The sequence below is a fragment of the Bombina bombina genome, chromosome 2, assembly GCF_027579735.1.
Source record: "Bombina bombina isolate aBomBom1 chromosome 2, aBomBom1.pri, whole genome shotgun sequence".
In the NCBI taxonomy this organism is placed as follows: Eukaryota; Metazoa; Chordata; class Amphibia; order Anura; family Bombinatoridae; genus Bombina; species Bombina bombina.
The window spans coordinates 1,180,352,215-1,180,496,393 of record NC_069500.1 but is presented as its reverse complement, the minus strand read 5'-3'; the positions used below and the strand labels follow the sequence as shown (position 1 = coordinate 1,180,496,393).

At 37.5% G+C, this 144,179-nt stretch overlaps 2 protein-coding genes across 2 annotated transcripts; both read left to right on the top strand.

Moving 5' to 3' along the window:
• The first annotated feature begins 11,757 nt into the window (after window positions 1–11,757).
• LOC128647465 (NACHT domain- and WD repeat-containing protein 1-like) lies at window positions 11,758–17,023 on the top strand. Its single transcript, XM_053700251.1, has 5 exons — window positions 11,758–12,435; window positions 13,027–13,166; window positions 14,034–14,162; window positions 16,190–16,521; window positions 16,976–17,023. Exons 1-5 carry the CDS (start codon window positions 11,849–11,851, stop codon window positions 17,021–17,023), a joined length of 1,236 nt encoding a protein of 411 aa, XP_053556226.1. The 5' UTR covers window positions 11,758–11,848.
• Window positions 17,024–23,618: 6,595 nt separating this feature from the next.
• On the top strand, window positions 23,619–129,782 carry LOC128647464 (uncharacterized). The gene is made up of 13 exons (XM_053700250.1): window positions 23,619–24,701; window positions 26,569–26,702; window positions 27,946–28,074; window positions 44,699–44,946; window positions 54,081–54,249; window positions 80,999–81,200; window positions 91,691–91,821; window positions 93,284–93,450; window positions 99,300–99,454; window positions 112,905–113,111; window positions 118,587–118,681; window positions 125,187–125,311; window positions 129,179–129,782. The coding sequence occupies exons 1-13, from the start codon at window positions 23,619–23,621 to the stop codon at window positions 129,448–129,450; spliced, it is 3,117 nt and encodes a 1,038-aa protein (XP_053556225.1). The 3' UTR covers window positions 129,451–129,782.
• The last annotated feature ends 14,397 nt before the right edge of the window (window positions 129,783–144,179 follow it).

Genomic DNA, 144,179 nt, shown 5'->3' with positions numbered 1-144,179 from the left:
AAGCAGAGCTGTGCATAAAAAATGTTTGTATAGAGTTGTATCTTTCTGTCAAAATATACCAGACCTTTGTATTAGTTTCAGAGCAAACTTTCAGGGATAATTATCATGTCCATATATATGAACCAAGAGAGATGTCCCATAAACTTATTGTGCTAATGGTTTGAGATTGCAGTTTGCGACTCCCATACAAATTGTACCTTATCGTATACGTGAGCTATAGCAGGGTATCCTGTGCATCCTGCAGCTCGGTTCCTCCGATAGTGTCCTCGTGTTGTTGGCGTCTGACGTCACATCCAATGTGTGGGGGCCCGCCTTGCGTCCGCCAATCAATGCTTAGCCAGTTTCAGGATACCTTTTTGCATCCGATACAAGGTGTACAATTTTCTTCTTATTTCTGATACTTGCTTGTACCGGTCAGCAGAGGTGTGTTTGAATGAAATAAATTTACCTGCACTTAGTGCTTTTAAGCACGCAGGTTCCGATGATATATAATTTCAATGTCTTTTGTTAACAATCAACCCGGGTTGGTTCATTCGGTTCAAACGATAGTGGAGTCAAGGATACAGTCTTTAGCTTCTACGCGTTTCACTCCCTCTAGGAGCTTTATCAAGAATGATTCTGACTGTTTGACTCCTCTCTTTAATAGGTGTATCCAGTGTCTCATTGGTTCAAAGAAATCTCGTAGTTAAGGTGGTATCCATGGTTTGCACTTGCTCCTAATACATTGCTCCATCATAATATTTATCATAAGTTTGACCAAACATATTTCAGACCAATTTATTTTAAAACAATTTCATTGTCGTGTTACCTTAAGACAATTTAATTTATTTAAACCTATTATGTTAAGGATAGGTGGAGATGTGGAGAAACATATAATAGGATTGTTAGGTTAAGGGTGCACTAAAAAATACGTGCACTAAAAAATACGTTCTTTAATCTAGAAGAAATGGTGAGATGTCCAATTCTGAATTTAACCCTTTGGGGAATAGCGTGTCAAATTTAAAGATGTACTCTGCCTCTTTAAGGAGCAGTTTCTTCTGTATATCCCCGCCTCTCCAGTGTTTTTCTACTTTGTATATACCCCAATAGGATAGATCTTTTGTGTTGCCCTTATGTGTGGTTTTGAAATGTTGATAGAGGTGTGTGTCTTCCATTCCATTCTCTATATTATTGAGATGTTCCCTGATTCTATCTCTCAGAGTTCTCTTAGTTTCTCCAAAATAAAAAAGATTGCAAGTGCATTTTAGGACATAGATAATACCTTTGTGTGAGCATCTTATAAGTTCTTTGATTGGTATGGTATTGTTAGGACCTATCTGTATCATATTGGATTTATTGCTGTGTTTACATGACTTACATGTGTAACATGGGAAAAAGCCTGTTAATTTTTGTCCATGGAGGTCTTTTTGTATTAGTTTGTTTTTATTGGGTTTTTTTAGGTCACTAGGTGCAAGGGTTGATTTTAAATTACTAGCTTTTTTGAAAACAAAACTGGGGTTATCTGTAACTTTTTCTCCCAGGATATTGTCTTCCTTGATGAGATGCCAATGCTTTTTTATGATTTTTTTTCACCATATTATGATCAATGTGATAATCTGTTATAAATGGAATTTTTATTTTATTTTCATCTATATTTGTTTTTTCTTTGTATGTTAATAATGATTCCCTATTGGTGTTTTTAGCCCTTTCTAATGCTTTTTTGGTATGTGTTGTGTTATAACCTCTTGAGTTAAATCTTTCTATTAGTGTTCCGGCCTGAATTTCAAAGTCTGCCATCCTAGAGCAGTTTTTTCGAACTCTAAGGCACTGCCCTATTGGTATGTTATCCTTCCAAGCATCCAGATGACAACTTTTAGCGTGCAAATAATTATTACAGTCAACTTGTTTAAAGTATGTTTTTGTCTCTATCTTATTGCCCAATACCATCATTTCTAAATCAAGGAAGGTAATTCCTTCTTTACTTTGGTTATGTGTGAAATGTAGACCTAAAGTATTTTGGTTCATCTTTTCAAACATTTTGATTAGATCGGTCTCCTGCCCTTTCCAAATTATTAACAGGTCATCTATGTACCTTTTGAAGAGTACAAGGTTTGCACCATAGCCGCCAGACCCAAAGAAATTCTCTTCCCAAAGGCCCATAAAAAGATTGGCATAGCTAGGTGCAAACCTTGTACCCATTGCTGTTCCTTCTGTTTGGAGATAGAACTTATTATCAAAGGAGAAATAGTTGTTCTCTAAAATGAATTTGATGCTCATTAAAATGAATTCCTTATGTATTTCTGGCATATCTGTGTCTTTTGATAGATAGTGGTTAATTGCCTCCATTCCCTTTTTATGGTCTATTATTGTGTAAAGTGACGTTACATCACATGTGGCTAGGTACATATCATCTTCCCACTGAAAGGTATTTAGGATGTTGAGTACTTGAGTGGAATCCCTCAAATAAGAGTTTAGATTTGTTACATATTTTTGTAAGTATCCGTCTACATATCGTGAAAGATTGGAGGAGATGGAATCGATCCCTGATATGATGGGCCTACCAGGGGGATCGATTAGACTCTTGTGAATTTTTGGTAGAAAGTAAAAGATCGGTATTCTTGGATTGTGCGGAGTTAAGAATTGAAATTCTTTATCATTTAATACACCTGATCTTTTACCCTCTACCAGTAATTTATTCAATGTTTGTACATATTTATTAGTAGGATTAAGATCCAATTTTTTATATGTTGTGATATTGTCTAATAGTCTGTGGGCTTCAATGAGATATTTGGCGGTGTCCATCACGACTATGCCGCCGCCCTTATCTGCAGATTTTATGGTTAGTTCTTTATTGTTCTGTAAATTGTTTATGATGGATTTTTCTTTCAGGCTCAAATTAAACTGTTTTGGTTGTTGGGGATTACATCTTTTGATGTCTTTCAGTACTAATTTTTCGAAAGTATCTAGATAATTCCCTTTTGATTGTATAGGGTTAAATTTCGATTTGGGTTTTAAATTGGAGTGATTAATTTTCACGGGTGCTTGTATACTTAGCTGTCTCTCTGTAGGGTTTTTTAAGAAATGTCTTTTCAAAGTAAGATTTCTCACGAATTTTTTTACATGTATAAAAGTATTGAATTTATTGAGTCTAGCAGTGGGGGCATATGTAAGACCTAAGCTCAGGACTTTTTCTTCCTCTTTGTTTAGGGGAGTGCTGCTTAAATTATATATTCCTTGCGTGTTATTAGTTATCTCCCTCTTTTTGCTACTTTTTCTGGATAATCCCCTTCCTCTCTTTCCTCTAATCCCCTTTTTCTTCTGGGATTTGTTGCTGTTTCTGGTTGGAAGAGTTCTCTTGAGGTGCCCTCTCTCAGAGGGCTTTTCCCTAAAAAAAGGGGGGAATCATTATGTGTTTGGTATTCTCTTCTTTGCTCTAGGTCTCTTAGGGGTTCAAACCTATTATGGGTCGGGGTTCTCCAAGAGTCCCATTGTCTATTTTCTCTCCTATAAGTTCTTGGGTGCTCCCACTCACTGGGTTTTTCATTGTATGTTCTGGAATGGGTATTATCTATCCTATTATGTGGATGATATTGTTCTCTTGCTCTATGCCATGATTGTTGGTTGTGATGACGGTCTCTATTATAGTTAAATGATCTTTCAGTTTGATAGTTATTCCTATTGGATGTGTTTTGATACCTATAATTATCATAATGATGATAAGTGTTATGTTGTCTCTTGTTATTATAAGTATTACCATGTGGAGGATAATAGGTGTGGGTCTTAAATGTGTCTGGGTTAACTTCAGAGATTTCTTCTATTTGCTGAGACTGATTGTTATTTTTAATGTCTCTTTCCATCTTTCCCCATTTTGTTCTTAATAAATCTTTATTCAGATTATTTAATTTATCCATTATTACTTTTTGTCTTTCTTTATATTCATTTTCATTTTTCCTATCCTTTAATTTCTCTTTAATTTCTAAGATATTTTTCTCAATAATTAAAAGTGTTTCTTTTCTAGATCTTTTAAGAATCTCAATTAGTGTATTAGAGGCTTTAGTTAGTGTGTCTTTCCATTCTGTTTGTAGAGTTTCGCTTAAAGTGAAAGTGCAATTTTTCTTTAAAAGTAATCCTTTTGGTATAATGCCTTTTTTTGTGTATCTGTTAAGAAAAACTAATTCCATTTGTTGCTTTAATTCTTTTGTGAGTTCGTGTTCTAAGCTTTGCATTAGGTCTAAGGTTTTATCTGAGCTGATCTGATTTATTAAAGGGATATTTTCCTCTCTCATATCTAGAAATATTTTGTCCCTAAAATCAAAGATGTCCTCCATATTAGGTTAGATGGTGTAAAAAAACCTGCTGCAACTATTTAAGTGAAGGAAAATCGTAATGTGCAAAAGTGTGGGTAAATAGTGCGCTGGTGGAATAAAGTATCAAACTCCTTACAGTGTTTTTAGATCCTTCAATCTAAAAGTAATGTGTAGAGAAAAGAAAGGAGGTTTTGTAAGGGCGCTAATAGCTAAAGATACTATGTGGATTTATTAAGTATATATCTGTGATAAGAGTTTAAAGTATTAATAAAATCAGATCTAAAAAATGTGTAAAAAACATACAGTTTATTTATGTGTAAAAAACAGTTTATTTGGTTACAATATGATTAAAGAACTTATAGAGACGTCTCTAGTACAAATCAATAAAATTTAAAAACAGACAAAAATACAGAAAAAATAAATCAATAAAAGATAAGATAAAAAAGCAATTAGTACTATTTGAGAATATTCGTATGCTACTTATTATGTTGGTCACTCAGAAATATCACATGTAATGTGACTAGGCAGTTTGCCAAACTTTCCGTGAGTATTTTAAAGTTCATAAAATTTCATACATACTTTCATTTGAAATTCGTTTACCAACTGGATAAAAACTTTGAAAAAAGATGGAGCTTAAAGCAGAGCTGTGCATAAAAAATGTTTGTATAGAGTTGTATCTTTCTGTCAAAATATACCAGACCTTTGTATTAGTTTCAGAGCAAACTTTCAGGGATAATTATCATGTCCATATATATGAACCAAGAGAGATGTCCCATAAACTTATTGTGCTAATGGTTTGAGATTGCAGTTTGCGACTCCCATACAAATTGTACCTTATCGTATACGTGAGCTATAGCAGGGTATCCTGTGCATCCTGCAGCTCGGTTCCTCCGATAGTGTCCTCGTGTTGTTGGCGTCTGACGTCACATCCAATGTGTGGGGGCCCGCCTTGCGTCCGCCAATCAATGCTTAGCCAGTTTCAGGATACCTTTTTGCATCCGATACAAGGTGTACAATTTTCTTCTTATTTCTGATACTTGCTTGTACCGGTCAGCAGAGGTGTGTTTGAATGAAATAAATTTACCTGCACTTAGTGCTTTTAAGCACGCAGGTTCCGATGATATATAATTTCAATGTCTTTTGTTAACAATCAACCCGGGTTGGTTCATTCGGTTCAAACGATAGTGGAGTCAAGGATACAGTCTTTAGCTTCTACGCGTTTCACTCCCTCTAGGAGCTTTATCAAGAATGATTCTGACTGTTTGACTCCTCTCTTTAATAGGTGTATCCAGTGTCTCATTGGTTCAAAGAAATCTCGTAGTTAAGGTGGTATCCATGGTTTGCACTTGCTCCTAATACATTGCTCCATCATAATATTTATCATAAGTTTGACCAAACATATTTCAGACCAATTTATTTTAAAACAATTTCATTGTCGTGTTACCTTAAGACAATTTAATTTATTTAAACCTATTATGTTAAGGATAGGTGGAGATGTGGAGAAACATATAATAGGATTGTTAGGTTAAGGGTGCACTAAAAAATACGTGCACTAAAAAATACGTTCTTTAATCTAGAAGAAATGGTGAGATGTCCAATTCTGAATTTAACCCTTTGGGGAATAGCGTGTCAAATTTAAAGATGTACTCTGCCTCTTTAAGGAGCAGTTTCTTCTGTATATCCCCGCCTCTCCAGTGTTTTTCTACTTTGTATATACCCCAATAGGATAGATCTTTTGTGTTGCCCTTATGTGTGGTTTTGAAATGTTGATAGAGGTGTGTGTCTTCCATTCCATTCTCTATATTATTGAGATGTTCCCTGATTCTATCTCTCAGAGTTCTCTTAGTTTCTCCAAAATAAAAAAGATTGCAAGTGCATTTTAGGACATAGATAATACCTTTGTGTGAGCATCTTATAAGTTCTTTGATTGGTATGGTATTGTTAGGACCTATCTGTATCATATTGGATTTATTGCTGTGTTTACATGACTTACATGTGTAACATGGGAAAAAGCCTGTTAATTTTTGTCCATGGAGGTCTTTTTGTATTAGTTTGTTTTTATTGGGTTTTTTTAGGTCACTAGGTGCAAGGGTTGATTTTAAATTACTAGCTTTTTTGAAAACAAAACTGGGGTTATCTGTAACTTTTTCTCCCAGGATATTGTCTTCCTTGATGAGATGCCAATGCTTTTTTATGATTTTTTTCACCATATTATGATCAATGTGATAATCTGTTATAAATGGAATTTTTATTTTATTTTCATCTATATTTGTTTTTTCTTTGTATGTTAATAATGATTCCCTATTGGTGTTTTTAGCCCTTTCTAATGCTTTTTTGGTATGTGTTGTGTTATAACCTCTTGAGTTAAATCTTTCTATTAGTGTTCCGGCCTGAATTTCAAAGTCTGCCATCCTAGAGCAGTTTTTTCGAACTCTAAGGCACTGCCCTATTGGTATGTTATCCTTCCAAGCATCCAGATGACAACTTTTAGCGTGCAAATAATTATTACAGTCAACTTGTTTAAAGTATGTTTTTGTCTCTATCTTATTGCCCAATACCATCATTTCTAAATCAAGGAAGGTAATTCCTTCTTTACTTTGGTTATGTGTACCATACCAATCAAAGAACTTATAAGATGCTCACACAAAGGTATTATCTATGTCCTAAAATGCACTTGCAATCTTTTTTATTTTGGAGAAACTAAGAGAACTCTGAGAGATAGAATCAGGGAACATCTCAATAATATAGAGAATGGAATGGAAGACACACACCTCTATCAACATTTCAAAACCACACATAAGGGCAACACAAAAGATCTATCCTATTGGGGTATATACAAAGTAGAAAAACACTGGAGAGGCGGGGATATACAGAAGAAACTGCTCCTTAAAGAGGCAGAGTACATCTTTAAATTTGACACGCTATTCCCCAAAGGGTTAAATTCAGAATTGGACATCTCACCATTTCTTCTAGATTAAAGAACGTATTTTTTAGTGCACGTATTTTTTAGTGCACCCTTAACCTAACAATCCTATTATATGTTTCTCCACATCTCCACCTATCCTTAACATAATAGGTTTAAATAAATTAAATTGTCTTAAGGTAACACGACAATGAAATTGTTTTAAAATAAATTGGTCTGAAATATGTTTGGTCAAACTTATGATAAATATTATGATGGAGCAATGTATTAGGAGCAAGTGCAAACCATGGATACCACCTTAACTACGAGATTTCTTTGAACCAATGAGACACTGGATACACCTATCAAAGAGAGGAGTCAAACAGTCAGAATCATTCTTGATAAAGCTCCTAGAGGGAGTGAAACGCGTAGAAGCTAAAGACTGTATCCTTGACTCCACTATCGTTTGAACCGAATGAACCAACCCGGGTTGATTGTTAACAAAAGACATTGAAATTATATATCATCGGAACCTGCGTGCTTAAAAGCACTAAGTGCAGGTAAATTTATTTCATTCAAACACACCTCTGCTGACCGGTACAAGCAAGTATCAGAAATAAGAAGAAAATTGTACACCTTGTATCGGATGCAAAAAGGTATCCTGAAACTGGCTAAGCATTGATTGGCGGACGCAAGGCGGGCCCCCACACATTGGATGTGACGTCAGACGCCAACAACACGAGGACACTATCGGAGGAACCGAGCTGCAGGATGCACAGGATACCCTGCTATAGCTCACGTATACGATAAGGTACAATTTGTATGGGAGTCGCAAACTGCAATCTCAAACCATTAGCACAATAAGTTTATGGGACATCTCTCTTGGTTCATATATATGGACATGATAATTATCCCTGAAAGTTTGCTCTGAAACTAATACAAAGGTCTGGTATATTTTGACAGAAAGATACAACTCTATACAAACATTTTTTATGCACAGCTCTGCTTTAAGCTCCATCTTTTTTCAAAGTTTTTATCCAGTTGGTAAACGAATTTCAAATGAAAGTATGTATGAAATTTTATGAACTTTAAAATACTCACGGAAAGTTTGGCAAACTGCCTAGTCACATTACATGTGATATTTCTGAGTGACCAACATAATAAGTAGCATACGAATATTCTCAAATAGTACTACTTGCTTTTTTATCTTATCTTTTATTGATTTATTTTTTCTGTATTTTTGTCTGTTTTTAAATTTTATTGATTTGTACTAGAGACGTCTCTATAAGTTCTTTAATCATATTGTAACCAAATAAACTGTTTTTTACACATAAATAAACTGTATGTTTTTTACACATTTTTTAGATCTGATTTTATTAATACTTTAAACTCTTATCACAGATATATACTTAATAAATCCACATAGTATCTTTAGCTATTAGCGCCCTTACATAACCCTAATTATAGCCTTGTCTAAGCACTAGTACCAGCCCTAAACTCTAACCATATCTCAAGGGAATTTTCAGGAATTATTTATTTGCATAAATATTTACTTATATTTATTATTTTCAATGTATTTATAAAATGTAATATTTGCTTCTGTGTAAAAATTGTGTTTATTCAACTCTCCCTAGAGAGGCCAAAAAGCAAATTATGTGACAAAACCTAGGTTTCAGAATATCTTTATTTGGCCTCTCTAGGATTTTACACAAAATTCATTTGAAAATGTTGTCTAAAAGACACAAATAGCGAATATCCCAAGATAAACAGGATTACTTTAGAGACCATCCTGGAGTCATTTGATGATCATCAAACTACTTTACAAGCCTGATGATGTCTGATGATGTGCAAATGACTTCTATAGTCATCAGCTAAGTTAAAAAATGCTGGGTGATGACATCAGAATGATTAGCAGATTACCTTGCTGATTACTTCACAAGCATGAACAGCCAGTAAATAACTCTAGAGTCATCTCATTTAAATATTTCGGCCTGTGGGCATATTTCTGGATGGCTTCTGATGACTAGTCTGGAGTTATCGATTACTTCAGAATGACTCGAGGAAGATCATCGTTTTTGACCAGGGATGCTTTAAATTAGTAACTGCATTGTAAGTTTAAGCCCAATGAGCCCTGGCACCTTTTCATATCTTTGGAAGTGACTCTTTTTTCTGTTTGGATTAATAGTGAAACAAAAGGTCATACACTATAATATGCATGTGTTGCTTTTTGTTAACCGTTAGTATGAACAGTGCAATGTTATATTCACTCAGTATTTACTGGTAAACTGTATTCTGTTTTCTTTTCTAAGGACTTTAAAGGGATAGTGAATGAGTTTGCATCATTGTTGGAGTGTACCAACGAGAGCAGGCCTCTAATGATTGTGCTAGATGGTATAGATGAGCTATCTAAGCAGGAAGGAAATCTTTCCTGGTTACCCAAAGGCATTCCACAGCACGTGTATTTTATGGTCTCTGCATCTACAGAAACAGAATGCACCTCTTTCCAGCTCTTACAGGTAATGCAGCCTTTTAAAAGTATAATACTTATTTGAACAAAAAATAATAACAAAATACTCCTAATAATTGAATGGATAATGTAATTAAAATGCTTTCAATTTGTTATGTTAATTATCTACGAAATTCAATAAAAAGAACTTACATAAAAAAGCATAATTTATGCTTACCTGATAAATTCATTTCTTTCATGGTGGTAAGAGTCCACGATCCATTACTCCTGGGGATTTCTCTTCCTTAAACTAGGAGGAGGCAAATATTCCCAAACCCCAAGAGCCCTATAAAACCCCTCACACATACCTCAGTCTAATGTATAGTCAAGTATAGTGAGATAAGAAAAAGAAATAAGATGTGCTTAAAGGGATAGTAAACCCCAAAATTATATTTTATGATTCAGATGGAACATACAATTTAAAACAACTTTCTAATTTACTTCTATTATCAATTTTGCTTCATTCTCTTGTTATCTATTACTGAAGGAACAACATTGCACTACTGGCAGCTAGCTGAACACATCTAGTTAGCCAATCACAAGAGACAAATGTGTGCAGGCGCCAATCAGCAGCAGCTCCCACTAGTGTATGATATGTGCGTATTCATTTTTAACAAGGGATACTAAGAGAATGAAGCACATTTGAAAATAAAAGTGAATTTAAAAGTGTCTTAAAATTACATGCTCTCTCTGAATCATGCAAGTTTAATTTTGACGTTCCTATCCCTTTAAGAAAATATAATACCCAAAAACAAAGGGTGGGGTCTTGTGGACTCTCACTACCATGAAAGAAACTGTAACTTACTACATGAAATAATAACCTTAAAGTCAAAGTTAAATTGATTCATAAAGAGCAAGCAAGTTTGAATAACTTCCCAATGTACTTAGATTATCAAATTTGCTTTCTTTACTTTGTATTCTATGCTGGAGAGTAATTCAAGGCTGATAGGAGCTTAGCAGTGTGCACATGCCTTTAGCATTCTATGGCAGCAGTACTTGCAGCTATGTATAATATTGCTATAATTCAAGACTGATAGGAGCTTAGCAGTGTGCACATGCCTTTAGCATTCTATGGCAGCAGTACTTGCAGCTATGTATAATATTGCTATAATTCAAGGCTGATAGGAGCTTAGCAGTGTGCACATGCCTTTAGCATTCTATGGCAGCAGTACTTGCAGCTATGTATAATATTGCTATAAACATTGCAGCAAACTCTATTGTCAGATTGTTAGACAGATGCACACCCCTGAGCTCACCAATGATTATTCTTTAAAAAAATATCAAGATAACTAAACAAAATTTGATCATTTAAAAAACAAACAAACAAAAACAAAAGTGAAAGTTGTTTACAATGTCATGCTCTCTCCAATCTATTTAAAGGGATATGAAACCCGAAATCTTTCTTTTATGATTCAGATAGAGTATACTATTTTAAACAACTTTCTAATATAGTTATATTATCAATTTTTATTTGTTCTTTTGGTGTCTTTTGTTGAAAAGCAGGGACGTAAGCTTAGGAGCCGGACCTTTTCTGTAGCACTATATGACAGCAGTTTTGCAAGAATGTTATTCATTTGCAAGAACACTAGAGGGCAGCACTATTTCCTGCCATGTAGTGCTCCAGATGCCTACCTAGGTATCTCTTCAACAAAGAATATCATGGGAACAAAGCAAATTTGAGAATAGAAATAAATTGGAAACTTTTTAAAATGGTTTTCTCTGTCTGTATCACAAACTAAAATGTTTTGGGTTTCATATCCCTTTAAGTTTAATTTTTACTTTACTGTCCCTTTAAAGATGAATACATATATAAAATTCACTTTGTTATGAAATAACTAAATTTGATGTTTTTTTTAGAAACTTACAGTGAAGCAAAACATTATTTCCATACCACCCCTTAACACATCTGAAATAAATAAGATGACAGATTCATGGCTGGAAAGAGACCAGCGCAGACTAACCGCTTACCAGAAAGCAGTGTTACTGGATGCCTGCGCTGGCTGTCCACTTCCACTTTATGCAGTGGTTTCGTACATCGAGTCAAGTCTATGGAGATCATTTACTCCCCCAAAAAATGTTATTCTATATCCCAACATCTCAAAGCTGTATTCTGGGATTTTAGGAAGGTTGGAGAAGGTCCATGGGGAACAAGTCATGAAAAAAACGGCATCTTATATCTCTTTATCAAGAAATGGCATTGCTTTAGAGGAATTATTAGATCTCTTGTCTTTAGATGATGGAGTCATGAATGAGATAAAGCAATATCATGATGTAAACGTGTCAGTATTTCCAGAAGCCCTCTGGCTAAAGCTAAGGAATGACCTTGGAAATCATTTGGTAGAACAAAGGACAGACAATGTGTATGTTATTAACTGGGCTCACACTTCTTTTAGGAATGCGTGTATGACGCGGTACGTGAAAACAAAGGATTCTCAGCTTTCTGTTCATGCAGTTTTTGCTAATTACTACCTAGAAAGTAAATGCCGCCATAATCATAGTTTTAATGACAAAAACAGTCTTATGATGCCATTATCCTGGGTTGGAAAGCAGGGCAGTTATTCCAGCAATGTGTTCAATCTACGCAAAATTCTGGGAATATCTTACCATCTTATTGAGTCCAACCAGTTAATGCGGCTGATCACAGAATGCATATTCAACTATGAGTACCTCTTGCATAAAGCTTGGGCCACCTCACTTGTCAATATACAAGAAGACCTCCAGGCAGCAAGAAATTCTGAAAGGTAAAAATCACATTCATAAAATACATATTTAAGGCTTACTACAAGTTGTGTGTACTTTATGAGTATATCAAAATATTCATCAACAAAAATGCTAAAATATGGGTTCTAATTGGAAAAAGTATTTAAATCAGAACTATTGTTTAAAAAATAATTGCAAAAAGAATTTACTGAAATGTTTTTATTGGAAGTTCAGTTATTTAACACAAATTTAACTGACAAATGGCAATACTGTAAAGTTGATGGTTTATTTTGGCCAAAGTTGTAATTTAATGTCCTAAATTAGCTGCTAATATACATATACTGTATGTATGTATATATATATATATATATATATATATATATATATACAGTATATAATGTTGGCGCTTTATAAATAAAGAATAACAATATATATATTGAAACCCTCAATAAATAAGCGCTTGTTCCTATTATATATAGTTATAAGTGCATCACTATATTCTGGAATGACACAAAGGCATTTCAATTTAAGGTACAATTTGCCACTAACAATATGTTTATCAACTAATTTCCAAACCACACAGTCTTAACTGCTATCATCTAAAATGATCTTGATATCTTTCTGTTGAATAGGCCAATACTAGATCTGGATCTGTTGTCTGATGTTCTTCAACTCTCCAGCAAAGTTTTACTCAGAGATCCCTGTCAATTGGCATCACAACTTAAGGGACGCCTGCACCAGATAGAAAGCTTAGACAAACCTGTAGCACCAGGTATGGTACATTTATATATAAATAACTTTTTTTTTCCTGTGCAATTTCAATACAAATTTAAATTTTTCCATAAAATACTATTTTTTATTACGATTGCAATACGAGTGAACAATACAATGTTTTTACTGCATATTTTTATTTCAATATTTCATCATTTCATTTTATACTATTTTAAATGATGTCCGATTATTATGTATGCATGGCCTTCACATACTTTTAAGCAGGGAACACCCCTTTGTGTGTCACACTGTTCTCAAGGTAAAAAAAACTGCATTTACAGATTAAACACATCGGCCCCTATTTATCAAGGTCTGGCGGACCTGATCCGACAGTGCGGATCAGGTCCGCCAGACCTCGCTGAATACGGCGAGCAATACGCTCGCCGTATTCAGCATTGCACCAGCAGCTCACAAGAGCTGCTGGTGCAACATTGCCCCCTGCAGACTCGCGGCCAATGGGTCGCCAGCAGGGGGGTGTCAATCAACCCGATCGTACTCGATCGGGTTGATTTCCGGCGATGTCTTCCGGACAGGTTATGGAGCAGCAGTCTTTGTGACCGCTGCTTTATAACTGCTGTTTCTGGCGAGCCTGCAGGCTCGCCAGAAACACGGGGCATCAAGCTCCGTTCGGAGCTTGATAAATATGCCCCACTGGCTTCATCATACTGGCAGGATTTCTCAGAAAATCTCCCAAGCCTAGAGAGCTTTAGATAATCGGCCCTATTTCTGTGCATTGCACGCTAAGAGACTGTGCCATGTTTATCTCACAAACTCTCATTGTAATAATAATGATATTATTTATTGAATACATTATAATGCTGCCATTTTGAATACATTATAATAGCCATTATTCATTCTTTGATTCCAGGTGACCCAAAGAAATATCCATTTCTACCTGCTTTACTGTCTCAGTGTCAACAATCTTCAATTCCTGTTTTTGTGCCATCGTTCACCTGTTTGCTACCACCAGGGGGACTTCTGTTTGAGAGTTTAGCAGGTATAAGTATTGCTAGCCATTGGTGCTGGTATTTTCTATGTCTACATTAAAAGAGGTCACTGTTGTGTGGTGTAAATTTGTGTAACACAAATTAAAGCATACAAAAAGCAACAATTAAAGGAACACTTTAGTCAAAGTCAGATTGAAACTTTCATGGCTCAGTCAGAGAATGCAATTTTAAACAACATTCTAATGTATTTCTATTATTACATTTCTTTGTTCTCTTGGTATCATTTGTTGAAGATTATACCTAGGTGGCCTCAGGAGGAGCAATGTTCTACTTTTAGCTAGCTAAACACATCTGGTGAGCCAATGGCAAGAGGCATGTGTGTGTAGCCACCAATGACCAGATAGCTTCCAGTAGTGATTGTTGACCTGGGCATACTTTTCAGCAAAGCAAAGAGAACAAAGCAGATTTTATAACAGAAGTAAATTTGAAAGTTGTTAAAAACTGCATGTTTTATCTAAATCGTAGTTTAATTTTGACTTTACTGCCCGTCTAATTTCAATTCTGGTATTGAAACTAACAGGAAGTAAATATCTGAATGCAACTGATCAGTGTTGTGGACTTGCACTTGACTTGGACTTGAGTTCCAAATTTGATAACGTGCGACTCTACTCAACATAATCAAAGAAAACTTGTGACTCAACTCCAAAATCCGAGTGCTTTATTCAAAAAATAGCGACAGCATAGAAACATAAGTTCATCAACGTTAGGCATAACAGCACTACTAAGAAGAAAGAAGAAGTAAGACTGCAGACGGGTTGTCTGTCTTACGCGTTTCAGCTTCCTGCCTTAATCACAGACCTTGTTAACCTATTGTAACCTGCACTTTAAATATCGGATCTCTGCATTTCATTAGTTCTGCAGTCTCTCCTAGTAACCAATCAAAAACTTGCGCTGAAAGTGACAGGCAATGCAATATTTCTAACAATAGTGTCAGCTTATCTAAGCTTGTACAATTCAGTCCAGTAGGCCTCCTTTTTGCGTAGCTCACACAATCCATCTCCACCCATAAGTCGTTGCCATGTACATCTACAAAATGCTTAGCGGCACCTGTGGCATGACTACCATGCTCAATGTAATTTATGTGTGCGCGCACCCGTTCCCTTGCCTCCCTTGAGATGATTAGTGTGCGTATAACAAGTTGAAAGTAAAAAGTTAGTGGGCGCTAACTAAAGGATATCGCAACCACTTTTCAATTTCTATCTTTTTTAAAGCTAGTGTGCCAGTAACAAATATCACTTTTTTTGTTTAAATAAAAAAAATCTGTAGTGTATTGGCACCCCCTCCCAAGATCCCTTTTTTCCATAGCATAAGGTCCCCCCACCCCCCTCCAGCATTATGTGTCATAGTGTAGGACCCCATCCCTCCCTCTCCCCAGCCTCAACTTTTTTTCAGTAGTGTAACGAACCCCGCCCTGTTACTCCCACCACCCACAATCACTGCTAACCCATCTCGCTCACCTCCAACCTGCTTCTATCCCAGCCCTCCACCCACAGCAGTATCTGATACAGACAGTGACATTGCCTGTATCGGATCTGACGATCAGTGCTTCTTTAAAATATGAAAGCAGATGCATTCTGGCCCCCCCCCCCCCCCCCCGGTTGTGTCTCCCGCTGTCAAAGCTAACAGCGGGGCCGTAATTTGTGCAGGAGTTTTGGATGTAGGGCCTATGTCAACACAGTATGCTGGGCAAAGTACTGTGTGATGTAATACCTACGCCCATTTGGCGCAAGAGGTTAAACATATAATGAGCCCATATTGAGGTAGACTCAAGAGCATGCACATGACTTGAGCACTATATGGCAGCTGTAACATGCAGACTCCTAAATGTTTTGTTTAAATAAAATCCTCTGTCTGAATCGGGAAATTTTATCTTTGACTTCCATATCCCTTTAAAACAGAATATTTTTTTTTTGCTTTTAATAAAAAAAAAAGCTTTGTATAAATTGAGGTGATGCAATATTTTGACGAAAGAGTAATAATAATACAGCATCATATTATAAAACACATTCTTCACTAGGTCACACAGACAGCATAACAGCAGTAGCAGAAGCACGCAAGGACCTGCAAGTAATCACAGCGTCAAAAGATGGCACGTTGAAATTATGGGACTTGGTGACTGGAGCTGTTACATTTACCCTTCATGGAGTGGGGATTAACGTTGACTCGATAACTGCATGCTTGGAAAATAGGATAGTGGCGGTTACCCAGAAGAACTCTTTCCAAGTATGGGATCTGTCCCTCAGCAAAATGATTTATGCTGCCAGTGGCTTTTTGGATGTTCCTATTATGGCATCTGCTATGGACGGTCAACTCCTTTTGGCGTTTTTTGATGGAAGCCATCTGGTCAAGGTGAGTTGTTCCATATATATTATATTATTATATTATTTTGGATAGCTGCTAAGAACATGAGTATTTTCAGACCAGGCTTGTCCAAGCTAAAGCCATCCAGTTCTTCAAACTGAATAGTTTATATTGATTGAGAAAAAGCACAACTTGCAATTCTATGCTCATTCCTATGTGATCTTTACAGCCTATAGCATGCTCCCATTACAGCCTATAGGGACGGGCAGTATGACAGTGACTGTACTACTTATGTACCTTAAAATAAAACAGAAAAAAAGGGAAGCTGGCGATGCATCCTGTAAGAAAACAACTGACAGGTGCTAAATTATAACTTTTACAACAATTTAAGAGGTCTAGATTATGTAAGACATCACGTCAGTAATGTGTCATCCTTAAAGGACCACTAAACTTAGTAGAATAGCATAATTCAAAAGCTTTTTGTTTGAATTTCAAATTTTAGAACTGCAAATACTTGAGAGTTGTTTATCTCACTAGGCAGGGCTCTTGATAAGGAGTAGGAACACATATATTATAAAATAGGGCCAGATTAAAAGTGGAGTGTTATTTAACGCTCCCGCTCAAGGGTTACCTGGGCTACAAGTAAGTTTTTTGCGCACGTCAGGTTGCGCTCGTATTACAAGTTAAAAGTAAACTGTTTTTGCTTGCACGCTAACCCGACATGTGTAAAAAGCCAAACATAAAATTTTGCACCCGTGATAATGTATTCCCCACTAGAAGTCAATGGAAAAAAAAACTAACACTCTACTCATGGCATATTCTCAAGTGTGCTAACTCGACATGCAAATGTGAATATTTCACATTCCAATGTTCTTCACATAGAAGAATATGTTCTATGTATTCATAAATACATATTTCTACATATATCTGATGGTATTTTCGTGAAATATTTTTATATAATTATACATAGGTATTGATCCATACTTATATATATATATGAACAGAAGGAAGTGCACTCCAAAGGGCTTGTATTTAAATATTCAACTTTATTGTGAACGTTTTCGAGCCTATGCAGCTCGTCCTCAGAAAGGCAGGATATGAACAGTTACACTTACCACCACCGTGAATAAATACCCCTCCTACTCCTACGTCACATTCTACACGTTGGACACACCCCCCAATGGGGAGGTGTCGGCCGTGTCAGTGCGGCGAAGAAAATAGGGACCCAAGGGACATAAAACATTGCATTAAAAGAAAGTCTACTGTTAAAGATAGAAACAAAACAGAATATGGCACATAACAATACAAATATAAATATAAAGCGGCATGTGAACTGTTGTGATCGCGTCACCATGGTTACTATACAACCAACTAATTCATTGCATAAAGCCCTAAAGCCAATCAGAGCTAAGCATAACAAAATAAGCTAACAAAACTTAGTCTGTAAACAGTTGCCATAAACCACAAAATAGATCAAACAATCACACTATGTGAGACCGTTTCAGTGGGAGAGCTCAGAACTGGAGAGCGGGTGAAAAAGAACCCGAAAACATCATAACCACAAAGAAAATTCTGTACGCACCCACAGCAGACGGTCGCCATAGAAACCACCAAACAAAGGCGGTAATAAATAACATTGATGGCCAATAGGGGAGAAAGCAGAGAAAGCCAAATAGTGGAGTGCAAACGGAGAATAGAGAAGTCCTAGTCACTCAGCTAATATACTAACGTCAGTGTGTGGGAACTCAGACAGAAAGTTAAAAAGGACAAGCATAATCCTAAGTGTAGTTCGCGCCAGGCAGACAGTTTGACCGCCCACAGGACTAACGGATTAGGGAAAATGAAAAAGTACCACCAAGAGATAGAGGTAATAATAATAAGTACCATTCAGAGGCCAGGGAGTAAAGAGTAATAAAAACCATGTGACTTAAGCAAAATCACAAATACATAGTGAAAAAGTAGTATAGAAAGTAAGCCATAATAGAGCGATAAAGCTGTCACAAAGGCAACCAAACAGAGAAGGCAAGTAAGAGGAAAGAGCCATATGGAATGGATAGTGACTCTCAGTAGATATAATCAATAGATTATGACTCATTATAGAGCATATTGGTGTATCTAAAGAAACACCTGCCAATCAAGAAATGCATTGAGTCCCTTTGGTGTAACGGTTTCCAGCTTGTACATCCAACGGGACTCCCTCTGTAGTAGCAGTTTGTTGCGATCACTTCCCCTACTCAGGGGTGGAATGTGATCTATTATGGTGTATTTCAGATCAGAAACTCTGTGCTGGCGATCCATGAAGTGACGTGGCACTGACTGTTCAGATTCTCCTCGTTTGAGGGCAGTCCGATTGGCAGAGCGGTGATTTGCCATCCGCGTTCTCAAATCATCAGTGGTTTTGCCCACATAGTACAGACCACAGGGGCAGTGTAACAAGTACACAATGTAGGTCGTGGTACATGTAAGGCGGTGCTTGTGTCTGTATATCTGGCGTCTGTGGGGGTGCGTGAAAGAAGACCCCGTAATCAACCCATTACAGGTTACGCAACCCAGACAGCGGAAGACTCCTGTTTTCTTATTTGTCTCCAGCCAAGTCGACTGACGTTAGCAATCTACTGGATCTGTTTGGATCAGAAAATCACGCAGGGATCTCGATCTGCGGAACCCCAATCGTGGAGTAGACATGTGAGTTAAAGGCAGAGCTTTATCAGACTTCAAAATGTTCCAATGATTCTGAAATACCCCTGTGATTGCCTTCTTATCTCCCGTGTAGGTAGTGACAAAAGTCATCCGTTGGTCAATCTTTTCTTTATGTGGTGCCGATGTCAGATCTAAAGCAGATCGCTGTATAGATATCAACTCCTCGGGGTATTCCCTCATTTTGAACCTAGATGACATCTCATCCAGTTGTTGGATTTTGTTCCCCTCCTCAGTGTTGTTCCTAACGACCCGAAGTAATTGGGACTTAGGTAGTGATCTTTTTGTTGCTGGGGGATGGCAGCTGGTATAGTGTAACAGAGAGTTCCTATCTGTGTTCTTCCGGAACAAGGTGGAATGTATTCTGTTCTGTTTCTTATAAAGGCGTACATCAAGGAAATCCACCTGTGTCTTGTCGAACTGGATCTTGAACTGTAGGGCAGGATTAGCCATATTGAGTTGTTCAAACCATTCTTCCAGCTGCTTCTGTGACCCAGACCAGAACAGGAGCAGGTCATCAATATTTCTTCTAAAGAAGATAATTTTTTCATGCTTGAAGAGATCTGTTCCAAATTCCTCGAACCACGCCATAAATAGGTTGGCGTACGATGGGGCCACATTCGACCCCATCGCCGTTCCGTTAGTTGTAAGAAGAACCTCTGCTCAAACCTGAAATAATTTGTGGTGAGGCAAATCTGCAATAGATAGAGTAGGACTTCAGATGGAGGCCCTACGTATGGGGTTCTTGATAGATGGAATTCAACTGCCTTTAAACCCTCTGTGTGCGGGATCACGGTGTAAAGGCTTGTGACATCAAGTGTCACAAGCAAAAGATTCTCATCCAAGGGACCCCAGTCCCTAAGTGTGCTCAACAGGGTGGATGAATCCTTGAGGTATGAAGGCATATGTTGAACCAGGGGCTGGAGGAAGGAGTCTACAAAGATTGCCAAAGGCTGCTGTAAAGAGCCTATAGCCGAAACTATAGGCCTGCCCGGAGGCTTGTCTAGCCTTTTGTGTATCTTGGGAAGCGTGTAGAACACCGGTATCCTAGGGAATTCAGTGTTTAAGAATTCATAAGTGCCTTTATCCAGAAATCCTTCCCGATATGCCAGGGCAGTATATTGGTCAATCTGTTTCTTATATGTCATGGTTGGATCATGACTCAATAGCTTGTAGGTCTTATCATCCATTAATTGTGATAGTACTTCCTCCCTGTAGTCCCTATAGTTCAAAAGAACAATGGCACCACCTTTGTCAGCCTCACGTACTAGAATTGATTTATTTGCAATGAGTGTTCTCAGGGTATTCCATTCGTCACGTGAGAAGTTGTTGAAAGTGTCTGATCGGTGCTGTCGTACAGAATCATTCAGATCATCAAGTGCAAGCCTACAGAATGTATTTATGATTGCGTTTGTAAACTGTGGGGTGTACACTGACTTCTTACGGAATTGTTGAGGTGTGGAACTAGTGTCTGCAAATTTTTCTTTAAGGCATAGCTGTCTTTGAAACTTTTTCACATCAATAAGAAGATCAAAAGTATCTGTTCTGCAAGTAGGTATACAAGTTAAGCCCTTATTGAGGATCTTGGTTTCTAATTCCGTCAGGTGGTGGTCGCTCAAATTAACCACAATATTCTCAGGGGTCATTTCTGTGGCATTGGGGGCGGTTTTGCTCTTGTATCCACCTTGCCTTGTTTGGATCCTCTTCCTACCGAGTTTTTGAATGTGTCAAAACACCGGTATATTGTTGTGCAGATGATGCTGAGCCACTTGGAGTTTCCCCATCTGATCCTGAGCCTGATGCTGAACTCTCTACAGTGGCTAAGTTCCTAGGTTTCTGGTAACGTGTACGTCTCTGGTGGTTCTGATGAATTCTTTGGCGTTCCTGGGTTGAGAGCTGCCATAGATAGACTCGGTTATCTCTATAATCACCAATGACCGCCTCAAGCTTTTTATTTTTGAAATCTATCAAATCTGATTCATAGCGGTCAACCTTGTCCTGCAATTTTTTCATCCAATCCTCACTTGGATCAGCCTGTAACCTAGGTAAGTTCGTGGTTTCATAAGTTGCAATCTCCATTGTAATCAGGGCTAAAAGCCTCCCCACTTCTTGAATCACTAAAAGAAGTAAATCAAGTGAGCATTTGTTTTCAATGGCGCACCAGCGCTCGCAGAAGGCAGGGTTGTTCCTTCCTATTGTGGGTACATTCTTAACACGGAATCCCCGTGGAATGTATCCCCTCCTATGGTATTCGGAGAGGTAGGTGCCATGTAACCTCAAATCCTTCTCCTTTTGTTTTAATTTGAGTAAGTGGGTATAGATAAAAGAGGGCCTGTCCAGGGTAGGCCGTGAGACCAATCTGTCAAACCGGATCAAATCTGCATCCGCTTGTGTAAATTGAAAAACAGCTGCTCCAGGTATGGGAGCACTAATAGCATCCCCCTCCTCGTGATCTGTATTCTGTATTGTAGTCATATCAAACAGTAGACAAAAAGAGACTTTAAACAGGGTAGTCCATGGAAGATATGTGATAGCATCAAAGTTCGTTGGGTGCAACAAAAGATTTTGTTATAAATATAAAGAGACAAAGTGCACTCCTAACTTGCAGAACCAGGACTTGGGTGCAACAAAAAAAGGTATCAAATATAAACAGAAGGAAGTGCACTCCAAAGGGCTTGTATTTAAATATTCACCTTTATTGTGAACGTTTTCGAGCCTATGCAGCTCGTCCTCAGACAGGCAGGATATGAACAGTTACACTTACCACCACCGTGAATAAATACCCCTCCTACTCCTACGTCACATTCTACACGTTGGACATACCCCCCAATGGGGAGGTGTCGGCCGTGTCAGTGCGGCGAAGAAAATAGGGACCCAAGTGACATAAAACATTGCATTAAAAGAAAGTCTACTGTTAAAGATAGAAACAAAACAGAATATGGCACATAACAATACAAATATAAATATAAAGCGGAATGTGAACTGTCATGTTCGCGTCACCATGGTTACAATACAACCAACTAATTCATTGCATAAAGCCCTAAAGCCAATCAGAGCTAAGCATAACAAAATAAGCTAACAAAACTTAGTCTGTAAACAGTTGCCATAAACCACGAAATAGATCAAACAATCACACTATGTGAGACCGTTTCAGTGGGAGAGCTCAGAACTGGAGAGCGGGTGAAAAAGAACCCGAAAACATCATAACCACAAAGAAAATTATGTACGCTCCCACAGCAGACGGTCGCCATAGAAACCACCAAACAAAGGCGGTAATAAATAACATTGATGGCCAATAGGGGAGAAAGCAGAGAAAGCCAAATAGTGGAGTGCAAACGGAGAATAGAGAAGTCCTAGTCACTCAGCTAATATACTAACGTCAGTGTGTGGGAACTCAGACAGAAAGTTAAAAAGGACAAGCATAATCCTAAGTGTAGTTCGCGCAAGGCAGACAGTTTGACCGCCCACAGGACTAACGGATTAGGGAAAATGAAAAAGTACCACCAAGAGATAGAGTTAATAATAATAAGTACCATTCAGAGGCCAGGGAGGAAAGAGTAATAAAAACCATGTGACTTAAGCAAAATCACAAATACATAGTGAAAAAGTAGGATAGACAGTAAGCCATAATAGAGCGATAAAGCTGTCACAAAGGCAACCAAACAGAGAAGGCAAGTAAGAGGAAAGAGCCATATAGAATGGATAGTGACTCTCAGTAGATATAATCAATAGATTATGACTCATGGTGTATTTCAGATCGGAAACTCTGTGCTGGCGATCCACGAAGTGACGTGGTACTGGCTGTTCAGATTCTCCTCGTTTGAGGGCAGTCCGAATGGCAGAGCGGTGATTTGCCATCCGCGTTCTCAAATCATCAGTGGTTTTGCTCACATAGTACAGACCACAGGGGCAGTGTAACAAGTACACAATGTAGGTCGTGGTACATGTAAGGCGGTGCTTGTGTCTGTATATCTGGCGTCTGTGGGGGTGCGTGAAAGAAGACCCCGTAATCAAACCATTACAGGTTACGCAACCCAGACAGCGGAAGACTCCTGTTTTCTTGTTTGTCTCCAGCCAAGTCGACTGACGGTAGCAATCTACTGGATCTGTTTGGATCAGAAAATCACGCAGGGATCTCGATCTGCGGAACCCCAATCATGGAGTAGACATGTGAGTAAAAGGCAGAGCTTTATCAGACTTCAAAATGTTCCAATGATTCTGAAATACCCCTGTGATTGCCTTCTTATCTCCCGTGTAGGTAGTGACAAAAGTCATCCGTTGGTCAATCTTTTCTTTATGTGGTGCCGATGTCAGATCTAAAGCAGATCGCTGTACAGATATCAACTCCTCGGAGTATTCCCTCATTTTGAACCTAGATGACATCTCATCCAGTTGTTGGATTTTGTTCCCCTCCTCAGTGTTGTTCCTAACGACCCGAAGATATATTGATGACCTGCTCCTGCTCTGGGTCGCAGAAGCAGCTGGAAGAATGGTTTGAACAACTCAATATGGCTAATCCTGCCCTACAGTTCAAGATCCAGTTCAACAAGACACAGGTGGATTTCCTTGATGTACGCCTTTATAAGAAACAGAACAGAATACATTCCACCTTGTTCCGGAAGAACACAGATAGGAACTCTCTGTTACACTATACCAGCTGCCATCCCCCAGCAACAAAAAGATCACTACCTAAGTCCCAATTACTTCGGGTCATTAGGAACAACACTGAGGAGGGGAACAAAATCCAACAACTGCATGAGATGTCATCTAGGTTCAAAATGAGGGAATACCCCGAGGAGTTGATATCTATACAGCGATCTGCTTTAGATCTGACATCGGCACCACATGAAGAAAAGATTGACCAACGGATGACTTTTGTCACTACCTACACGGGAGATAAGAAGGCAATCACAGGGGTATTTCAGAATCATTGGAACATTTTGAAGTCTGATAAAGCTCTGCCTTTTACTCACATGTCTACTCCACAATTGGGGTTCCGCAGATCGAGATCCCTGCGTGATTTTCTGATCCAAACAGATTCAGTAGATTGCTACCGTCAGTCGACTTGGTTGGAGACAAATAAGAAAACAGGAGTCTTCCGCTGTCTGGGTTGCGAAACCTGTAATGGGTTGATTACGGGGTCTTCTTTCACGCACCCCCACAGACGCCAGATATACAGACACAAGCACCGCCTTACATGTACCACGACCTACATTGTGTACTTGTTACACTGCCCCTGTGGTCTGTACTATGTGGTCAAAACCACTGATGATTTGAGAACGCGGATGGCAAATCACCGCTCTGCCATTCGGACTGCCCTCAAACGAGGAGAATCTGAACAGCCAGTACCACGTCACTTCGTGGATCGCCAGCACAGAGTTTCCGATCTGAAATACACCATAATAGATCACATTCCACCCCTGAGTAGGGGAGGTGATCGCAACAAACTGCTACTACAGAGGGAGTCCCGTTGGATGTACAAGCTGGAAACCGTTACACCAAAGGGACTCAATGCATTTCTTGATTGGCAGGTGTTTCTTTAGATACCCCAATATGCTCTATAATGAGTCATAATCTATTGATTATATCTACTGAGAGTCACTATCCATTCCATATGGCTCTTTCCTCTTACTTGCCTTCTCTGTTTGGTTGCCTTTGTGACAGCTTTATCGCTCTATTATGGCTTACTTTCTATCCTACTTTTTCACTATGTATTTGTGATTTTGCTTAAGTCACATGGTTTTTATTACTCTTTACTCCCTGGCCTCTGAATGGTACTTATTATTATTACCTCTATCTCTTGGTGGTACTTTTTCATTTTCCCTAATCCGTTAGTCCTGTGGGCGGTCAAACTGTCTGCCTTGCGCGAACTACACTTAGGATTATGCTTGTCCTTTTTAACTTTCTGTCTGAGTTCCCACACACTGACGTTAGTATATTAGCTGAGTGACTAGGACTTCTCTATTCTCCGTTTGCACTCCACTATTTGGCTTTCTCTGCTTTCTCCCCTATTGGCCATCAATGTTATTTATTACCGCCTTTGTTTGGTGGTTTCTATGGCGACCGTCTGCTGTGGGAGCGTACAGAATTTTCTTTGTGGTTAAGATGTTTTCGGGTTCTTTTTCACCCGCTCTCCAGTTCTGAGCTCTCCCACTGAAACGGTCTCACATAGTGTGATTGTTTGATCTATTTCGTGGTTTATGGCAACTGTTTACAGACTAAGTTTTGTTAGCTTATTTTGTTATGCTTAGCTCTGATTGGCTTTAGGGCTTTATGCAATGAATTAGTTGGTTGTATTGTAACAATGGTGACGCGATCACGACAGTTCACATGTCGCTTTGTATTGTTATGTGCCATATTCTGTTTTGTTTCTATCTTTAACAGTAGACTTTCTTTTAATGCAATGTTTTATGTCACTTGGGTCCCTATTTTCTTCGCCGCACTGACACGGCCGACACCTCCCCATTGGGGTGTGTGTCCAACGTGTAGAATGTGACGTAGGAGTAGGAGGGGTATTTATTCATGGTGGTGGTAAGTGTAACTGTTCATATCCTGCCTGTCTGAGGACGAGCTGCATAGGCTCGAAAACGTTCACAATAAAGGTGAATATTTAAATACAAGCCCTTTGGAGTGCACTTCCTTCTGTTTATATTTGATACCTTTTTTTGTTATATATATATTTATAAATATCTATTTATAAATACTTAAAACATATTCCCTAAAGTCCAGAACATTGGAATGTGAATTATTTACCGTACATACACTTTATTAAATATGAATATCACATAAAAATTATTTTTCATGTTTTCATCTACATGACTGCAAAGGGCTTCAATGCACTTCTATATATGTCTATATATGTATACATATGTATTTGTGTTTATATGTGTATAAATGTCTGTAAATACATATATACACATACAAATACATACATACAGATGGTGTTATTATGAGTGTAACTGTACTTTGTAATGTATTTTTGATGTGTTTTGTAACCCTTTTTTTCACGAAACAGTTATCCAGAGCTCTGAGATTGCGCTAACCTAATACTCTTTAACTTCAGTTACGCTCAGCCTATCGCGTTTACTTTCAATTTGTAATCTGAGCGAATATCCGACGTGCACAAACAAACGCGATAACCCCCTTCTCGCTTGTGTGTAACCGTTAGTGCTTTACTCACAATCTAGTCCATAATGCTCAAACCCCACCCACAAATATGTTGTGTGGTTTCTCTGCATGTCAGTGACAGTAAGCTCTAAAGCCTGCTTCTGGAAAATAAACATATACAGCCTGTGGTGAACCAAAAACATCTTGGGCTTTGTGTTTTACATTCATCTTCATAGAATTAGTATTATTTCTAATATTTGATACATTTATAAATGGGTTTTTTTTCCACAGATATTTGATATGGCAAACTCCTGCAAACTGATACATCAAGTAGATATTCCTCTGGATGAGACCCCTGTTCATAAAGACCACTCTATACTGGTTTCCAAAAATTCAGTCAAAGACTATATCCTATTTGCTTACAGGTAAATAAGTAAAATTTGCATATACGGTCAAACATTTGCACAACAAAAATATATTTTATATCATTCTTATTGCATAGACAAAGGGCAAGATTAAAAGAAGCGCGTTATGTGCTTTCTGCGCGCAATGTGGTCTTTTCGCAATCAATTTCCATTGCGTAGGTATTAAAAATCTTGAAAAATTGTTTCTGTGCCCAACGAGCTGTAGTTTACAGCTTTGCGCAACATAAAATTTTCACGAAACACTTCAAAAATACATTACACTTACACTCATATTAACACTGTCTAATAAAAATGATTACAAAGATATATTGCACACAAAAGTTATAAGGGCTCAAAGATAGGATATCTCGGGTGTTAGAGAAAAAAAAAAAACTGACACAGGGACATACATACACATACATAGAGAAACATGGATTTATATGTATAAAGATAAATTTAAATATGGAGGTAATGAAAATATTTTATATTACAATCGTATGCACATTAAACATTATTTCAGAGGAATTTTCAAAGCGATATTCGAATATAGATCTCAAGATATCTAGACATATATAGATATATATATATTCATATACATGTCTCACTATAAATAGATATATCAGTCCAAAAATCATCACATATATAGAGAAATATTTATTTAGAAATAAATAGAACATATTCCGTTGTGAAAACATTTTCGCAATATGTAATATTTGCATTTTCATGTACACTTTTCAAGGAGAATACATCAAGGACTTGGCGCAACAGATTAGGGTTTCAGTGTTTTTTTTTCTATTTGTCTTCTCCATTGACTTTTATGGGGAGTATGTGAAAGCGCACGCAATTTGGCTGTTTGCATTATGCTGTTTAACGCGCGCAAAATAAGCACAACCCCAAATGCGAAAAAGCCATAATTGTTTTCGCAACTGATTTTCTGTGCGATTTATAATCTTGCCCAAAGTGTTTTGCAGAAACAAAAACACAAACAAACACACAATACAAGTACTGTGTCCTTCTACTCTTACAGTAAAATGAAATAATGAAATGAGCAAGCTTTTCTTTGTTTGCAGCTTTTAGAAATTGTTAATCCCTACTTAAACATGTAGAAGTTTGCACACCTTTGTGTTAACCTAGAGATACATAATTGCTGGTATTTCGCCACTGGAACTTTCTATGCCAGCATTGCTTCCAACATGACTAGTGACTAAATAATGTGCTGTGAATAAACCTTGAGATATGTTAATGTATTTCTGTTCTGTGACAGGAGCAGCAAGGAAGCCATGGTCCTAAGTGCCAGACGGGGGGCTGTTGTGGCAAAACTAACTTCCCAAGACCCAGTAGCCTCTGTTCAAGGTGTAGCTGTAACAAAAGAATACTTTTTAGTCATTTTCAGGTACATATATTATTGCATGAGCCAACACTGGGTTCAGTGTTGCACTAGTAATGTTAATTAAGTTACAACCAAACTAATTAAAAATGTTGTTATTTCTCTTGATTTCTCATCATAATTATGTCCAGTCCATGATACAAAGAATATCCTTAATATCACTATATTTAGTCTTTTAATATTTCTCAGTTCCAATGCTGATTTGTTTTTTTATCACAGTGAATACATTTAATAAATTCTGACAAAATAAAAATATATACTTTTTATTAAGCCAGTTTCAAATAGATAATGTTTTAGCAAGATATGGCATTGTAACTGCCACATAAGTGTCACAAACATACAAATAATTATACAAAATATAAAACAATATATAGGAATGAGCTACTTGCAGAAGAAGAGTCAAACATTTCTCTAGCTATGTGCTGTATGGATTAAAAAGATGGTTATTCTTCGGGGAGCTTTCGAGTGGCGGTCATGATTGGTCACAAAGCTGTTTGCTGCTTCAGATCTCACAACTAATCTACAATAAAACATTGTTCTAACATCCCATCAAACACTGATTTATGCTTTACGCATTGCAGCAGAGAAAACTCTATGGATTGATGTAACTTTTTCTGGTCCAGCATCAGTATCAGCCTTCCAGATCTTATAAAGGGCTGCTGCCTACTACTTAACCCCCCCGACAGAGTATCTTTGTGTCTCTGTCGTCACGTAGCAGTGCTATTTTGCAAGAGACTATACCATAAAAAAACAATATACTCTACTCAGTCAGCAACATGTGTGACCTATCTGAATGGGAAACAGAAAGGAAACAACTTCTATTCTACAGCATCCCTTTAGTGAATTGGATCGCGCCCTATACGGAGGTGAGGTATCTTCCTTACAATCAAAATGGGCAGCGGAAGTAAATAAGCCAGCTACTAACCAAACAGTACTGGAGAGTGCTGCAGAAAAATATGAGGTAGAGCCAAGTGGTCCAACAGGCAAGCTGATGTTTTCTTCCTGAAAGCCACAATTCCTTAGCACACACGCTAGATCACTAATAGCGCCAGCTACTTACATTAGTTCCTCCTCGGAGACCCCTTATTCTAGCAAAGTAGCTGGAGTTTGTACTTTATAATATTTAAACCTCTAAATTTCTGCTTGTTTCTAAGCCACTACAGACAGACTCTTATCACAAGCTTTTTTATTTGCTTTTCACAACAGGAAACTGCTAGTTCATGTGGGCCATATAGATAACATTGTGCTAACGCCCGTCAATAGATAATAAATAAATAGCCATGTGATCAAGGGGGCTGTCAAAAGAGGCTTAGATACAAGGTAATCACAGAGGTTAAAAGTATATTAATATAATATTGTTAGTTGTGCAAAACTGGGAAATGGGTAATAAAGGGATTCCCTATCTTTTTAAACAAAACATTTTTTTGGAGTAGACTGTCCCTTTAAGGGGCATAACCCTACAACTTGTCTTAATGGGACAGTCAACACAAAAATTGTTATTGTTTATAAAGATAGATAATTCCTTTACTACCCATTCTCCAGGTTTGCACAACCAACATGGTTATATTACAATACTTTATAACCTTTAAACTTCTAAATTTCGGTCTGTTTCTAAGTCCCTAAAGACAGCCCCATAATCACATGCTTTTGTATTTGCTTTTCACATCAGGGGAAGCTAGTTCATGTGAGCCATATAGATAACATTGTGCTGACGCCCGTGGATTCTAACAACACAGCACTAATTGGCTTAAATGCAAGTCAATAGATAAAGTCATGTGATCAGGGGCAGTCAGAAGATGCTTAGAAAAGGTTATCACAGAGGTAAAAAGTGTATTAATTTAACCATGTTTCCTGTGCAAAACTGGGGAATGGATAATAAAGAGACTATCTATATTTGAAAACAATAAAAAAAAAATAAGTTGACTGTACCCTTAAGTATAAAATTCTTGTTTAATTGGGCAAAATAGCTGTGTTGGAGATTACACCAGATTTACTGTTTCTGCAGTTTGTTTTAGAGAACTACGGGCTAGATTACGAGTTTTGCATTAGAGGCTATGCGGTGCTAACGAGCAGTTTTCCCTCACCGCTCACTTACATGCAGCGCTGGTATTACGAGAAACCTGTCATTAAAAGACACTCCAATACCAGCGCTGCTTAAATCAGCGGTGAGCTGGTGTAACGTGCTTGTGCACAATTTCACCATAGGAATCAACGGGGAGAGCCGGCTGAAAAAAGTCTAACACCTGCCAAAAAGCAGCGTAAAACTCCTTAACGCAGCCCCATTGATTCCTATAGGGAAATAAAAGTTATGTGTACACCTAACACCCTAACATGAACCCCGAGTCTAAACACCCCTAATCTTACACTTATTAACCCCTAATCTGCCACCCCCAACATCGCCGACACCTAGATTATAATTATTAACCCCTAATCTGCCGCTCCGTACATCACCGCCACCTACATTATACTTATGAACCCCTAATCTGCTGCCCCCAACATCGCCGACACCTACATTATATTTATTAACCCCTAATCTGCCGGCCCCAACATCGCCGGCACCTGCATTATATTATTAACCCATAATCTGCCGCTCCGGACACCGCCGCCATCTACATTATATGTATTAACCCCTAATCTGCCTTCCCCAATGTTGCCGACACCTACATTATATTTATTAACCCCTAATCTGCCGCCCCCAACGTCGCCGCCACTATATTAAAGTTATTAACCCCTAAACCTAAGTCTAACCCTAAACCTAACACCCACTAACTTAAATATAATTTAAATTAATCTAAATAAATATTCCTATCAATAGCTAAATTATTCCTATTTAAAACTAAATACTTAACTGTAAAATAAACCTTAAGCTAGCTACAATATAACTAATAGTTACATTGTAGCTAGTTTAGGATTTATTTTTATTTTCCAGGCAAGTTTGTATTTATTTTAACTAGGTAGAATAGTTATTAAATAGTTATTAACTATTTAATAACTACCTAGCTAAAATAAATACAAAAGTACCTGTGAAATAAAACCTAACCTAAGTTACAATAACACCTAACACTACACTATAATTAATTAAATTTACTAAATTAAATACAATTAAATAAATTACATACAATTAGCTAAATTAAATTAGCTAAAGTACAAAAAAAACAAAACACTAAATTACAGAAAATAATAAACAAATTACAGATATTTAAACTAATTACACCTAATCTAATAGCACTATTAAAATAAAAAAAGCCCCCCCCAAAATAAAAAAAAAAACCTAGCCTAAACTAAACTACCAATAGCCCTTAAAAGAGTCTTTTGCGGGGGAATTGCCCCAAAGTAATCAGCTCTTTTACCTGTAAAAAAAATATACAAACAACCCCTCCCCAACAGTAAAACCCACCACCCACACAACCAACCCCCAAAATAAAATACTATCTAAAAAAACCTAAGCTCCCCATTACCCTGAAAAGGGCATTTGGATGGCCATTGCCCTTAAAAGGACAGTTAGCTCTTTTGCCGCCCAAAGTCCCTAACCTAAAAATAAAACTCACCCAATACACCCTTAAAAAAAAACTAACACTAACCCCCTGAAGATCGACTTACCGGGAGACGTCTTCATCCAAGCCGGGCGAAGTGGTCCTCCAGACGGGCAGAAGTCTTCATCCAGATGGCATCTTCTATCTTCATCCATCTGACGCGGAGCGGGTCCATTTTCAAGACATCCGGCGCGGAGCATCCTCTTCTATCGGCGTCTTCTTACTAAATGACGGTTCCTTTAAGTGAAGTCATCCAAGATGGTGTCCCTTAGATTCCGATTAGCTGATAGAATTCTATCAGCCAATCGGAATTAAGGTAGAAAAAATCCTATTGGCTGATGCAATCAGCCAATAGGATTGAACTTCAATCCTATTGGCTGATCCAATCAGCCAATAGGATTGAGCTGGCATTCTATTGGCTGTTCCAATCAGCCAATAGAATGCAAGCTCAATCCTATTGGCTGATTGCATCAGCCAATAGGATTTTTTCTACCTTAATTCTGGGATGACATCACTTAAAGGAACCGTCATTTAGTAAGAAGACGTCGATTGAAGAGGATGCTCCGCGCCGGATGTCTTGAAGATGGACCCACTCCGCGTCGGATGGATGAAGATAGAAGATGCCGTCTGGATGATGACTTCTGCCCATCTGGAGGACCACTTCGCCCGGCTTGGATGAAGACGTCTCCCGGTAAGTCGATCTTCAGGGGGTTAGTGTTAGGTTTTTTTAAGGGTGTATTGGGTGGGTCTTATTTTTAGGTTAGGGATTTTGGGCGGCAAAAGAGCTAACTGCCCTTTTAAGGGCCATGCCCATCCAAATGCCCTTTTCAGGGCAATGGGGAGCTTAGTTTTTTTTAGATAGTATTTTATTTGGGGGGTGGGTTGTGTGGGTGGTGGGTTTTACTGTTGGGGGGGTTGTTTGTTTGTTTTTTTACAGGTAAAAGAGCTGATTACTTTGGGGCAATGCCCCTAAAAGGCCCTTTTAAGGCCTATTGGTAGTTTAGTTTAGGCTAGGGTTTTTTTTTAATTTGGGGGGGCTTTTTTATTTTATTAGGGCTATAAGACTAGGTGTAATTAGTTTAAATATTTGTAATTTGTTTATTATTTTCTGTAATTTAGTGTTTGTTTGTTTTTGTACTTTAGCTAATTTAATTTAATTTAGCTAATTGTATGTAATTTATTTAATTGTATTTAATTTAGTAAATTTATTTAATTATAGTGTAGTGTTAGGTGTTATTGTAACTTAGGTTAGGTTTTATTTTACAGGTACTTTTGTATTTATTTTAGCTAGGTAGTTATTAAATAGTTAATAACTATTTAATAACTATTCTACCTAGTTAAAATAAATACAAACTTGTCTGTAAAATAAAAATAAACCCTAAGCTAGCTACAATGTAACTATTAGTTATATTGTAGCTAGCTTAGGGTTTATTTTATAGGTAAGTATTTAGTTTTAAATAGGAATTATTTAGTTAATGATAGGAATATTTATTTAGATTTATTTAAATTATATTTAAGTTAGTGGGTGTTAGGTTTAGAGTTAGACTTAGGTTTAGGGGTTAATAACTTTAATATAGTGGCGGTGACGTTGGGGGCAGCAGATTAGGGGTTAATAATATAATGCAGGTGTCGGCGACATTGGGGAAGGCAGATTAGGGGTTAATAGATATAATGTAGGTGGCGGCGGTGTCCGGAGCGGCAGATTAGGGGTTAAAATTTGTATTATAGTGTTTGTGATGCTACGGCGTTGTACCATAAAACTCATAACTACTGACTTTTAAATGCCTTAGGGATCTTGACAGGGTAGGGTGTACCGCTCACTTTTTGGCCTCCCAGGACAGACTCGTAATATCAGCGCTATTGAAGTTCCATAGAAAAAAGACTTTACGAAGTTTACGTAAGTCGTTTTGCGGTAAGGCCAAAGAAGTGTGCGGTGACCCTAAACCTTCAAGACTCGTAATACCAGCGGGCGTAAAAAAGCAGCGTTAGGACCTCTTAACGCTGCTTTTTTACCCTAACGCACAGCTCGTAATCTAGCCGTACATGTTTTATTTTATCTATTGCAGGGGTGCTCAACCTTGGTGCTCAAGAGGTTTTGGAACTACTTTCTCATGATGCTCAGCCAGCTGATGCTCGTTGTCTGAACAGCATAGGAAATTTAGTTCCAAAACCTCTGGAGCACCAAGGTTGAGCACCCATGATCTATAGCAAGTTAGTGGTTGTAATCTTTGTGTGAACTGTGGTTTCATCATGTTCATATTAGCTTTTATAATCCCACTACATAAGATATTCTCCATGCTATAACATCTGAAGATATATATACTTGATCCACCTAAATAGCCTCTATGCTCCCATTAAACCAAATTTACAGATTCATTTTTCCTATCATGTTTGATGTATGATTCCTGTTATCTGTTTAGTTAGCTGCTGTTCTATTGCAGTCTATAGGAATCTAATTACAGCATGGATATTACCTTTAGTTAAGAGGTTTGTTTACATGTTGGCTTCTTGGGATCTCTTCTTTGACTGCAGCAGCTAGGCTTATCCTCACTTTATTTGTGTAGCCCATACTTAGTTTGGCCCTAGAAATTTCTCTTTTGTTACAGTTACAACTTCTAACATATTTAGAACAATTCTTATGGTCATTTGCTTGTGTATGTTAGAGAGCTATAACCTTTTAAGTCTAGTAATAGTCTAATACTATACTAACGGCTAGATTTAGAGTTCTGCGGCCAAAGGGGTGCGTTAGCTACGCATGCTTTTTTCCCCCCGCACCTTTTAAATACCGCTGGTATTTAGAGTTCACAGAATGGCTGGGTTTTCAGTGCGTTAGGCTCCAAAAAGGGAGCGTAGAGCATAAATTAACGCCACTGCAACTCTCGATACCAGCGGTGCTTACGGACGCGGCCAGCTTAAAAAACGTGCTCGTGCACGATTCCCCCATAGAAAACAATGGGGCAGTTTTAGCTGAAAAAAACCTAACACCTGCAAAAAAGCAGCGTTCAGCTCCTAACGCAGCCCCATTGTTTTCTATGGGGAAACACTTCCTATGTCTGCACCTAACACTCTAACATGTACCCCGAGTCTAAACACCCCTAGCCTTACACTTATTAACCCCTAATCTGCCGACCCGCTATCGCTGACACCTGCATATTATTATTAACCCCTAATCTGCCGCTCCGTACACCGCCGCAACATACATTATAGTTATGTACCCCTAATCTGCTTCCCCTAACACCGCCGACCCCTATATTATATTTATTAACCCCTAATCTGCCCCCCACAACGTCGCCTCCACCTACCTACAATAATTAACCCCTAATCTGCCGATCGGAGCTCACCGCTACTATAATAAATGTATTAACCACTAAAGCTAAGTCTAACCCTAACACTAACACCCCCCTAAGTTAAATATAATTTAAATCTAACGAAATAAATTAACTCTTATTAAATAAATTATTCCTATTTAAAGATAAATAGTTACCTGTAAAATAAACCCTAATATAGCTACAATATAATGAATAATTATATTGTAGCTATTTTAGGATTAATATTTATTTTACAAAACCCTACACTATCAATAAATAAATTAAATACAATATCTACAATTATCTACAATTAAACCTAACACTACAATATCAATAAATTAATTACATAAAATACCTACAAATAAATACATTTAAATAAACTAACTAAAGTACAAAAAATAAAAAAGAACTAAGTTACAAAAAATAAAAAAATACTTACAAACATTAGAAAAATATTACAACAATTTTAAACTAATTACACCTACTCTAAGCCCCCTAATAAAATAACAAAGCCCCCCCCAAAATAAAAAAATGCCCTACCCTATTCTAAATTTAAAAAGTTCAAAGCTCTTTTACCTTACCAGCCCTGAAAAGGGCCCTTTGCGGGGCATGCCCCAAAGAATTCAGCTCTTTTGCCTGTAAAAAAAAACATACAATACCCCTCCAACATTACAACCCACCACCCACATACCCCTAATCTAACCCAAACCCCCCTTAAATAAACCTAACACTAAGCGCCTGAAGATCTCCCTACCTTGTCTTCACCTCACTGGGTTCAGCGATCGGTCCAGAAGAGGGTCCGAAGTCTTGATCCAAGCCGCGGCTGAAGAACTCCATCATCGGGCTGAAGTCGGAAGTTCATCATCGGGATGAAGTCTTCTATCAAGCAGCATCTTCAATCTTCTTTCTTCCAGGGGGGAGCGGAGTCATCTTCTTCCCAGCCGACGCGGATCCAACCTCTTCAACCGACGCCTACTCGCCGAATGACAGTTCCTTTAAATGACGTCATCCAAGATGGCGTCCCTCGAATTCCGATTGGCTGATAGGATTCTATCAGCCAATCGGAATTAAGGTAGGAATATTCTGATTGGCTGATGGAATCAGCCAATCAGATTCAAGTTCAATCCGATTGGCTGATCCAATCAGCCAATCAGATTGAGCTTGCATTCTATTGGCTGTTCCGATCAATTCAGTTTTACAAACTTTGCCTCCTATGGAGGTGGTGAAGTAAGTTTGTGCTAAGATTTCTACGTTGATATGCGCTTCTCGACATTTTGAAGTCCGATTCCTCTCAGAGTACAGTGAATGTCAGAGGGATGTGAAGAGAGTATCACCTATTGAATGCAATGGTTTTCCTCACGGGAGATCTATTTCATAGGTTCTCTGTTATTGATCGTAGAGATTCATCTCCTACCTCCCTTATTCAGATCGACGATATACTCTCATATTCCATTACTTCTACTGATAACTATTTCAGTACTGGTTTGGCTATCTGCTCTGTGTGGATGGGTGTCTTTCGGTAAGTATGTTTTCATTACTTAAGACACTCTCAGCTATGGTTTGGCACTTTATGCATTAATAAAAAGTTCTAAATATATGTATTGTACTTATATTTGCCATGAGTCAGGTTTATGTATATTTTCTTTTGCAGACTGTCAGTTTCATATTTGGGTAAAAACCGATTTAGGAAATATTTTTCTTACCTGGGGTATAGTTTTTTTCCAATTGACTGCTTTTTCATTCAATTTCGCGGGGAAAAATAGGCTAGCGAGGGCGCAAAATGCTAAAGTTTATTGCATCATTCTTGGCGCAAGAATTTTTTTGGCGTGAAGGTATGTCCGATGAAGCAAATTCGTCATTTCCAGCGTCTTAGTTGACGCCGAGTTCCTTGCACAAGGTTGCGTCTACAATGACGCGAGTGTGTCATTTCCGGATGTTGTTAGCGGCAAAAAAAATTCAGTTTGCGTTGTACGTCATACTTGGCGCCAAATAATTTAATTATTTAAAACCCATTCCTATATGCCTCTTGCCTTTTTCTATTTCAGAGGGCTATGCTGTTTGCATTTTTTCCCCATTACTGAAACTTCCATATAAGGAAATTGATAATTTTGCTTTATATGTTGTTTTTTCTCTTACATTTGCAATATATCTCAATCTGATCCTGTCTCAGAAACCACTGTTGGAACCCTGCTACCTGATAAAAGTTCTACCAAAGCTAAGTGCATCTGTTGTAAATTTGTGGATATTATATCTCCAGCTGTGGCATGTAATAGTTGTCATGATAAGCTTTTACATGCAGAGAATGTGTCCATCAGTAATAGTACAATGCCTGTTGTTCCTTCAACATCTAATGTACATGATATACCTGTGAATATAAAAGATTTTATTGCTGATGCGATTCAGAAGGCTTTGTCTGCCATCCCGCCTTCTAATAAACGTAAAAGGTCTTTTAAAACTTCTCATAAAGTTGATGAAATTGCAAATGACCGACAGCATACTGAATTATCCTCCTCTGATGAGGATCTATCTGATTCAGAAGATCCTTCTTCAGATATTGACACTGACAAATCTACTTATTTGTTTAAAATGGAGTATATTTGTTGTTAAAAGAGGTGTTGATTACATTGGATATTGAGGAAACTAGTCCTCTTGATATTAAAACTAGTAAACGTTTAAATTCAGTTTATAAACCTCCTGTGGTTACCCCAGAGGTTTTTCCAGTTCCTGATGCTATTTCTGATATGATTTCTAAGGAATGGAATAGGCCTGGTACTTCTTTTATTCCTTCTTCAAGGTTTAAAAAATCGTATCCTTTGTCAGCAGTTAGATTGGAGTTTTGCTAAACGTACTACTATTCCTATGGAAGATAGTACTTCTTTTAAAAACCCTTTAAATAGGAAAATTGAATCTTATCTAAGGAAAGCTTATTTATATTCTGGCTATCTTCTCAGGCCTGCCATTTCTATGGCTGATGTGGCAGCAGCATCAACTTTTTGTTTGGAAAGTTTAGCGCAACAGGAAATGGATCCTAATTTGTCTAGCACTGTTCGCCTGCTTCAACATGCTAATCATTTTATCTGTGATGCCATTTTTGATATCATTAAAATTGATGTTAAATCTGTGTCTTTAGCTATTTTAGTTAGAAGATCTTTGTGGCTCAAATATTGGGATGATGACATGGTATCTAAGTCTAGATTACTATCTCTTTCTTTCCAAGGTAATAAGTTATTTGGTTCTCAGTTGGATTCGATTATTTCAACTGTCACTGGGGGGAAGGGAGTTTTTTTGCCTCAGGATAAAAGACCTAAGGGTAAATCTAAAGCTTCTAACCGTTTTTGTTCCTTTCAACAAAATAAGGAACAGAAACCTAATCCTTCCCCCAAAGAATCTGGTTCCAATTGGAAACCTTCTTCAAGTTGGAATAAATCCAAACCGTTTAAGTAACCAAAGCCAGCCCCCAAGTCTGCATGAAGGTGCGGCCCTCATTCCAGCTCTGCTGGTAGGGGGCAGATTAAGATTCTTCCAAAACATTTGGGCAGATTCTGTCCAAAATCAATGGATTCAGAGTATTGTCTCTCAAAGGTACCGAATAGGATTCAGAGTAAGACCTACTGTGAGAAGATTTTTTCTCTCACGCATCTCAGCAAATCCAGTAAAGGCTCAGGCTTTTCTGAAGTGTGTTTCAGACCTGGAGCTTTCAGGGGTAATCATAGCAGTTCCGTTTCAGGAACAGGGTCTGGGGTTTTATTCAAATCTACAGTATTCATTGTCCCAAAGAAAGAAAATTCATTCAGGCCAGTTCTGGATCTGAAAATTTTGAATCGTTATATAAGAGTGCCAACTTTCAAAATGGTGACTATAAGGACTATTCTGCCTTTTGTTCAGTAAGGGCATTATATGTCCACAATAGACTTACAGGATGCATATCTTCATATTCCGATTAATTCAGACCACTATTAGTTTCTGAGATTCTCTTTTCTAGACAAGCATTACCAATTTGTCGCTCTCCATTGGGCCTAGCAACAGCTCCAAGAATCTTTTCAAAGGTTCTCGGTGCCCTACTCTCTGTAATCAGAGAACAGGGAATTGCGGTGTTTCCTTATTTGGACGATATCTTGGTACTAGCTCAGTCTTTACATTCTGCAGAATTTCACACAAATCAACTAGTGTTGTTTCTTCAAAGACATGGTTGGAGGATCAATTTACCAAAAAGTTATTTGATTCCTCAGACAAGGGTCACCTTTTTAGGTTTCCAGATAGATTCAGTGTCCATGACTGTCTCTAACAGACAAGAGACAATTAAAATTGGTTTCAGCTTGTCGGAACCTTCAGTCTCAATCATTCCCTTCAGTAGCTATGTGCATGGAAGTTTTAGGTCTCGAGACTGCAGCATCGGACGCGATCCCCTTTGCTCGTTTTTATATGAGACCTCTCCAGCTTTGTATGCTGCACCAATGGTGCAGGGATTATACAAAGATATCACAATTAATATCCTTAAATCCCAATGTTTGACTCTCTCTGAATTGGTGGTTAGATCACCATTGTATAGTTCAAGGGGTGTCCTTTGTTCGTCCAACCTGGACTGTGATCACAACAGATGCAAGTCTTTCAGGTTGGGGAGCTGTCTGGGGATCTCTGACAGCACAAGGGGTTTGGAAATCTCAAGAGGCGAGGTTACAATTCAATATTTTAGAACTCCGTGCTATTTTCAGGGCTCTTCAGGTTTGGCCTCTGTTGAAGAGAGAACCGTTCATTTGTTTTCAGACAGACAATATCACAACTGTGGCATATGTCAATCATCAGGGTGGGACTCACAGTCCCCAAGCTATGAAATAAGTATCTCGGATACTTGCTTGGGCGGAATCCAGGTCCTGTCTAATTTCTGCGGTCCATATTCCAGGTATAGACAATTGGGAAGCGGATTATCTCAGCCATCAGACTTTACATCCGGGGGAGTGGTCGCTCCATCCAGATGTGTTTTCTCAGATTGTTCAGATGTGGGGTCTTCCAGAAATAGATCTGATGGCTTCCCATCTAAACAAGAAACTACTCAGGTACCTGTCCAGGTCCAGGGATCCTCAGGCGAAAGCGGTGGATGCGTTAACGGTTCCTTGGTGTTACCAACCTGTTTATATTTTCTCGCCTCTAGTTCTTTTTCCAAGAGTGATCTCCAAAATCATCATGGAACAATCGTTTGTGTTGCTGGTAGCTCCAGCATGGCCTCACAGGTTTTGGTATGCGGATCTTGTTCGGATGTCCAGTTGCCAACCTTGGTCACTTCCATTAAGGCCAGACCTTCTGTCTCAAGGTCCATTTTTCCATCAGGATCTCAAATCATTAAATTTGAAGGTATGGAAATTGAACGCCTAGTGCTTAGTCATAGAGGTTTCTCTAACTCGGTGATTAATACTATGTTACAGGCTCGTAAATCTGTATCTAGGAAGATTTATTATCAAGTTTGGAAGACTTATATTTCATGATGTTCTTCTCATAAATTCTCCTGGCATTCTTTTAGAATTCCTAGAATTTTACAGTTTCTTCAGGATGGTTTGGATAAGGGTTTGTCTGCAAGTTCCTTGAAGGGACAAATCTCTGCTCTTTCTGTTTTATTTCACAGAAAGATTGCTAAGCTTCCTGATATTCACTGTTTTGTACAGGTTTTGGTCTGTATCAAGCCTGTCATTAAATCAATGGGGGGTAGTTATCAAGCCGTCAACCTCAAATACGCTGGAATTCCGCAGCGTATTTGTGGCGAGGCTGATTCGCCTTAGTTATCAAAGGCTAGAGACCGGCAAAAGTAGAATTTTGTGACGTAAGCTTCGATCCGCCGGACTCAGTCCGACACAGATCGATTCTTACGTCACTCCAGATGTTCCGCACACAAGTGCGGCACAATCTGACTACTTTTGCTAGTTATCAAAAAACTAGCAGGTACGCTCGGCACTTTTCCGGCCCAGCGTACCTGGTTTTCAATCCGCCGCCCTGGTGGCGGCGGATCCCATAGGAATCAATGGGAGTCTGACCATAGCAAAAGTACAAGTTCGCTGCTGCCAGACATCCCATTGATTCCTATGGGAGCTGTCTACACCTAACACCCTAACATGTACCCCGAGTCTAAACACCCCTAATCTGCCCCCCCTACACCGCCGCAACTAAATAAAGTTATTACCCCTTAAACCGCCGCTCCCGGAGCCCACCGCAAGCTACATTATACATATTAATCCCTAAACCGCCGCTCCCTGACCCCGCCGCAACTATAATAAATGTATTAACCCCTAAACCGCCGCTCCCGGACACCGCCGCAACCTACATTATACCTAGTAACCCCTATCCTGCCCCTCCTATACCGCCGCCCTCTATAATAAAGTTATTAACCCCTATCCTGCTGATCCCGCACCTCGTCGCAACTAAATAAATAGTTAAACCCCTAAACCGCCGCTCCCGGACCCTGCCGCAACCTATATTAAATGTATTAACCCCTAATCTGCCCCCCCTACACCGTCGCCACCTATAATACATTTATTAACCCCTATCCTGCCCCCCACTACACCGCCGCCACTGTAATAAATTTATTAACCCCTAAACCTAAGTCTAACACTAACCCTAACACCCCCCTAACTTAAATATTAATTAAATAAATCTAAATAATATTTCTATTATTAACTAAATTAATCCTATTTAAAACTAAATACTTACCTTTAAAATAAACCCTAATATAGCTACAATATAAATAATAATTTTATTGTAGCTATCTTAGGATTTATTTTTATTTTATAGGTAACGTTCAATTTATTTTAACTAGGTACAATAGCTATTAAATAGTTATTAACTATTTAATAGCTACCTAGCTAAAATAAAGAGAAATGTACCTGTAAAATAAAAACTAACCTAAGTTACAATTACACCTAACACTACACTATACTTTAATAAATTATTTCTATTTAAAACTAAATACTTGCCTGTAAAATAAACCCTAAGATAGCTACAATGTAATTAATAATTACATTGTAGCTATTTTAGGATTTATTTTTATTTTACAGGTAACTTTGTATTTATTTTAGCTAGTTAGAATAGTTATTAAATAGTTATTAACTATTTAATAACTACCTAGCTAAAAGAAATACAAAATTACCTGTAAAATAAATCCTAACCTAAGTTACAATTAAACCTAACACTACACTATCATTAAATAAATTAAATACAAATAACTACAATTAAATACAATTACATAAACTAACTAAAGTACAAAAAATAAAAAAAGCTAAGTTACAAAAAATAAAAAAATAGGTTACAAACATTTAAAAAATATTACAACAATTTTAAGCTAATTACACCTAATCTAAGCCCCCTAATAAAATAACAAAGCCCCCCAAAATAAAAAAATTCCCTACCCTATTCTACATTAAAAAAGTTCAAAGCTCTTTTACCTTACCAGCCCTTAAAAGGGCCTTTTGTGGGGCATGCCCCAAAGAAAACTGCTCTTTTGCCTGTAAAAGAAAAATACAACCCCCCCCAACATTAAAACCCACCACCCACATACCCCTAATCTAACCCAACCCCCCTTAAAATAACCTAACACTAATCCCCTGAAGATCATCCTACCTTTAGTCGTTTTCACTCAGCCGAGCCACCGATGGAACTGAAGAGGAGATCCGGAGCGGCAGAAGTGATCCTCCAAGGGGCGCTGAAGAAATCTTCCATCCGATGAAGTGATTCTCCAGGCGGCACTGAAGAAGTCTTCCATCCGGGCGATGTCATCTTCCAAGCGGCACTGAAGAAGTCTTCTATCCGGGCGATGTCATCTTCCAAGCGGGGTCTTCAATCTTCATCCCGCCGACGCGGAACATCCTTCTTTCCCGACGGACTACCGACGAATGAAGGCTCCTTTAAGGGACGTCATCCAAGATGGCGTCCCTTCAATTCCGATTGGCTGATAGGATTCTATCAGCCAATCGGAATTAAGGTAGGAAAAATCTGATTGGCTGATTGAATCAGCCAATCAGATTGAGCTCGCATTCTATTGGCTGATCGGATCAGCCAATAGAATGTGAGCTCAATCTGATTGGCTGATTGGATCAGCCAATCGGATTGAACTTCAATCTGATTGGCTGATTCAATCAGCCAATCAGATTTTTCCTACCTTAATTCCGATTGGCTGGATTGTGGTCCTTGAGCCATATCTTTGACCACAGTACCTGAATGAATGATTGATTGATTGATTGATTGATTGATTGATTGATTGATTTGCTTGCCAGGCTACAGACTACCTTATTTGGCTGTCACATCAGTTAAAGGGACACTGAACCCAAATTTTTTTCTTTCGTGATTCAGATAGAGCATGCAATTTTAAGCAACTTTCTAATTTACTTCTATTAACCAATTTTTCTTTGTTCTCTTGCTATTTTTATTTGAAAAAGAAGGCATCTAAGCTAAGGAGCCAGGAAATTTTTTGTTCATAACCATGGATAGCACTTATTTATTGGTGCTGTCTAATCAGCAAGGACAACCCAGGTTGTTCACCAAAAATGGGCCAGCATCTAAACTTACATTCTTGTTTTTCAAATAAACAAAGCAAGAGAATGAATAAAATTTGATAATAGGAGTAAATTAGAAAGTTGCTTAAAATTACATGCTCTGTCTGAATCACAAAAGAAAAAATTTGGGTTCAATGTCCCTTTAACATAAGCAACAAAATGTTAGTGTCAGTGGACTTTAACAAGTGAAGAACAAGTGACAAAACCCATTTCAGATTAATTTAAAATGAAAATTGATTCAGGCATACATTTTTTCAGCACAATATGTATTTCTTTGTTGTCTTTTTGTTATTACCTCCTATCAAGAGTTAGTTATCTTGAGGAATATACTTTTTCTCCCACCATCCCTCAGTATGCAAGTCTGTGAAAGGAAAATAAAACTTAGCCAGTATATTTAAAAGGACAGTACGCACAGCCTTGAGTATTCAGACAGGCTCCTCTATCCTTGTATTGATTTGTATGCAAGACAGAGGGTAAACAGTGGGAAGGGAGGCAAATAAGCTGTGCAAGTGTCTTGGAGCAGGTGTAGAGGTTATTAGTTTTATCAAAAATAAAATGGGACAACGCGGGCAGCAGATAACGTTTACAAAGGATGTCTTTGGGCACCCAGTTAACAATTACACACCACTGGTGTTCAGCAAAAGAATCCTTTAAACCAAAAATACTAATGAGCAATTGACCACACCACCTTCCTTTGACACGGAACAATAAGAAAGTGACCTGCACACTTTTCCTACAGCAGCAGTGCCCAAGATACATGTACTTATAGCTGTGACTGCGCCCTTCTTTTAATAGCCAATATATGTTATCATAAAGCTGGGAGCAGAATACTATCTTTATACTAACTTATAAAAATGTTTTATTGATTACTCAGTGTATTTTTTATATTTGCCACTAAATGCTATATTCTCTGTTTGAAATGAGAAATCAATTTAGCTCTGTCTATTTGATATAGTCCTGCACCATATTATTATGCTTGATTAATGATTTAAAGGAACACTACATAGATTTCATGCACCTCCCTCTAATCATGGGTGTTGCCATATTGGAACTTAGGTTACACTGCAGGTATCTGAAGGTGAGTTGCTGTGCATGTGAAAACAGGTAAGCATTACATGGAAGATGGATTTCAAAATGGTGGCACCCATGACAATTGAATAACCTTAATACTATCCGTATAAAATGTATTTAGGGTTCAATGTCCCTTTAAGACACATGCCTTTCTACAGAAATTGTATTTCTCACTTTATTGCAGGTACCCATCTCTGAAGATGCATGATATAGTGCACATAGAGCTATTCAGCGCTCAGACTTTTGCTTACATTCGCACTGTTAAAGGTTGTTGTAATGACTTTATAACAAAGGTTTCTGTGAATCGTCAAGGTTCTCATGTTGTGGCATTTTCACAGCTGCCCAACACCAACACAACAGAAATAGTAGTCTGGAATTTGGAAACAGAAGAACACAAACACATTGTTAAATTCTCATCTGTACCTGAAGGAGGTTAGTGTTCTGTATATTCTACAACTGATATAGATTACAGAGATGTCAAGCTTCATGCTTAAAGGGATATGAAACCCAAACATTTTCTTTCATCGTTCAGATAGAGCATGTGATTTTAAACAGCTATCCAATTTATATCAAGTATCCATTTTTCTTCATTCTATTGGTATCTTTTGTTGAAAAGCAGGGACATTGCATAGGAGGTGGCCCCTTTCTCGAGCACTATATGGCAGCAGTTTTGCAAGAATGTTATACTATCTACTGCCATGTAGTGCTCCAGATGCCGACCTAGGTATCGCTTCAAAACAGAATATCACGGTATCAAAGCAAATTTGATCATAAAAGTAAATTGGGAACTTTTTTTAAAATGGTTTGCTCTGTCTGAATCACAAAAGAAAAATTTTGAGTTTCCTATCCTTTAATTTAATTTCCCATAAGAGGTTATCACAGGCAGAAAGCAATTGATAGCACAGAGTGTGTTATCTTGTGTACGTCCTGCACAAAGAATGAAGCACAATCTGGTATAATAAATAGATGGCATCAAAAAAATGTTAACCAGAAAAATGTAAAGTGGCTGAAATTTTTTTTAGCACGCCCCTCACTTTCAGTGATACTATTTATACTATTATAAATACTATTATAAATACTATTAAGTGGTGAGTTCAATGCTGCACAATACAAAATATTGCTTAAAATGTTACACTTTTGGAGGCCTGAAGTAAACCAGTTTGCATAACAAAACACATGGAAATTATATGGCAAAAATAGTATTTAACCTATATTTACACTTATATAACAATAAAAAGGTTTATTATTATTGTCAAAAAGGTATTATATCCTTTGTTAAAAGATTAAAAAAAGTTAGTTTTTTTATTTTATTTTATTTGCTTCTTTTTGTATTATGGATCAGGTGGCTGTGCGGGATGTTACCTGTAGCTTATGTTTTGATGCCCAGGTGGAACCCCCAGTACCTTTTTGTTCATGTATTGAAAGAACTTTAGCTTATAGAAATAGACTTTTTGACCCTGAGCCATCATTAGCTAAGGCGGATGCTGATCAGGAGCCTCCTGTTTCAGATGTGCCGCAGCTTTCTCCTCAAGCGTCCCAATCCTATTCATCTGCAGATGCAGTGCCCTGCGTTTCCTCTCATGCGCCATCTGGAGTTATTTTGCAAGATATTGCTACCCAGGTATCTTCTGCAGTATCTGAGGCGCTGTCTGCTTTTCCCATGCTGCAGGGAAAACGCAAAAGGAAATTTATAGAAACAGTAAGTAAGGTTTCTGATCCTGAAGTGGCTAAACAAAGTATTTCCTCTCAGAAGAGGATGAAGATTCTTCGGGTGCAACTGAGGGTGAAATTTTGGATTCAGGCAGTATAATTCTTTCTTCTGATGCTGAAGTTGTGTGGAAGGCTTGCTCAACTAAGAATTGGTTTAAACATTTATTTTTTCTGTACCTCTGATTTTGCAAATTCTATTAAATGTACAGATTGGTTTGAACTTCATGTCTCCAAGGACGTTGTTGTTAAGGCACTGCCACAACTTTCTCCTTTTATGTCCTAAGCCTATATGGTGTCACATGCAGTGCCCTGTGGTTCCTCTCAATCACCTGGAGAAGTGTATTTGCTTACAGAAGTTCATGCTCAGGTATATTCTGCTGTATCTGTGGCTTAGTCTGTTTTCTTTTACTTCAGGGAAAAGGCAAGAGGACATTTTAAGTCTCAGATAAGAGGGTTTGTGCTCCACATGCTACTACGCAGGTTTGTCTTCTTCCAAGTTAGTGAGGAGGATTCACCGGTAGTTTCTGAGGCTGAAATCTCAGATCTGGACAGTATAATTCCTTCATCTGTTACTGAAGTGGTATCCTTCAGTTGCTTGCTTCAAAACCTCTTATATTGTCAGTAGGTCTTGGCTGACTGGATGACACCAATCCCTATTGTTGTCTTTCCTTTGGAGTTTTGTGAACTTTGTCAGTTCTATATTTTTCTTTCCTCTCTGGAAGGGTTCTAGACGTGATGTTAGATGTTCACAGGATTGTTATAGAGAATCCGGGGATATTTCTCCCTGTCTCACGTCCTTTTTAAGATTTCCTGTCACTATCTCTCTTTAAATGCACAGTGTCTTTAGTAGAAGGGAACTTTCTACTTTTAATCAGAGAACTTAGATCTCTGCAGAGATAATCTAGTTTTCTTACTGACATAGGTAAGAAGCTGGATGTTTAATTGTTTATTTAGAGCAATGTCTTGTCTTATTAGATTTGTTGTACTAGCTGCCGGGCATTGTGGCTGAAATTTATGGTCAGCTGAGAAGCCTACCTGTGGTTTAGTGGTACAGACTAGGCTTTATAGTTCTGCAATTGCAGATTCAATTCTTTCTGTTTCCTCCAAATACACGCTTCTAGTGTCTCCTTTTAAGGATGAGACTTTGTTTGGGTCATGCCTTTTCAAGTCCAATCTAAGTTTTCCTCCCAGGGGCAGATTTCTCTTTCTAGAGTATCTGCAATCCAAGTAGGATGAGAGGCATTCCTTGAACTGGATACAGGTTCTTCATCTCTGGGAGTAACAGTTCCAGTCCCAGTTTGGGAACGGGATATAGGTATTTACCTCATATATTTCAGATTCTGTCCTTCAAAGTAGTATCCTGTCTCCTTTGGTTCTAGTGGGCCTGTTCATAATGAACTTAGACCTGAGAGATTTATTGTTTCCTTAATCGGGAATCTTCTATAATTTTCTTAGTTTGCGCCATCCCAGTCAATCCTTTAGATCTTGGGATATTGCAAGTGTGTTTTTCTGGACAATATATAGTTCAGGTATCATCCTGACTTCGAGCTAACTCTCTTTTAAGAGATCTTGTCCAATCATCTTTTCCGGGGATGGGAAATGAATCTGGAGAAGAGTTCCCTTGTTCTTTCCATAAGGTTAATTTATTTGGGACTACCGCCACAATACCCTGAATTAACCCGATTTTGTTTGATTTTGGAAGCTATGCAGGATCAGGTCTGGTCAGTACCTGGATGGGAGACTGCCTGGGAACACCAGGTGCGGTATGCTTGGACCTTTATTTGATTCTTTATCTAGGAGATGTCTTTCAGAGGTCAGAAAATCAAGGATTTATTCCTTTCCCCCACTTTGCAGTCTTCTGTCCTGCCAACAGTAAGTTTTAGTGGCCGGTGGATATCTTAGCCATCTTGCAACCAGAAGGTTGGGAGTTTGGATTTAGCTGCAGTTGATTTTTCTTCACTTTTCTGTGACCTTGTGTATGGAGGGAATTGGTCTGATGGTAATCCATGGACATCATACCTTTTGCTATTTTCCATGACATGGAGAACTTTTGGATCTGTCTTAAAAAATATATTTAGATCAGATGACAAGAGACTTTCTTCCGTAGTATTTTTTCAGGAGTATCTATCTCCAGGTGTGTGTTTCTAGAGATATTCCTGGGTGATGTGAACAGGGATGCCAACCTGCTGGGCTGGTAAGCTGTCTGGGTCTTTAAGGATTATGGACTTGGAAGTGTCTGCTCTCCTCTTTAAACATCTTGGAGTTGAGAGCAATTTGAAATGCTCTGATGACTTTACCTCAGTCGTCCCTAGCTTGGTTCCAGCCGGACAATATCACCTCTAGGGTTTATATCAACCATAAGGGAGGAACTAGGGGTTCCTTAGCCATGTTGGAGGTGACTTGGATTGTTCAGCGGGAGGAAGCTCCCATTTGCTGTCGGTCATCTACTTTCCAGGGGTGGACAATTAGGAGTCGGACTTCTAAACAGACTGATAATTCATTCCGGGGAGTGAGCATTTCCATCCGGAAGTGTTCTCTAGGTAGACCCTCACATGGGGGGTTTCAGGAGTTGGCTTCTGTGGACATTTCAACAGAACGCCAAGTTTTGAAGGTATGGTTTATGGTCATGTGATCCGCAGATCGTCCTGATAGATGTTCTGACGTTTTTCTTGAAATTCAGTCTTGCATACCTTTTTCCTCTGTTTGTTCTCTTTCCACGAGTCATTACCCGTATTTTCTGATGAGAGCGGCAGTGATTTTATTAGCCCCTGCATGGCCTCACAGGATCTGGTATGCAGACCTAGTGGAAATGTCTTCCCTCCACCTTGGAGACTACCTTTGAAGAAGGACTTATGATTCTTGGTCTTTTCCTTCATCTAAATCTCTGAAGCTGACTGCTTGAAGATTGGACGCTTAGTTTTGTCTAAGCGGGGGTTTTTCTGAATTTTTTATCCTTTCTCCAGGGTGGTCTGGAGAAGGGTTTGTCAGTCAGTACCCTGAAGGGTCAGTTTTCTGCATTGTCTTTTTTTGCTACATAAACATCTGGTGGACATGCCAGATGTGCAATTTTTTGTCAGGCACTGGTCTACATCAGGCCTGTGTTTAAGTCGGTTGCTCCCCCTTAGGGTTTTGACCTTGTTCTTAAAGTTTTGCAGTAGGCTCTGTTTGGGCCTTTACTTTCCATAGATATTAAGTTGTTATTTTGGAAGGTTTTGTTTCTTATTGATATCTTTTCTGCTTGGAGAGTCTCGGAGCTCTCAGTTTTGCAGTGTGATTCGCCTTATCTTATCTTTCATGCAGTTAAGGCAGTTATTCATACTAGTTAGGTTTTCTTCCTAAGTGGTTTCGGATAGATATATTAATCAGAAAATTGTTGTTACTTCTCTGTGTTCTTATCTTTCTTCTCATAAGGAATATTTGTTGCACAACTTTGATGTTGTGCATGCTTTTACTTTCTATCTACAGGCGACTAAGGATTATCGCCAGTTTGCTGTTTGTTTCTCTGGGAAACATAAAGGTCAGAGAGCTTCAGCTACTTCTCTTTCTCTTTGGTTGAGTAGTATAATGCGTTTGGTTTATGAGACTGCTGGACAGTAGCCTCCTGAGAGAATTTCAGCTCATTTCACTAGGGCTGTCCCTTCTTCTTGGGCTTTCAAGAAGGAAGTTTCTGTAGAACAGATTTACAAGGCTGCAACTTGGTCCTCTCTGCATACTTTTTCCAAATTTGATATTTTTGTCTCAGCTGAGGCTTCTTTTGGGAGAAAGGTTCTTCATGCAGTGGTGCCTTCTGTTTAGGTTACCTGTCTTGTCCCTCCCTAATCATCTGTGTCCTCTAGCTTGGGTATTGGTTCCCACTAGTAATTGATGATTCCGTGGACTCACCATATCTTAGGAAAGAAAACATAATTTATGCTTACCTGATAAATTTCTTTCTTTACGGATATGGTGAGTCCACGGCCCACCCTTTATTTTAAGACAGTCATTTTTAACTAAAACCTCAGGCACTTCTACACCTTTGTGTTATCTTCTTTTTCCATTTTCCCTTCGGCTGAATGACTGGAGGTTATGGGTAAGGGAAGTGACATATAAAGCAGCTTTGCTGTGGTGCTCTTTGCCTTCTCCTGCTGGCCAGGAGTAATATTCCCACTAGTAATTGATGATTCCGTGGACTCACCATATCCGGAAATAAATAAATTTATCAGGTAAGCATAAATTATGTTTTTTTATATTTAAAGGCATGTGTTTTTATATTTAAATGTCAATCACCGAGATTATGAGTTTTGCGTTAGAGGCTGTGCGGTGCTAACGAGCAGTTTTCCCTCACCGCTCACTTACCTGCAGCGCTGGTATTACGAGTTTTCAGAAACCCGTCGTTAAAAGACAAGAAGTGAGCGTTGAGCAAAATTTTGCTCATTACCGCACTCCAATACCAGCACTGCTTAAGTCAGCGGTGAGCTGGTCGTAAAACTCAGTAACGCAGACCCATTGATTCCTATGGGGAAATAAAATTTATGTCTACACCTAACATGAACCCCGAGTCTAAACACCCCTAATCTTACACTTATTAACCCCTAATCTACTGCACCCGACATCGCCGACGCATGCATTATATTATTAACCCCTAATCTGCTGCTCCGGACACCGCCGTCACCTACATTATATGTATTAACCCCTAATCTGCTGCCCCCAACATCACTGCCACCTACATTATATTTATTAACCCCTAATCTGCCGCCCCCAATGTCGCCGCCACCTACCTACACTTATTAACCCCTAATCTGCCGTCCCAATGTCGCCACCACTATAATAAACATATTAACCCCTAAACCGCCACACTCCCGCTTCGCAAACATTAGTTAGATATTAATAATAATAAAACCCACCCAATACACCCTTAAAAAAACCTAACACTAACCCCCTGAAGATCGACTTACCAGGAGACGTCTTCATCCAAGCCGGGAGAAGTGGTCCTCCAGATGGGCAGAAGTGGTCCTCCAGACAGGAAGAAGTCTTCCTCCAGGCGGCATATTCTATCTTCATCCATCCGGCGCGGATCAGCCAATAGGATTTTTTCTACCTTAATTCCGATTACCTGATAGAATTATATCAGCCAATCAGAATCTAAGGGACGCCATCTTGGATGACGTCACTTAAAGGTACCTTCATTCTGTTTTAGTCGTCGCCAGAAGATGATGCTCCGCGTCGGATGTGTTGAAGATGGACCCGCTCCGCGCCGGATGGATGAAGATAGAAGATGCCGTCTGGATGAAGACTTCTGCCCGTCTGGAGGACCACTTCTGCCCGGCTTGGATGAAGACTTCTGCCCGTCTGGAGGACCACTTCGCTCAGCTTGAAGACGTTTCCTGGTAAGTCGATCTTCAGGGGGTTAGTGTTAGGTTTTTTAAGGGTGCATTGGGTGGGTTTTATTTTTTAGATTAGGGTTTGGGCGGCAAAAGAGCTAACTGCCCTTTTAAGGGCAATGCCCATCCAAATGCCCTTTTCAGGGCAATGGGGAGCTTAGTTTTTTTTAGATAGTATTTTATTTGGGGGGTTGGTTGTGTGGGTGGTGGGTTTTACTTTTGGGGGGTTGTTTGTATTTTTTTTACATTTTACAGGTAAAAGAGCTGATTACTTTGTGGCAATGCCCCGCAAAAGATCCTTTTAAGGGCTATTGGTAGAAAGTCAAATTCCGTGTGAGCACCTGAACAACTGCACAGTCTTAATAATGAGAAAATGGTGACTTCTGTTCCAATAATGGAAAGACAGGAACAGTGTGTAATTGGTTAAAGACTCACCCCAGCTTAAGGATCCCTGCCAGGTGCCGCGGCTGAAGAGGAGACTAGCCCGTCCACAGAGAGCGTGCGTTCACTTTCCATTCTACCTTAAGGCTGCGGGTTGACTCCGTCAGAGCCCTTTCATGTGCCTCCGGTTTTGTCACTGCTCTCCTCCTGGGCCGTTGCTCCACTCGCGGAGACCTGCGGTAACTTGGCGTGTGACGTCACCGATTCCTTTTGCTTGCGGCTTCTGGGTCCCTTCGCCGTCAGATTATTCTCAGGTGCTGGCTTAGTTAGCTTGCGGTTATCGAAGTGTCAGTGTGCCTGCTCCGTTTCTTAAATGCCAAACAACAGAGTGATGAGCTGCACCAAAGTACTTCTTTAAAACTTTTTATTGTGGGTCACAGAAACTTCCCCAGGGAAGTATAATATCAACAAAGAAGGGGGCTTGGTGGTGTGTGTGGATAACACCCAAAGAGCTTATTGCTGACGCGTTTCAGCCGGTAGGGCCGTAGTCGTAGCATGAAGCTCTTAATCTTTCGGTATTTTAGGCTAGGTTTTTTTTTTTGGGGGGGGGGATTTTTTTTATTTTATAAGGGCTATTAGATTAGGTGTAATTAGTTTAAATTTCTGTAATTTGTTTATTATTTTCTATAATTTAGTGTTTAGTGTTTGTTTTTTGTTTTGTACTTTAGCTAATTTAATTTAGCTAATTGTATTTAATTTAGTTAATTTATTTAATTATAGTGTAGTGTTAGGTGTTAGTGTAACTTAGGTTAGGTTTTATTTTACAGGTACATTTGTATTTATTTTAGATAGGTAGGTAGTAAATTGTTAATAACTATTCTACCTAGTTAAAATAAATACAAACTTGCCTGTAAAATAAAAATAAATCCTAAGCTAGATACAATGTAACTATTAGTTATATTGTAGCTAGCTTAGGTTTTATTTTACAGGTAAGTATTTAGTTTTAAATAGGAATAATTTAGTTAATGATAGGAATATTTATTAAGATTTATTTAAATTATATTTAAGTTAGTGGGAGTTAGGTTTAGGGTTAGACTTAGGTTTAGGGGTTAATAACTTTAATATAGTGGCGGCGACGTTGGGGGCGGCAGATTAGGGTTTAATAAATGTATGTAGGTGGCGGCAATGTTAGGGACGGCAGATTAGGGGTTAATAATATTTAACTAATGTTTGCGAGGCGGGAGTGCAGCGGTTTAGGGGTTAATATGTTTATTACAGTGGCGGCGACGTTGGGGCAGCAGATTAGGGGTTAATATGTGTAGGTGGCGGTGGTGTCCGGAGCGGCAGATTAGGGGTTAAAAATTTTATTTTAGTATTTGCGATGCGGGAGGGCCTCGGTTTAGGGGTTAATAGGTAGTTTATGGGTGTTAGTGTACTTTTTAGCACTTTAGTTATGAGTTTTATGCTACGGCGTTGTACCATAAAACTCATAACTACTGACTTTTAAATGCGTTAGGACTCTTGACAGGAGAGGGTGTACCGCTCACTTTTTGGCCTCCCAGGACAGACTCGTAATACCGGCGCTATGGAAGACCCATAGAAAAAAGACTTTACGAAGTTTACGTAAGTCGTTTTTGCGGTAAGGCCAAAGAAGTGTGCGCTTACCCTAAACCTGCAAGACTCGTAATACCAGCGGGCGTAAAAAGGCAGCGTTAGGACTTCTTAACGCTGCTTTTTTTTCCCTAACGCACAACTCGTAATCTAGCTGTATGTTTTTATATTTAAAGGCATATGTTTTTATATTTAAAGGCATATGTTTTTATATTTAAAGGCATATGTTTTTAGATTTAAATGTCTGTTTTTATATTTAAAGGCATATGTTTTTATATTTAAAGGCATATGTTTTTATATTTAAAGGTCTATGTTTTTATATTTAAAGGCATATGTTTTTATATTTAAAGGTCTATGTTTTTATATTTAAAGGCATATGTTTTTATATTTAAAGGTCTATGTTTTTATATTTAAAGGTCTATGTTATTATATTTAAAGGCATATGTTTTTATATTTAAAGGCATATGTTTTTATATTTAAAGGCATATGTTTTTATATTTAAAGGTCTATGTTTCGACCTCCGTTACTGCTTAGCTTTTTGTGATGGAGAAAACTTCCTGAGATCATGGAATCTGGCTTCCTGTATAAATGACAGATCTCTAACTGTAAACATTAACAGTGGAAAGAAAACTGATGGGATACAAGAGTTGATTACAATGAAGAACTTTCCCAGGTTAGTTCAATTTGGAATGTAATTTATATGTCCGTGTTTATTTTAAGGGTCATAAAAGTGCAAAAAGAAAATGTTTGACTCTGTCAGTGCATTTTATTATTGCACTATTGCTGGCGTATAATTATGTGTAAAACAGATTCAGTGAGCTATAGAGAAGCAATGCACTACTGAGGCCTTGCACATCATTGTTTTATCACTTTAGTAACTCACTGATCTCTATGTCTAAATAGCCTTAGATAAGAAGAAACCTAGGTGTTAGTTGGCACCAGTTAATTTACACTTATTTTTTCAATATTCAAACCATTATAAATGTATAAAAATAGATATTTATATTATTCTCAGGATAATGTTTACATTGAATGTATGATAATACCTTGTATTTATTTAGGGCTAGGTTACGAGTGGAGCATTAAAGAGCTTATCACGGGGGTTTGCTCTCATCGGGTTTACCTCTCGTATTGCAAGTTGAAAGTAAACATGATCACGATTTACGCACAAATGATTACCTCGTCCTCAGAGCTCTGGTTAACTGTTTTGCAAAACAAAAAAGTTGCACATAACACATAAAATATACATTACAAAGTACAGCTACACTCATAATAACAACATCTAATAAAAATGATTAAAACATTTGTTTGCACACAAAAGTTATAAGGGCTTAAATATGTGAGGTTGCAGGTGTTAGAAAAACAAAGGCAGGTAAAGGGCTTTAACAAAGACAATTACATATACATATATAAATATGGATATGCATATATATATATATATATATATATATATACTGTATGTGTGTGTACATATGTATTTATATGTGTATTTATGTATTTACAGACATATATACTCATATAAACACATATAAACACATAAATACATATGTACACATATATAGACATATATTTAAGTACATTGGAGCCCTTTGCAGTTAAGTAGATGATTGAAAACATGTAAAAGCATATTTATGCAATATTTATATTTAATAAAGTGTTATACTGTGTATTTACTGTAAATATTTCTTTTACATTCCAATGTTCTGCACATAGCAGGATATGTTATCTATTTATAAATAGATATTCCTGTATATATATATATATATATATATATATATATATATATATATATATATATATATGTGTATATATAAAATCATGTATGTGTGTGTGTGTGTATGTATATATATTTCTTTCATGTAATTGGCAAGAGTCCATGAGCTAGTGACGTATAGGATATACAATCCTACTAGGAGGGGCAAAGTTTCCCAAACCTCAAAATGCCTATAAATACACCCCTCACCACATTCACGCCTTAGTTTTACAAAATTTGCCTCCTATGGAGGTGGTGAAGTAAGTTTGTGCTCGATTTTTATGATTTCTTCTATGATAAGCACTTCTAAGCATACTGAAGCCTAATTCCTCTCAGAGTACAGTGTTTGTCTGAGGGATGTGAAGAGAGTATCGCCTATTGATTTTATGGTTTCCCTCGCGGGAAATCTTTTCAAAGGTTCTCTGTTATCGGTCGTAGAGATTCATCTCCAACTCCCTTTTCAGATTGACGATATACTCTTATATACCATTACCTCTGCTGACAGTTTTCAGTACTGGTTTGGCTATCTGCTATATGGGGATGGGTGTCTTTCGGTAAGTATGTATCATTATTTAAGACACTCTCAGCTATGGTTTGGCACTTTATGTATTAATATGTGTATTTTCCTTTGCAGTCTAAACAGTTTCAGTATAGGAATCATGTTTGGGAAGTTTATTTAAACTTTTTTCTTACCTGGGGTTCAGTCTTTTTGAATTTGACTTTCATTTTTTCGCGGGCAAATCTAGGCTCGCGAGGGCGCAAAATGCTGTTTTTTATTGCGTAATTTTTGGCGCAAATTTTTTTGCCGCAAAGTTGTTTTGTAATTTCCTGCGTCGTTGTTGACGCTAGTTGTTTTGGCGCGAAATCGTATTTGTTTTAAAGAGAGCTGTGTCATTTCCTGGTGTTAGTTTTGCAGCAAAATTTTTTTTACTTCTTTTTGCGTAATGCGTTATTCTTGGCGCCAAATTTTAGTTGTTTTACCCCTCTCTGTCTATTGCTCGCTGTTTTCATAAACTTTGAAAGCTATTATGCCTGCTTTTGTTTTTCTTTACTGAAACTATTACATTGTGGAAATTTAATGTTTTGCCTAATGTTATTTTTCCTTTTCTGTTACATTTTGCGAGATGTCTCATTCTGTTACTGTAGAAACTATGATGCCCTGGAACACAATTCTACAAAGCTAAGCGTGTTCTTTTCATTTTTTAAGTTGTTATTTCTTCAGCTCATTTATGTGGCATTTATTTATCTTGTTTTATGCTAGCAATCGGCTAGATCACGAGTTTTGTCGGTAAGGCTGTGCGTTGCTAACGCTCCTTTTTTTCTTACCGCTCCCTTTAAACAACGCTGGTATTACGAGTTTTCTTTAAGCCGGCGTTAGCCTCTGAAAAGTGAGCGTTGTGCAAAATTTAGCTCCACATCTCACCTCGATACCAGCATTGCTTACGGTAGCGGTAAGCTGGCAAAACGTGCTTGTGCATGATTTCCCCATAGGAAACAATGGGGCTGAGCTGGGTGAAAAAAAAACTAACACCTGCAAAAAAGCAGCGTTCAGCTCCTAACGCAGCCCCATTGTTTCCTATGGGAAAATGAAATTTATGTCTGCACCTAACACCCTAACATGAACCCTGAGTCTAAACACCCCTAATCTTACACTTATTAACCCCTAATCTGCCACCCCCGCTATCGCTGACATCTGCATTATATTATTAACCCCTAATCTGCCGCTCCGGACACCGCCGCCACCTACATTATACTTATAAACCCCTAATCTGCTGCCCCCCACATCGCCGACACCTACATTATAGGTACTAACCCCTAATCTGCCCCCCCCAACGTCTCCACAAAAATATTAAATTGATTAACCCCTAATCTGCCGCCACCAACATCGCCGCCACTATAATAAAATTATTAAGCCCTAAACCTAAGTCTAACCCTAACCCTAACCCCCTGTAACTTAAATATAATTTAAATTAAACAAAATTAATTTAACATAATTAAATAAATTAATCCTATTTAAAACTAAATACTTACCGATAAAATAAACCCTAAGCTAGCTACAATATAACTAATAGTCACATTGTAGCTATTTTAGGATTTATATTTATTTTACAGGCAACTTTGTATTTATTTTAACTAGGTAGAATAGTTATTAAATAGTTATTAACTATTTAATAACTACCTAGCTAAAATAAGTACAAAATTACCTGTAAAATAAATCCTAACCTAAGTTACAATTACACCTAACACTACACTATCATTAAAAAATTACCTAAACTACCTACAATTAATTACAATTAAATGAAATAAACTAAATTACAGAAAATAAAAAAAGAATTACAAGAATTTTAAACTAATTACACCTAATCTAATCCCCCTAATAAAATAAAATAGCCCCCCAAAATAAAAAAAAATCCCTACCCTATACTAAATTGCAAATAGCCCTTAAAAGGGCTTTTTGCTATCAGCCAATCGGATGGAAGTTCAATCCGATTGGCTGATCCAATCAGCCAATAGGATTGACCTCGCATTCTATTGGCTGATTGGAACAGCCAATAGAATGCGAGGTCAATCCTATTGGCTGATTGGATCAGCCAATCGGATTACATCAGCCAATAGGATTTTTCCTACCTTAATTCCGATTGGCTGATAGGATTCTATCAGCCAATCGGAATTCAAGGGACGCCATCTTGGATGACGTCATTTAAAGGAAACTTCATTCTTCTTTAGGACTTCGTTTGAAGAGGATGCTCCGCGTCGGCTGGATTGAAGATGGACCTGCTCTGCTCCGGAAGGATGAAGATAGAAGATGCCGTCTGGATGAAGCCTTCTGCCGTCTGCAGGACCTCTTCTGCCCCGATCGGATGAAGACTTCGGACCCTCTGGAGGACCACTTGTGCCCAACTGGGGGAAGACGGCTCAAGGTAGGGTGATCTTCAGGGGGTTAGTGTTAGTTTTTTTAAGGGGGGATTGGGTGGGTTTTAGAGTAGGGGTGTGTGGGTGATGGGTTGTAATGTTGGGGGGTATTGTATTCTTTTTTTTACAGGTAAGTAGCTGATTACTTTGGGGCAATGCCCCGCAAAAGGCCCTTTTAAGGGCTATTTGTAATTTAGTATAGGGTAGGGAAATTTTATTATTTTGGGGGGCTTTTTTATTTTATTAGGGGGATTAGATTAGGTGTAATTAGTTTAAAATTCTTGTAATTCTTTTTTTATTTTCTGTAATTTAGTGTTTTTTTTCCGTAATTTAGTTTATTTCATTTAATTGTAATTAATTGTAGGTAGTTTAGGTAATTAGTTTAATGATAGCGTAGTGTTAGGTGTAATTGTAACTTAGGTTAGGATTTATTTTACAGGTCATTTTGTACTTATTTTAGCTAGGTAGTTATTAAATAGTTAATAACTATTTAATAACTATTCTACCTAGTTGAAATAAATGCAAACTTGCCTGTAAAATAAATATAAACCCTAAACTAGCTACAAATGTAACTATTAGTTATATTGTAGCTAGCTTAGGGTTTATTTTATCGTTAAGTATTTAGTTTTAAATAGGATTAATTTATTTAATTATGTTAAATTAAATTAATTTCGTTTAATTTAAATTATATTTAAGTTAGGAGGGGTTAGGGTTAGAGTTAGACTTAGATTTAGGGGTTAATAAATTTATTATAGTAGCGGCGACGTTGGGGTCGGAAGATTAGGGGTTAATAAATGTAGGTAGGTGTCGGCGACGTTGGGGGGGCAGATTAGGGGTTAATAAATATAATGTAGGTGTCGGCAATGTTAGGGGCAGCAGATTAGGGGTTCATAGGTATAATGTAGGTGGCGGCGATGTCCGGTCGGCAGATTAGGGGTTAAAAAAATGTATTTTAGTGTTTGCAATTGATGTAAGGGGATTTGCGGTAGCTTCGAGTCGCGGAAAAAAAGTGAGCAGTACACCTGTACCTGCCAGACTCGTAATACCAGCGGGCGGTAAAAAGCAGCGTTAGGACCCCTTAACGCTGCTTTTTTACCCTAACGCCAAACTCGTGATCTAGCCGATAGTTTCTACATGTACAATACCATTTACTGGTTTTACATATTCAGTTCATGTACTTGATTTTATCTGCAAATATCACGTTATGCTTATATCATAAAAGGTTATGACTGCTATTAGTTCTTTAAGTAAACTTACCAGGTCTTTTTAAAATTGTTAAGATTCAATTAATTTTGTTCTGACCAACAGCATATTTAAGTTTATTCTACTGATGAAGGTTTCTTTGGCCCCAAGGATCTTGTATCAGACAGTTTGTTAAAATTATCCTTATTTTTCATTTGAACATTTTTTGTTCTTTGTTAAGGAAATTTTTCTATTTATAGCTTTTAGGAGTCTAGTCCTCCTATTAACTATCAGCCAGATTACGAGTTTTGTGTTATGGCTGCTCGCTAATTACTTGTACGTTATTTTCACTGCTCACCTTTCATAGGCTTGTGCGGGCGATATGGTTGCGTTGAGCTCCATACCTCATCCAAATACAAACGCTGCTTTGACGTGCTTGTGCATGATTTCTGCATAGACATCAATGGGGAGAGCCGGCAAAAAAAAAAGCATAACACCTGCGATCGCAGAAACAAAAGCTCCGTAACTCTGCCCCATTGATGTCTATGGGGAAAGAAAAAGTTACCATCTTCAAGACATGCGGTGCAGAGCATCCTTTTCTTCTGATGGTCAACGAAGAATGAAGATTCCCTTTAAGGTACGTCATCCAAGATGGCGTCCCTTACATTCTGATTGGTTGATAGAATTCTATCAGCCAATAGGAATTAAAGGGTAAAAATCATATTGGCTGTTGCAATCAGCCAATAGGATTGAGCTTTCATCCTATTGGCTGATCCAATCAGCCAATAGGATTGAGCTCGCAATCTATTGGCTGACTGGATCAGCCAATAGGATGAAAGCTCAATCCTATTGGCTGATTGCAACAGCCAATAGGATTTTTTACCCTTTAATTCCTATTGACTGATACATTCCGATTGGCTGATAGAATACTAAGGGACGCCATCTTGGATGACGTACTTTAAAGGGAAACTTCATTCTTCATTGACCATCGGAAGAAGAGGATGCTCAGCGCCGGATGTCTTGAAGATGGACATGCTCCGTGCCGGATGGATGAAGATAGAAGATGCCGGATGGATGAAGATAGAAGATGCCGCCTGGATGAAGACTTCTGCACGCTTGGATGAAGACTTCTTCCCCCTGGATGAGGATGGATGTCTGGTCTTCGAAAACTGTAAGTGGATCGTCGGGGGTTAGTGTTAGGTTTTTTTAAGGGTTTATTGGGTGGTTTTATTTTTAGCTTAGAGTTTGGGCAGTAAAAAAGTTTTTATTTGAAGGGTTTGGTTGTGTGGGTGGTGGGTGGTTATTTGTATTATTTTTACAGGTAAAAGAGCCAATTTCTTTAGGGCAAATTGGCAGTTTAGTGTAGGCTAGGGTTTTTTTATTTTGGGGGGCTTTTTATTTTGATAGGGGTATTAGATTAGGAGTAATTCTTTTTTATTTTTGATAATTTTGTTTTTTATTTTGTGTAATTTAGTGTTTATTTTTTTTTATATATTTTATTTTATTGTAATGTTAGGTTTTAGTGTAAGGCAGGTTAGGTTTTATTTTACAGGTAACTTTGTAACTATTTTAACTAGGTAGTTAGTAAATAGTTAATAACTATTTACTAACTAGTCTACCTAGTTAAAATAAATACAAACTTACAAGTGAAATCAAATTAAAACCTAATATAGCTACAATATAACTATTAGTTATATTGTAGCTAGTTTAGGTTTTATTTTACAGGTAAGTATTTAGTTTTAAATAGGAATTATTTAGGTAATAATTGTAAATTTTATTTAGATTTATTTTAATTATATTTAAGTTAGGGGGTGTTTGTTAGGGTTAGGGTTACGTTAATGTTAGTGTTAGGTTTAGGGGTTAATAGGTTTATTATAGTGGCGGTGTGGGCGGACGGCAGATTAGGGGTTAATAATATTTAAATAGTGTTTGCGATACGGGAGTGCGGTGGTTTAATAGGTTTATTATAGTGGCGACGATGTCCGGAAGCGGCGGAATAGGGGTTAATACATTTTTTCAGTGACGGCGATGTCCGGAGCGGCAGATTAGGGGTTAATAATTGTATTATAGTATTTGCGATGCGGGACGGCCTCGGTTTAGGGGTTAATAGGTAGTTTATGGGTGTTAGTGTACTTTGTGACAGTTTAGTTATGAGTTTTATGGTACAGCTTTGTAGCGTAAAACTCATAACTACTGACTTTAGATGGCTTTACAGATCTTGTCATTTTAGACTGTACCGCTCACTTTTTGGCCTCACAGCAAAACTTGTAATACCGGCGCTATGGGAGTCCCATTGAAAAAGGACTTTTCTTAAAGTGCGGTTCTGACGTTGCGTGACGGTCAAAAAAGTGTGCGGTACAGCTATTCTGACAAGACTTGTAATAGCGGCGTTAGGGAAAAAGCATTGTTATGGGCCATAATGATGCTTTTTCACTCATAACGCCAAACTCGTAACCTAGCTGTATGTTAATAATCCTTTTCAAATCTGGATTTTAACATTTTTGCTTTTGAGGTTTTTTCCTATTCAATATAATATCTGTATTATATTCTAGAGAATGGTTATTCTGATTCCCTCTTTGGACTGTACTACTATTTATAAGGAAATTGGTACTTGTTTTCAGGATTCTTTAGAATTTGAATATAACCTTAGTAGAGCATAGTCACGTACTGTTTATATTTTTAGCTCAGCTTTATCTGTGGCTGACATTACTGTTCTCTCAACGTTTGTTGAACAGTTAGCATAAGCAGTTTCAGTTTCTTAAGTATATAACTCTGTTTATTTACTTTAGATGTATTCATTTAATTATGTTTACTATATTTATTATTATGATTTCAAATATTTTTTATTATCTCTATCTTGTTAGGATAATAATTTGTTTGATTTCTATTATCTCCACTATTTCTGTAGGTTTAGAGTTTTTTCTGCCCTACTTTTAGTTCGGTGATGTAGATCAGTTGGTGAATGTCCTGACTACAAATGCTTGTTCTAGATCTAAGGATCATAGATTCATTTCCAGGGTGAATACAGCCCTTTGGCCTTTGAGGTCAATTTATTGTGTACCATTTATTTGGGTAATAATAACTACTGTTTTTATCAGCTGCTAATTTGGTTAACTCCGAGTGTAAGCACTGAAGATGCGTTTTTTTGTATCCTTCTGGGAGAAAAAAAACGCTATATAATTACTAGTTATTAGACTGCATGAAGGTGCGGTTCTCAAACCAGTCCTTCTGGTGGGGGACAGATTAAATTGTTTTTGGATGAACTCAGTCCAAATTCTATATTATTCTTAGGGTTTGAATAGATTTTTAGAATGAGACCTTCTATGGGAAGAATCTTTCTTTCTTAGTACACTCTGTGAATTTTTTTCAGGAGTAATTATGCCAGTTCTTTTTGCAGGAACAGGATTTGGGTTTCTTTTCAATTCTATTCTTTGTCCCTAAGAAGAAAGGTTTATTCAGTCCATTCTTGGATCTGAAGACTTTTATATTGTTTTGTTAGAGTCTCAACTTTTAAGCTGATGATTATAAGGACTATTTATGCCTTTTTGTTAAGGTCATTTCATGTCCACTCCATTTTTCAGGATGTTTATCCTCATATTTAATTTCATTTAGACTACTTGTGGATTCTGAAATTTTCTTTTTAAGCTTTACCAATTTGTCACTTTTCCATTTAGTTTAGTGACAGCTTTATGAATCTTTTCAAAGGTTCTTGGTGCCCTTCTTCTGTCTTCAGACAGTAGGATATTGTGGTGCTTCCCTATTTGGATGGTATCTTGGTATTAAACTTTTCTTTTATTAAAGCTGGACAGATAGTTCAGCATGCTAATGCACTGTGGCTGAGCTCTGTAGCAACCTGAGGGTTGCAGGTTCAATTTCCAGGGAGGTCCATTCAGCCTTTCATCCTTCCGAGGTCAAAATGAGTTAAATCAGCAGTGTCTTCAGTCCCTTACTGGTGATTAGACGCGCTTTCAAGTACCCAATACATACATATGAAAGAGCAGTGTTTAAATATATGGACTTTTCTTTTTGTGGAATCCTGCATGAATCAACTAAGTTCTGTTTCTTCAAGACATGTATAGAGGATTTAATTTACCTAAGAGTTTTGTGATTCCTCAGTCAAGGGTCACTTCTTTTTGGCTTCCTATATGGATTCTGTGTTCATGTCTTTGTCTTTATCGGACAAAGGTCAATTGTAAGTGGCGTTAGCCTGTCTAAATTACAGTCTAGAACATTTCTTTCAGTGGCTATGTGCATAGAAGTTTTAGGTCTGATAACTGCAGCATTGGGCGTGGTTCCCTTTTCTCGTTTTTCATCTGAGATCTCTTTTTTGCTTTGCATACTGAATCAATGATACAGGGATTGTTTTTAGATATCACAGTTGATATTTTTAAATCCTAACACTCCTCTCTCTCTGTTTTGCTGATTAGTCTATCATCATTTTATTCAGGGGCCCTCCTTTTGTTCGTCCTTCCTGGACTGTATTCTTAATGGATGCAAATTTTACAGGTTGGGGAACTGTCTGAGGGTCTTTTGACAGCAAAAGGGGTTTGGAAACTTCAAGAGGCGAGGTTTCCAATCGATATTTTAGAACTCTGTGCTATTTTTTCAGAGCTCTTTCAGGCTTGGCCTCTTTTAAGAGAGAACTTTTTAATTTTTTCTTTCGGACAGACAATATCACAACTGTGGCATATGTCAATCAACAATAGAGACTCGTAGTTCCTTAGCAATTAAGAAGTATCTTGAATACGTTCTTAGATGGAATTCATCTCCTGTCTATTTTCCACGATTTTAGACATTTGGAAGGTGGATTATCTCAGCCGTCAGTATTTACATCAGGCAGAGTGGTGTCTCTATACAGATGTGTTTTCTCAATTTCCCAGGTACCTTTTCAGGTCCAGGGATCCTCAGGTGCAGATGGTGGATGTATTAGCAGTGTCTTGGTTTTGCAACCTGACTACATCCCTCCGCCTTCCAAAGGTGATTTCCAAGATCATATTGGAACAGTGTCATGTGTTTCTAATAGCATCAGCATGGCTTCACAGGTTTGGTATGTGGATCTTGTTCAATTTGCCATCCTTGGCTGCTTTATCTTTGGCCAGCCCTCTTGTTCTGGGGGCTATTTTTCCATCGGGATCTCCAATTACTAATTTATGGTATGGTATGGTAAGGAAATTGATTAGTGTTTAGCCATAGAGGTTTCTCTGACTTAGTTTTTATCACTATGTTGCAGGCTTATAAGTCTGTTTCAAGGAACATGTATTATCAGGTTTGGAAAAACCTATATTTTATAGTGTTCTTTTCATAAATTCTTTTGGCATTCTTTTAGGATTCCTCAGATTTTACAGTTTTTCATGATGGTTTTGATAATTTGTCGGCAAATTTTTTGAAATTTTCTTTCTGTTTTATTTTCTAGAAAGCTTGTTTAAACTCCCTGATATTCACTGTTATGTTTAGGCTTTGGTTGGTATCAAGCCTGTCCTTTTTTGGAGTCTTATTTGGTTTGAAGATGATCTACTTTCTTGGAAAGTGTTGTTTCTTTTGACTATCTCTTGTGCTACAAAAGTTTCTGATTTATCAGCTCTCCCTTGTGTGTCTCCTTATCTGATTTTTTCATCTAGATAAGTTGTTTTATGGACTTCTTTTTTTCCTAAGGTTGTGAATTTGAACAACATTAGTAGAGAAATTGTTGTTCCTTATTTGTGTCCTAATCCTAAAGAATTCTTTAAGAGTTCTTTACATCCTTTGGATGTGGTAAGAGCTTTATAATTCTATATTGATGTTACTAGGATTTCAGAAGACTTTTAGTCTATCTCTGCTGTTTTTCAGTTGCCATTTTAGAATGAAGCTTAGGTTCATCAAATTTGCAAATCAGTAATTTGGTCTCCTTTGCATACTTTTATTTTTTTTACCATTTTGATGTATTTGCTTCTTCTGAAACAGTCTTTGGTAGAAAAAGTTCTTCAGGCAGCTGTTTCAGTTTGATTCTACTGCTTTTGATTTAAGTGTTTTCAAGGAAAACGTATTTAATTTCTCAGTGGAAATAGCTGTTGTTACTTTATTCCTCCCTTTCTAGTGACTCTTCTGTGGACTTCCACATCTTGGGTATTTCTATCCCATACGTCATTAGCTCATGGACTCTTGCCAATTACATGAAAGAAAACATAATTTATGTAAGAACTTACCTGATAAATTAATTTCTTTCATATTGGCAAGAGTCCATGAGGCCCACCCTTTTTATGGTGGTTATGTTTTTTGTATAAAAGCACAATTATTTTTCCAGTTCCTCTTTATGTATGCTTTTCTACTCCTTATTTTATCACCCCACTACTTGGCTATTCATTAAACTGAATTGTGGGTGTGGTGAGGGGTGTATTTATAGGCATTTTGAGGTTTGGGAAACTTTGCCACTCCTGGTAGGATTGTATATCCCATACGTCACTAGGTCATGGACTCTTGCCAATATGAAAGAAATTAATTTATCAGGTAAGTTCTTACATAAATTATGTTATTTTACCAAAATACCATCAGAAAAATGTATTTATGAATAAATAGAACACATTCTGCTATGTGAAGAACATTGGAATGTGAAATATTCATGAATACATGAACACGTACGCTGTATTTTAAGTTCGTTTTTTTTACGCTCGTTGGGTTAGTGCAAGAGCAAAAACATTTTAGTTTCAACTCATAATACGAGCACAAACCTAGCGCAGTTAATGCTTGAGTGGGAGCGTTAAATAATGCTCAACTCATAATCTAGCCCTTTAAAGGGACATAATATCTGTATGCTAAAACAGTTGAAAGTGATACAGCATAACTGTAAAAAGCTGACAATATCAAATATCACCCGAACATATCTATGTGAAAAGGGAAGATATTTTACCTCAAAATGTCTTTAGAAAGTGCCTTATGAACAGTTATCTTTCGATTACTGTCAGCTGCATGTAAAAAAAAGAAATAGCCAATAAGCGTCATCAGTGCAAGTGAAACTGCTTTACTGTGATCTCATGAGATTTCACTGAAATCTCAAAAGATTTCATAATAATCTTCCTTAAAGGGACATTATGGTCAGCATTTAAATGCATATAGATTAATTACATCTTGGCAAAAATGCTTCTAGTAAAAGTTATCACAGTTTTGGATGTAAGGGCGATCTGGCTGCGACATCTGTCACCCCATTGATCGCTATGGTTGATTCAGCTGATCTGGTTGTTCTATCTAAATTAAATTATGAAATAAGAATTTTGAGTTTCATGTCCCTTTAACAAATTGAGTCTTTACCAGGTGGTACAAGCACCCTAGGCTCTCTAAACAAGTGCTGTGTTTAAAAAGCGGGTGCATGGTGCATACTTACACTTTTGAAACAGTTATAGCTTTTATTAGAATCATTTTTGCTAATACATGTACAAATATGCTTCTATTCAAAACTAAAATCCATGCATGTGGATACCAATTTTGGCTGCACATGTCAGATGCACGCTCTCTTGCAAGTCAAAGGACTAGCATCCTGATTGGCTACTTAAATTCTTTTTACAATGTGATGTGGCTGCTGAGCAAATTTAGATGTAAAATATCTTCCTTTTTTAAATAAGTATTAAAGGTAGTTTATTTTGTATATCCAAACTGAGCATTGTAAGTACAACAATAATGATACCAATACGATTCATATTTAGTTATCCTTGTGAAAGTGTGGAAAAATTACGAGAAATGTAATTATGTTGTTTGTATTATCTCTCAATAGCTTATAGAGTTGTGCATTATTTTAGTTTCCATGTAACGACTATCTTAAAGAATGCACGGGATAATTTAAGAAAAACAATAAAACAATTGCCTCCTAGAGGTGATTCCTAGTTTTCTAGAAATTTGAATCTGTTGTTTGTATTATCTCTCAATATCTTATGTTATATTTTGAATTCATTGGTACATAGGTCAAGGGACATGATGCTTAAAGGGATACTGAACCCAATTTTTTTCTTTCATGATTCAGACAGAGCAGGGAATTTTAAGCAACTTTCTAATTTACTCCTATTATCAATTTATCTTCGTTCTCTTGGTATCTTTATTTGAAAAAGCAAGAATGTAAGCATAGGAGCTGGCCCATTTTTGGTTCAGCAGCTTGAATAGTGCTTGCTGATTGGTGGCTACATTTAGCTACCAATCAGCAAGTACTACCCAGGTGGTGAACCAAAGATGGGCCGGCTCGTACGCTTACATTCCTGCTTTTTTCAAATAAAGATACCAAGAGAATGAATAAAAATTGATAATAGGAATAAATGAGAAGGGTGCCTAAAATGGCATGCTCTATCTGATTCATGAAAGAAAAAAAATTTGGGTTCAGTATCCCTTTAAAGAAACCAAAAGAATAAAACTACAAATGATGTGTGTCAATAACTTCCATCTTTTTTTTTTTTTCTCCTTTATTTGGAAAACCAAAAGGCATACAAGGCTAAGTACATAGACATACACAAGTGATATACCAAGCTCAATCATGATCTACCTAAGTAGATCCAACCTAACCTTAGGGTTTGGGGGGTAGTTATCAAGCCATCAACCTCAAATACGCTGGAATTTCGTAGCGTATTTGTGGCGAGGCTGATTCGCCTTAGTTATCAAAGGCTAGAGACCGGCAAAAGTAGAATTTTGTGACGTAAGCTTCGATCCGCCGGACTCAGTCCGACACAGATCGATTTTTACGTCACTCCAGATGTTCCGCACACAAGTGCGGCACAATCTGACTACTTTTGCTAGTTATCAAATGACTAGCAGGTACGCTCGGCACTTTTCCGGCCCAGCGTACCTGGTTTTCAATCCGCCGCCCTGGAGGCGGCGGATCCCATAGGAGTCAATGGGAGTCTGACCATAGCGAAAGTTCATGTTCGCTGCTGCCAGACATCCCATTGATTCCTATGGGAGCTGTCTACACCTAACACCCTAACATGTACCCCGAGTCTAAACACCCCTAATCTGCCCCCCTACACCGCCACAACTAAATAAAGTGTTTTCCCCCTAAACCGCCGCTCCCAGAGCCCACCGCAAGCTACTCTATACATATTAACCCCTAAACCGCCGCTCCCAGACACCGCCGCAAGCTTTATACATATTAACCCCTAAACCGCCGCTCCCGGAGCCCACCGCAAGCTACTCTATACATATTAACCCCTAAACCTAAGTCTAACACTAACCCTAACACCCCCCTAACTTAAATATTAATTAAATAAATCTAAATAATATTTCTATTATTAACTAAATTAATCCTATTTAAAACTAAATACTTACCTTTAAAATATACCCTAATATAGCTACAATATAAATAATAATTATATTGTAGCTATCTTAGGATTTATTTTTATTTTACAGGTACCTTTCAATTTATTTTAACTAGGTACAATAGCTATTAAATAGTTATTAACTATTTAATAGCTTACCTAGCTAAAATAAAGAGAAATTTACCTGTAAAATAAAAACTAACCTAAGTTACAATTACACCTAACACTACACTATACTTTAATAAATTATTCCTATTTAAAACTAAATACTTACCTGTAAAATAAACCCTAAGATAGCTACAATGTAATTAATAATTACATTGTAGCTATTTTAGGATTTATATTTATTTTACAGGTAACTTTGTATTTATTTTAGCTAGTTAGAATAGTTATTAAATAGTTATTAACTATTTAATAACTACCTAGCTAAAAGAAATACAAAATAACCTGTAAAATAAATCCTAACCTAAGTTACAATTAAACCTAACACTACACTATCATTAAATTAATTAAATAATATAGCTACAAATAACTACAATTAAATACAATTACATAAACTAAAGTACAAAAAATAAAAAAAGCTAAGTTACAAAAAAAAAAAAAAGTTACAAACATTTAAAAAATATTACAACAATTTTAAGCTAATTACACCTAATCTAAGCCCCCTAATAAAATAACAAAGCCCACCAAAATAAAAAAAAATCCCTACCCTATTCTACATTAAAAAAGTTCAAAGCTCTTTTACCTTACGAGCCCTTAAAAGGGCCTTTTGTGGGGCATGCCCCAAAGAAAACTGCTCTTTTGCCTGTAAAAGAAAAATACACCCCCCCCAACATTAAAACCCACCACCCACATACCCCTAATCTAACCCAAACCCCCCTTAAAATAACCTAACACTAATCCCCTGAAGATCATCCTACCTTGAGTCGTCTTCACTCAGCCGAGCCACCGATGGAACTGAAGAGGAGATCCGGAGCGGCAGAAGTGATCCTCCAGGCGGCGCTGAAGAAGTCTTCCATCCGGGCGATGTCATCTTCCAAGCGGCGCTGAAGAAGTCTTCTATCCGGGCGATGTCATCTTCCAAGCGGGGTCTTCAATCTTCTTTCTTCAGGATCCATCTTCATCCCGCCGACGCGGAACATCCTTCTTTCCCGACGGACTACCGACGAATGAAGGCTCCTTTAAGGGACGTCATCCAAGATGGCGTCCCTTCAATTCCGATTGGCTGATAGGATTCAATCAGCCAATCGGAATTAAGGTAGGAAAAATCTGATTGGCTGATTGAATCAGCCAATCAGATTGAAGTTCAATCCGATTGGCTGATCCAATCAGCCAATCAGATTGAGCTCGCATTCTATTGGCTGATCGGATCAGCCAATAGAATGCGATCTCAATCTGATTGGCTGATTCAATCAGCCAATCAGATTTTTCCTACCTTAATTCCGATTGGCTGATAGAATCTTGGATGACGTCCCTTAAAGGAGCCTTCATTCGTCTGTCGGGAAAGAAGGATGTTCCGCGTCGGCGGGATGAAGATGGATCCTGAAGAAAGAAGATTGAAGACCCCGCTTGGAAGATGACATCACCCAGATAGAAGACTTCTTCAGCGCCGCTTGGAAGATGACATCGCCCGAATGGAAGACTTCTTCAGCGCCGCCTGGAGGATCACTTCATCGGATGGAAGACTTCTTCAGCGCCGCTTGGAGGATCACTTCTGCCGCTCCGGATCTCCTCTTCAGTTCCATCGGTGGCTCGGCTGAGTGAAGACAACTCAAGGTAAGATGATCTTCAGGGGATTAGTGTTAGGTTATTTTAAGGGGGGTTTGGGTTAGATTAGGGGTATGTGGGTGGTGGGTTTTAATGTTGGGGGGGGTTGTATTTTTCTTTTACAGGCAAAAGAGCAGTTTTCTTTGGGGCATGCCCCACAAAAGGCCCTTTTAAGGGCTGGTAAGGTAAAAGAGCTTTGAACTTTTTTAATGTAGAATAGGGTAGGGAATTTTTTTTTATTTTGGTGGGCTTTGTTATTTTATTAGGGGGCTTAGATTAGGTGTAATTAGCTTAAAATTGTTGTTATATTTTTTAAATGTTTGTAACTTATTTTTTTTATTTTTTGTAACTTAGCTTTTTTTATTTTTTGTACTTTAGTTAGTTTATGTAATTGTATTTAATTGTAGTTATTTGTAGCTATATTATTTAATTAATTTAATGATAGTGTAGTGTTAGGTTTAATTGTAACTTAGGTTAGGATTTATTTTACAGGTTATTTTGTATTTCTTTTAGCTAGGTAGTTATTAAATAGTTAATAACTATTTAATAACTATTCTAACTAGCTAAAATAAATACAAAGTTACTTGTAAAATACATATAAATCATAAAATAGCTACAATGTAATTATTAATTACATTGTAGCTATCTTAGGGTTTATTTTACAGGTAAGTATTTAGTTTTAAATAGGAATAATTTATTAAAGTATAGTGTAGTGTTAGGTGTAATTGTAACTTAGGTTAGTTTTTATTTTACAGGTAAATTTCACATTATTTTAGCTAGGTAGCTATTAAATAGTTAATAACTATTTAATAGCTATTGTACCTAGTTAAAATAAATTGAAAGTTACCTGTAAAATAAAAATAAATCCTAAGATAGCTACAATGTAACTATTATTTATATTGTAGCTATATTAGGGTTTATTTTAAAGGTAAGTATTTAGTTTTAAATAGGATTAACTAAGTTAATAAGATAAATATTATTTAGATGTATTTAATTAATATTTAAGTTGGGGGGGGGTGTTAGGGTTAGTGTTAGACTTAAGTTTAGGGGTTAATAAATTTATTACAGTGGCGGCGGTGTAGTGGGGGCAGGATAGGGGTTAATAAATGTATTATAGGTGGCGACGGTGTAGGGGGGGCAGATTAGTGGTTAATAAATTTAATATAGGTTGCGGCGGGGTCCGGGAGCGGCGGTTTAGGGGTTAAACTATTTATTTAGTTGCGGCGAGGTGCGGGATCAGCAGGATAGGGGTTAATAACTTTATTATAGAGGGCGGCGGTATAGGGGGGGCAGGATAGGGGTTACTAGGTATAATGTAGGTTTGCGGCGGTGTCCGGGAGCGGCGGTTTAGGGGTTAATACATTTATAAGCGTTGCGGCGGTGTCCGGGAGCGGCGGTTTAGGGGTTAATACATAAATAAGAGTTGTGGCAGGGTCTAGGAGCGGCGGTTTAGGGGTTAGTAACTTTATTGAGTTGCGGGGGCTCCGGGGGCGCCGGTATAAGGGGGTAGAACAGTGTAGTTTAGTGTGGGTGCTTAGTGACAGGCTAGCAATAAAGCTGTAAAAAAGCCGAAGAGCAGCGAGATCGGATGAGTGATAACTCTCACAGTCTGCTGCTCATCGCCCCGTACTTGGTGCGCGGCTTTTTGACAGATTTATTGATAACTTAGGCGAATTTTTTCAGGTCCGCGGCGGCGAAGGTAGGCGAGCTTAGGCGGGCGTATTGAACCGGCGAAGGCAGGAAAGTTGACACGTTGATAACTACCCCCCCATATCTCTTTCTCAACCCGAGCTTATCAAAGAAGTTCATTTGACCTTGTGCATTGCAGCATGCCAAGGATAGCCCTCTTGATTAAAGGTTCTATCAAACAGTGGTTTCCTTCAAGAGTAGATCCAGTCCGTATTAGGAATCCCAAAATATACAACAATAAACTAACTAAACATAAACATAAAACTCAACATTAATTATTAAAGTGTTACACACAACAAATCATCTATCACATTCTATTGGTACAGATTGTAATTACTCATTATTTTTATTCTTCCCTACTCATTTTTATCTCAACTACATGTTTTCTCTTTGTGTACTTTTAGTAAAATAAGCTTTCTCATACTGCCTATCAGAAACCCAGTATCGTTTTAGTATAAGACTCCCTATAAAAAAAATCATGTCATGGAAGAAATCCAATCTTCCAACCTTTAGATAATGGAATCTTTCCATTAGTAGAGTGTTGGCCACCAATTTCCTCCATTCTGCTTCTGTGGGAGTATTTGAAGATTTCCACAATCTGGGAATCAGCTGTTTTGCAGAATTAAGCAGGATTTGAAAAAGGTGTCTTTTGACTTTGCAAGGTATATTAGGATTCTCCTGTAATAGAGATATTTCTGGCGATAGTTTTTTTTGTAGGTGTAATACAGAGTTAATGCTATTTGCAATCATATCCCAAAATGGTTTTATTTTAACACAATTCCACCAGATATGAAGAGGGTCTCCCATTACTCCACATTCTCTCCAACACTTATCATTTGCTGATGGAAACAGATACTTAATTCTATCTGGTGTTAAATACCACCTCATCATAACTGTAATGTTTGTCTCTAAGGCTTTGGCCGAATGGGCCGATTTATTTAGAGCTTTAAATCTTGCTGTCCAAGACTCCCCATTGGTCTGCAATCCTAATTCTCTCTCCCATTAACATAACCTGTAGAACCAGCGTCTCTACCATGTACTATTAATTTATATAGAATGGATATTAGTTTTTTGGGGGGTGTAGATTTTATGCATATTTGTTCAAAGGTAGTGAGGTCCCGTATTAGGTTGTCTTTATATTTTTGTGTACCAACAAAATGTGACATCTGATGGTAATCCAAGGTTTAAAATCAATCGGCTAGATTTAGAGTTCTGCGGCCAAAGGGGTGCGTTAGCTACGCATGCTTTTTTTCCCCCGCACCTTTTAAATACCGCTGGTATTTAGAGTTCACAGAAGGGCTGCGTTAGGCTCCAAAAAGGGAGCGTACAGGCATATTTACCGCCACTGCAACTCTAAATACCAGCGGTGCTTACGGACGCGGCCAGCTTAAAAAACGTGCTCGTGCACGATTCCCCCATAGGAAACAATGGGGCCGTTTGAGCTGAAAAAAACCCTGCAAAAAAGCAGCGTTCAGCTCCTAACGCAGCCCCATTGTTTCCTATGGGGAAACACTTCCTAAGTCTGCACCTAACACCCTAACATGAACCCCGAGTCTAAACACCCCTAACCTTAAACTTATTAACCCCTAATCTGCCGCCCCCGCTATCGCTGACACCTGCATATTTTTTTTAACCCCTAATCTGCCGCTCAGTACTCCGCCGCAACCTACATTATACCTATGTACCCCTAATCTGCTGCCCCTAACACCGCCGACCCCTATATTATATTTATTAACCCCTAATCTGCCCCCCACAACGTCGCCGCCAGCTACCTACAATAATTAACCCCTAATCTGCCGACCGAGCCTCACCGCTACTATAATAAAGTTATTAACCCCTAATCCGCCTCACTCCCGCTTCAATAACCCTATAATAAATAGTATTAACCCCTAATCTGCCCTCCCTAACATCGCCGACACCTAACTTCAAGTATTAACCCCTAATCTGCCGACCGGACCTCACCGCTACTCTAATAAATGTATTAACCCCTAAAGCTAAGTCTAACCCTAACACTAACAACCCCCTAAGTTAAATATAATGTTTATCTAACGAAATAAATTAACTCTTATTAAATAAATTAATCCTATTTAAAGCTAAATACTTACCTGTAAAATAAACCCTAATATAGCTACAGTATAACAAATAATTATATTGTAGCTATTTTAGGATTAATATTTATTTTACAGGCAACTTTGTAATTATTTTAACCAGGTACAATAGCTATTAAATAGTTAAGAACTATTTAATAGCTACCTAGTTAAAATAATTACAAAATTACCTGTAAAATAAATCCTAACCTAAGTTACAATTAAACCTAACACTACACTATCAATAAATAAATTAAATAAAATACCTACAATTATCTACAATTAAATAAACTAACTAAAGTATAAAAAATAAAAAAAGAACTAAGTTACAAAAAATAAAAAAATAATTTACAAACATTAGAAATATATTACAACAATTTTAAGCTAATTACACCTACTCTAAGCCCCCTAATAAAATAACAAAGCCCCCCAAAATAAAAAAATGCCCTACCCTATTCTAAAATTAAAATAGAAAAGCTCTTTTACCTTACCAGCCCTTAAAAGGGCCTTTTGCGGGGCATGCCCCAAAGAAAACAGCTCTTTTGCCTGTAAAATAAACATACAATACCCCCCCAACATTACAACCCACCACCCACATACCCCTAATCTAACCCAAACCCCCCTTAAATAAACCTAACACTAAGCCCCTGAAGATCTCCCTACCTTATCTTCACCACGCCGGGTATCACCGATCGGTCCAGAGGAGCCTCCGAAGTCTTCATCCAAGCCCAAGAGGGGGCTGAAGACATCCACCATCGGGCTGAAGTCTTGATCCAAGCGCGGGCTGAAGAGATCCATCATCGGCCTGAAGTCTTGAACCAAGCGGGCCGCTGAAGAAGTCCATCATCGGTCTGAAGTCTTCTATCAAGCAGCATCTTCAATCTTCTTTCTTCCGGATCCATCTTCTTCCAGCCGACGCGGATCCATCCTCTTCTACCGACGCCTACTCGCCGAATGACGGTTCCTTTAAATGACGTCATCCAAGATGGCGTCCCTCGAATTCCGATTGGCTGATAGGATTCTATCAGCCAATCGGAATTAAGGTAGGAAAAATCTGATTGGCTGATCGGAATCAGCCAATCAGATTCAAGTTCAATCCGATTGGCTGATTGGATCAGCCAATCGGATTGAACTTGAATCTGATTGGCTGATTCTATCAGCCAATCAGAATTTTCCTACCTTAATTCCGATTGGCTGATAGAATCCTATCAGCCAATCGGAATTCGAGGGACACCATCTTGGATGACGTCCGTTAAAGGAACCGTCATTCGTCGGGAAGTCGTCAGTGAAGAAGGATGTTCCGCGTCGGCGGGATGAAGATGGATCCGGAAGAAAGAAGATCGAAGATGCCGCTTGATAGAAGACTTCATCCGGATCATGGACCTCTTCAGCTCCCGCTTGGATCAAGACTTCAGCCGGATCATGGACATCTTCAGCCCCCGCTTGGGCCAAGACTTCAGCCGGATCATGGACATCTTCAGCCCCCGCTTGGGCTTGGATGAAGACTTCGGAGCCTGGACCGATCGGTGATACCCGGCGTGGTGAAGATAAGGTAGGGAGATCTTCAGGGGCTTAGTGTTAGGTTTATTTAAGGGGGGTTTGGGTTAGATTAGGGGTATGTGGGTGGTGGGTTGTAATGTTGGGTGGGGGGTATTGTATGTTTATTTTACAGGCAAAAGAGCTGTTTTCTTTGGGGGATGCCCCGCAAAAGGCCCTTTTAAGGGCTGGTAAGGTAAAAGAGCTTTTCTATTTTAATTTTAGAATAGGGTAGGGCATTTTTTTTATTTTGGGGGGCTTTGTTATTTTATTAAGGGCTTAGAGTAGGTGTAATTAGCTTAAAATTGTTGTAATATTTTTCTAATGTTTGTAAATTATTTTTTTTATTTTTTTGTAACTTAGTTCTTTTTTTATTTTTTGTACTTTAGTTAGTTTATTTAATTGTAGATAATTGTAGGTATTTTATTTAATTAATTTATTGATAGTGTAGTGTTAGGTTTAATTGTAGATAATTTAGGTATTTTATTTAATTAATTTATTGATAGTGTAGTGTTAGGTTTAATTGTAACTTAGGTTAGGATTTATTTTACAGGTAATTTTGTAATTATTTTAACTAGGTAGCTATTAAATAGTTATTAACTATTTAATAGCTATTGTACCTGGTTAAAATAATTACAAAGTTGCCTGTAAAATATTAAATAATAATATTAATCCTAAAATAGCTACAATGTAATTATAATTTATATTGTAGCTATATTAGGGTTTATTTTACAGGTAAGTATTTAGCTTTAAATAGGAATAATTTATTTAATAAGAGTAAATTTATTTTGTTAGATAAAAATTATATTTAACTTAGGGGGGTGTTAGTGTTAGACTTAGCTTTAGGGGTTAATAAATTTAATAGAGTAGCGGTGAGGTCCGGTCGGCAGATTAGGGGTTAATACTTGAAGTTAGGTGTCGGTGATGTTAGGGAGGGCAGATTAGGGGTTAATACTATTTATTATAGGGTTATTGAGGTGGGAGTGAGGCGGATTAGGGGTTAATACATTTATTATAGTAGCGGTGAGGTCCGGTCGGCAGATTAGGGGTTAATAATTGTAGGTAGGTGGTGGCGACGTTGGGGGCGGCAGATTAGGGGTTAATAAATATAATATAGGGGTCGGCGGTGTTAGGGGCAGCAGATTAGGGGTACATAAGGATAACGTAGGTGGCGGCGCTGTGCGGTCGGCAGATTAGGGGTTAATAATTGTAGGTAGGTGATGGCGATGTTGGGGGCGGCAGATTAGGGGTTAATAAATATAATATAGGGGTCGGCGGTGTTAGGGGCAGCAGATTAGGGGTACATAAGGATAACGTAGGTGGCGGCGCTGTGCGGTCGGCAGATTAGGGGTTAAAAAAATTTAATAGAGTGGCGGCGATGTGGGGGACCTCGGTTTAGGGGTACATAGGTAGTTTATGGGTGTTAGTGTACTGTAGAGCACAGTAGTTAAGAGCTTTATGAACCGGCATTAGCCCATAAAGCTCTTAACTCCTGGCTTTTTTCTGCGGCTGGAGTCTTGTCGTTAGATTTCTAACGCTCACTTCAGCCAAGACTCTAAATACCGGCGTTAGAAAGATCCCATTGAAAAGATAGGATACGCAAATGGCGTAGGGGGATCTGCGGTATGGAAAAGTCGCGGCTGCAAAGTGAGCGTTAGACCTTTACCTACACGACTCTAAATACCAGCGGTAGCCCAAAACCAGCGTTAGGAGCCTCTAACGCTGGTTTTGACGGCTAGCGCAGAATTCTAAATCTAGGCGAATAACTTCCATCTTATTGTCCATCAGGCTAAAGTAAGAGCGGGGTAAGGGATTTTATTATACCATACTAAATTATATACAAATAGTTTGAGAAAAAAGTTTTAGTTAAATGCATGCATATTTATTTATTTTGTCTTTTAAGTATATTTGCGATGTCATTAGCCTAATTGTGGAGGTTTGGGCTTACATTACTGCAGTGAAGGTATTATGTTCAATATTGTTTTGAGTTTGCAGATGCCAAATGTTAAGTAACATTAAGTGAAAAGAAGCTCCACCCAGGTGGGTTGCCATAGAACAAACTAACAAGTTATTGAGCTGATTGTTTGTTCCTGAGAGTGCGCTTCTCTTTATGTGTATTAAGTGAATATTGTTTAGTAATCAAATACAGAATATTTAAAAAAAAGAAAAGAAAGTTAAAGGGACAGTCTACTCAAAAAAATTTATTGTTTAAAAAGATAGATAATCCCTTTATTACCCGTTCCCCAGTTTTGCATAACCAACACAGTTATATTAATACACTTTTTACCTCTGTGATTACCTTGTATCTAAGGCTCTGCAGACTGCCCCTTATCTCAGTTTTTTTGACAGACTTGCATTTTAGCCAGTTCCCGGAGGTGAGCACAATGTTATCTATATGGAACACACGAACTAGCGCTGTCTAGCTGTGAAAAGATAAATAAAGCCTTCAATGGCTTAGAAATTAGCATATGAGCCTACCTAGGTTTAGCTTTCAACAAAGAATACCAAGGGAACAAAGCAAATTTAATGATAAAAGTAAATTAGAAAGTTGTTTAAAATTGCATGTCCTATCTGAATCATAAAAGTTTAATTTCGACTAGACAATGGGGCCAATTTATCAAGCTTCGTATGGAGCTTGATGCCCCTTATTTCCGGCGAGCCTTCAGGCTCGCTGGAAACAGAAGTTATGAAGCAGCTGCTCCATAACTTGTCTGCCTGCTCTGAGGCCGCAGACAGAAATCAACCAGATTGAATACGATCGGGTTGATTGAAACCCCTGGCTAGCGTCAGATTGGCCGCAAATCTACAGGGGGAGGCATTGCACCAGCAGTTCACAAGAACTCCTGGTGCAATGATAAATGCCGCCAGCGTATGCTGTCGGCATTTATCAATGTGCGGCCGACATGATACACTACATTGTATCATGTCCGCTCGCACATTAATAAATATACCCCTATCCCTTTAATTCCAACCAAAATCCATAAGGAAATGGTTAATACATTAGGAATGGCTGTTCCATCTTACCCCACAGTTAAAGAGTGGTGTTATGAGTAAGTTGGGGAGAGAGTCATGTGTAGATGTCCCATCATTCCAGTTGTTACTGAAGAAATCATTGAGAAATAGCACTGCACAGTGCACAATACATTTTGTGGATGTTTTTTACATGAGAAAATTGACAACATGATGGGTACCCCAAAATGGTGACTGCAGACTAAAATAGTGTAAGATAGCTAGTTCTCAAGAACTTCTGATAAGAATTCAAAGGAATTGTGATGATTTCTCTAAGCGATTTGTCACTATGGATGATTTGTGGATACACCACTTCAATAGTGAGATAAAAGCACAATCCAAGCAGTAGAAGCACATTCTCTACCTCAGAAATTTTTAATCCAAGCAAGTGCTGGCAAAGTAATGAGATCTGTGTTTTTCGATGAAGAAGTAATTTTAATGTCTGACTTTCTGCAGTGTGGAAAGACAATAACAGGTGAATACTAAGTCAACTTGACTGGCAGGTTGAGTCAGAATGTACTGTTCCACATATATCACTGGTTTTCAAACCTGTTCTCAGGCCTCCCTAACAGGCCACATTTTAATGATATCCGAACTGTAGCACATGTGAAATAATCAGCTGATTAGTAACCATGGTTATTTTACCTGCTCTCATCCAAGGTAATCCTGAAAACCTGGTCTGTTGGGGAGGCCTGAGGACAGGTTTGAAAACCAGTGACCTAGACCAGGGGTCGCCAACCTTTCAGACCTTAGGGACCACTAAACTCACAATTTTGAATCTTGTGGACCACTAACATGATTTTTTTAAAAGGTACAAACCTCTATAATGTATGTATGTATATGTATATGTGTGTGTGTGTGTGTATATATATATATATATATATATATATATATATATATATATATATCCACACACACATACATACACACACATTCTGTACAAAACACATTTTTAAGAATTATTTTTTGGAATTAACTAACTGAATGACAGAACTGAGAGAATACTTCTAAATGACAGATGAAGGGTGAGTGCCAACTTTTGAGCTGGAAGGCAGAGAGGCAGAAAGTGGGAAAAAAAGAATTATGTTTAAAAGGACCACAAGACTTCCAAGTTACCTCCCCAGTTAGGAATTATTCAAAACTACTTATGATCACGGACAGACATTGGATTCATAAATTAAATTTATATCAGAAAGCTCTCAATATGGATGTGAGCTAACAGCGACTGATGTTACTGGTAATTCTGGTGGGACATGGCTGATCTGCTGGATGGCAATTACTGGAATTCAGGTGGAATGACTTTGTGTGTGGGAAAATTTTTTAGAATGAAAAATAATTAATATTTAATAAAAAAAAGAAGATGGAGGGGAGGAAGACAAACATTTATGTAAGTCCATCTGAAGGAATTAGGAAAACTTCTACAAAGAGACAGGTAAAGGGAAGAAAATAAATGAAATATAAGAAAAAAATTTTTTTTATATACTTTTATTCCACTATTTCAAGTCAAGGCTATACCAACCTCTGCTGGCTTTAGAATGGAAGCATCTTCCTCTGAGCAGCGTGCCGGGCAGGAGGAGTTAAAAATACAATCTAGCTACGCAAGTTGCACAGTACTACGCAACGTGCTTAGGGAGATTGTAATTTAACTCCTTTGTCGGTTTTCATTGATGTCCAGCCAGGCACTGTAGGGAGTTGCGGCGTGATGTGGTTGACACCATCAGAGGAGATTAATTCCAGCTTGATGGTGTCAAGGACCACCAACATCTTCTCGTGGACCACCAGTGGTCCATGGACCACTGGTTGGCGACCGCTGACCTAGACAATGCTTTTGTGCACAAGTTCATTGTAGCCAAGGCTGCCTTTGCTGAAACTGGATTCAAATTGCTGTAGCACCCCACATATTTAACTAACCTTGCCCCCATGACTATTACCTGCTCCCATATTTGAAGGACCACTTGTGAGGAGCGAGTCTTGAAATTAAGTGATAATGGCTCTTTGTGAGTGGCTGGCCAAACAATTTTTTTGGAAGGCATAAAAATGTTGAAAAATGATTTGCAGAAGTGTGTTTAGCTAAAGGGGATTACGTTAAAATATATTAAAAAAAAATTGGATCTAAGTGTTTTCTTTCTATGAGAGGATTAGAACATATTGGTCTTCTCTCATATGTTGCCGGTTGTAATTATTAAACTTAATAGGTTCTCTTATTGTTTTTATAATTAGGTATGTTGTATGTAGAAGTGTAAAACCCGGTGTCATCACAGTTTGGAACATTGTCAAGTCAAAGTGCAAAAGCAGTGCTGTGCGAGTGGAGCGTGGGCTGATGGAAAACACGGACATTGTGCTTATCAGAGACATGAAACTCTTCATCCTGACTGATAGAGGCATGGCATCATTCACAGACACACCAAGACCAATATTTCAGGTGCAATACCTTCATTTATATTTTTATAGATGTAATAATGCTATTAACCCTTTTATTATTGAGACCTTTTTCACCTGTGCTGAAGCCCCTTTTTAGGGCTAGATTACAAGTGACGCTTTATTGTTAGTACGGGACACGATAAGCAATATAGTAACCACATTAACTTGTGTGTGTATTACAAGTTGAAAATAAATGGGTGAGCTTGAGCGAAAACAAAATTTACGCTCACCATGTTAGCGAGAGTGAAGGCCAGGTGTAAAGTGTAAGATTAAAAATGTGCACTAAGGGGGGGGCGGAGTTAACTGCCTAACTGAGAGGACGCAGTTGTATAGAGCTCCGTAAATACAGTTTCGTTTAAACTAATAAATTAGTACAGAGGTGTAAGTTACCACCTTATATACCCTGCTATATACCCTTAGGCTGAGTCGAACGGAGGCAAAAATTAGAGAGAGAAGACTAAGGGACGCCTCACGCCATACAGGGGAAAGAAGTGAACCCGCTGGGAGAGTAGCTGAAGGACCTGATAGCCTTACCACATAGGAACATCTGCCTAAGAACAGCTCTGGAGGGTCAGGGCTCCGCTCCGGAGCGATAACTCCTGCAAGAAATACGGTGAGGACTGAGTGCACAGGAAATCTCTCCCACGTGGGCTGCCTGAACCCCATACAGTCGGGTCTGGTCCTGGCAAATGACTACAAGGCCCACGGACCTCCCCTTGATTAGCGGGGACCGCACTATCACTAAATGCTAGCCTACACTCTCCTTTAGACCCGGCTCCGGTCGTGTTCTGGGATCTGGTGTGAGCTTACCACAAACGAGGTGGCGCGTGCAGCCGCCATCTTGCCTCTTCTGACATTACTAGCGCCCAGAGAGATATTCCGGGTAAGAGTGGGGAAACCCTGGACTTCTACTACATTGCTCCGCTCCCTCTCTGAGAACCCGGGAGCCACAAGATCAGACCCACGCCACTCCATTATTATCTCTAACCGGCGGCCTGCACCATTATAGGCCTGAAACTACTGAACCGGCCTCTCTCAGGACACATCCATAAGCTGGTTTTAAGGAAGGGGCCTTTTACTTGCGAGGGGTGAGTCAAACTGTTTTTCTTCCATCTTTTGGGCCTATAAATAACATATGACAACATCCCTCATGTCTGGCTGGTAGGCCTTATCAGGCCCATTTATCAAGCTCCGTATGGAGCTTGAAGGGCCGTGTTTCTGGCGAGTCTTCAGACTCGCCAGAAACACAAGTTATGAAGCAGCGGTCTAAAGACCGCTGCTTCATAACCCTGTCCGCCTGCTCTGAGCAGGCGGACAGGAACCGCCGGAAATCAACCCGATCGAATACGATCGGGTTGATTGACAGCTCCCTGCTGGCGGCCGATTGGCCGCGAGTCAGCAGGGGGCGGCGTTGCACCAGCAGCTCTTGTGAGCTGCTGGTGCAATGTTAAATGTGGAGAGCGTATTGCTCTCCGCATTTAGCGAGGTCTTGCGGACCTGATCCGCAGTGTCGGATCAGGTCCGCAAGCCCTTTGATAAATGGGCCCCTATATGTCTAACTCGCCAATTATAAGGGCATAGACTGATAATACCTATTGCCCTTCCCAGGATTGATAGCCTGTTACACCAGACCTCATAGGGATACCACCCGCTTGAGCTAGTTTCTGGATAGTCCAGGGAGGATATATTATACATGAAGACAGGACAACCTGCCCCCTCTCTATGCCTCAACTACCCCCCCCCCCGATTGCTAGCTCATACAGCCCCTGGGAGGTTAGTTAATCACACCTTTTGACTGGCTCTGCAACAGACACAACTGCACTCCTCAGCACTGGTCTCTCCCCTCCTTTTCCCGCCGGCCCTGATTGCCTGCGGGTCATATCCCCAACACCCTTTCCCACATTGTCCATAGGGGACAACTCCCCAGGGGAGAGACTCACACAACCTCGTGGTAACTTCTTAGGGACTGCTCTGGGTGAGAGGGCTCCCTACTTTGTCAGGCTCTCAACCACGGCCCACACATATGGTCCTCTAAAGGAGTATTAATCAGGCCCCTACAGTCATTCATTGGGCTAAGTAAATGAATACCTCTGACATGTAAGCTTTACCTCAATGCCAAAAGCCCCAGTCAGCTGACTAGAAGCAATCTTTATTGTGCTACTTCCTTCCTCAATATATACCGCTACCGCTACAGAAATACAAGATGCCCCAAGCATTCAAGAGAAAACAGAAACCCCATACCACCCCAAAGCGGACGGTGGTGGACCATTTTAGCCAACCCACCTCAATGCGGCAAGCTGGATCAGAAGATGAAGGCTCAGATGCAAGCAGCCTCAATGATATGCATATTGGAGCAACACTAGCGCAAGCTACCAGCCGGCTCCCGCATCCAGATGCTGTCTCTAACAATTTAATGGACTATATCAAGTCACTCTTGGCTACACATCATGATTCCCTCTTTAAATATTTTACAAAGGTCATGCTGATCTAAAGAGGGATATAGCAATTATAGGGGAGCGAACAGATGCCCTTAAGCGCAAAAAGGAGGACTTAATGATAGATCAGTCTAATCTACTTAGCTATTCTCAGGGCCTAGCAGAGCAAATAACAGATTTAGAGGTGAAGTTGGTGGACTTAGAAGATCGAACCCGACGCAACAACATTCGAGTGAAAGGTATCCCTGAAACAGAGTCCCCGCCAGATCTTGAAAAATACCTGCAAGATATGTTCACAACTATTCTGGGCCCAGGGATAGCACAGGAAATGTTAATTGATAGAGCACATCGGGCCTTGTGGCCGCGGACTGCAGAATGAGATAAGCCGTGAGATGTAATAGCCCAACTGCGCTACTATACTTTTCGGGAGAAACTTCTTAAAGCTCTGCCAGGAGGAAAGGCTCTGCCGGAACAATATGCTGAAGTGCAAATCTTCCAGGATCTCTCCCCGCACACGCTACAGCTGCGCTGCCACTACCAGCCTTTTACCAAAAAAATACGGGACAAAGCTATAAAATACTGGTTGGGATTCCCAGTTAAACTTTATATATCAAAAGATGGACAACAGTTCATTGCCTCTTCCCCACAGCAAGCTAGAGAACTCCTACAGCGATGGGATTTGCAGCTCAGGATCCAGTGGACCCTCGCCAGAGATCTGATAATACAGGGGGCCTGAGAGCGTCAGCGCCAGACTGGCGACCTCTCCCTCAGAGAGTTGGGCATACCCAGAAAAAATCCTCACAGCTTCAGGAAAAAGGCTCTGATATAAGGGACACTGGAGACTGAGGAATGGTGTAGTAGACGATTTGTTTGTTTTTCTTACCATGTTTTTTTCCTTAATGCTCCTTGTCTTTTCTTGTTGACCGGACGAAATTCCTGCTAAACTTATTGAACTGTGTCTACAATACCATGGGGTTTTTGAAGATGGGTGAGAGGTTAAAATAGTCTTGATTGTTATTTCTGTATATGTTTATCTGCTTGTTCTTGTTCACCCCCCCTTTTTTTCCCTCCCCCTCCCTTTGGGTTGCTACAATATTGTGACAGTTGATGTGTCTCATAACATTGAGTATAGCCTATTATAACCATGTTATAGAGGGTTGGTGGCCACTACCCCTAGTCTAATATGATATTAAGGAGGAGCGATACTTCTCCTCCCAAACTGCTCCCATCTTTCGAGCTTTGGAAACAAATAATAAATATGGCAATTGACCCCTAGAGTTAAGTTGACTTGCTATCCTATGCGTATACATTCCTGATACAGTGAGGCCATCCTGATAACTTGGAACACTTACACCTGCAAGGCCTTATGCCACAGTTGCATTAGAGGCATACAAGATTAAACATACTAGTGGCCGACATCTGTTCTCCCCCTAGGTTCACATGTTAGCTAACTTAAAACAAAGATGAATGTTAAGAATTTTTTCACCTCCTACGGGAATGTTGTTCAGATAGCCTTGAACGTTGAATGTTTTGCCTATTGTTAATTTTGTTATATGTATGTTGACTAATCTAAGTTAATTATTTGTTACGTAACTCATGTTGTTTATTGATCTTGAGAGAGATGTCAAGAGTATAGAGTGGAGGGATCCACATGTTGCAAAGATAACTAGACAGCCTGTGGACATCAGTTAATTAACCAGACTGAGATAATGTTGGGTGACTCCACTTATTGTTGAACTTACTACTGATGTATCTAGACATTACCCAGTACTGACAGTTAGATCAACCTTACTCACATCCTAGCAGACACCAGCTAGAGGGAGACCTTGAGGTAAAAGCTAGAGGGAGACCTTGAGGTAAAATAGTGCCAATACAAAAATTGGTACTATTTGCGGACGATCTGACGCTATTCATAACGGAGCTGGCAACGTTGTTCCCTTCTTTAGTGTCTTTAATAGACACATTTAGCAGGATCTCCAACTATAAAATTAATGTGACAAAAACAGAGGTCTATTTATTGAACATAGACCAGGTGGAGCAACGATATGTCAGGAAAACGTATTCTTTCAATTGGTCGCTTAGAGGAATTCGGCACTTAGGAGTGTTCCTGTCTCACGACAAGGAGCTAGTCGTCCAAGATAATTACGATACCCTTCTAAAAGAGATAGATAGGATGCTGAAATCTAGAAAGTATGATGAGATCTCTTGGATGGGTAGGATTACAGCCCTGAAGATGATGATCCTCCCTTAATTGACATACATCTTTAGATGCATCCCGATCCCAGTCCCAGCACGGATACTGCAGAACTTTCAGGCTATATTTAATGCCTATGTTTGGAACAATAAGAGACCCAGAGTTGCGGCAACTATCGTACAGGCTCCTGTTGAAAGGGGAGGACTGGGTCTACCATGTGTACGTTTGTACTATGAGGCAGCCATGATTTCTCATGTCTCGGCATGGGGAGGAGATCTCCCACTTACGAGGTGGAGGGAGTTGGAACAGGCGTCCTTACCGGCATATGTTGACTTGTCAGAGCTTTTGTGGCTCCCACCACATTTAGCAACGAACTTTACCGCCTCTAACCAATTAATTAAGGGATGTCAACTAGCCTGGTACAAGCTACGGCATAACCCGTTGATTGCCCCCCACCCCTCGCCGATTCATCCCATTATTGCATTACTCCAAGGTTTGCCTAATATGCGGATGCACAGCTGGAGAAGAGTAGAATTTGCTCAATTGAAGGACTTTTATTTAAATGAGCACCTTCTTACCTATCAGGAAATGGTGACTGGGTTCGATCTCTCCCCCCAGATGCAATTTGAGCTTTTGAGATTGCTGTCTCTCATGAAAGCGTGGGGCTTCTTAACAGAAAAGAACCGGAACCTGTCTGGGAGGTTACATAAACCTCTTACAACACATTATAGAAGCCTCCTAGGTGAGTCGGACCTTGTAAAAACTAGGCACATGGTGGCTTGGGAGACTGAACTGAGACTGACGTACACGACACAGGAATGGAATAGAGCCATCACAATCACCAAATCGGCGCTACATTGCGTGACAATGTATAAACTCTACTTCAAAATAATCACTAGGTGGCACCTAGTTCCGACTAAGCTCCACACGCTGTTCCCTGCCTCTTCACCTAGGTGCTGGAGAGACTGTGGGTAGATGGGTACCCCGCTCCACATTTGGTGGTCATGCAGCAAAATTCAGCCTTTGTGGACTAAGCTCTGGAGTGTGTGTTCTACATTAGGATTACCAGAGGTCAACTCCCCAAGTGTAGCTCTCTTACATGTAGGCATTAAAAGACTTCCCAATCCCAAGCGTTCTCTGCTTCTCTGCCTCCTGACCTCGATAAAAATGCTCATAGCCAGGAATTGGAAGGAGACATCCCCTCCCAGGTGGCAGGGAGTAGTGGAATATCTGAATTACATAAAATCTATGTTAGACTATGTCTATAGGGTTAGGAAACGATCAGTAGAGTTCAGCCAGATCTGGGAACCCTGGGAGACATACCTAACGAGACAAAAAGGTTAGGAGGCGACAGCTTCAGAATGAGGATTCAGCTCTGCTCTGCTGAGACTTCAAGACAACCTTAGATAGGGAATCTGACTGTCAGTTGAATAGGATGCCCCTGACCAAGATTTCAGACGAGAGCCCCCCCCCCTTTTTTTTTTTCCTCCTGCATTTCCCTTCCCCCTCCTCCTGTCTTTTGGCCTTTCTATTCTTGCTTTTTCTTTTGATGAGTCTGGGGACTGTTGGGACTGGGTGAGAGAGGAGGATAACAATTAGTTGCCTATACGGTACCAAAATTATACTGTCATACTAGTGTACTTAGGTATGGTGTCCATCACCACATGCCAAACCTACTTAATAATTACTTAAAACATACAGGTTTGTTACAATATCGCCATTCTATGAGATGTCGAATGGAATACTACAGAATATCATATCTATAAAACACATAATTGCGAATTGTCAAGTAAGCCATGTTCACTACTTAGACAATGTATCGTCATGTATTCATGTGATGTCCTTGATTATCTGGTTTGTTGTTATTGTAATGTTTACCTACAATAAAAATATTTAAAAAAAAAAGTAAAAAATGTTACATTAAAAAGTAAGGGCATCTTCATGTAAAATATAGCTAACATTCCATATGTGTTTATCCAAAGGGGAATGTTTACCATCACTTTAAATACCTTAAAGGGACAGTCTACACCAAAATTGTTATTGTTTAAAAAGATAGATAATCCCTTTATTACCCATTCCCTAGTTTTGTATAACCAATCCTATTATATTAATATACTTTTTACCTCTATGGATTACCTTGTATCTAAGGCTCTGCAGACTGCTCCCTTATTTCAGTTCTTTTGACAGACAGGGTCCTCTCATAGGTAACTCCACAGACGTGAGCACAATATTATCTAATATGGCACACATGAACTAATGCCCTCCAGCTGTGAAAAACTGTCATATGCTTCGAGATAAGAGACAGCCTTCAAGGGCTTAGAAATTAGCATATGAGCCTATCTAGGTTTTAACTAAGAATACCAAGAGAACAAAGCAAATTTGATGATAAAAGTAAAATGGAAAGTTGTTTAAAATTACATGCCCTATCTGAATCATGAACGCTTACATTTGACTAGACTGTCCCTTTAAAAATTGACAAATAATTTTAAATCAATTTTAATATTTTGTTATACTATTTTTTTTAATGTAAATGTTTTACATTCCAGTGTTCTTCACTTACAAGAAAATGTTCTATATGTTTATATCTGTATATATCCACATAGATATATAGGTATAGATACTTTGTGATGAATAGAAATTCCTTTTATGGCTGTTAATTAAAGTTTCACTTACGCTTCTTTGGTCCCATTTCTATCAATAAATATAAAATGGCTATGTATTTTTATTATAACTAAACATTATGGGCCAGATTACAAGTGGCAGGCTATTTAGCACTTTCGCTCACGCGCAAACACCACTGGAAGTAAACTTTTGACATGCGAGTGTTAGAGCACGTATAACAAGCTGAAAGTAAATTGTGCGGAAGAAAAACCCAACGTGTGCTAACCTCAGGACTTCCGATATTTCGACTGCGCTAACTTCTCCCCACAGACTTTAATGCTTAGAGCTTAAGCTCTAACCCGACACCGAGTTAGACCTACAGCGCTAATCCCGAAGGTAGTTATGCATATTTTACATTTCAATGTTGTTCACATACAAGAAATGTTCTTTTTATTTATATGTATATATATATATATATATATACCTATATATCTATATGAATATATACAGATATATATATGAATATATATTTAAAAATACTAGAAGAACATTGGAATGTAAAATATTTATAGCACAAACACAGTAAAACACATTATAAAATATTAAAATTATTTTTCATGTTTTAAGGTATTTTGAGTGAAAAGTGCCCCAAAGGGTTTATAGATGTGTGTGTGTGTGGTGTGTGTGTGTGTGTGTGTGTATATATATATATATATATATATATATATATATATACACACACAATAATTGTTATCAGATAGTGTATTTATGAGTGAGTGTAACACTTTATTTTAATGTATTTATGTTGTGTTTGGTGCACTTTTTTTAACTCTTAGGGCTTCATTTATTAAGCAGTAGATGCTGCTTTGGAGCCCCATCGTTTCAGGCTCGCCTGAAACGGAAGTTAAGAAACAGCGGTATTTTAGGTGGCGGAGTGAAATTATCCTGATCCAATACGATCAGGATGATTGACAGCCCCTGCTAGCGGCCGAATGGCTGCCAGTGAGTGGGGGGAAGCATTGCACAAGCATTTCACTAGAAATGCTTGTGCAATGTTAAATGCCGACAGTGTATGCTGTCTGCATTTAGCGATGTTGAGCGGACACGATTCCCTATAGCAAATCATGTCTGCTCGACATTTGTTAAATCTACCCCTAGGTCTCAACCCGCGCAAACCCGGTGCACGCTAATTTTGTTTGTGTTTGAAACGTATTAACTTTTAACTTGTAATGTGTGCGCAATTTAGCGTGGTCACGATATTGTTTCTCGTGACTTGTGCTAACAATAGCACGTCACCTGTAATCTGGCCCTATGGTAGGAACTGCTCACAAATCTTTTCAAAGATTTAGTAGAGAATATAAAATTACTTTTTGTATATTTGTATTAAATGCCATAGTAGGAAAGCACATAGAAAAAATGATGAAGGACTCAAATTAATCCATATGGTAGGAGGAAGAAATATATTGTGAAAGACACTTTGAAATACTTAGAGAAATTATGAGGTACTCTTAAGTTAACCCTTATGGTAGGAGCCAGCTCCATCATATCTTCATTCCCTATAGAATAGGCTTTATTAAATTAAATATAAATTAATATATTAAGTGAAGAGACCATATAAGCTGTTCTTTTAGTGACTCTAGTAGTTCTGTATTCTTGTTTGGTGGCCTAAATATATTACAGACCTTATCTCAGACTCTTATTTCATCATTAAAAGCCCTAACATTTATTTAAAATATAACACATTCAATAAACTTTAATTACATGAATATGCACTATCATACAAGTAGAGCGCTATTGATATCAGTAAAGCTGTACCGCGCTAAGATTTGAGTGCAAACTGGTATTACAAGTCCATGGTAAAATAGAATTTACCAGAGAATTTTGTGCGCGGCTGACATGTCTTTAATATGCCGGCACTAAACATTGCTCCTATTACAAATTGTAAGCTATGTTTTTGCGAGCGAGTGCAACACGTCACATTGCTACAAAATAGCACAACTTGACACCTGAAGTAAAGTGTTAGGGCTACAATCAAAGTATAACAAAACATGTAACAAATATTGAAAATAAAGAATTTTACTTATATATTTACTTATTAAATGTAAAATATATGTTTCTTATTGAAATAAATGTATAAAAAGTGTTTTAAAGGGATATGGTATATAACAAGGGAAGGGCTCAGGGGTGTAAATATTTATCTATCTATATTTATTTATACTGTAGTGGTTATCACAACACCTGTTTTCATACTACAGTTCTTTTTCGGGAAAGTGAACGCTACCTTTTAGAGTCCTGCACCTGCAGCAATCCAGTAATAGCACTGTTTATTCCTTGTATAAAAAAGTTCCTTTATTGAGGTGACATAGAGTGCAGTTTATATACAATATACAAATCAGTAGGTATTGGAGCATATCCGCATGCAAATAACCAACCCAAACAATAGCCTGCAAAAACACCTATGTTTTTATATTAAAATTGGGATCTTAGTCACACAATATGGCCATATTCTGCTTAGCCAGTCACCAACTTACAAGGCGTCCCAGTGTTGACTGTTCCTAATACAACAGTACTTTGCCTATATGGGCTGAATCATTCCTGCTTTTTCTCTTTATAATAGAATGTTACTCCCTGGCTTTAAATATACAACTCCATTACACTGTCATGAGTGCACCTGAGCTTGGGTGGGGTGCTTTAACCAATGGAAGATGGTCAGTCTCCCTTTTTTTTAAATACAATCCACAAAGTTTGGTTTAGCACACCTTGCAAAAAGTTTAAATATATATTTGCGAGTTCTGTCAATGAGATCAAATAGTCACACAAAACAGAGGGTATTGGCGCACATACACTTGCAAATAAACGACACATTTTTAAATGCAAAAAATAGCCTGCAAAAAACACCTACTGTATGCTTTTAAATTAAAATATCCAATTTTAATATAAAATCATAGTTTTTTTTACAAGCAATTATTTATCTATCCATCTATCTATCTAGATATATTGTGTTATAAATATATATATATATATATATATATATATATATATATATGTATAATACCTATATACAGTGTATATATCGATAGATGCTTTTTACTTTCAACTTGTAATATGAGTGCAAGAATAGGAGCCCTTTTGAGCAGTGTTAGCACTTAATATTTTTGCGCTCCCCTTGTAATCTAACCCCAAAGCTTTATGAACAATTAACTAAAATCAGAATATGTTTTATTACCTTACTAGTACTTATAATGGAGTTTGTCTTCACAGACTCTTTTGACATATGACCTGCTGAAGAAAAAATATATCCGCAAACAAACAGGCTTATATATTATTCCTTGTCCAAAACATGAATACAGAATATTGGATGGGGGTTTTCTTTTAGGACTTTCTGAGAACAGGTAAGTTATTATTTTTTTTACTAAATCTTCATAGCATATATCACAAGTAGGATCTTGCATGCTAAAATGAAAACTTCAATAAGAAGCAATGTTGAACACATTAGATCTACAGGCTTAGGAAAGCATTATAATAAAATAATATTGAATATTATGCAATGTTGCATTTTGGCAACTGTAGTGATGGTGGAACATGAGCTTAGAGTTTGGAGAGTAAGGGCAAATGTTAGAATATGTTTCTGTATTAGGGACTTTGCTGTAATTGACATTTTAAAGGGACATGAAACCCACATTTTTTCTTTCATGATTTAGAAAGAGCGTGTGTTTTTAAACAACTTTCTAATTTACTTCTATTATCTAATTTGTTTTATTCTCTTGATATTCTTTGCTGAAAAGCATATCTAGATAGGCTCAGTAGCTGCTGATTGGTTCCTGCACATAGAAGCCTGGGGTGATTGGCTCACCCATGTGCATTGCTTTTTCTTGAACTAAGAATATCTAAAAAATGAAGCAAAATAAATAATAGAAGTAAATTGTAATGTTGTTTAAATTTGTATTCTCTATCTGAATAATGAAAGAAAATGTTAGGGTTTAGTGTCCCTTTAATAACCCCCCCCCCCCAGAAATTAAAGGGACACAAAACCCAATTTTTTTTCTTTCATGATTCAGATTGAGCGTGGAATTTTAAGCAATTTTCTAATTTACTCCTATTATAACCTTTTCTTAATTCTCTTGCTATCTTTAGTTGAAAAAGCAAAATGTAGCCACCAATCAGCAAGCGCTACCCAGGGGCTGAACAAAAAAATGGTCCGGCTCCTAAGCTTTTTCAACTCATAAAAGAAAAAATTTGGGTTTTGTGTCCCTTTAATTTCCTCCAGTCTAAGGGCTCAATGATCTGCTGTCTCTAAGAAGTCTTGTCAGTAGTGAGAGGTCCCTCAAAGAATTTTAGAACATCAAATTTTAGCCTGAGAGCTGTTTATCTAACTATGGTTCTGGTTTTTAAGAAGAGAGTGAGGGAGAGGTTTTGTAGTAATTTCAAACAAAACAAATTGCAATTACTTTATTCATTAGAAAACCTCTCTGTTTGTTAGTGCCTGCCTCAAATTGTACAAAAGCTGGCAGCCATCATTTAGATAGAAAACATGGGGAGAGGAAAAGAAAGAAAGAGAAAATTTGGTAGGGGCAAAAATGGACAATGTCAAATTTAAATATTCTCCGCCATTCTAATGATCTCTTTCTAGGGAGATGTTAGACATAAAGATTGTATATGACATTTCTGTTGTAGGATGAACACTTCATTAGATTACAACAGTTTACAAATAATCAGAAAGCAATCAAGCATATTTATAATTTGGTATTACACTAATTTGTACATTAATAAGCAAATTGACTTAGCCATATAAGAATATATATATTTTTAGCAGCCAAAAAGAAAACTAATAAAAAAGAGCTTTCTTTTATATAGAGATCATTTTGTCATCTGGAACTTAGAGACAGGCTTTATACAACATCGTTTAAGACCGCAATTTAAAGACAAACCTTCCTCACTCAATATACTTCCAGACCATAATGTATACACAGGAGATCAGCACAAAGAAGTACTGTTAAGGAAAAAGAAAGGGAAGGAAACAGGTATGTGTAATACAAATATGGAAAAACAAGCCACCAAATATAAAATGTTATGAGCTAATGTACCAACTTGTATATTCAGATTTAGTGCCAGATTACAAGTGGAACATCATTTAATGCTCCTGCTTGAATGCGTTAACTGCGCTAGAAGTAAACTTTTTGCGCGCATTGGGTTGTGCTCATATTATGAGATGAAAGTAAACTGTTTTTGCTCACGCACTAAGCAAACTTAGAATATCATGCGCGATAACATATTCCCCCATAGAAGTTAATAGAGCAAAAAAAGTAGAAAAAACTAACACTCAACTCGCACGCAAACACGTTAACAGTTAACCAGAGCTCTAAGGAAGCGGTAATCATTCCAGCGTAAATCGCGATTGCACTCAAGTGATCACATTTGCAGAAAACCAGACCCTTATCGCTCGCACATAACTGTTAGCGCTCCACTTGTAAACTGGCCCTTATTTGGTAACACCAAAAAATTAGAACTAGAGTATAAGCAACTAAAGGACAAATGTCTGTAAAATGTTGTTACACCAACATTATATGAGGAGAATTTCAACCCAACGATTACTACTATCGCAGTTAACAGTCGAGCAGGAGCATTTAATAGAGCTCCACTTGTAATCTAGCCCAAAATGCATTAAAATTGAATATCATCCAAATCAATAAAAAAAGTCCACAGCATGTAATACTATAAAAAACAATCTCAGTTCTAATGCTTCTTGTGGTTGATTCCTCTATATCACACACAACCTACACCTGAAGCATAAATAACAGCGCAGATTGCTAACACAAACTCTTCTACCCTATAAGTATTTATATTAATGGAGAAAAGTATTTACAAAGAATCCTCATGTAAGTCAAATTTTTGATCTGGCCTTTCTCAAAACAATATTGACATTCGGCTAGATTACGAGTTTTGCGGTATGAGGGGTGTGGTATTAACTTGCACGTTATTGTCACTGCTCACTTTCCTACAGCGCTGGTATTACAGGTTTTCATAAACCCGGCTGATCCAATCAGCCAATAGGATTGAGCTTGCATACTATTGGCTGTTCCAATCAGCCAATAGAATGCGAGCTCAATCCTATTGGCTGATTGGATCAGCCAATAGGATTGAAGCTCAATCATATTGGCTCAATTCTTTGTTTGAAGAGGATGCTCCGCGCCGGATGTCTTGAAGATGGACCCGCTCCGCGCCGGATGAATGATGATAGAAGATGCCGTCTGGATGAAGACTTCTGCCCGTCTGGAGGACCACTTCTGCCGGCTTGGATGAAGACTTCTCCCGGCTTTGTTGAGGACTTCTTGCCGCTTGGATGAAGACTTCTCCCGGCTTCGTTGAGGTTGGATGTCCGGTCTTCAAAACTGTAAGTGGATCTTCGGGGTTTAGTGTAAGGTTTTTTTAAGGGTTTATTGGGTGGGTTTTAGATTAGGGTTTGGGCAATAGAAAAAGAGCTAAATGCCGTTTTAAGGGCAATGCCCATCCAAATGCCCTTTTCAGGGCAATGGGGAGCTTAGGTTTTTTTAGTTAGGATTTTATTTGGGGGGTTGGTTGTGTCGGTGGTGGGTTTTACTGTTGGGGGGTGTTTGTATTTTTTTTACAGGTAAAAGAGCTGATTTCTTTGGGGCAATGCCCTGCAAAGGCCCTTTTAAGGGCTATTGGTAGTTTATTGTAGGTTAGTTTTTTTTGTTTTTTTTTATAGGGCTATTAAATTAGGTGTAATTAGTTTAAATATCTGATCATTTCTTTTTTTATTTTGTGTAATTTGGTGCTTGTTTGTTTTTGTAATTCAGGTAATTGTATTTAATTTAGGTAATTTATTTAATTGTAGTGTAAGGTTAGGTGTTACTCAGGTTAGGTTTTATTTTACAGGTAAATTTGTATTTATTTTAGCTAGGTAGTTAATAAATAGTTAATAACTATTTAGTAACTATTCTACCTAGTTAAAATAAATACAAACTTGCCTATAAAAGAAAAATAAACCCTAAGCTAGCTACAATGTAACTATTAGTTATATTGTAGCTAGCTTAGGGTTTATTTTACAGGTAAGTATTTAGTTTTAAATAGGAATTATTTAGGTAATGATAGTAATTTTTATTTTGATTTATTTTAATTATATTTAAGTTAGGGGGTGTTAGGGTTAGGGTTAGACTTAGGTTTAGGGGTTATTAACTTTAGTATAGTGGCGGCGACGTTGGGGGTGGCAGATTAGGGGTTAATAAATGTAGGTAGGTGGCGGCGATGTTAGGTGCGGTAGATTAGGGGTTAATAATATTTAACTAGTGTTTGTGATGCGGGAGTGCGACGGTTTAGGGGTTAATATGTTTATTATAGTGGCGGCGATGTCCGGAGCGGCAGATCATGGGTTAATAATTTTATTTTAGTGTTTGGTAGTTTATGGGTGTTAGTGTACTTTTTAGCACTTTAGTTATGAGTTTTATGCTACAGCTTTGTAGCGTAAAACTCATAACTACTGACTTTAGATTGTGTTACGAATCTTGCGGGATAGGCTGTACCGCTCACTTTTTGTCCTCCCAGAAAAAGCTTGTAATATCGGCGCTATGGAAGTCCCATTGAACAAAGACTTTATGCAAATTGCGTAAGTTAATTTGCGGTACGGCCAAAATAGTGTGCGGTGCCCCTAAACCTGCAAGGCTTGTAATACGAGCGGGAGTGAAAAAGCAGCGTTATGAACCTTAAAGGGACAGTAAAGTCAAAACTAAACTTATAGGGCATGCAATTTTAAACAACTTTCCAATTTACTTTTATCATCAAATATGCTTTGTTCCCTTGGTGGTATTTTTGAAAAGCTAAACCTAGCTAGGCTCAAACTGATTTCTAAACAGTTGAAAACCGCCTCCTAGCTCAGAGCATTTTGAAAGTTTTTATCAGTTAGACTGTGCTAGTTCACATGTGTCATATAGATAACATTGTGCTCACTCCCGTAAAGTTATTTAGGAGTCTTCACTGATTGACTACACTGCATGTCTGTCAAAAGCACTTAGATAAGGAGGCTGTCTGCAAAGGCTTAGATACAAGGTAATCACAGAGGTTAAAAGTATATTAATATAACTGTGTTGGTTATGCAAAAACGGGGAATGGGTAATAAAGGGATTATCTATCTTTTTAAATAAGAACATTTTTGGTGTAGACTGTCCCTTTAACGCTGCTTTTTTACTCATACCGCAAAACTCGTAATCTAGCTGATTGCATTTTATTCTTTAAATAGTATAAATTCTCCATATAACCAATAACAATATGTATTTTCCAACCCTTGACTAAAATACAATTTCTATAATTCACTTCCAATTTTCTGATAAAATAGTTTTTCACAATTTTATTTTTGGTTGGTTGATTTTTGGTTTCATTTTGCAAGCTATTTGAAACATTAGAAACCACTCCCTATGAATTTGCAAAATGTAATAAATAAAACCACTTGAAAGTGATTTAAGAAATATTTTTTTTTTCATTAAAGTGAATGTAAACTCAGCCTTCGTTCTAAGCAGTAGTCTATCAAATATCAATAAAAAACCTGAGTTTCATTCATCAATTTTTAATTTTCTAAATGTATACCTTTTATTTTCACAAAATTTATACCAATTTGCGGCTCAACCGTCCTCCGCCCGGCATTCGCGCTCTGTTGATCATCTTTTTGATTGATGTGTCAATAGCCAATAACGGCTCTAACCACGGGGGGACCCACCCTCTTCTCATTACGTAATATCTCCTTATTGCGCATGCGTTCGTCTTTGGTGCCAAGCTAATTGACTGTAAGCTCGTGCACATTTTGCGCATGCGCAATACTAGTAAACACGGCTAGCGTTACCTTATTATACGGATTCCTTTCATTTCCTCTGTATTGTCAAATTTGTATTAGTGGATGTGAAAGGTCTCCGTATACAGGTTAGCTTTTTCGATTTTTATTATCTATGTGACATCTATTTTTCGGCACATAATACATGATATATGCGCTGTATGTACAGTACTATCTAATATCATTGGCAAACATAATCGGCAATATATCGAGTGAAATCCTTTATTTGCTGCCATTATACATCCAGAATAGACTTACACTCTTTTTTATATTCTTTTAGGAGATCGTGTCCTACGCCACTCACGATAGTTTTCATTGAATGAATACACTCATTCAATGAATACTATCTTGTTATACAGCGTAAACAAGAGTAACGCATGCGCAATGTAAAATTGACACGGGAGCGCGCAGTGCCTATACGTAAACAGCGGGTGGGACCGCTGTTTACGTAACTTGGTTGAAAATGAGGAAGCAATGAGTGGGAGGAGCGGGTAAACGAATGAGCGAGATGCAAGATATAAATTAAACAATAAAATACACTTTTTTTAAAAAATTTATTGCGGCGGTACACTTAATATCAGTAATGACTACAACACTAGATAACACAAAAGGTAAAACTTGACATTCACTTTAACCAGGAAACAATCTTGTTTTTAACAAGTGAACTGAGCATGTACAAAGATGTTTTTATCAAAAGCCAGGCCAACAGACAAGAAATGCCATTCCTAACTGAGATTTAAGGTGGTCAGAGTTGTTAAGTTAGTCCAAGAACCTTGTGTTTGGTGGTGGGTCGGAATACTGCTGTTGAATTCTGTCAATGCAATGCATTGGTGAAGTTATCGCAGTAAAAAGCCACTGGAAGACAACACGATTGCTGGGTTTTATAACTGTTATCAAATGGACTAAAATTGTCTTGAATTTGCAATCCATTTAAAAAGCTATACAAGACACTTTACAATGCTCTTCTAATGGACTAGAACATATATAAGACCGCACCGCTAAAATATCCTGTTGCAAGAAACACCTAAAGATGTGCAGTGCCCTGCAGATCATATTGTGTAACTTGATCTCACATTGTTTAACTTGATCTCATAAACCAAAATATGGCTAGATTATGAGTGGCATGCTAACTGTTGCACAAAAGCGATTAGGGGTTAATGGTGGCTCTTTGCGCGCGTCAGAAGTATATATCGAGTTGACAGTAAACGCGTTCGCATGAATGCAATTGAATTTAACGAGCGTCAGGATAGTATGACTTCAGAGCTCAGGTTAACTGTTACGTGAGACAAAAAAGTTGCACACCACACATCAAAAATACATTTAAAAGTACAATTGCGCTCATAACAAAACTGTTAAACGCTATCGGGTTTGTGGACGAGTAGGGTTTTTTCCCACTTTTCACACTCCATTGAAGTCTGTGGGGGAATATGTTAACGTGGTTGCGATATTCCAAATTTGACTTTTTGTGCACGTCAGGTTAGCGCTCGTACGAAAACGTTTTACTTTTAACTTGTAAAACCAGCGTTACCCAACATACGCAAAAAGCTTACATCTAGTAGAGTTAAAGCGGGAGCGCTAATTTGCGCTCCACTCGAAATGTAGCCCATAATTGGCTGTATGGAACCGTGTGCTTAACCTTACCACCAAGACTGGCAAGTCACGAGGCTACCGAAAGGTTGGAACAAGTACCTCACCAAGCTTTAACTTTAAAAAAATAAAAACAACTCAAAAACACCAACTTAGAAATAGAGGGCAAAATGTAAAATTCCCACTGATGCAATGGTGCAACTTCTGGTGACCCACATAAAATATTCATTATTGCCCTGTGTTACCCCCTTAACCACCTCCTCTCTTCCCTTTCCTCGGTAGGTAAAAAACCCACTACCATGGGCCTAGTGCCTGTAGTAAATTCATTGTTTCCAAACATATCCTATCTATATTAATAATAAAAATAACATCTACTACAACTACAGAAAAATGTGTTATTATATTTTCATTGCTTACAACATCAAAAACAAAAATTATTTTTAGAGCTTCAAACTCCATGGGAAAAAAGAAATGAAACCAAAACTGCAAAAAAACGTAGGTTAGAAGGCAAAGTGAAGCAGGAGATGGAAATGATGCAGCAACTTTTGAATGAGAAGAGTAATTCTATTGAGCAATACATTCTTAGTGAAAATGAAAAGGTGAGTAATAATGTGACACAACTACAAGGGTTTTGTATTCTCCATGATAGGATATAAGATGGCTCAGCTGATTATGTGGCTTAATGGAGTTCCTGTATCTGGGCTACTTGTTTGAACCAGGAGCAACTCAACCTTTAACCTTCTGACTAGCAATAAAGGGACAGTCTAGTCAAAATGAAACTTTCATGATTCCAATAGAGCATGCAATTTTAAACAACTTTCCAATTTAATTTTATCTTCAAATTTGCTTTACTCTCTTGGTATTCTTTGTAGAAATCTAAACCTAGGTAGGCTCATATATTAATTTCAAAGCTGTTGAACTACCTTGTATCTCGGTGCAACACTGCATTTTGACAGTTTTTGACAATTAGACACTGCTAGTTCATGTGTGTCATATAGATAACATTGTGCTCACTCGCGTGGAGTTATTTAAGGGTCAGCACTGATTGGCTAAAATGCATGTCTGTCAAAACAACTGAGATAAGGGGGCAGTCTGCAGAGGCTTAGCAACAAGGTAATCACGGAGGTAAAAAGTGTATTAATATAACATTGTTGGTTATGCAAACTGGGGAATGGGTAATCAAGAGATTATCTATCTTTTTAAACAATAACAATTCTAGAGTAGACTGCCCCTTTAAATTTGGTACTAATAGGTATTTAAAAGTTGGTTATGAGTGAAAATTTGCTAATTCTCTCCTCTGTGAGACTTGAAAAGTCACTTGAAATAATATGTAAACTGATATTGTATCTCTTTAGTTTCAATTTAGTATTGTATGTAAAAACTGTGCTAATTTTCTGTTAATTGATGGTTAACCCCCTCATCCAGTGTTCCCTCTAAGGCCAGTTTTGTGTGTGGGCCAGCAGTGAAACAGTTAATAAGAGAGCCAGAGCTTGCAGTCTGCATTGTGCAGTGTTTGCTAATAGCAGGGTGCGGTTACCTAATTAACTGTTTAACTGCTGGGCCGCACACAAAACTGGCCTTAGAGCAACACTGCCCTCAGCTGACAAAGGAGGAAGTGATGCATTACTGCATTCTTTTAAATTGAACTTGCATCTCATCATGTCAAGTGGTAATACCTCATTTACCCCAGCTGGAGACGGACTGTTGCCCATTGTTAAAGGGACATAGTTGTTATTTTATCTTGGCTCGCTCTAGCCAATACTCACCCGAATCTATCTTAAGGCAGATGGACAAAACTATATACTCTTAACAGGCCCTCCTTTCTTAGTTTTGTCAGCATATAGTTGACATATACAGTATATAATTAACAAGACTGGGAGAGTGATGGTGTTAAGGGTGTGTTGGCCCTTTATGTCAGTATGCATTGGCCTAATACCATGTGGACTGGCACACTGGTGTTCAAGATAGCACAACTTTTGATGTTCTTACTGGTATTTCTGGGAGATGGAAAGGCTGATGTCCTATATAGGTCCCAGTCTGTCCCTCATTTTCTACCTATTGGTCCATTAGTTGGATCCATTTTGAGAGCATAATAGTGATGTAATTGTGTGTGTAGGATTATTCAAGATGTACAGGTGAGAACATGCACAAAGCCACTAGACATGTGCGGTTCGTTTCGGATTAATTCGGAAATTCGGTAAATTCGGTAAATTCGGAGATTCGGATCGATTCGGATTTCCGAATTAAAATACTTCCGAATCTACCGAATGAATCCGAAATAGCTGCCGTATCTCCGAATAAATCCGAATTAGCTCGTTAAGATTCGGCATTTCCCCATAGGAAACAATGGGAGTTTCGGCTGAAAAAAAACTAACACCGCAGCCCCATTGTTTCCTATGGGGAAACACTAAGTCTGCACCTAACACCCTAACATGTACCCCGAGTCTCTAAACACCCCTAATCTAACACTTATTAACCCCTAATCTGCTGCCTCCGCTATCGCTGACACCTGCATTATTTTATTAACCCCTAATCTGCCGACCGAATATCGCCGCCACCTACATTATAACTATTAACCCCTAATCTGCTGTCCCTAACACCGCCGACCCCTACATTATAGTTATTAACCCCTAATCTGCCTCCCCCAACGTCGCCGCAATCTAACTACAAGTATTAACCCCTAATCTGCCGACCCGATATCGCCGCCGCCTACATTATAACTATTAACCCCTAATCTGCTGTCCCTAACACCGCCGACCCCTACATTATAGTTATTAACCCCTAATCTGCCTCCCCCAACGTCGCCGCAATCTAACTACAAGTATTAACCCCTAATCTGCCGACCGGATATCGCCGCCTACATTATAGCTATTAACCCCTAATCTGCTGTCCCTAACACCGCCGACCCCTACATTATAGTTATTAACCCCTAATCTGCCTCCCCCAACGTCGCCGCAATCTAACTATAAGTATTAACCCCTAATCTGCCGACCCGATATCGCCGCCGCCTACATTATAACTATTAACCCCTAATCTGCTGTCCCTAACACCGCCGACCCCTACATTATAGTTATTAACCCCTAATCTGCCTCCCCCCAACGTCGCCACAATCTAACTACAAGTATTAACCCCTAATCTGCCGACCCGATATCGCCGCCGCCTACATTATAACTATTAACCCCTAATCTGCTGTCCCTAACACCGCCGACCCCTACATTATAGTTATTAACCCCTAATCTGCCTCCCCCAACGTCGCCGCAATCTAACTACAAGTATTAACCCCTAATCTGCCGACCGCAAATCGCCGCCACTATAATAAATGTATTAACCCCTAAACCGCCGCACTCCCGCCTCGCAAACACTATAATACATTTTATTAACCCCTAATCTGCCCTCCCTAACATCGCCGCCACCTACCTACAATTATTAACCCCTAATCTCCCGCCCCCATCGTCGCCGCTACTATAATAAGGTTATTAACCCCTAAACCTAAGTCTAACCCTAACCCTAACACCCCCTAACTTAAATATAATTTAAATAAAACGAAATAAGTTTACTATAGTTAAATAAATGAATCCTATATAAAACTAAATACTTACCTGTAAAATAAACCCTAAGATAGCTGCAATATAACTAATAGTTACTTTGTAGCTATTTTAGGATTTATTTTTATTTTACAGGCAACTTTGTATTTATTTTAACTAGGTACAATAGTTATTAAATAGTTAATAACTATTTAATAACTACCTAGCTAAAATAAATACAAATTTACCTGTAAAATAAATCCTAACCTAAGTTACACTAACACCTAACACTACACTATCATTAAATTAACTAAATAAATGAATCATATTTAAAACAAAATACTTACCTGTAAAATAAACCCTAATATAGCTGCAATATAACTAATAGTTACATTGTAGCTATTTTAGCATTTATATTTATTTTACAGACAACTTTGTATTTATTTTAACTAGGTACAATAGCTATTAAATAGTTATTGACTAATTAATAGCTACCTAGTTAAAATAATTACAAAATTACCTGTAAAATAAATCCTAACCTAAGTTACAATTAAACCTAACACTACACTGTCATTAAATAAATTAACTACAAGTACCTACAATTATCTACAATTAAATAAACTAAAGTACAAAACCCCCCCACTAAATTACAAAAAAAAACAAACACTAAATTACAAAAAATAAAAAAATATTACAAGAATTTTAAACTAATTACACCTAATCTAAGCCCCCTAATAAAATAACAAAGCCCCCCAAAATAAAAAAAAATGCCCTACCCTATACTAAATTACAAAAGTTAACAGCTCTATTACCTTACCAGCCCTGAACAGGGCCCTTTGCGGGGCATGCCCCAAAGAAAACAGCTCTTTTGCCTGTAAAAAAAAAACACAATCCCCCCCCCACATTACAACCCACCACCCACATACCCCTACTCTAACCCAAACCCCCCTTAAATAAACCTAACACTACCCCCCTGAAGATCTCCCTACCTTGAGTCGTGTTCACCCAGCCGGGCCGAAGTCTTCATCCGATGGGGCAGAAGAGGACATCCAGACCGGCAGAAGTCTTCATCCAAGCGGGGCAAGAAGAGGTCTTCCATCCATCATACAAGTACCAAAATACAAACAAACACTAAATTACCAAAAATAATAAAATATTACAATAATTTTAAACTAATTACACCTAATCTAAGCCCCCTACTAGCTATTAATATAGCTTCAATATAACTAATAGTTACATTGTAGCTATTTTAGGATTTATATGTATTTTACAGGCAACTTTGTATTTATTTTAACTAGGTACAATAGTTATTAAATAGTTAATAACTATTTAATAACTACCTAGCTAAAATAAATACAAATTTACCTGTAAAATAAATCATAACCTAAGTTACAATTACACCTAACACTACACTATCATTAAATTAACTAAATAAATGAATCCTATATAAAACTAAAGACTTACCTGTAAAATAAACCCTAATATAGCTGCAATATAACTAATAGTTACATTGTAGCTATTTTAGCATTTATATTTATTGTACAGGCAACTTTGTATTCATTTTAACTAGGTTCAATAGCTATTAAATAGATATTGACTATTTAATAGCTACCTAGTTAAAATAATTACAAAATTACCTGTAAAATAAATCCTAACCTAAGTTACAATTAAACCTAACACTACACTATCATTAAATAAATTAACTACAAGTACCTACAATTAAATGCAATTAAAAAAACTAAACTAAAGTACAAACCCCCCCCCACTAAATTACAAAAAATAAAAAAATATTACAAGAATTTTAAACTAATTACACCTAATCTAAGCCCCCTAATAAAATAACAAAGCCCCCCAAAATAAAAAAAATGCCCTAACCTATACTAAATTACAAAAGTTAACAGCTCTATTACCTTACCAGCCCTGAACAGGGCCCTTTGCGGGGCATGCCCCAAAGAAAACAGCTCTTTTGCCTGTAAAAAAAAAACACAATCCCTCCCCCCACATTACAACCCACCACCCACATACCCCTACTCTAACCCAAACCCCCCTTAAATAAACCTAGCACTACCCCCCTGAAGATCTCCCTACCTTGAGTCGTGTTCACCCAGCCGGGCCGAAGTCTTCATCCGATGGGGCAGAAGAGGACATCCAGACCGGCAGAAGTCTTCATCCAAGCGGGGCAAGAAGAGGTCTTCCATCCATCAGAAAAGTACAAAAAAACAAACAAACACTAAATTAGCAAAAATAATAAAATATTACAATAATTTTAAACTAATTACACCTAATCTAAGCCCCCTACTAGCTATTAATATAGCTACAATATAACTAATAGTTACATTGTAGCTATTTTAGGATTTATATTTATTTTACAGGCAACTTTGTATTTATTTTAACTAGGTACAATAGCTATTAAATAGTTAATAACTACCTAGCTAAAATAAATACAAATTTACCTGTAAAATAAACCCTAACCTAAGTTACAATTACACCTAACACTACACTGTCATTAAATTAACTAAATAAATGAATCCTATATAAAACTAAAGACTTACCTGTAAAATAAACCCTAATATAGCTACAATATAACTAATAGTTACATTGTAGCTATTTTAGCATTTATATTTATTTTACAGGCAACTTTGTATTTATTTTAACTAGGTACAATAGCTATTAAATAGTTATTGACTAATTAATAGCTACCTAGTTAAAATAATTACAAAATTACCTGTAAAATAAATCCTAACCTAAGTTACTATTAAACCTAACTCTACACTATCATTAAATAAATTAACTACAAGTACCTACAATTAAATACAATGAAATAAACTAAACTAAAGTACAAAAAAAACAAACACTAAATTACAAAAAATAAAAAAAATTACAAGAATTTTAAACTAATTACACCTAATCTAAGCCCCCTAATAAAATAACAAAGCCCCCCAAAATAAAAAAATGCCCTACCCTATACTAAATTACAAAAGTAATCAGCTCTATTACCTTACCAGCCCTTAAAAGGGCCTTTTGCGGGGGCATGCCCCAAAGAAAACAGCTCTTTTGCCTGTAAAAAAAAACACAATACCCCCCCCCACATTACAACCCACCACCCACATACCCCTACTCTAACCCAAACCCCCCTTAAATAAACCTAACACTACCCCCCTGAAGATCTCTCTACCGTGTCTTCACCCAGCGGGCCGAAGTCTTCATCCGATGGGGCAGAAGAGGACATCCAGACCGGCAGAAGTCTTCATCCAAGCGGGGCAAGAAGAGGTCTTCCATCCATCAGAAGTCTTGATCCAGGCGGCATCTTCTCTGTTCATCCATCCGGAGCGGAGCGGCAGCATCCTGAAGACATCCCACGCAGAGCATCCTCTTCTTTCTTGATCCGACGACTAGGTGACTGTACCTTTAAGTGACGTCATCCAAGATGGCGTCCCTTGAATTCCGATTGGCTGATAGGATTCTATCAGCCAATCGGAATTAAGGTAGGAAAAATCTGATTGGCTGATTTAATCAGCCAATCAGATTCAAGTTCAATCCGATTGGCTGATGGAATCAGCCAATCAGATTGACCTCGCATTCTATTGGCTGTTCCGATCAGCCAATAGAATGCGAGCTCAATCTGATTGGCTGATTGGATCAGCCAATCGGATTGAACTTGAATCTGATTGGCTGATTGAATCAGCCAATCAGATTTTTCCTACCTTAATTCCGATTGGCTGATAGAATCCTATCAGCCAATCGGAATTCAAGGGACGCCATCTTGGATGACGTCACTTAAAGGTACAGTCACCTAGTCGTCGGATCAAGAAAGAAGAGGATGCTCTGCGTGGGATGTCTTCAGGATGCTGCCGCTCCGCTCCGGATGGATGAACAGAGAAGATGCCGCCTGGATCAAGACTTCTGATGGATGGAAGACCTCTTCTTGCCCCGCTTGGATGAAGACTTCTGCCGGTCTGGATGTCCTCTTCTGCCCCATCGGATGAAGACTTCGGCCCGCTGGGTGAAGACACGGTAGAGAGATCTTCAGGGGGGTAGTGTTAGGTTTATTTAAGGGGGGTTTGGGTTAGAGTAGGGGTATGTGGGTGGTGGGTTGTAATGTGGGGGGGGGGTATTGTGTTTTTTTTTTACAGGCAAAAGAGCTGTTTTCTTTGGGGCATGCCCCGCAAAGGGCCCTGTTCAGGGCTGGTAAGGTAATAGAGCTGTTAACTTTTGTAATTTAGTATAGGGTAGGGCATTTTTTTATTTTGGGGGGCTTTGTTATTTTATTAGGGGGCTTAGATTAGGTGTAATTAGTTTAAAATTCTTGTAATTTTTTTTATTTTTTGTAATTTAGTGTTTGTTTTTTTTGTACTTTAGTTTAGTTTATTTCATTGTATTTAATTGTAGGTACTTGTAGTTAATTTATTTAATGATAGTGTAGTGTTAGGTTTAATAGTAACTTAGGTTAGGATTTATTTTACAGGTAATTTTGTAATTATTTTAACTAGGTAGCTATTAATTAGTCAATAACTATTTAATAGCTATTGTACCTAGTTAAAATAAATACAAAGTTGCCTGTAAAATAAATATAAATGCTAAAATAGCTACAATGTAACTATTAGTTATATTGTAGCTATATTAGGGTTTATTTTACAGGTAAGTCTTTAGTTTTATATAGGATTAATTTATTTAGTTAATTTAATGACAGTGTAGTGTTAGGTGTAATTGTAACTTAGGTTAGGGTTTATTTTACAGGTAAATTTGTATTTATTTTAGCTAGGTAGTTATTAACTATTTAATAGCTATTGTACCTAGTTAAAATAAATACAAAGTTGCCTGTAAAATAAATATAAATCCTAAAATAGCTACAATGTAACTATTAGTTATATTGTAGCTGTATTAATAGCTAGTAGGGGGCTTAGATTAGGTGTAATTAGTTTAAAATTATTGCAATATTTTATTATTTTTGCTAATTTAGTGTTTGTTTGTTTGTTTTTTTGTACTTTTCTGATGGATGGAAGACCTCTTCTTGCCCCGCTTGGATGAAGACTTCTGCCAGTCTGGATGTCCTCTTCTGCCCCATCGGATGAAGACTTCGGCCCGGCTGGGTGAACACGACTCAAGGTAGGGAGATCTTCAGGGGGGTAGTGTTAGGTTTATTTAAGGGGGGTTTGGGTTAGAGTAGGGGTATGTGGGTGGTGGGTTGTAATGTGGGGGGGGGGATTGTGTTTTTTTTTACAGGCAAAAGAGCTGTTTTCTTTGGGGCATGCCCCGCAAAAGGCCCTGTTCAGGGCTGGTAAGGTAATAGAGCTGTTAACTTTTGTAATTTAGTATAGGGTAGGGCATTTTTTTTATTTTGGGGGGCTTTGTTATTTTATTAGGGGGCTTAGATTAGGTGTAATTAGTTTAAAATTCTTGTAATATTTTTTTATTTTTTGTAATTTAGTGGGGGGGGGGTTGTACTTTAGTTTAGTTTTTTAATTGTATTTAATTGTAGGTACTTGTAGTTAATTTATTTAATGATAGTGTAGTGTTAGGTTTAATTGTAACTTAGGTTAGGATTTATTTTACAGGTAATTTTGTAATTATTTTAACTAGGTAGCTATTAAACAGTAAATATCTATTTAATAGCTATTGTACCTAGTTAAAATAAATACAAAGTTGCCTGTACAATAAATATAAATGCTAAAATAGCTACAATGTAACTATTAGTTATATTGCAGCTATATTAGGGTTTATTTTACAGGTAAGTCTTTAGTTTTATATAGGATTCATTTATTTAGTTAATTTAATGATAGTGTAGTGTTAGGTGTAATTGTAACTTAGGTTATGATTTATTTTACAGGTAAATTTGTATTTATTTTAGCTAGGTAGTTATTAAATAGTTATTAACTATTTAATAGCTATTGTACCTAGTTAAAATAAATACAAAGTTGCCTGTAAAATAAATATAAATCCTAAAATAGCTACAATGTAACTATTAGTTATATTGAAGCTATATTAATAGCTAGTAGGGGGCTTAGATTAGGTGTAATTAGTTTAAAATTATTGTAATATTTTATTATTTTTTGTAATTTAGTGTTTGTTTGTATTTTGGTACTTGTATGATGGATGGAAGACCTCTTCTTGCCCCGCTTGGATGAAGACTTCTGCCGGTCTGGATGTCCTCTTCTGCCCCATCGGATGAAGACTTCGGCCCGGCTGGGTGAACACGACTCAAGGTAGGGAGATCTTCAGGGGGGTAGTGTTAGGTTTATTTAAGGGGGGTTTGGGTTAGAGTAGGGGTATGTGGGTGGTGGGTTGTAATGTGGGGGGGGGATTGTGTTTTTTTTTTTACAGGCAAAAGAGCTGTTTTCTTTGGGGCATGCCCCGCAAAGGGCCCTGTTCAGGGCTGGTAAGGTAATAGAGCTGTTAACTTTTGTAATTTAGTATAGGGTAGGGCATTTTTTTTTATTTTGGGGGGCTTTGTTATTTTATTAGGGGGCTTAGATTAGGTGTAATTAGTTTAAAATTCTTGTAATATTTTTTTATTTTTTGTAATTTAGTGTTTGTTTTTTTTTGTAATTTAGTGGGGGGGTTTTGTACTTTAGTTTATTTAATTGTAGATAATTGTAGGTACTTGTAGTTAATTTATTTAATGACAGTGTAGTGTTAGGTTTAATTGTAACTTAGGTTAGGATTTATTTTACAGGTAATTTTGTAATTATTTTAACTAGGTAGCTATTAATTAGTCAATAACTATTTAATAGCTTTTGTACCTACTTAAAATAAATACAAAGTTGCCTGTAAAATAAATATAAATGCTAAAATAGCTACAATGTAACTATTAGTTATATTGCAGCTATATTAGGGTTTATTTTACAGGTAAGTATTTTGTTTTAAATATGATTCATTTATTTAGTTAATTTAATGACAGTGTAGTGTTAGGTGTTAGTGTAACTTAGGTTAGGATTTATTTTACAGGTAAATTTGTATTTATTTTAGCTAGGTAGTTATTAAATAGTTATTAACTATTTAATAACTATTGTACCTAGTTAAAATAAATACAAAGTTGCCTGTAAAATAAAAATAAATCCTAAAATAGCTACAAAGTAACTATTAGTTATATTGCAGCTATCTTAGGGTTTATTTTACAGGTAAGTATTTAGTTTTAAATAGGATTCATTTATTTAACTATAGTAAACTTATTTCGTTTTATTTAAATTATATTTAAGTTAGGGGGTGTTAGGGTTAGGGTTAGACTTAGGTTTAGGGGTTAATAACCTTATTATAGTAGCGGCGACGATGGGGGCGGGAGATTAGGGGTTAATAATTGTAGGTAGGTGACGGCGATGTTAGGGAGGGCAGATTAGGGGTTAATAAAATGTATTATAGTGTTTGCGAGGCGGGAGTGCGGCGGTTTAGGGGTTAATACATTTATTATAGTGGCGGCGATTTGCGGTCGGCAGATTAGGGGTTAATACTTGTAGTTAGATTGCGGCGACGTTGGGGGAGGCAGATTAGGGGTTAATAACTATAATGTAGGGGTCGGCGGTGTTAGGGACAGCAGATTAGGGGTTAATAGCTATAATGTAGGCGGCGGCGATATCGGGTCGGCAGATTAGGGGTTAATACTTATAGTTAGATTGTGGCGACGTTGGGGGGGGGCAGATTAGGGGTTAATAACTATAATGTAGGGGTCGGCGGTGTTAGGGACAGCAGATTAGGGGTTAATAGCTATAATGTAGGCGGCGGCGATATTGGGTCGGCAGATTAGGGGTTAATACTTATAGTTAGATTGCGGCGACGTTGGGGGAGGCAGATTAGGGGTTAATAACTATAATGTAGGGGTCGGCGGTGTTAGGGACAGCAGATTAGGGGTTAATAGCTATAATGTAGGCGGCGGCGATATCCGATCGGCAGATTAGGGGTTAAATAATGTTATTATAGGGTTTGCGATGTGGGGGGGCCTCGGTTTAGTGGTTCATAGGTAGTTTATGGGTGTTAGTGACTTAGTGTACTAAATGGGTGTTAGTGTAGTAAAAACATACCGAATTTCGGAACGGAATAGAACCGAATTCAGCCGAATCCGAATAAATCCGAAACGAATTTATTCGGATCCGAATAAATCCGAAACGAATTTATTCAAATTTTGCCGAATCAGATTCGATCCGAAACGAAATTCTAAAAGTCCGAATCGATCCGAACCGAAAACGAACCGAATTTTTTAGCGGTGCACATGTCTAAAAGCCACTAATCAGCAAGCGTTACCCAGGGTCTGAACCAAAAATAGGCCGGCTCCTAAGTTTTGCATTCCTGCTTTTCAAACAAAGATAGCAAGAGAACAAAGAAAATTGATATTAGGAGTTAATTAGAAAGTTGCTTAAAATTGCATGCTCTATCTGAATCATTAAAGAAAAAAAATGGGTTTAGTATCCCTTCAACTTCATTTCTGCAGTGTCCTTTACTTCCTGTCCCAGCCCTCAAGGAGGAACGCAGTGTTTCTTTTGAAGCGTTGCTAGGAGACACCATAAAATAGCGTAAGTTAATTGCACATGATCAATATAGGACTTCTGCTGCAAAAATCATGTGACCTAAAACTTAAAAAGACAGTCTATTCCAGAATTTGCATTGTTTAAAAAGATAGATAATACTTTTATTACCCATTCCCCAGTTTTTCATAACCAACACAGTTATATTAATACTCTATGATTAACTTGTATCTAAGCATCTTCTGACAGCCCCCTTATTTCAGTTCTTTTGACAGACTTGCACTTTAGCCAATCAGTGCTGACTCCACGGGAGTGAGCACAATGTTACCTTTATGGCACACATGAACTAGCACTGTGTAACTGTGAAAAACTGCCAAAATGAACTGAGATAAGATGCAGTCTTTAAGGGCTTAGAAATTAGCATATGAGCCTACCTATGTTTAGCTTTTAACAAATAATACAGAGAGAACAAAGCAAATTTGATGATAAAAGTAAATTGGATAGTTGTTTAAAATTGCATGCCCTATCTGAATCATGAAAGTAAAATTTTTAAAAGACTGTCCCTGTAATTTTTACGTTTGCTTCCTTGTTTAGCTGTGGGCAGAGGCTAAACTGAGAATTTCTAAGTGCTCATTTTGCAAGAAAACAAATAAGTGGTTTGCTTTTGTTTTAACACACTATGTTTCTTTTTATGCTTACTTTAATTTAAAGTAAAGTAATAATTGTTGTTACTAAAAAAAGTAGTTTTATATCCCTTTAAATGTCTTCACAAAAGGTGCCAAAATTACACAGTACAATTATGCCATCTAGTGGTCATTAGCATTATCACTGTGATAAACATTTTAAACATATAATTGAATGATATCCTAATTCATACAACACCTCCCAGTAGTCAAATAATTTACATCTTTAATACTATACTTACACAATAAAATGTAAGTCTCTTTCTCTTAAACAATGTAAGATTAAAAGAAAAAGTGTGTAGTAAATGCAGTACATTTCTTTTCTTTTAAGTAATGTCTCTGTCACCATCCCTCCTAGGTTTTAACTTGCTCTATGATCTGACTAACTGACTTAAAGGACCAGTCAACACATTAGATTTGCATAATCAACAAATGCAAGATAACAAGACAATACAATAGCACTTAGTCTGAACTTCAAATGAGTAGTAGATTTTTTTATAACAAATGTCAAAGTTATATATATTTCCACTCCCCTTGTACCATGTGATAGCAATCAGCCAATCACAAATGCATATACGTATAGTCTGTGAATTCTTGCACATGCTCAGTAGAATCTGGTGTCTCGAAAATTGTAAATATAAAAGACTGTGCACATTTTTTTTAATGGAAGTAAATTGGAAAGTTGTTTAAAATTACATGCTGTATCTGAATCATGAAAATTTAATTTAACCTGAGTGTCCCTTTAATATTATGTCCCATCTCTAAAAAAAGAGATGAAACAGGTAATTCCAGATTTCTACAGAGAATGTTAGTTTTATGTTCTGTGATTCTGTCACAGACCTCCCTATCTGTTTGACCTGCATGTACTTTTTTGTCTTGAATAATTGTTAACCTGTGCTCTAAAGTCGTGCTATCCTGACGTGTTAACTTTAATTATGCTTAACGCAATACGTTTACTTTCAACTTATAATATGAGCGCTACTTTCGATGTGCACAAAGAGCCCGAATAAATCCCTTATTGCTCGTGCACAACAGTTAGCGCCACTCATAATGTAACCCAAAGTCTTATCTCAATAATGTATTGTTCCGATATCTGCCTTTACTAATTAATCTTTAACATTTGGGCCTCTCCTATATGCTGGCACTGGAAAATCTTTAAATTCTTATATCAGGATGGCATAACATATACCAATATGTGCTCAAACTTCTGTTTATGATTTAGGGAAAGCCGACTACACACTTTTCTTAAATATTTATTTATATAACCATTATGTTTATTAAATGTACTTAAGAGTCAGTACCTTATGCACTATGCACTTAAATTGTACAGGCTTCTTATTGATAGTGTGTGTGACCTGAACATTTGTATATCACTTTGTTGTTTTGCAGGTTATTGTGTGTTCATATTATGCCCACCACTTGTGTGTGTTTAGCTTGGAGACAATGACTCACCTGCATACTCTAGAAGACAGCACATCCATGCTTCTCCTACACAGCGCTGCACTTAATTACAATGGTACATTCTTGGTCCTCTCCAACTACTGTGATGCAGAAAAGATCAGCTATGTAACTTTATGGGACCTGCAGTATGGGCTGGTATGTTACAATGTGTGATGTTAAACCATTGTAAATCTAGTTGTATGTACAGTATTGGCAGCTGTTTTAGCTGCAAAAAAGTTTGTACGTTCATCCTATTTGTGCCTAGTGATGTCACCATTCACTGTTTTCAGCACAAAAACACATTTTCTTAAAGAAACATTAAATTTAAAATGTATTTCCCCAAAATCAGTTATTGAAGATGAAACATTGAAATGTCAATTCATTATTTATTTTGCTTGTTTTTGCTATGAAAAGTGTGCTTATTGTCACTGTGTTAACAGAATCTCCATTGCTTGGTGTCAGCAGAAATGATAAGATAACACACTGCAAATTAGGGAAATATGTGTGGTCATGCGCACTTTCAGGAAAAGTGGGTAAAATAAACAATGAAAGCAAAATGCAAAGTTGTTTTACACTTTTGCATAATTAACATACCGCTAAATTTAGAGTTCTGCGGCCAAAGGGGTGCGTTAGCTACGCATGCTTTTTTCCCCCTGCACCTTTTAAATACCGCTGGTATTTAGAGTTCACAGAAGGGCTGCGTTAGGCTCCAAAAAGGGAGCGTATAGCATATTTACCGCCACTGCAACTCTAAATACCAGTGGTGCTTACGGACGAGGCCAGCTTCAAAAACGTGCTCGTGCACGATTCCCCCATAGGAAACAATGGGGCCGTTTGAGCTGAAAACACAGCCCCATTGTTTCCTATGGGGAAACACTTCTTATGTCTGCACCTAACACCCTAACATGTACCCCGAGTCTAAACACCCCTAACCTTACACTTATTAACCCCTAATCTGCCGCCCCCGCTATTGCTGACCCCTGCATATTATTATTAACCCCTAATCTGCCGCTCTGTACACCGCCGCAACCTACATTATCCCTATGTACCCTTAATCTGCTGCCCCTAACACCGGCCGACCCCTACATAATATTTATTAACCCCTAATCTGCCGCCCCCAACGTCGCCGCCACCTACCTACAATTATTAACCCCTAATCTGCCGACCGGACCTCACCGCTACTATAATAAAGTTATTAACCCCTAATCCGCCTCACTAACCCTATAATAAATAGTATTAACCCCTAATCTGCCCTCCCTAACATCACCGACACCTAAGCTAAGTCTAACCCTAACACTAACACCCCCCTAAATTAAATATAATTTTTATCTAACGAAATAAATTAACTCTTATTAAATAAATTAATCCTATTTAAAGCTAAATACTTACCTGTAAAATAAACACTAATATAGCTACAATATAAATAATAATTATTTTGTAGCTATTTTAGGATTAATATTTATTTTACAGGCAACTTTGTATTTATTTTAACCAGGTACAATAGCTATTAAATAATTAATAACTATTTAATAGCTACCTAGTTAAAATAATTACAAAATTACCTGTAAAATAAATCCTAACCTAAGTTACAATTAAACCTAACACTACACTATCAATAAATTAATTAAATAAAATACCTACAATTATCTACAATTAAACCTAACACTACACTATCAATAAATTAATTACATAAAATACATACAAATAAATACAATTAAATAAACTAACTAAAGAACAAAAAATAAAAAAGAACTAAGTTACAAAAAATAAAAAAATAATTTACAAACATTAGAAAAATATTACAACAATTTTAAGCTAATTCTACTCTAAGCCCCCTAATAAAATAACAAAGCCCCCCAAAATAAAAAAAAATGCCCTACCCTATTCTAAAATACAAATAGAAAAGCTCTTTTACCTTACCAGCCCTTAAAAGGGCCTTTTGCGGGGCATGCCCCAAAGAATTCTGCTCTTTTGCCTGTAAAAAAAAACATACAATACCCCCCCCAACATTACAACCCACCACCCACATACCCCTAATCTAACAAAAAAAAACCCTTAAATAAACCTAACACTAAGCTCCTGAAGATCTCCCTACCTTATCTTCACCACGCCGGGTATCACCGATCGGTCCAGAAGAGGCTCTGAAGTCTTCATCCAAGCCCAAGCGGGGGCTGAAGAGATCCATCATCGGGCTGAAGAGGTCCATCATCGGGCTGAAGAGGTCCATCATCGGGCTGAAGTCTTGATCCAAGCGGCGGCTGAAGAGGTCCATCATCAGGCTGAAGTCTTCTATCAAGCGGCATCTTCAATCTTCTTTCTTCCGGATCCATCTTCATCCCGCCGACGCAGAACATCCATCTTGGCCGATGACTTCCCGACGAATGACGGTTCCTTTAAATGACGTCATCCAAGATGGCATCCCTCGAATTCCGATTGTCTGATAGGATTCTATCAGCCAATCGGAATTAAGGTTCTTTAGCCCGATGATGGATCTCTTCAGCCCCCGCTTGGGCTTGGATGAAGACTTCGGAGCCTCTTCTGGACCGATCGGTGATACCCGGCGTGGTGAAGATAAGGTAGGGAGATCTTCAGGGGCTTAGTGTTAGGTTTATTTAAGGGGGGTTTGAGTTAGATTAGGGGTATGTGGGTGGTGGGTTGTAATGTTGGGGGGGTATTGTATGTTTTTTTTTTACAGGCAAAAGAGCAGAATTCTTTGGGGCATGCCCCGCAAAAGGCCCTTTTAATGGCTGGTAAGGTAAAAGAGCTTTTATATTTTTATTTTAGAATAGGGGAGGGCATTTTTTTATTTTGGGGGGCTTTGTTATTTTATTAGGGGGCTTAGAGTAGGTGTAATTAGCTTAAAATTGTTGTAATATTTTTATAATGTTTGTAAATATTTTTTTATTTTTTGTAACTTAGTTCTTTTTTTATTTTTTGTACTTTAGTTAGTGTATTTATTTGTATTTAATTTATTTATTGATAGTGTAGTTATAGTTTTAATTGTAGATAATTGTAGGTATTTTATTTAATTAATTTATTGATAGTGTAGTGTTAGGTTTAATTGTAACTTAGGTTAGGATTTATTTTACAGGTAATTTTGTAATTATTTTAACTAGGTAGCTATTAAATAGTTATTAACTATTAATAGCTATTGTACCTGGTTAAAATAAATACAAAGTTGCCTGTAAAATAAATATTAATGCTAAAATAGCTACAAAATAATTATTATTTATATTGTAGCTATATTAGGGTTTATTTTACAGGTAAGTATTTAGCTTTAAATAGGATTCATTTATTTAATAAGAGTTAATTTATTTCGCTAGATAAAAATTATATTTAACTTAGGGGGGTGTTAGTGTTAGGGTTAGACTTAGCTTTAGGGGATAATAAATTTATTATAGTAGCGGTGAGGTCCGGTCGGCAGATTAGGGGTTAATACTTGAAGTTAGGTGTCGGTGATGTTAGGGAGGGCAGATTAGGGGTTAATACTATTTATTATAGGGTTATTGAGGTGGGAGTGAGGCGGATTAGGGGTTAATAACTTTATTATAGTAGCGGTGAGGTCCGGTCGGCAGATTAGGGGTTAATAATTGTAGGTAGGTGGCGACGACGTTGGGGACGGCAGATTAGGGGTTAATAAATATTATGTAGGGGTCGGCGGTGTTAGGGGCAGCAGATTAGGGGTACATAGGTATAACGTAGGTTGCGGCGGTGTGCGGTCGGCAGATTAGGGGTTACAATTTTTTATTAGAGTGGCGGCGGTGTGGGGGGCCTCGGTTTAGGGGTACATAGGTAGTTTATGGGTGTTAGTGTACTTTAGAGCACAGTAGTTAAGAGCTTTATGAACCGGCGTTAGCCCAGAAAGCTCTTAACTCCTGGCTTTTTGCTGCGGCTGGAGTCTTGTCGTTAGATTTCTAACGCTCACTTCAGCCAAGACTCTAAATACCAACGTTAGAAAGATCCCATTGAAAATATAGGATACGCAAATGGCGTAGGGGAATCTGCGGTATGGAAAAGTCACGGCTGAAAAGTGAGCGTTAGACCCTTTCCTGACTGACTCTAAATACCAGCGGGCGGCCAAAACCAGCGTTAGGAGCCCCTAACGCTGGTTTTGACGGCTAACACCGAACTCTAAATCTAGGCGATAGTGTTTAGTGTCCCTTCAAGCTAAGTTGGCTATCACAGAATCTTTAATCAAGAAATGTAGATAATGTTCCATAGAAACACTTGGGGTACTGTTTTGAAGTAGACTATGCTTTCCTGCTTTGTGATTATTTGGAGAAGCTTTTCTAGATGTTTTCTTAATTACTAGTCCAGTTCATAAAAATGCTAAACCCTAAAAGCTAAAACTGAGCAATATATGATTTAGTGTAAGGAGCCACTGTTGATGATGGTCATTATGATGATGGACCATTAGTGTAGTATCAAAAATGTATATTTTTGGTTTCCTCCATCTGGTAGATGTATTAGGTCCTTATCAACATGACACAAACTACGTACAAATGCCTGCTATACAGGTATACCTAGCTCATACAGTGGGTTAGGGACTGGAGCCTCGCTGTAAGGTGAAATAAGGTAGTTTTAGCTTTATTTACACTTGCCAGTGTGTTTAAACTTGAACACATGTTTGAACTAACATATATTAGGTGTGATAGCTCTAAGTTTAATTTAACACTAGTACAGTACAGTAATCAATTAGTATTCAATAAAAACTGTACATCACCTGTATAATAGTGACAATAACTGTAGAAAAATTTGCCAGACTACGACACTGAGACACGGAGTGCACTGCAATGCTGTAAATAGACCAAACTGCACGTAACAAAATGGTGCCAAAATCCTTGGAGGTTGAACTTTAGCTCCATATTGGCGCTGTATGAGGGAAGCGCTGTAAAGTAAAGTACTGTAAAGTGAGGTATACCTGTATACCAATATAAATCAGTGATGGTTTACTTCCTAACACATGGGGGTGGCATATCATTATTTTAGAAGCCTTAAGGGCTGAACATGGCTATTAAACACACATATAATGTACAGTTGCTCCGAGACAGATTTAGCTAAGGTGGTGCTGTTACCCCTCCATAGTGCTCTTGTGAGTTCTGGCCACCTTGTTTGGTCACCCACCAATGGCCCATAAAGTATATATTTTTAGTCTCCCTTTTCCTGGGGCCGCCAAAATGATGGCAGATATTCTTATTTCTACCTTTCCCAGGGGTTGCAAAAAATAGTGCAGAGGGCTGCATGTAGCATATGGGCCACAAGTTGGCTATCCCTGGTATAAATTATTTAGTTCAGTAAAGGTGACAAATAAGATTAGGGGAAGCAATGTGCATTAGGCCAGAGTACCCCTAGGCTAAAATCATGTTAGTCTGATATGAGTATTGGTAACTACTTACTCTTTAGATATGCAATGCTAATAATTGTGTATCTTTTCTAAGCCTTTATCTGTCAATCTTGGCTGAGTGGGCTATATATCATAGTTATATTCTGCATATGACACTTGTTTATAACCATTAGGCTATTTTATGCAGATGGTTTATTGTGCAAAATATTTCACAATGTAAAGGAATTAATTAAATTCTGGAATATTATTAGCAATAACAGAATATACTTCTTTTGTATAATTTGCAGGTCAAGAAGCGATTAAAAAATGAACCAAATGTTTGCTGTATGGCCATAACTGATGAGGCTGATCGAATTGTGTTTGGTGTGACTATAGGAAACAAGTAAGAAATTGTACTTCCTCAAAGGCACTTTAATATAAAATTTAATTGCACTTAATAAAATTGTGCCTCTGGAGGAGTTGGTGTATCCCGCTAAGTAAGCTATTCTAGTAACAGTAGTGGTGCGTACATTAAAGGGCCATGATACCCACATTTTTTCTTTCATGATTTAGAAAGAGAATGCATTTTTAAACATCTTTCTAATTTACTTCTATTATCTAATTTGTTTTATTCTCTTGATATTCTTTGCTTAAAAGCATATCTAGATATGCTCAGTAGCTGCTGATTGGTTGCTGCACATAGAAGTCTCATGTGATTGGCTCACCCATGTGCATTGCTTTTTCTTCAAATAAGGATATCTCAAAAATGTAAAATAAATAATAGAAGTAAATTGTAATGTTGTTTAAATTTGTATGTTCTATCTGAATCATGAAAGAAAGATTTTGGGTTTAGTGGCCCTTTAAGTTGCTAGCCATAAGGTGTCATCTGAACTGGGCACCGAGATGTATTAGAAGAGCAAGAAGACAAGAAAATAGGTTACAGCTGTATGATGACTGTTGCATGTGTGTGTGTGTGTGTATATATATATATATATATATATATATATATATATATATATATACACACACAGTGCCCCCCGCTAATATTGGCACCCTTGGCGAATATGAGCAAAGAAGGCTGTGAACATTTTTCTTTATTGTTCAACCTTTTATATTTTGTTCACAAAATACTCTGCTCTCATGGATATCAACCAATTGCAAACACAACACAGGTTTATATAAAAAAAAATTGTTAACAATACATGTGCTACATTTATTGGCACCCTTTCAGTCAAAACTTTGTGCTACCTACCTTTGCCAAGATACCAGCTCTGAGTCTTCTCCTATAATGCCTGATGATGTTGGAGAATACATGGTAAGGGATCTGAGACTATTCTTCCATACAGAATCACTCCAAATCCTTCAAATTTAAGTTTGACGCTGGTGGACTCTCCTCTTCAGTTCACCCCACAGGTTTACTATGAAGTTCAAGTCAGGGGACTGGGATGGCCATGGCAGGACCTTGATTTTGTTGTCAGAAAACCATTTTTGTGATTTTAATGTATGTTTTGGATCGTTGTCCTGCTGGAAGATCCAACCACGGCCCATGTTAAGCTTTATGGCAGCTTAAAATGATGCCATGTATCCTAACAAAATGTATAGGTCCTCAAAACATTAAAGAGCCACCACCATTTTTTTTTTTTAGAACAAGCTTTATTAAGAACCAAAAGATCAACATTACATAAGCTTGAGATAGGGGCCCCAGCCAAATTTGACTAAGGCCCACACCTCTCCGTGTTTTACACCATACAGTATACATATGGGAACAAATAAATCATAGGTAAAATACATCTCCAACCTCAGGTGTCTTCATGCGTTGCGTTGATCTGACAAGTCCATCAGCTTTGAGCTTGCAACGATATTTTAAGTTTACAATATGTTAAGATAACAGTGCATACTTTTAACATGGAACATTTGAGATAATGTGAAGAAAAAGAATATAATAAAGAATAAAATACATCAGACGCGAGGATTAATTAAGCAAATGGACGTTCTCAGTTTACTTCACATCTGAGAACAGTTTGAACCCTGGTTTAGTGAAAAATAGTATACAATGGTTAGATTAACCTGGAAATATGGGTAAAGAGAGGGACATAAAAGAGAAGAAGAGGGAAAAAAACACAAGGTAGGGGAGGGTTTAAATTGGGTGGAGAAGGGGAGTAGGGAAGAGGCACAAGGGTTTGGGGCTTACGGCGGGAGCCAGAAGGATGTACACTCGGTAAGGTATTTCTGGACTACTCTAATCTATCATAGTCCTTTACCTTCCCAGGTCAAGAGCATCATTTCATGTGTGCAGAGTTTACCAATTTTGAGTTAGTGATATCTTTCAAGTCTCAGCAAATCCGCCACCTTTACTCTCCATTCCTGCAGAGTCGGCACCTGCTGCGTTTTCCAGTGAAGCGGAATTAACCCCTTAGCACCATTCAGCATTAATAAGAAAAGAAAGCACTTGTTGTCACCGATTATTTTGGGCAAATCATGGTAAATGAGATAACTCGACCTAGGGGGAATGAGAATCTTGAGGATCCTGCCAATCTCCCGCAAGATTTCCTCCCAGTAGGGGCGTATGTGCGGACAAGTCCACCAGATATGCAGGAGGGAGCCCTCCTCCCCACATCCCCTCCAGTACTCCCCGTTTGTATTGGGGGGTCAGATACCATCTGCTTACGAATTTATAGTGCATTTCTTGCAACCTGACACAGAAGGCTTTTTGCTTTCCCAAAGATTTTAAGCCACTCCTTAAATTCTATGTCCAGACCCAAGTCTGCCTGCCAGGCCTGATCATTTGATGTCAGTGATGAACCACCTTTTGTCAGCAGAAGTTTATAGAGGACTGAGATCAGATGGGATGGGGCTTGGGACATAGTGCATAGGAGCCACCACCATTTTTAACCGTGGGCATGTGGTACTTTTCCATATGGCTACCTATCTGTGTGTGCCAAACCCACCTCTGGGATTTATTACCAAAAAGCTCTATTTTGGTTTCATCTGAACATAGAACCGGATCCCATTTGATCCAATTTGAAGTTCCAGTAGTGTCTGGCAAACTGAAGACGCTTGAATTTGTTTTTTGAATGAAAGTAGAGGCTTTTTTCTTGAAACCCTTCCAAACAACTTGTGGTGATGTAGGTGATAATTGAAAAGAGAAAGGACAGAAGCATTCATTTGGCACACTTGGGTGGATTTTCATCTCATACATATATGGTGGGTGATGGCATTGTGTGGTGTATTGTTTGAATTAAAACTTAACATTTATTATATACAAACAATAAAATATTTCAAGTGTTGTGGACCATGCCACTGGGAATACACTTGTCTTATGTAGCTCAAAAAAAGAGAAATTGACAATAGTGCTATAAAAGAAAAAAGAAACAAAACATTTATAGTATAAAAAGAAATCGCACTGTATGCTCTCTGGTTTGGAGTAATCGCCTAAATACCACAATTAAATTAGAGTAGGAGGGATAAACTAAGTTGAAATATAAATGCACAAACGTGCACCGCAGCTGACTGCAGGGGCGAAATGTGGGAAACGCTACTATTGTAACCAGCTCATCTATTGCCTATTAAATGAGATCCTAAATTATTGGTTTCCACATTCCCCTGTTAACAAGTCAGCTGCACAATTAGACCTAAGTAGGTGTCCAAAAATGGACCAACAATTAGCCAAAATTACTCCACTTATAAGTAGAAATTATCCCCCATAAACTAGAGTTCAAACATATTTTTAACAGAGAGATGCAGTGCGAACGGCCTAACGTGCGTTTCGCATCAGCTTTTTCAAAGGTGATGTCAGATTGTTGAGATTTTGGAGACTTTCTGACCCCAAGACTTCTGTATTTCTCTAGCTGTGATCCTTGGAGATATTTTGGCCACTCAAACCATCCTCTTCACAGTTCATTTAGACAATATAGACACACGTCCTCTTCCAGGGTTATTGATAACATTCCCAATTGACTGGAACTTCTTAATTATTGCGCTGATGGTGGAAATGGGCATTTTCAATGCTTTTGCTATTTTCTTATAGCCACTCCCATTTTGTAAAGCTCAACAACCTTTTGGCGCACATCACAGCTATATTCTTTGGTCTTACCCATTGTAATAAATGACTAAGGGAATTTTGCCTATGTGTTACCTCATTTTTATACCCCTGTGAAACAGGAATTCAAAGATGAACAATTTCCTGTTCCTAGACACCCAGGTGTACTAAAAAGATGTCAAATATCAATGGGAGTATGCTTCAAATATATTTTTCTCATATAAATTCATTGGGGTGCCAATAATTGTGTTATACATATATTTAAGAAATATTTTTTTTTTTTTTGGATAAACCTGTGTTGTGTTTGCAACTTTTTGATATCCATGAGAGCAGAGTATTTTTGTGTATTCTTTGAACAAAAGATCAAAAGGTTAAACAATAAACACAAATTTTCACAGCCTTCATTACTCATATTTACCAAGGGTGCCAATATTAGCGGAGGGCACTGTAAATATATATATATATATATATATATATATATATATATATATATATATATATATATATATAATAGAAAGTGGAGGGCATCTGCATTTTAACTTCCAACGACCAGGGTGCCAGGTGCAAAAATATTAGAATACAAACCAAAAAAGAAAGACTTCACTATATTTGGCAGGGATAAGGTAGGAATCAGGGAGGTGGTAGGTGTCCGGTGGGAGGGTCATTTCTAAACTACAGCAAATTTTACCCCTTAACAGCTAACTGATTAACCGATTCACTACTGGGAATTTCAGAGAAGTGCACAGCTGAAATTAGCAGCCTTCTTATTACCAAAACCAATGGAAAATGGGCCTAGATCCCCAATAGCCCATGTCTTCAGGATTACCTTGGATGAGAGCAGGTAAAATAACCATGTTTACTTATCAGCTGATTATTTCACCTGTGCTCCAGTTCATATTTCCTCAAAATATGGCCTGTTATTTTTTTACTTTGTGTATATATATATATATATATATATATATATATAACTGAGAATTTCGGCAGTTCTGCAATACCAAATGATTATTTCACCTGTGCTCCAGTTCATATTTCCTCAAAATATGGCCTGTTATTTTTTTACTTTGTGTGTGTATATATATATATATATATATATATATAAAACTGAGAATTTCGGCAGTTCTGCAATACCAAATGAGGGTTACCATATTGCATCTATTTAGACATAGCTGCAGATAAAGACCTTAAAATGATAAAAAAATAGTGTATATATATATATATATATATATATATATATATATATATATATACAGTGTGTGTGTATATATATATATATATATATATATATATATACACGTTTGCTCTTAGCTGAATCAGAGGATGCTAATGAACACATTTTTTTTCAATGTTTCTAAGCAATGTCTTTGTAACCCACTTATAATCATTTCAGACACATTGTGACAGCATTTCTAAATACTGAGCTATTGTAGTAGAGGCTGATTCAGATTACACAGTAATTACACAGTATTGTTTTAGGAGATAACATAATGACACATAAATACTGATGAATATTTCTAGAATGGGTGGTTAAACTTATTGAGACTGTGTCCAAATTGGTGATACAAGAAATTATGTATAAAAAAAAATCTTGTGTGCTCATAGTAATTTTGAGCAGCAGATTATCATTTAGTAGTAATAGTACAATTAAATTAATAAAAAGAGCCTTTTTAAGAAATAATAATAAGATAAACCTCGTTGCATTAATGTCAGTGGGTATATTTATTTTAAAACAAAGACCTCTTTTCATTAGTTCAGTGGTTACTTTGTTGGCAATGCCCTGGCATCTTCTCTCCCAGTGCCACTCCTTGCCACTTTGTGCTGCACCTTTGCTAAGCAAGGTAAGTGCATGCATGGCGATTTGGTTTCCCACATGCAGACTAGGAGGCAGAAATACAGTGACTGACTGAATTAAGATGGGCTGCGGTCAGAAGTTGGTTAAAACGTATGGTGGCAGCACAGGGGTGTAATGCCAACAAAAGATGTTTGCATACCTAATTGGGCATGTTTCAGGTCTGCCACACCTGTACTAGAAGCATATATGTTCAGAATTGTGCATGGTCACGTCAGCAAATAATCATAGGCATTTGCAGAACCCGGAACATAATAATATTATTGGCAAAGTGCAGTAGTATAGTGGCTCACTGACATCAAGAGTGACTTAAAGGGACAGTCAATTCCAATTTTTTTATTGTTTAAAAACATAGATAATCCCTTTATTACCCATTCCCCAGTTTTTCACAACCAACACGGCTATATTAATATACTTTTTACCTCTGTGATTACCTTGTATCCATGACTCTTCTGACAGCCCCCTGATCACATGACTTTTTAGTTATTATCTATTGACTTGCATTTTATACAATTAGTGCTGTATTGTGCTGACTCTTAAATTACTCCCCGGGCATGAGCACAATATTATCTATATGGCCCACATGAACTAGCAGTCACCTGTTGTGAAAAGCAAATAAAAAGCATGTGATAAGAGGCTGTCTGTAGTGGCTTAGAAACCGGCAGAAATTTAGAGATTTAAAGGTTATAAAGTATATTATTATAACAATTTTATATTAATATAAATTATCTATCTTTTTAAACAATAACAATTTTAGTGTTGAATGTCCCTTTAAGTGGGTGCTTATGCTTAGAAATAAGGAGCAAACTTTCATGGGGGTACTTTCTTGTCCAACCTAAAAACCCATAACACTGATTAATTTTTGGTTTGGAATGCCTGGGTCTCTTGTAGATATTTTTCATCATTTATAAATATTATTCCATGATCAGTGTTTACAATTTACTATCATTTAAATCAGTTGAAAATGTTTTTGTTTTTTTTAAATGTATTATTATTACACATTTTATTTGTCGTCATTCGCAGGCTTAAGGTATGGGATCCTTTTAGACGAAAACACAAAATTATCCCTGGCTATGAAAGCTTAAATCTTACTGTTGAGAGCAAACTTCAAGTTATAGAGGGAGGATCAAAAGCATTATTACTGTCAGGTAAATTCTTCTGTATTTTATTCTAATAATATATTCTATTAAAGTAGTATTGTATATTTTGTGTTAGTTATGTTTTGAATGTTGCTTTTTTGCTTTTTTACATATCACTGCTTGCAAATTCTTGGGCAAGTATCTGTCGCTAACTGTTAAATTCCAGTATTAATAACCTAAACCTGGTACTCTTCTCAATAAAATACACCTTTATTTATCTCAGCAGTGAACCTGGGTTATTGGTGAACAAACATATTAAAGGTGCAGTGTACTGTAAAATGGTTTCCCTTTAATATGTTTCCAATAATATATTATAACATTACAGTGTATAAATTGTTACTTTAGATTTATTTTGGTATATGAATTAGCTGTTTTTGTTCTTTGAGACACAGCCCATTAAAATGGGATGAGCTTGCAGGGAGAACATATATCATTATATATAAATACAAAGTCTTACTTATCTTATGGAGAGGAAGGAACAAGCAGGCACTACAAAAAGGTGCTAAAAATGTTTTCCAAAATGTATTGAGAAAATATGTATAAAAAGACTGGAACGTCAAAAACAATGCACAGACATGTAACAGGAGGACAAACTGACAGGACCTCTGATGCGTTTCACTCCCCCTACAGGCGCTTACTCATAGACATGGCTGTCTATGAGTATTATCCGTTTCTTCTCAATACATTTTGGGGAAAAATGTTAGCACCTTTTTGTAGTGCCTGCTTGTTCCTTCCTCTCCTCAGTGATTGTGGTGTGATTCCGCCGCTGCTATGGCACTCCGAGAAGTGTTTGGAGTAATCCTGGGTGACCTTTCTATGGCGGATTCACTTCTGCTTCGGGCTTCCGTTGTTTCTGAGATGCTGAGGACTGTAACCTGTCTTCTTACTTATCCCTGTCTGAAATTGAACATTTTAGTAACTATCCCTCCCCACTGGGAGTTTAATTCCTTCTGCTGGATCTTCTTATGTAGCTTTTCTGTACTCCAGAGGGTAAAATATTAAAGGGTAGAGTATTTTACAATACACTGTTCCTTTAACAGGACAGTATACACCAATTTCCATATAGCTGCATGTAATAGACACTATTATAAAGAAGAATATGCACATACAAATCCAGTATAAAACCTTTTAAAAACATACTTAGAAGCTCAAAGTTTAGCACAGTTGATGAGGTTTGGCTGGGACACTCAGTGAAAGGGGCTGGGAAAACAAGAAGAGCAATGCTAAACATTGATACGAAAACACTACCAGGTGGGCTATATAAATGAATCATCTGCAAAACATTTATGTAAATGTCCCTTATCTGATGTTGGTGTGTGCTGTCCTCTGCAGACCTCTACTATGGCCCTGTCCGCTGTAGTGGTGCTGAATTTTTAAGGAGTCTCCCCTCCCAATCTCTATCTCCTTCTCTTTAGCTGTGTAACTCTGGCTACTCTTACTTGCCAGCTGATCTTTTACCTGATACAATGAATGTGAGCTAGAGAAAACATATACAAAATATTAATGTGGCATATCCACATAAAAGCACTGAAGAGCTACAGTTTGAGGCTTAAAGGGACAGTCTACACCAAAATTGTTATTGTTTAAAATGATAGAGAATCATTTTATTACTCATTCCAAAGTTTTGCATAACCAACACTTTTAATACACTTTTTACCTCTGTGATTACCTTGTATCTAAGCTGCAGACTGCTTTCTTATATCAGTTCTTTTGACAGGCTTGCATTTTAGCCAATCAGTGCTGACTCATAAATGACTCCACGGGAGTAAGCACAATATTATCTATATGGCACACATGAACTGACACTGTCTAGCTGTGAAAAACTGTCAAAATGCAATGAGATAAGAGGGTGCCCTCAAAGGGCTTAGAAATTAGCATATGAGCCTACCTAGGTTTAGCTTTTAACAAAGAATACTGAGAGAACAAAGCAAATTTGATAACGGATAACAGTAAATTGGAAATTTGTTTAAAATCGAATGCCCTATCTGAATGAAGAAAGTTTAATTTGGACTTGACTGTCCCTTTTAAAGGCTCCAATTAATAAGCAGCAAGCCTGCCCTCATTTATCATTGCAGTCCTTGTGCAGCAGATCCCAATGATCTTAGGCAAAAAGCGTCACTCAACCCAAATGAATAAGTCTGGGTAATTTAAATCAACTACCTCTAAGGAGGAGAATGGCTGCGGGAGGTTTAACAAAGTAGAGCAGGGATTAACAAAGCAAGGTTCCAAAGCTGAATCTGCAGGCTCATAAAAGCAGCCCAAGACTTGACAGCTCTGGGGAAAAACTAAGGATTATTATACCGTTTGGGCATATTTTCCAGCAGGTGTGAAGAATGGAAACCATTTTTAAACTGGATTTGTTCTATGTTTTTCCTTTCTAATTTTTAATGAGGATGTTCTTAAAGGACCTTTTTATGAAGGTAGACAACTCTCCTAATATGAAGTCTCAGAAGTTTATTACATCAAAGATCCAGTTCGACATAGAAATTGTCAAATTCCAATCCATCACAATCAGTACATTAAATGGACAGAAAACTTTACACAGATCTATAATGCATAATAATATTTTCCATTATGCTTTTGAGCCTTATATCCCCTATGGAGTCTCTCTCCATCGCATGATAAGAAAACACTAACTATAGTTTAGCCTCCAACTTTTCCATCAAATATCATAGTTTTTAATTACTTCTGTATAGTATATTTCAGTCAGATATTCAATCATTTTGTTCCTCTGTGCCCTTAAAAGTTAAACACCTTTAAAATATCTCAATATAATACTTTCTTCAGATTTTTTTAATCTATTTAAAACTAATTATGAATCATTATTCCAAACTGACAAACAGGGTAACTTTATGGAAAGCCAAACACTAATCCTGACTGGGTATAGCACACCCAGTGGTCTTTATCTGCTGTAATCCCTTACTATCCCCTTCTCAAAATAAATTATACCAATTTTGTGCATTCTCACTTCATATTTGAATAAACATTCTATCTTGGTTTGTATTAAATGTTCAACGTTCTCATTATTTATTTTGAGCAAATATTCTTTATCAAAAAGTTTCTTCCTTTTTCTTAGCACTTTTAGATTTTAGAAGTGTTTTTAATGTACAGTATTCATTGATCCTTTTGTTAATGAATGGATTTTACATAACACATACTGTACAGCAATGTGTAGGCTCTCCTGCACAGTTGAAAAAGCAATGCAATTAGTGTTATAAATTAAAGAGCCATAAAAACACAGCAGTTGCGAAACATTTGCACTTTGCAAATGTTCCAGACCTCAAAGTTTCCATTATAAATTATGCAAAAGTGCCACCTAGAAGTGGTAATATTTATAAAATTCTTGAGAAGAGCGAGCTCTTTTGGATACATAAGTTGCAAACTAGGAATCCAGCAGGCATGAATTTGGAGAGGGACATTAGCTATTATGTTGATTAAAATTGTTATATATATTTTCCGTCAAATATCTAAACAAACGCTTTCTCTGTATTTCAGTGTATAAATATACTGTACAAAAAAATATTTTTTGATTATGATGTTTTTATTTTATTTTATCCAGCCTGTGGATTGGATATGTATGTTATGCTTTAACGATATGATTGGCTGGAGTTTGTTTAAAGTCGTGTTGTGGAGTTGTGATCTCATCTATGAATAAGCTCTCTGTGTAGCGCAAAATGCGTAGGCTGTTTTGACTTTGAATTTTAAGTCCCTTTAACAGCTCTGTGGAGGTTAAACAGCAGTAGTACTCTAGCTTATTTCCGCATATTACTGTCCCACGTTCATGACCCTTTAAAGTATTCAAACTATTCTCCAAATGTAAAACAAATATTAATTTGACCAATACATATACTAATAATTTCTAATGTCTTCCCACAGGTGAGGTTAGCTTGTGGGACCTGGATAATGGAACATTAGTATCAGTCTTCACCCCTGACAGCAAAATCTGTAGCCTGTCTCTAGCAACAGATAGGAAGACTATCCTTGTTGGCATGAGTGATACGCCATTCCTCATTACACTCAGCATTGCTTCAAAAGACAAAGGCAATCTACAGTCCTCAGGAACTGATTTATTTGGGGAGGAATCTACAAGCAGCGAAGATGAACCTGATGATAAGGACCAACCAGAAAAAAATATAAATGCAAATTAACTATATTCTGGTGTCTGTACAGAAGTTTTACTCAGAGCTTAACATTGGAAACCATCATTGATGAGCTGATGTATGAGACAGGACTTGCTACTGGACACAAAGCAGTCTGTTTTAATAAAGACACTAATGTATAGGAATTTATAGAAACTTGGCCATTATGAAAACAAGTGTTGCTATGCTTAGTACTAGATACCTCCTTTATTTATTGATAAATATTTTTTTTTAACTATTGAACCAAGTGAATCTAAGCCTTTCATACTGGGTGCCTTGTTGTGTTTTTTTATTCACAAACTGTTAACAAAATATAGAAGTTACATTAAATGAAACAATATATATATATATATATATAATGCTATGTAAAGAAATTTCAAATGTGCATTCTTTGAGAGGTTAGTGCCACAAACCTACATAAACACACAAACCCAGATACATGAGCTAGATGCTGACAGTGGAGGGCTCTCTAGCAACAATGTTATTCAGTAATTAACTGACTAAAGTGTGGTCAGGTAAATGAGTTTTAGTAAATCAGCTGCCTACAATAGCGTAGGAATTATTGATGCTGGAGGAGTTGTAGATACTGTAGAGCAAACTAAGTTACCTCATGGCCTGTTAAATTTTAGCCGTATGTCTCCAGGGCCCAGTAGTCATATATAAAAATATATGATATATATGTTATGTGTAAAGTCAGATATTGGGTAATCCTAGGATTACCCGGGTAAAACGGACATTACCCAAGTGGCTGTGGGTACATCCCGAAGCTTACAATCCCCTGCATAGTCACTGCATCAAACATATATAGCATGCACTGTAATTCCTCCATCTTCACTATCCGCATTGGGGACGAAGTCAGAGGATCGGCGGGGCACCTTCCTTGAACCCCCCAGGGGGAGGCAAAATAAATAGTGTAGATGGGGGAATTGCAGTACATCAAGCTTTACCCACAGCCGATTGGGTTATGTCTGTTTTACCAGGGTAATTCTAGGATTACCCGGATTTCTTAATTTACCCGTAACATATATATTGGTATCAGTGGGGGAAGAAATTATACTTTCATGGGTGTCAGTGGGATGGTATGAGTTACTTACATGTGGTGTCCAGGTCCAGCCCCATCTGCAGCTTGTCCCATGCTCCCTGTCCTACCTACTGAACTGCTGCTAAATGTGCACAGCGCACATGCACATGTGCAAAGGTACTCTGACACTGGCAGAAATGCAGCCCTAAACCAGGACCCTCCACCATGTTTCACTGAAGGCCGCAAGCACTCATTCTTCCAACTCTTCTTCTCACATATTGTCAATGATTGGATCCAAAAATATTGAACTTGGATTTATCTATACTATAATTGCATTTGTAATGTAATTCGCCATCAGCAGTTGCGCACGCATCCTCAATGAAATGTTGGCAGCGCGAGGCCAAAAGAATTCACCTGGATGCAGAGAAGCTGCATCCAGGTGAATTCCGAAAATGGCAGGGTGGTGAATGCAGCGAAGGCAAACGGAGCATTATAAAAAAAAAAAAAAAAAACGCCCTCAATAAGTATATATATAAAAAAAGTAACCGCCCGCAATAAGTATATTAAAAAAAAAACTAACTGCCCGCAATAAGTATATAAAAAAAACCCTAACTGTCCGCAATAAGTATATATTAAAAAAAAAAAAAATTAACCGCCCGCAATAAGTATTTAAAAAAAATCTAACTGCCCACACTAAGCTTTAAGAAAAAATAATAAAATTATTAACCCCTAAAATCCACCAACCCTAACATCACAAACTACCAAATACATCTATTAACCCCTAAACCGCCATCCACCACCAACGCAATAAAAACTTACAAAAAAAATTATATTACATTAATCTATAATTACAAAAAATAAAAAAGGCTAACATTACAGAAAATAATAAACCAAATTATTTAACATTAAAAAATTAAACCTAATCCCTATGAAAATAAAAAAGTCCCCCCAAAATAAAAGTACCCCCTAATCTAAGAATAAACTACCAATAGTCCTTAAACAGCTCTTTTAAGATTAAAAAATACTAAGTCCCCCCTAAAAAAACCCCACCCACCAAACCCCCAAAATAAAAAACCTAACACTAAAAAAACTAAACTACCCATTGCCCTTAAAGTGGCATTTGTAGGGCATTTCCCTAAGTTAAACAGCTCTTTTAAGATTAAAAAATACTAAGTCCCCCCTAACAGTAAAAAACCCCCACCCACCAAACCCCCCCAAAATAAAAAACCTAACACTAAAAAAGCCTAAACTACCCATTTCCCCTAAAGGGGCATTTGTATGGACAATGCCCTTAAAAGGGCATTCAGCTCTTTTTCACTGCCCTTAAAAGGGTATTCAGCCCTTTTTCAAAGTGCCCAAAAAACCCTAATATACCCCAAAAAATACTTAACACTAAAGCCCCAAATAGGTATTCATGGTTCCTGAAGTCCCGCAGAGAAGGTCTTCTTCCAGACGGGTCCATCATCTTCATCTTCGGCGGCAACAGTCCTCGGCCGTGACGGTCCTCTCATCACTTGCTCTCATCCTATTGGCTGTTCACCAGCCAATAAGATTTAAATTGCTCTCATCCTGTTGGCTAATGTGAAAATGTCAGCCATTAGGAATGCAAGGTACCCCAATAAATATGTGGTACCTTGGACTTAATCATCAGTCTGCGGCGGACGATCGCATGAAGAGGAACCTCCACGCTGCCGAGGAGCACCGCCGCCACCTCCGAGGATAGCTACATCTGGAAACACCGCTCTGCACCGCCTTCACTGTGGATGAAGATGATGGACCTGCCTGGAAGAAGACCTTCTCTGCCGGACTTCAGGAACCGTGAGTATCTATTTGGGGCTTTAGTGTTAGGTTTTGTTTTTTTTTTAAATTAGGGTTTTTTGGGCACTTTGAAAAAGAGCTGAATGCCCTTTAAAGGGCAGTAAAAAAGAGCTGAATGCCCTTTTAAGGGCAATGCCCATACAAATGCCCCTTTAGGGGCAATGGGTAGTTTAGGTTTTTTTAGTGTTAGTTTTTTTTTTATTTTGGGGGGTTTGGGGGTTGGGGGGTTTGGTGGGTGGGGTTTAGAGGGGGGCTTAGTATATTTTTAGGAAAATGAGCTGTTTAACTTAGGGCAATGCCCTACAAAAGGCCCTTTTAATAGCTATTGGTAGTTTAGATTAGAATAGGATTTTATTTTGGGGTGGCTTTTTTTTTTTTTTTTTTTTTAAAAAGGGGTAATAGATTAGGAATATTAATTTTTTATTTTGGATAATGCAGTTTGTTTTTTTCTGTAGACTTAGCTTTTTTTATTTTCTGTAATTCTAGCTTTTTTTTATTTTTTTGTAATTTTAGGATTATTTTAGTTTTTGTAATTTTAGATATTTGTTAGAATAATGTAGGTTTTTAATTATTTTAAAATTATAATTGAATTAGGGTTACTTTATGGAGGTGTTAGGTTAGGGGGGATAGTTATTAGAAAAAATACTTTGCGTTCTGGGTGTGGGTTGGCGGCTTATAGGTTAATTCTTTAAATTATAATTTAGCGTTGTGGGTTATTTGCGGTTTAATATTTAATATGTTAATTAGTTTATTTGTGTTTAATTTAAATGGCGGATTAGGAGGAGTTAATTTATAAATTATACATTACGATCTTTGTGTTTGGCGGTTTAGTGGTTAATAACTAACAGCTAGATTACGAGTTTTGAGCGGATTTTAACGACCCCCACAAAAATGGCGTTATTTCACCTCCCTATAGCGCTGCTATTACAAGTTTAAAAAAAGCAGACTTGTGTGGGAGATATGGTGGCATTGAGCTCCATATCGCACCAAAATCAATCGCTGCTTTGACGTGCTCGTGCACGATTTCCCCATAGACATCAATGGGGAGAGAAAATCCTAACACCTGCAATCACGGAATGAAAAGCTCCGTAACGCAGCCCCATTGATGTCTATGGGGAAATAAAAAGTTACGTTTAAACCTAACACCCTAACATAAACACAGAGTCTAAACACCCCTAATCTGCCGCCCCGACATATTAACCCCTAAACCTATCACTAACCCTAACGTAACCCTAACACCCCCTAACTTTAACATAATTAAAATAGAGCTAAACTAAAGTTACAATTATTATCTAAATAATACCTATTTAAAACTAAATACGATTGAGCTCTCATCCTATTGGCTGATTGGAACAGCCAATAGGATTTTAGCAGCTCTAATCCTATTGGCTGATTGAAATTTTTCAGCCAATAGGAATGCAAGGGACGCCATCTTGGATGACGTCACTTGCATTGAAGTTCCAGTTTACGGCGGCGACCGTATGAAGAGGATGCTCCGCACAGGATGTCTTCAGGATGGACCCGCTCCGCGCCGGATGGATGAAGACTTCTTGCTGCCTGGATGAGGACTTCGCTGGCTGGATGAAGATGAAAGAGGCCGCCCGGATGAAGACTTCTTGACGCGTAATTGAGGACTTCGCCGACTGGATGGATCCCTTAAGCGGGGCTTCCAGAACTGTAAGTGGATGATCGGGGGTTAGTGTTAGGTTTTTTAAGTTTTTTTTTGGGTGGGTTTTATTTTTAGTTTAGGATCTGGGCATGTAAAAGAGCTAAATGCCCTTTTAAGGGCAATGCCCATACAAATGCCCTTTTCAGGGCAATGGGGAGCTCAGGTTTTTTAAGATAGTTATTTTATTTGGGGGGGTTGGATGTGGGGGTGGTGGGCTTTACTGTTGGGGGGGTGTTTGTATTTTTTTTACAGGTAAAAGAGCTGATATCTTGGGCAATGCCCCACAAAAGGCCCTTTTAAGCGCCATTGGTAGTTTATTGTAGGTTAGGGTTTTTTTATTTTGGGAGGGCTTTTTTATTTTGATAGGGCTATTAGATTAGGTGTAATTCTTTTTTATTTTTGATAATTTCTTTCTTATTTTTTGTAATTTTAGCGTTTGTTTTTTTATGTCATTTAGTTATTTTTATTTTTTTGTAATTCAATACTTTTTGTAATTTTTAGAGTAGTGTTAGGATTTTTTTAATGTGTAGTTTAATTTAATTGGTAGTTCGTTTAATTGTAGTTTAATAATTATCTTAGTTTAATTGTTAGTTTAAAATTAATTTATTTAATTTGACAGGTAAATTTTAATTTAATTTAAGATAGGGAAATTGTAATTTTAATATAAAGTTAGGGGGGCTTTCGGTTTAGGGGTTAATAGTTTATTTAAGTATATTTCGTTGTGGGGGGCTTGCGGTTTAGCGGTTAATACATTTTATTAGTGGCGGCGATGTCGGAAGCGGCAGATTAGGGGTTGATAACTTTATTATAGTGTTTACAATGCGGGAGGGCCTCTGTTTAGGGGTTAAAAGGTAGTTTATGGGTGTTAGTGTACTTTTTAACACTTTAGTTATGAATTTGATGGTACAACTTTGTAACGTAAAACTCATAACTACTGACTTTAGATGGCGGTACAGATCTAGTGGTTATAGAGTGTACCGCTCACTCTTTGGCTTCCCAGGCAAACTCGTAATACCGGCGCTATGGGAGTCCCATTGAAAAAGGACTTTTTTAAAAGTGCGGTACTGACGTTTCTTATTTTTTGTAATTTTAGCGTTTGTTTTTTTATGTCATCTAGTTATTTTTATTTTTTTGTAATTCAATACTTTTTGTAATTTTTAGAGTAGTGTTAGGATTTTTTTAATGTGTAGTTTAATTTAATTTAATTGGTAGTTAGTTTAATTGTAGTTTAATAATTATCTTAGTTTAATTGTTAGTTTAAAATTAATTTATTTAATTTGACAGGTAAATTTTAATTTAATTTAAGATAGGGAAATTGTAATTTTAATATAAAGTTAAGGGGGCTTTCGGTTTAGGGGTTAATAGTTTATTTAAGTATATTTCGTTGTGGGGGGCTTGCGGTTTAGGGGTTAATAGGTTTATTATAGTGGCGGTGTGGGAGGACGGCAGATTAGGGGTTAATGATATTTAAATAGTGTTTGCAATGTGGGAGGGCGGGGGTTTAGGGATTAATAGGTTTATTATAGTGGCGACGATGTTGTGGAGCAGTGGAATAGCGGTTAATACATTTTATTAGTGGCGGCGATGTCGGAAGCGGCAGATTAGGGGTTGATAACTTTATTATAGTGTTTACAATGCGGGAGGGCCTCTGTTTAGGGGTTAAAAGGTAGTTTATGGGTGTTAGTGTACTTTTTAACACTTTAGTTATGAATTTGATGGTACAGCTTTGTAACGTAAAACTCATAACTACTGACTTTAGATGGCGGTACAGATCTAGTGGTTATAGAGTGTACCGCTCACTCTTTGGCTTCCCAGGCAAACTCGTAATACCGGCGCTATGGGAGTCCCATTGAAAAAGGACTTTTTTAAAAGTGCGGTACTGACGTTGCGTGCCTGTACACCTATACCGTCAAGACTCGTAATAGCAGCGTTAGGGAAAATGAAGCGTTATGGGCCATAACGATGCTATTTGACTCATAACGCGAAACTCGTAATCTAGCTGTAAATTAGGTAAATTGTGATGTGGGTGGTTCTCAGATTAGGGGTTATTAATTTTATTTTTACATGCGATTTTTTGGGGATGGCGGAAATATTGGTAAAGAAGTGTCAGCTTTATTATTGGGAGGCGGCTCAGTCTACACATTATTTATACAATCACAATGCATAGTGACTGTATAAATAATGTAGACACTGAGACTACAATAATAAGCAGTTGTAATATATATATATATATATATATATATATAATGTACATACTGACACTTTAAATAATTTAGCATTTAGCCATATGTATTGAAAGGAAGTGCATGTATAAGTGTCAGTTTGTACGTGATTTATATAAATGCTTATTATTTCAGTGTTTACATTATTGATACAGTAACTATACATTGTTAAAAGTATAAATTATGTGTGGGCAGAGTTACAGAAATTGCCGATCGCAACTTCCAAAAATATTTTATGGGTACAGAAATTAACATATACGTCAGTGTCAATCAAACACTGCACGTTTGTGGAAAGCCACGCCTCTCGCTTGCAGCAAATCACGTGTGTCGCTCGTGACTAACCACGTCCCTACTTTGCGCCGTTTAGTCAGTTTAAATATTAAAGGGATATTGAACCCAAATTTTTTCTTTCATGATTCAGATAGAGCAGGCAATTTTAAGCAACTTTCTAATTTACTCCTATTACCAATTTTTCTTCATTCTCTTGCTATCTTTATTTGAAAAATAAGGCATCTAAGCTTTCTTATTAGTTCAGAACTCTGGACAGCACTTTTTTTTATTGGTGGATGAATTTATCCACCAATCAGCAAGAACAACCCAGGTGGTTCACCAAAAATGTTTTAACTTTCTAGCATTATTAGCTATTCCATCCTAAAAGCTTTTATAAAAGCTAGAGATAAGCCTGTTGTTTTTTTTATTTTTAACAGCTTTTTTCAAAGCTTTAGTTGTGTTAAAAAAAAAAACATTGGACATTTCACCTCATAAGCTTTTTAGAAAGCTAAAGAAAAGGAAACAAATTAATGTTATAAAGCTTTTTTAAAAGCTATAGCACTTGAAAAAAAAATCAAAATAGTCTGTTTAAAACAAGATATACAAATTTATATATATATTAATATAAAGTATACTCTTTATTTATAAGGTATATTATTTTTTTATAAATAAAGTAAAGTTTTGTTCTTTCAAAATTTGTTGTAAATGCAACTAAAAAAACATAGCAAATAGAGGTTGCTACATCTGTAGATTATTTATATTACATAGAGATTTATATTATTATTTACAAAAAAATATATATTAAGGACAGTAGTCTGTCCAAATAGGTCTTCAAAATATAACTTAGATTACATATATATTTCATAAATATATTTTGTAAATCAGTTTCTCAAAAAAAGGTGTTACAACACCTGTAGATTAATATATATATATATATATATATATATATATATATATATATATATATATATATATATATATATATATATATAAAAGCAGCATTGCTAAATAAAGTGTTGCTATATCTGTAACATTATAACATAAATAAATATTGTTGCTATATCTATAGCCTTATTAAATATAATATATTTTGCATATATTTAGGACAACAGTCCATCCAGATAAGGTTGTCACTATACCTGTTGGTTTTATATATATATATATACATTTACATTTTCAATAAGTTTGGCAAATAGGGTTTGGCTAAACTGATATTTATTATATATATAGAACATAAAAATAGGCTGTCACTACACCTGTAGAAATATTTATATATAGATTAAAGCAGTTTTCATAATACATTTTTTCTACTTTAGTAGCTTTATTATATATCCTGTAGCTTTATTAGAAATAACATATTTTCAATATATTTAGGACTGCAGTCCATTCAAATAAGGGTGTCGTTACACCTGTTGGTTATATATATATATATATATATATATATATATAAAAGTATAATACACCTGTAAATTAATTTATATATATAGATAAAAGCAGCGTTGCTAAATAAAGTGTTGCTATATCTGTAACATTATAACATAAATAAATATTGTTGGTACATCTGTAGCCTTATTATATATAATATATTTTGCATATATTTAGGACAACAGTCCATCCAGATAAGGTTGTCACTATACCTGTTGGTTTTATATATATATATATACATTTACATTTTCAATAAGTTTGGCAAATAGGGTTTGGCTAAACTGATATTTATTATATATATAGAACATAAAAATAGGCTGTCACTACACCTGTAGAAATATTTATATATAGATTAAAGCAGTTTTCATAATACATTTTTTCTACTTTAGTAGCTTTATTATATATCCTGTAGCTTTATTAGAAATAACATATTTTCAATATATTTAGGACTGCAGTCCATTCAAATAAGGGTGTCGTTACACCTGTTGGTTATATATATATATATATATATAAAAGTATAATACACCTGTAAATTAATTTATATATATAGATAAAAGCAGCGTTGCTAAATAAAGTGTTGCTATATCTGTAACATTATAACATAAATAAATATTGTTGGTACATCTGTAGCCTTATTATATATAATATATTTTGCATATATTTAGGACAAAAGTCCATCCAGATAAGGTTGTCACCTTGTTGGTTGTATAAATATACATTTTCAATAGGTTTGGGAAACAGGGTTTGGCTAAACTGGTATATATATATATATATATATATATATTAATTTATTTATTATTATCATACAGTCTATGACCGGACTTTATCCCGTGCCTGAGCATACTAACTAGAAAGGGTGGTGCGGTCACACTTTATCGCATATATATATATATATATATATATATATATATATGACAGTTGAACATAAAAAAAGGCTGTCACCACACCTGTAGAAATATTTATACAGTATTTTTCACTCCATAAGACGCACTTCTCCCCCCCTCAAAAGTAAGGGGAAATGTCTGTGCGTCTTATGGAGCGAATGTGATCAGGGCCGGCGTTTTGTAGTAGGCAGCATAGGCAGCACCCTTAGGGCGCACCAGCAGGGGGGCGCTGAGAGTGGTGCCGACTTCCTATGATAAAAAAAAAATTAATTTATTATTTTTATTTAATTTTGATCTCGCTTGCAACTAAACTTATTTTACTAATTCCAAGATTCCTGAGTGACACCGCACAGTGACCTGGCTGGCTGGCCGGTCCAGCTGCCCCGGCTGCCTGACCCTGGCTATTATTGCTTTTAACTTTAATATTGGCACGTGGTGGTCTGTTGTCAGACTCATAGTCATAGAGTGGAGGACTGGAGCTTGACGAGGTGGAGCTCACTTGCCTACTGCACTGCCTGTCACTGCCAGTGGCTGACTGAGTTCTGACTTCGCTCACACTGAGACTAAGAGGGAGAATCTTGGGGGATGAACCGTGGCCGTCTGACATCTCCACGCGTGTCGTGACACAGGCTCACACACTGTCGGCAGCAGCAGAACCATCCATCCATCTGAGCCACGTGAGGTGGTGACTGAGTGAGCCCGCAGAATACAGTCGACGAGTGAGGAGCATCCGAGCAGGTAGGAATGGTGGCAGCACTGGTGGGGGTCTCTGAGGAGAGGTCTGGAGGCCAGAGCTGGCATTTCTTGGAATGCGGGGGGGCTCTATGAGGAGGGGCATTTGAATTTCTACTAGGATGGGGCCTGGGGGGGTCTCTCTGAGGGGGCCGGAGCAGCCGGGCACACACAGTATAAGTGTGTCAGTATGGGTGTCATTCATTCAATTAAAAATGACTTCATGTTTGTGATCTGAGCTTCTTAAATTCTGACTCAGAGATTCTTGGGGTATACAGACTAGAAGAGTACTCGAAACCTTAAAGTCTCTCTTCATTTGTTAATGACACTGATGATTCTATTATAGTTTATTAAATAGTTTACTACACCATTTGATTCAGAATATTTTTTTTCTTCTTTTCCTCCTCTAAAAACTAGGTGCGTCTTATGCAGGGGTGAAACTACAGGGGTTGCAGAGGTCGCAATTGCGACTGGGCCCCCAAGGGTGGGGGCCCAGCTTAAAAAAAATTATTATTTTTTTTTTACAATAAAAAACGTTGACCTGCCACTGCCTGCACTGATATCATGTCAGTGTGACATGATGCTTCACTAGTGTCTCTGACTACAGGGGTTAGTGTTTCTGTTTTACCCATTGGTGTTTATGTGTGTGTGTGTGCATGTGTGTGTATGTATGTATGTGACTGTGTGTGTATTTATGCAAGTATGTGTGTGTGTGTGTATGTTTGTGGAACCAGCAAATTACAGACCTTGTTACTACAGCATGGGGGGGCGGGGTAAACAGTGTCAGTCTATACAGTACCACTATATACAGTATGGGGGGATGAACTATGTCACAGACTACTGTGGTCACTTTATAAAGTACTGGGGTGGGTAGGGTCAGGCCAGCCATCTCACCAGCAGATTACAGACTGTGTCACTGACTCACTATATACAGTACTGGTGGGTTAAACAGTGTCACTATACACAGTATTAGGGGGTCAGACCATCTCACGGACTGTGGGCACAGGGTACCTCCTTTTGCAGACATATAATCTGATTCATTTTTTCTGTGTTAAATGTAAAAAAAAGAAAGATATGTATCAAATTCACTTCTTTTTTTTGGGGGGGTGGGGGCCCCTTCTTGGATTCTTGCACCTGGGCACTGTGGTTTCTAGTTATGCCTCTGAACTTATGGTCAGGTGTGTCTTATGGGGGCGAAAAATTTGGTGTGTATATATATATATATATATATATATTAAAGCAGTTTTCATAATACATTTTTGCTACGTTGGTAGCTTTATTATATCCTGTAGCTTTATTAGGAATAACATATTTTCAATATATTTAGGGCAGCAGTCCATTAAAATTCACCTGTATATTAATTATATACATAGGATGATTTAATAACACAATAAATAACAAAAATACAATTGGCACTCTATCAGAGGCGTAACTAGAAGCCACAGGGCCCAGGTGCAAAAATCTAAGAAGGCCACCCCCCTCCTCAAAAAAAAAGGTGAATTTGATACAAATGTTTTTTTTTTTTTTTTACATTTAACACAGAAAAAAAAGTGAATCAGATTACGTGTCTGCAAAAGGAGGTGGTACCCTGTGCCCTCAGTCTGTGAGATGGTCTGATCCCCTATTACTGTATATAGTGACACTGTTTAACCCACCAGTACTGTATATAGTGAGTCAGTGACACAGTCTGTAATCTGCCGGTGAGATGGCTGGCCTGACCCTACCCACCCCAGTACTTTATAAAGTGACCACAGTAGTCTGACATGGTCCAGCCCCTCCGTACTGTATAGACTGACACTGTTTACCCCCGCCCCCCCATGCCGTAGTAACAAGGTCTGTAATTTGCTGGTTCCACAAACATACACACACAGTCACATACATACATACACACACAGTCACATACATACATACACACACACACACAGTCACATACATACATACACACACAGTCACATACATACATACACACACACACACAGTCACATACATACATACACACATACACACACACATAAACACCAATGGGTAAAACAGAAACACTAACCCCTGTAGTCAGAGACACTAGTGAAGCATCACATCACACTCACATGATATCAATGCAGGCAGTGGCAGGTCAACATTTTTTATTGTTTAAAAAAAAAAGTGACAGACAATTCACTTTAGAGCGTATGCACATGTAATGTTATTTCTCAAATGGATCCAGGGAATCCTACTCACCGGACTACGAAAGGTAAACTTCAATTGTCGCTTTCACTGACTTACTCTATTCCAGCATGGAATTGGCGTTCGGGTATTGTCAGTATCACGTGTTTCCTCGTTCAGCCATTCGAGAGGTAAGCTTACCGGTGCTTACTTATTTCAAACTTCAGTCCGGGACCAGCAGGCACGTAACGGCTACCCGAACGCCAATTCCATGCTGGAATAGAGAGTAAGTCAGTGAAAGCGACAATTGAAGTTTACCTTTCGTATTCCGGTGAGTAGGATTCCCTGGATCCATTTGAGAAATAACATTACATGTGCATATGCTCTAAAGTGAATTGTCTGTCACTTGTTATCAGTTGGAAGCTGAAAAGTTACAATTTTATCCATTTTACCACGGAGCAGAAATTGACTTGCTGGATACAATTTTACAGCTTTGGTTTTTACTAAACATAAAAAACCTTCTATGCAAAGTTTTTATGCAAAGCAGCTTTCAATACATTTTTAATATTTAAGAACAATTCTTGATTTTATAAGGTGCACCTTATTTCCTATTTTGCTTTTATAATAGAGTACCAATTGTGTTTTTGTTATTTATTGTGTTATTAAATTGTTATTTTTAAGCGGAATATTTTGTTCTTAGTTTTAATATATTTTTAGAATGTTATAATTTTAAAAAACTCATATAAATACACATCAATCGTGTTAGACTGGTAGAGCTTTTATTAGCGCACTCCATCTTTCTGTGGGTTTTTTTATATACAGATACTCGTCGACTTACGACCGCGTTACGTTCTGACCTTCCGGTCGTAAGACGATTTGGACGTAAGTCGGACAAAATATATGGCATGTAAATAATATGGTCTATTGTGTGATGTGTTGGGCTGACATTTCATGATTAATAATAACAATAACACCAGAGTTGTTTTAAATTAAATTCCTTTACTAATACAGTATCATCACAGTATGAATAATAAAATAACCTTTACTGTACTGTACCTGTACTGTGCAAATAATAACATAACATTTACTGTGCAAATACTATTACTGTACTGACATTTACTGTACTGTACCTATACTGTACTGTAATAAAATAACATTTTTTTTTGTACTCTACCTGTAGTACTATGCAAATAATAACATAACATTTACTGTACCTGTACAGTAGTTTGCAGGAACTTTAACACTTATTTTACTTTAAACTTTTAAGAAAAGTAACTGAACTTAAATTTTTCTTTTACTGTACTTTTACAGTTATGTCATCAGAGTTACAGTATTATCATCTTGGTGAGTTGAGGCTGGAGGGGTTTCAGATGCAGTGTTCTTTTCAAAAAACATGCTGAGCTTTGTTTGACGCGTTTGTTTCTTTTTCTCCTCATAGATTTCACGATAGCCACGCACAGCTTCCTGAATTTGACGGTCAACCTTGTTAAATCTTTCAACATTCTGGTCCATGTTTTCAAAACAGGAGACAGCTTTATTTAGCAATGTAAAGCCTTCAGCCAACCCCTTTGCAGTGAATTTCTTCTCTGGCTCTTCTTCTTCTTTGTCTTCTTCCTCTCTCCTATTTTCCTCTGCAACTCTCTCTGCTTCCAGTTCTATTAGATCTTCATTTGAAAGTTCTTTTGACTCATAATCTAACAGCTCTTCTACATCTTCCACTTCACATTCCAATTCAAGATTGTTTGCAAGTCTTACAATGTTTTCTCGAATTTCATCGAGCTCTTCCTCTGTTTCAAATCTCTCAAATCTGGTCACATATCGTTTTAGGCACTTCTTCCAAATTCCATTCATGCACTTTTCTGTTACATCCTCCCACGCTGCTGCAATATTTTTTATGCACTGAAGAATGTTATAACTTTTCCAAAAATCACGCAATGTTATGTCATCATCAGCATCTGTAGCAGCTATGGCTTGGGCGAATGTAGATCTGAGGTAGTATGCTTTAAACGTGGCAATTGCCCCTTGGTCCATAGGTTGAATGAGTGGTGTTGTGTTAGGTGGCATATAAACCACTTTTACATCAGGATTAAGGTCACCCAGGTGTGGTGGATGTCCAGGTGCGTTGTCTAAAATCATTAAAATTTTGAACTGGATTACTTTCCCTAAGCAATATTCACGAACTTGGGGAATGAAACAGTTAACAAACCAGTCTGTGAACAATGCCTGAGTCATCCACGATTTAGCATTTGACCGGTAATACACAGGCAGCGTGTGCTTATTAATGTTTTTAAATGCACGTGGGTTTTCTGAGCGATAGATAAGAAATGGCTTAAGCTTAAAACCAACAACGTTTCCTCCAAGTAACAAGCTTACCCGATCCTTGAATGCTTTAAATCCTGGCATGGTTTTTGATTCTTGGTGAATGTATGTGCGCTCAGGCATCCGTTACCAGAACAGACCCGTTTCATCAACGTTGAATATTTGTTCAGGTAAATACCCTCCCTCTTGGATTAATTCATCCAAAGTGTCAATGAACTTTGCAGCGGCTTCTGAAT

Bases quoted from the DNA above. Each gene is read 5' to 3' on its own strand.
- LOC128647464 (XM_053700250.1), top strand. From the start codon at position 23,619: ATGACCTGCTCCTGCTCTGGGTCGCAGAAGCAGCTGGAAGAATGGTTT. The intron at 24,702-26,568 runs GTGTTTCTTTAG...TTTTTTCCACAG, and splicing joins ATGCATTTCTTGATTGGCAG to ATATTTGATATGGCAAACTC. The intron at 118,682-125,186 runs GTAAGAAATTGT...CGTCATTCGCAG, and splicing joins GGTGTGACTATAGGAAACAA to GCTTAAGGTATGGGATCCTT.
- LOC128647465 (XM_053700251.1), top strand. From the start codon at position 11,849: ATGAAAAAAACGGCATCTTATATCTCTTTATCAAGAAATGGCATTGCT. The intron at 12,436-13,026 runs GTAAAAATCACA...TCTGTTGAATAG, and splicing joins GCAGCAAGAAATTCTGAAAG to GCCAATACTAGATCTGGATC. The intron at 13,167-14,033 runs GTATGGTACATT...CTTTGATTCCAG, and splicing joins AGACAAACCTGTAGCACCAG to GTGACCCAAAGAAATATCCA.